The sequence below is a fragment of the Lepisma saccharinum genome, chromosome 16, assembly GCF_977018435.1.
Source record: "Lepisma saccharinum chromosome 16, izLepSacc3.1, whole genome shotgun sequence".
In the NCBI taxonomy this organism is placed as follows: Eukaryota; Metazoa; Arthropoda; class Insecta; order Zygentoma; family Lepismatidae; genus Lepisma; species Lepisma saccharinum.
In genome coordinates this window covers 10,751,576-10,895,754 of record NC_139244.1, presented here as the reverse complement: position 1 = coordinate 10,895,754, position 144,179 = coordinate 10,751,576, and the positions used below count along the sequence as shown (strand labels likewise).

Sequence of the window (144,179 nt, the reverse complement as noted above, 5' to 3'; positions counted from 1 at the left end):
TTCTTTTTCCTTTTTCCTTTGTGTTTTTAATTTTATTTTTTCTTCTTTTATTATTTTTTTACTTACTTATTTTTAATTATCCTCCTCCGTACCCTGCTGTCTAAGGCGCTGTGCTTTGGGCTCCGACTGCGAGACGGCATGGGTTCGAGTCCGCCAGGGTTCAGTCTCTGAGTTCTCGGCCTGTGTATAGGACCGGTGGCAACCCACCATCGTGAGGAGATTGGGGAGCTACGAGTGAGTAGCGTAACCCGGTCACGGATATCTCCTGTAACGGTTGGGGTTCGACGTGCTGGCCACACGTCACCCCCATTACTGGTTGAAGAACTCCACACCTCTAGATAGTATTGTTGAAGGGAGACTGGCAGTCGGGAGATAGGCCAAGGCCCTTCGAGGGCTGTCGCTAAGGTTTTACTTATTATTTTATTTTATTTTTAATTTATTTTCCTTTATTATTATTATTATTATTATTATTATTTAATCAACTGAGCTACAGATCCAGTCCTGCTTTTACCTGATTCTTCACTTCCACTGTTTCGCCTCTGTGGAAAAACAATTATGGCATACAAAACAGATATCTAGCTAATTATTTATAGATAATTGTAAAGATAATTAACTAGTGAAAATTATGAACCCGTGTTGCGAGGTTGCACATAATTTAGGATAAAATCCTTTTCATTTGGGCTCGTAGCATTGAAACGAGGCGTCAAAAGAATAAAGATTATTGAGTAAAGTTGTTTGTCTCGCCTATATATTTCGAGACTCGAGACAGAAACGAGAACGAGATGGATGTTTATAAATCGAGACGAGATTTGAACAGTTCTAAGTCCTCTCCAGACACCATACCTAATGTAATATCATCAAAGAAATTCCTAATATATTGTAAAAATATTTTATTTCATTATGCTAGGATACAATATTATTTTTTTATATCCTAGAAAAAGTAGGAAATACAATGCAATACACGTGAAGAAACTGGGGGTGGGAATGGAAATTATGGTGCATATTATAGAAAAATAGGGTTGTTTATCTGGTGTAAAGACTGACATACGAGTATTTATGTGAATTACATAGGCACTGCTTGTTGTTTGCTTTTGAAAAGAGAAGATTTCCATAAGTGCAAATGTCTTATTGTACAAGAAAACATACTTGAGTAGATGCCACTCAGTCCTGAAATTTTAAAATGATTGTCTGTTTATCATTTCAAGTTAAATTATATGAGTTCAATCTTTAATTCTCTGGAAACACTATTAATACTGTAAAATATATCACTTGTATTATTTAATCTTATTTCCCGTCACTTTGACTGTCTCAATTAGGCTATGTAGACACTGTTGTTGGATATTTTGGTGCTAAACTCGTCCCTGAAACTACAGATGACTTCAGTTTTTCGATATTTTCACAGGTACTTTCATGCAAACAATGGTATCGTTGGAATCGTCGAACAATTCCCATTCTACTTTTAGAGACATCTGAAAGAAATATGAAAATTACTTCAATTGATAATAAAATGTAATAAATTTATGTAAAAAAGATATAATCTACGTAATATATCGACCAATCGATTATTAATATTCACCTGTATAGTGGGATTCATAAGTACTACAAAGCAAATTGTCAATCACCATGTTTGTTCTCTTCGTTTTATGCAATGGGAGCTTCAAGAATTAAAACAACTTCTAAACAATTCCTTCATAGCTTCTGCACCGGCATACGTAAAAATTCATTCCTTAAAAACATGTAGATTGAAGAGAAAATTGTTGAAAAAATTTGCCGAGAAATGCTTGTGCATCGCATTGTATACAACGACATATCGATAATTATATTGAATTCAATTGAAATGCATTTACTTAAGTGTTCTTAACAGATTTATACCTGTATACAACACCGTGTGTTTAACATATATGCATAAAACTATTTTACAGAGTAAGGTTAGAATACATAAAAGATGGTTGTAATAATATACATTAAATATATAAATCAGAAATTAGAAATAAAGAAGATATATTAAAGTTAAAACACAATTGTTCTTAAAATAGCCTACATTATTGTCGAATGTTGTTTCCATAGATTGGGACATTTACCTGTACTAACGATACTAATTTGTCCATCCAAGCGTTGGATTTCAAGACTATAGCTGCAATTACATTATGATGTCTTCTGGTGGTCTCTTTTTTCAGATTTGTTTTACTATCTATTACACCTGCTGAGATATTTTCTATAAACTGATGACAGAATATATATATACGAGGGATGATCGGAAAAGAGGTTACAAAGCATATAACTTTTGTTTTATTCACTGTAACTTAACGAAAATTTATGTGTAAATTAATAACATGTTTGTCTTGTTGCGAGTTTGAGGACTTCGGATTCTGACCATGTATACCCGAGAAGCGGACATTTAAAATGGTGACTCGTCTAGAAAATTTGTCAAGAGTACAAGTGAGGGCAGTGGTGCGGTTCCTATGGGCCAAAAACACTACACCTGCTGACATTCATAGGCAGATTGTGGAGGTGTATGGGGAGGGGACAATTTCAAGGCAACATGTAGCGAAGTGGTGTCGTGACTTCAAAGAAGGACGGACCAGTATTGTTAATGACAACCCTGGACACAGCGGTAGGCCCAGTACCTCAACCACTGACGTGAACTGTGCTCTTGTGGATGAGTGTATTCGTGAGGACAAAAGAAGAACATTACGCTCAATATCAGCTGAGCTGGGACTACCATTTGGTTGGCTGGCCACCATTATCTGACATGTGATGATGTCAAAAGAGCTGCCTCACGGTGGCTACGAGAACTTGACGCGGATTTCTGTGCAACCGGTATGGAAAACCTCATCTACCGTTGTGACAAGTGCTTGAACAAAAAAGGTGATTACATCGAGGACTAGTGTTGAGTGCCCTCCATCATCAGGTGTGTTGATCTTCCAGCTATGTCTAACACATACGCCATAATAGGCTTTGTAACCTTTTTTTCCGATCATCCCTCGTATATATATGATAGGATTAAATTAATTTTAGTGAAGTATACATTGTCTATGTGCAGCATACTATAAGCCAATATGTAGGTGTAGACATAGTCTAAAGCACATCACTGTCTACAGTTAAGAAAATGTTGTCTCGTACCTTACATTGACTGTATGAAGGCCTTAACATACCATAAGCGTAAGAGTGTTTATTTTATTGTTACGTCCGTTATGCTGCAATCTACAGTCACCAGCAAAAAAAAAAATGGGACACCTACATTCTGAAATACTCACTTCCTTGCAAGGCGTTATGTGTGTTGCCTAACCCTACGGCGATGGTAGAAGTTGCCATTGAAAATTTGCTATTAGAATATCATGGCTTGATATTGTTAACCGATCTGGTACTAATGGATAGCCGACCTCCGTGGTATAGTGATTAATACAGTACGCTACCACGTCTCATGTTCGAATCCTGGCATGAGTGATCTTTGTCAGTGTCGTTTCATCAATTTTATCATATCATCACTCATCCTCACCGTCACAACTAGTCAAAAGTGACAGAAAAGCGACGAGAAATGACCTTAAATCTATCAATCGATCTGGTACAGTGGGATGCACAAGTAGAGGAAGTGTACCAAATGTTGGCCCTCATTTTGTTCTTGGCGCATATCAAGGAAACCTTGAAGCCAAAAAATCGTTCCTATGGTGGGCCTCCTTATATTTAGTACAATTAAAAGCAGTAAAAGCTTAAATTATAGTGATATGAGCTTAAATACGATACATGATAGGCTGTTGATTGATTGAGTTGGTGTTTTAAGTCCACTTTATGCACAGTAAGGCTAATTGGGACTGGACTTACAGTTTAATGTGGTATCCGAACCACAATGTGCCTCCACCGGGTATCGAACCCGGGACCCCTTTATTACAAGGCGGAGACGCCACCACTGCGCCATCGGGAGGCCACGTGAATCTATATGGCCATATTATCTTGATTCTTGGTTTCTCCCCTGTTCTCGTCATATCTATTCTCTTGGAACCTGTACCAGAATTCCATGATTAGAATGTAGACGAAAGCGCATTCTGTTCTTCTTGCACAACAACACAAGAGGCCCACTTTAGAACCACTAGAGGTTATTTTTCATGATAAATATTTCTCAAGTATTCACATCCAGTACTTACCAATAGCATACAAGTGATAGCTTCTATACTCCGATTAAGTATATAGAAGAGTTGACGCATTTGCCTCTCAAATGACCAAAGTAGCTACAGCAATTGAAAGTGAGAGTAATAAAACTTTGTACTTGGCCAAAATCACTCACGAGCTGATTGGAGAACAACACACGCAGTAATCAACATGGGCGCAAGCACTGCATGCCACAATAACGTAAGTTACCAGCTTCATGTACTTCTGCCAGGCTACAGCGCCATCCAGAACAGAAATGCAGGGAAGGGGGTCCGCTTCAAGGACGGGGCCCGCATTTTGTACACTTCCTCTAATACCAAAGCCATCACCATGTTTATTCCCTTTGTTTTGGCCAATGAGATCTTCAGGAATTGAAACAAAATACCAAAAAAGATGCTGACAACTTCTGGACTAGCATGCGTAAAAATACAATCATTGAAACCCCCAAGGATGTAAGAGAAAATTAATGAAAAATAGTCATGGACAATCTGCTGAGTAATACTTGTGCATCCCACTGTACTAGATGCACTTGTGTGACATGTATGCCAGATACAGAGTATCCAAAAATAGTGTTTACACTCTTTGAGCATTAATAATGGAAGCACTAAAACAGTAAATGTGAACTATTTTGCGTGTCACATACCTTAAAGTTACAGATGTCCATTGGCAGCAATACTTTGTCTGCAATGCTATAGAACAGATCGACAAATCAACAAACAGCAGATATGGTTTCCACAGGAAGGGAAGCACAGGTAGTGCCAATCGCATGTTTCATGTCATCCAGTGACCATGACTTTGTGGGGTACACATAGTTCTTCAGTTTCCCAGAGGTAGAAATGTAACGGTGTTAAACTGTGGTTATTTGACACTTCTTACATTGCTCAAAGGAAAACTTGCTCACCTCTGCCACTATTGGTACACTAATACCTACCGCCTGGTGGGCTGTGATGGAACTAAAAACAACACAATACCTACACACGCTCACATACACACTCAATGTAGATATTGCAGCTTCAAATACAAAAGGTCCAGTCAAGTTATCTTTAATAGTTTCTCTGTTATTAACATTCAAATAGTGTAAACACTACTTTGGGACACCCTGTGTGAAGTTAAATTTTCTAATCACGACAATACGAATTACATTACCTGTGGATATTTCTTGTCAACCGGAAGATTAGTGCCGTACGTATATTCCACACCAGCCTTGAGCGGACATTCACCATTAATAAGATTCTTGCATCCATCCTTGTCTTGTCCTGGGAACGGAATCGGTATGCTTCCTATAAGTCCTCGCACATCTGCCACTAGCTGATCCACATCGGTTTCTGAAGATATATTCCGAAGTTGCAGATAAGTACTATTCAAAAGGTATTTAGCTGAATTATGTATACAGGATGCGGCAGAAATATTGAGTAGATTTAAATTTACAAGATCTATATTACACTTGAGAATAGCAATGAAAACACTTACATGACTGGAAAGTACATACAACAGCATTTGATGTGATGCCTATGTCTTGAAACTAATGTCAGTCAGGTGGGCGCTATTCTCCCTGAAACAAAATTCTGCATGTCGACCTACAGCAGCCATAGCCTTGTGCAGCATCTCCAGAGAAATTTGCTGTATTGCAGCGCGAATAGTCTCTTTCAAGTCATTCAACGTGCCAGGTTGGGTCATGTAGACATTTCGCTTCAACAACCCGCACAAAAATAAATCACAGACAGTTAAGTCCCGCGAACGTGAATCGTTATTCTTAAAGTAACATTCCACTGCGAATGCACGATGCTCACTCGACCAACGCCTCTTGGCTACTGAAGGCTTATGCACTGCTGCACACAACGACACATGAACTTGCGCGCCATCTGTCGGGAGATTCTGATGGCGCGATTTGTAAAACGTCTCCATATTTCTGCCGCACTCTGTATATACAGGCGTTGACAAAACTAATATATTTTTTTTCAAATACGCGCTAAGGTAGCAAAGCTACACATTTTAAAATGCGACCTTAAAACTTTAATTTATTAATTGGATTGGATTAAAAGTAATTAGTTCTTGCGCTGGTGTGGCCTTCCGAAAGAAGGCTCATCCCGTAACAGCAAGAATAACTACGCAATACATTCTAATAATATGGCCGATTCAACCCATATCATTATAGATTTTAAAATTAGCTAGTAACAGTGCAAAAATTTATAATCGTATATTTGTTATTCTGATTCAACATCGTATTTTTTTCTAAAAAAAAAAGGTAATGGGAATTGCCATAAGCGAACTTGAAATATTTTTAAAAAAATAGTTTTTTGAGAACTAATTTTGAAAATTCAGGCTCCATTTGACACGTCACTGGCCTTAGTGGGAATGGGCACCCGTGACTCTAATCCCAAATGTATTTATTAAATAAATAATAGAAATACATACCTGGTGTGAACTTGAATTGCATGGATACATCTGTCCCTAGCACAAGTTTGCATGGATGTTTTTCGCAATTTGAAATGTGGATATCCCTGGGCAAAGTTTTGTTTTCAGCTGAAATAGAATGTAATGAATAAATTAATAACATTTACACCAATGGTGATTTTATCTTTATAGTTCACGTATTTCTTGAGGTCTTGAAAACGAGGAAGTCTGTGGTTCTCATTCTTGTGTTAATTAAGAAATTATACCCAAGCTTGCTGTGCGTTTACGAACAAGATGTAAAAGCGTGCGCATGCGCAAACGTGCAACATGGTGTGTTGGAAAATCAACGTGTCCACAGCTCACGAGCACAATCTTAAAGAAGCATAAATATGGTTCGTCAAAAATCATGTTCAAATCTATTATATGAGATTGTAATAGTGTGAAAACCAAAATTTACAATAAAATTTGTGCATTTCGCATGCACGTAGCTTAACATTGCAATAAATCAATAAAATATTTTTGTATTTTTACTTTTATTAGCCATTTAGTGATTTAGTATTTGGTGATACTTAAAATTGTGAAATTTGGTTTTCTAAGCAGAGTTGTTAAAGTTCCAGGACTTATAAATAAATTCAATTCCGGTCCACGGGAGAAAATCAGCAAGCGTAAATTGGTTCTGAACCCTAAAGAACGTTTTTATCTGAAAAGTATTTCAATTCGGTCCAGGAACCTTTTCTTTCCGGATCAATTTAAATTCGGTCCAGGAACCTTTTCTCAATGAAACAATAAAAAAGGACCGGAAAAAGGTTCCGGTCCTACGACGGAACCCAATAGAATTTATGGGTTTCTGAACCTTTAACAACCCTGTTTTTAAGATGAAATTCTCTGGCCTAACACAAGTTCTTGATATTAGAGTGCCATTATAACGAACACTAATGGTTTGGCGTCTTCCACAAGCTTGCTAAGCTGCCCAGTAGCTTTTTAATTAAGTTAAATTTGCAAGGGGGCAGTATGATTATACTTAAATTACAAAAAGGGATAAAAATATGAAAGAAACTTACCACATTTCATCACTGGAGTGGACAGAGCACCAGTAATGACACCAAATAATATAATAAATATCATCTTGAATTTCCTTGAAAATAGCATCTTCATGGAAAAATACAAATTAGAAATTAATATGATTTCCCACCAAGTTTCCAAGAATAACAGCTTTCACATGCAATACGTAAATTAATTATTGTAATTAAATTACTGTAGATCAAGTGGCCGATTACAGTATGAGCACTGTGACAACATTACCACGACGCCATCGGGAAGGCAGTCCTGGTGGGTTTCATACCCCTCCGCTTGGCCTAGTATTCCTGATAAATAGAACGTCAAAGGCAGAAAAGATGGCCAATGAGGGCTGACTACTAAAAAATAGTATTCGTCACCCCCTCCGCCCCCCCTTTCGAAAATCCTGGGCACGCCACTGCGGAGAGGCCTCAATTTAATTTGAATCTGTAGTGGAATCTTCATGTAAATTTGATGGGAGGAGGTGCAAGATTGATATAAACCATCATGTGTGTGTGTAGGCCTATATAATTCTCTATGAGGGACCTCACCGATGGCACGTTGTCGCCTTGTAATCAAGGGGTCCCGGGTTCGATACCCGGTGGAGGCACATAGTGGTTCGGATCCCACTTGTAGGTCTAGTTTCAATTAACCTTACTGTACATAAAGTGGACTTAAAACACCAAATCAGTCAATCAATCAATCAATTCTCTATGTAGGGGAACAAAATGCCCTTGACTTCCCTCGTTCCTAAAGTCAGTCTCTATGATTTGAATATTAGTCATTTTAAGTTGTTTTACAAGACGAAGGAAAAAACATAATACCTTGCAACCATGATATGTAGAAACGTGTTCGAACAACTTCAAGTCCTCACATAGAAAGTTACAATAATAGGTACAATGTTATTTTTTACCATTCCTTGAATCTGAAATTACCTTCTTGCTTCTACCTTATTCCTTCTTACAGTAACGTTTGGAATTTGTTTCGTGCACTTCTGAAACTCTTACAATCAGCAGTTTATGTCCAGAGCTTCACTTACGCTCTGGCCTGCATTGTTCGAGAAACTTACATCATCAACAAATTTCACCCATTCTTAAGTTTCACATGCGTCGGCCAATTCTTGTTGGTGGAAAATGATACCAAAATAACAATTAGCTGAAGTTAAACTTGAATATACGGTGTGAGCCTGCAACTTTGTACAAGAGTAATAGTTTAGAAATGAATACTAAATTGCACATAGGTCTGAAAGGTACCGCACAAAACGTAAAGGGTGAGTCGAGAGGTGGTATTTTGAATATCTTGGTGCACCTATAAGGCGATGCCCGAGCGAAATGGTGGGGGAGGAGTATACCTGGAAAGTTCAAAATTGGATTGGTTAACCGTTTTCGAATGAGCCCCCCCAAAAACGGTTGAACTTCATAACAGCCTATTACTGTATTTTCAAAATTATAACAATAAAAGTCTGTCATAAACATTACGAGTCGAGTGGAAGTATTTTGAAAATTCGTGGCGCCGCCGTAGGAGAGCGGTCCTCCAGAATTTTAAGAAAGGGGGGGGGGGAGGGGTTGAGTGAGAACTTCTTGAACAGTACTGTTAAATTCAACCAGATTTAGGAGAAAACGTGCTTTTCAATGGATACCATATTTGAATGAACCCTCCAAAACTAATTTTCAGCTTTCTTTCCATTCCGAAATTCGTGACGCACTATTATTCTAGATCCTAAAAAAAAGATATTGCACAAAATGTAAGATATTATCTATTTTCTAGTCCTAGTACTTTTCAGTATATGTTTTCACAATAGTGTAAAAAGTGTCGAAACTTCCTTCTGCTTCAAAATTACAATAGACTGTGAAGAATGAAAAATTGTTCTATTGGTGCTGCAAGGGTGTCTATTGAGACACCAAAATGTCAGCTTCTCTTCTACGTAGTGCAGCCTGTACCGCATTTCACAGACAAGCGAGGCTCTGGCGTCTAGGCCCACAACCAGTATAAACCTCTGTGTGCAAGGGCGCATTCAGGATTTTTTCTCAGGGGGCAGGATCACTTTTAATCTATTATTATTATTGTTATTAATATTATTATTATTGATATTACTATTGCTATTATTGTTCCTATTATTTTTGTTATTATTATTATTACTACTACTACTACTAATGTTTTTTTTTAAAGATATTACATACATTTCTAATTTCCATATACAATTTGCATAACTGTATACTGACAAAAGGCTGTTTTTTATAGTTAGATAATCATTGTAAAATAGCCTTTACGCTTAAATGTAACCCTATTTCAAATAATAATAATAATAATAATAATAATAATTGCTATAATATTTTTTGTTATAAAATATCGCCACAATTTCACAATTCGAATTACATTAACTCTTTCTAGACATTTCAGGGGGGCAAGTGTGCCCCTGGCCCTTCCCTGCGGGCGGCCTTGTCTGTGAGACTTGTCTTGTGTCTTGTCCATGCGTGTGTTTGTGATTGTTCCTTCACGTCACTATTCATCACGATTAGCCAAAAGTGGCAGAAAAGTGAAGTAAAATATATCAAATCAATCATTCTATTACATGTACAGTGGGATCAACGAGAATTACCGTTCAAATTGTCCATGACTATTTTCATGATTTTTTTTTCTCTTACATCCTATGTGCTTTAAAGCGATGGATCTTTATGTATGCTGGTGCAGAAGTTGTCAACAGCTTGTTTTGAGTTTCCTTTTAATTCTTGGAGCTCTTATTGGGTCGAATAAAGTGCACGAACATGGTGATGGACAATTTGCACGGTAATATTCATGGATCCCACTGTACGGATAGGCCAATCGGATCTGAGAGAACAGTGTGTAAGATATTGGAGTAGTTAACTCTATCGCATTGTTAGTAAGAGGTCCAGGGGCCGATTTCCGGTAAAGTTCAGTGTTTCACACCCCATTATAAAATATTTTCAAGTTTCCATTAATCTGTGTGTGCAAGCAGAACACTTAAAATAATATTTCCCAAACTTTTGTAAGGTATTTGTAATACATTAACAAATATTCTTTCACATCTTAAGGCTGGTTTACATTGGTCGAGTGAGCGGGAGAGTTACTGGGACGAGTTACTGGTCTGTCTGCTAGACTCGACCCTTCTATGGCGAGTAAGCCGTGCGACAGGTTAGGTTTGCAGCAACTTTTCGCACATACAAACGTACGCGCAGAATATAGTTCCGCTGCAATACTGCTGATTTTCTCACTGTCTGTGATATGAACAGCTCGGCGGTTGAGGCAAGACTGGCACTGAAGATTATGAGCACCGTTCTCGCGCGGATTAATACATACAACCTGCTGCAAACGTAACCTGTCGCGGGGCTTAGCTGTTTACACACTTTCTACTCGATTCCAGCAAAGTGGGATAGTAGCTGTAGCTGGTGCTCTTTTGACAGAATGAACCCATGGATGTCGTTGGGGATTTTAAAAAGACGTTCTGAAACTGTTTACACACTTTTTTCACGAGAAATTAATAAAATAATACACGAGGAGATGTCGGGAAAGAAAACTTTTTTCTTGATTTGTTTTACTTTCAATTGTTCTTGGTTGTACGTAGAACGTAAATTCTTTATTTTTAATTTTACTTCAAATAAATCAAGTTCATCCACACACTTATTGCCTCATACGCAGTGATGTGCCGTAGACTATAAGTTTACGTCTACATGCGTTGTCTACACGTAATCTACGGGGTAGATTACATTGGGTTGTAGTTTACATAAACTACGTAGACAATCTAAAGTGCATTTTCAAGGGTTTCATGAAAGGAAAGTGACATTTTCAACTATATTGGTTTCTAACGAAATGAAAAGAATCCTATTTACAACAAAATTTCTCTTCTCTTCAATCATCAACTATGAAAGAAGATAATTAGTATGCAAAACAGACAACAGATGGCAGTCGTAAGTCAAGAGTGGTCTTTTTCCCATAAAACACTAGAATATTTCATATATTAGGTTTGTCCTAGGTGAGAAATTGTTCGAATTTGGAAGAAAGAGTATGAAAAGTTCTCCTCACACATCAGCAACTGATACGCAGTATAATTTTCTTTTAATTCCACGGCACCCTTTGCTAAGTTATCACCTTTCGTCATGTTGTTTACATAGATTACGTAATCTACGTGTATAAAATAGTCTACGTGTAGAATGTAGACTATGGTTGTTTACGCGTAGACGCACATCACTGTTCATACGCCCGTAGTTTGTTCCTATAAACGACACAAATTCCATTGACACTCCACTCGCACACAACACAGACACTGCCGTCAGAAAGCGTTTACATTGATCGAGTGGTCTGTTTAGTTTACGCGCGAGTGAAAAAATCGATGTGAGAGGAAGCAACTCGGTCTATTCGCTGTCCTCCGTGGACAGCCACTCGACTGTCCTGACTACTGGAGCGAGTACTGGCTCCAGTGCTCTCCGCAGTTGTTTACACGAGGAGAGTAGCTCGCTTGACCATACTCGCTCCAGCTACTCTCCCGTCTACTCGACCAATGTAAACCAGGCTTTAGAATCAGTGGCGCAATTGGGTTCCAAAACTGGAGGGGGGGCAAGGTGCCGATGGGGGGCAAGAACAGTTTACTTACCCTTGGTAGATAAGGTTTAGCATAGTGCGGGGGTAAAAGTGGGAGAAGGTGCGAGGGCAACTACACCCCACGCCCCCCTTAATCGTCGCCATTCCTTAAAATATACGTATTGATGTGTATGTTATACGAGGGTTGCTGGAAAAGTTTCTGCAAACTACCACCAACAGTGGGGCTAGTGTTCCGCTATTATAAAAATTGGAAGAATAAATTATCTTTGATTGTTTGTTTAAGCCTATTCGTTGTTTTTTCACAGCAGTTTGAAGAAGTAGTTTCGTGTGGGAAATGGAAATTTCTCATTAACACTTTCGGACAATGATTTTTTTATGATTTCAAATGTAGTTTAACACCGAAACAATGCATCAAGCGACTTCATTTGACTTTTGGGGATGAAGCACCATCCAATAGGACTGTGTACAATTGGTTTTCCAAATTCCAGCGTGGTCGCACATTTCTCAGTGATGAATTTCGTGAAGGTCGTCCATCCACGTCTGTTGTTGCCAGTAATGTTGATGCTGTGCGTGAAATGATTGAGAGAGATCGGCATGTGACATACAGTGAGATTCGGGCATCCTTGAACATTGACATGAAAGCAAGACATACGATTTTGCATGGTCATCTAAACGTACGGAAACTTTCACGCCATTCGATCCCACACAACTTGACCGAAGCTCAAAAATAGGCTCGTAAAAATTGGTGTAAGAAAATGCTAAAAAAATTCAACCGAGGCAAGTCAAATTTAGTGTACTACATTGTTACAGGGGACAAAACTTGGATCTATTCATATGAACCCGAAACTAAACAGTAGTCCACTTTTTGGGTGTTTCAAACTGAGCCGAAACCAACAAAAGTTGTTCGTTCGAGGAGTGCTGCCAAGCAAATGATTGCTTGTTTCTTCGGTTATACCGGACATGTGGCAATAATACCTTTAGAAGATCGAAGGACTGTAAATGCTGAGTAGTATACAACAATTTGTTTGCCAGAGGTCATCAATGAATTGCGTAAAACAAACCCAAATCGTCGCATTATTCTTCACCACGACAACGTCAGTTCCCACTCAGCACACCAGACTGTTGATTTTTTGTCCAGTAAAAATGTCGAATTAATGACTCATTGTCCGTACTCACCAGGTTTATCACCTAACGACTTCTTTTTGTTCCCACACATGAAAAACAAGATGCGTGGTTTGTGTCGCCTGAAGCAGCTGTTGACGCATTCCGAATAGCGGTTTCTGAGGCATCAGCTTCAGAATGGAAAAAAATCTTTCAAAATTGATTTGAGCGTATGCAAAAGTGTATCGATCTTAAGGGTGAATACTTTGAAAAACAATAAAGTCATTCCCAGAATTTCACATGTCTTTTTTCATATTGATTGCAGAAACTTTTCCAGCAGCCCTCGTATTTCAGGATTATAAGTGAGTGTCACAGCATTGAAACAACGTCTGTGCTTGGAAAATTACTTGTAACAAAAAAATGCGAGACAACTTGATGGATACAGAATCAAAAAGTTATTTGCTTTAACAACGTTTCTATCAACTACGTATATCCCACTTACCTGCAACTTTGCCTTCAATCACATAACTACAAAGTTTCCTGTAAGTACCACATAATAGCCTTTTCCTAGATATAAGATATTTTACGTAACCACTTGCGAATAGTAATTACCCATTAGGATTTTGGACGAAAATGAAACTCACCTGGCTACACTGGCCTTCACAACGATACAGAATAGTAGTTATCAGAACGTTGTGTGAACTGAATGTCACATAACCGGAAGCATAAAATTGATGCTCTTTTTATGATGTGTCACGCAATATTTTTTTTTGTCTGACAAACTGAAATGCGAGGATTGAGTTATGAAGATGAGGCAACCCTTGGTTTGACACGTTGTTCATGTGTGACGTAAACCTTTTGCATTAGTATGGGAGGAACTCGTAGGAAGTAATATAACAGTTGGGCTGAAAAGTTCGTAGGCTGACTCATAGATGGCGTTACTAAAATTAAATCCATGTGATTTTTACTTAGTACTAACCTTCAAAAGATACGTGTATAAATTTCACAGCTGCCGGATAATTAGCTCGTGAGATATAGCATTGTGAGTGAAGCAGCTTTTGTTATTGTGAAAAAATGGATAAAAAAGAATTTTGTGTGTTAATAAAGCATTGCTTTTTGGCGAACAAAAATACTGTTGAAGCCAAGGCTTGGCTTGATAAACATTATTCGGACTCTGCACCAGGAAAATCAACCGTTGAGAAGTGGTTTGCTAAATTTAAACGAGGCGAAATGAGCATCGAAGACGATGCACGCAGTGAACGCCCCAAAGAGGCTGTTACCGACGAAAACATCAAAAAAGTCCACAAAATAATTTTAAATGATCGTAAAGTGAAGTTGATCGAGATAGCTGAGATTATTACATAGCGTTGTTGGAGCGTTTAAAGAATGAAATCACGAAAAAACGGCCCCATTTGAAGAAGAAAAAAGTGCTGTTTCATCAAGACAATGCACCGTGTCACAAATCAATGAAAACGATGGCAAAATTATATGAATTAGACTACGAATTGCTTCCCCATCCACCATATTCTCCAGATCTGGCCCCCAGTGACTTTTTCCTGTTTGCAGACCTTAAAAGAATGCTCGCTGGAAAGAAATTTAGCACTGATGAAGAGGTAATCGCCGAAACTGAGGCCTATTTTGAGGCTAAAGAGAAATCGTACTATAAAAATGGCATCGAAAAATTGTATGACCGCTATAATCGTTGTATCGCCCTCAAAGGCAACTATATTGAATAATAAAATCGAATTTTGTCAAAAAAATATTTTTTACTATGTTAGCCTACGAACTTTTCAGCCCAACTGTTACGTATTTTTTAAGTAGAGTTGGTTATGCTACCTATCTCATTTTCTGTCTTTGTAGCTATGAACGAATCTCCACGAACAAAGTACACACAGAGAACAACATGCATCATATTGATTGATGTAACACAGGGCCGGATTAACCTACGGGCAACTGGGGCAATTGCCCCGGGGCCCCCACCAAAAGGAAGCTATGAAGGGCCTGCACCAAAAAATATTTTAGCCAGCTGGCTATGCTTGTGAAAAATTACATAAGAAATTGTATTTGAAAAATAAAAAAAAACTTCAATATTGTCGTATGTCTACGCTCTTCTGGATCCAATTGTAGCACAGCTCTCAGTCGATCTGTTTGTAGATATCTGAAGCTCAATATACTTTATACCATTGGCTGTGGTGTGGAAATAAGGCACACTTATTCAAACAAACAATTCTCAGATACGATTAAGATAATAAATAATCCTACGAAGTACATAACTTTCTTTCGTTAATAACATCGTATTAGAACTGCGAGTTTTTCTAGGGGAAAAATTGTGGAGATACTAATAGCGCTCTCTCTCGGTGCATCAGTGAACTGCGGGACACCTAACTTCAAGCAGCACTTTTGTGAACCGCACTAACATAAGCTAACGGACGGCGAAATGAGTTGATTGTTTCCTTTCGGTTTTCGGCCATTGAGTACTTTTCTCAACAGTGTGCCACTTACGTGTTATTGTTGAGTACTGACGTGTTCGTAAATCAGGTCTACCATTTCAACTGCTGATTGATTGATTTGGTGTTTTAAGTCCACTTTATGCACAGTAAGGCTAATCGGGACTGGACAGTTTAAAGTGGGATCCGAACCAATATGTGCCTCCACCGGGTATCGAACCATTCCAACTGCTGAAAATTGGTGGTTAACATATTTATCTAATAAAGCTCCTAGTAAGAAATAATAAGAAAATGGGGGGCCCCACAAAACATTTTGCCCAGGGGCCTCCACAAACCTTGATACGGCCCTGATGCACCATAATGTATCGATTGATGCACTAAAGTGTGTTTTGTAGCTTCTTCAAGTAATCAGATTCACATTTAATGCATTTTGGTGCATTTTTGTATGTCGTGAAAGAAACACCAAAGTGCATCATTTGATTCAAGTGAGGATTTATTTCAGTCGAGATGCACTTCAATGCATCAGCTGATGCCTTTTGATGCTCCTTAATGCGTTTTGATTCACCAGAATGCATCTTTTTGGATGATGCACTTATACGTTTTGTCTGAGTTACATAAACTCTGTAGCTCAGACCAAACGTTTAAGTGCATCATCCAAAAAGATCCAGGAAGATGCATCAACTGATGCATTAAAGTGCATCTCGACTGAAAGGAATCCTCACTTGAAACAAATGATGCACTGTGGTGTTTCTTTCACGACATACAAAAATGCATTAAATGTGAATTTGATTCCTTGAAGAAGCTACAAAACGCACTTTAGTGCATCAATCGATGCATTATGGTGCATCAATCGATATGATGCATTTAGTTCTCTGTGTGTACGTATATGTGCCGGCTGGAGTTGTCAGCGATCCTATGTTCGAATCCTTGCTAAGGCATGGCAAACATGCTTTTCTGTCCTGATGAAAATTTCTTTTAAAAAAAAGTAAAAATTGATAATTGAAATAACGAAAAGAAAGGTTGGCGTTAAGTGGTCGAATTTCGATGTCGCCATCGAAGATCCTGGTTCAAATCCCGGCCCAAGCATGTGAGCAACCCTTCACCAGTTACATCTAATCATCACCCGCTTTCATCGTTGCGATTAGTCAAAAGTGGAGAAGCAACGGCAAATCAGAAAAATACCAAAACAGTACGGAAGATTTAGCAAAATTGTTCATTTCCTTTTTTGCGAATATGTTTTTGCATACGTTCAGAACAAGGCCGTATTTACAAGGAGGCCCAAGGGATCGGGACACACCCCGAAAGACTAACCAATTTCGAAATACTTGTTTAATGTTGTATAATATGAAATCGATTCATTTTCGGGGGAACTTACATAATGGTAAGGGATACATTGCGATTATGCAGTTTTGCATGGATGCCTGCGAATTCATGCGTAACGCTCACTATTAGTCATTGGCCTATCTTCCAGGCTAGCTAGGCTAAGTGACTGAAGCCTAAAAAGTAAAATACTGAAGAAAATTCGATTAGGTACTGTGAATTAACCTGATTTCATAAAGAAGATAATGACGATCCTGAAGTTGGCAACCTGAATTCTTAGGAGTTGGCAACCTGAATTTTTATAAGTTGGCAACCTAAATGTTTATAAGTTGGCAACTTGGATTATTATAATTCGGCAACCTGAATTTTTATAAGTTGGCAACCTGAATTCTTAGGAGTTGGCAACCTGAATTTTTATAAGTTGGCAACCTAAATGTTTATAAGTTGGCAACTTGGATTATTATAATTCGGCAACCTGTATTTTCATAAGTTGGCAGCCTGAATTCTTAGGAGTTGGCAACCTGCATTTTTATAAGTTGGCAACCTGAATTTTTATAAGTTTGCAACTTCACTACCGTTGGGATGGCAACGTGGCTTCCTTGAAGACGTCAAGAATAAGCCTAGTCTTCTGCCCTCGGACCAGGTGTCATAGTGAGCTAGTCGAGGTTATAGACTCAGCATAGGCCACTGCTATTAGTAATTATTAGATTGATTGAATTGCTTTGTTTTACTTCGCTTTTTGTGCCACTTTTGACTAATTTGATGAAGATGGGGATGAAATTGATGAATAGACACTCACAAACATCCATGCCCAGGCCAGGATTCGAACCCGGGACCCCTGGCAACGTAGCGCGATGTGCTAACCACTCCGCCACGGGGACCGGCAGTAATTATTAGACCCCGGATTTCTATGTAATATCAAAGTACAAAATATGGACATACATATGTAACAATAAGTGATAAAATATGTACCTAAATATGTATTACCAAAAGGATATGTAGCTAAATATGTAGTATGAAAGGATGTGTAGAACGTGTAAATGAAGGAGTTATGTTTTCTTACAGAGCGAACCACTACACTCCGGCATCTTTCGATAAATAACAGTTCCCATATTATTTTTTCTTCAGCCTGTCTTTTGGCTTGGCAGTCAATATTTTACGTGACCGTAAGCATTATGCATCTCCTTGATTAGAAAATATGACATCACATGAGATACAAACAGTAGCGTCAATTAGGGGTACAGTTGCCCCACCCCCACCCACTTTTCGCCATTTTTGCCCCCGCACTAACGGAAATATACGGTCTTTGCCCCCCCCCCAGTTTTGGTAGCTTCCCCCCGAATTTGGAACCCAACCGCCTCCTCTGGATACAAATTTTCTTCATCATGTTTCAGATATCGAAAGATAGGAAAAAGGATCAAGATAGGGAAAAAATACCGAAATATGTTGTTTTATGTAAAGTAAATAAGCAAATATGTAATATCCTGGCAAATATGTAAAAATATGTAGCATGAAACTTATGCAAAATCATGTCAGCTATATAATTCGTTGACATTTTCCTGTTCAAGGTATGCATCTAGAAAGGTATAGAATGTGTAATTACATACAAATCCGGACTCTAGTAATTATTAACATCAGGAACTTTTCTTGTCATCACCTGGACACGAGAGCCTTTCTTGGTATTCACCAAATAATTATTTGTTGTTATTTAATTTCTTTGGTAAGATACAAGCCGTTTCTTTTACAAATGTAAGTGATCTTATATAGACATAAGCTATCATAGATGATGTATACTTCCCGTTATACCTCTATATTTTCATTTTGAGCCTCCCTATAGTAGTCCAAGGTCACATTAAGTTCTACACATTCATTTTCCTGAGGTTGAACTAAACATGCCAGGAATTGAGCAACACGAACCAAAATATTGATTGATTTGTTATTTTAAGTCCACTTTTTGCATAGTAAGGCTAATTGGGACTGGACCTACAGTTTAAAGTGGAATCCTAACAACTATGTGCCTACACCGGGTATCGAACCCGGGATCCCTTGATTACAAGGCGACGACGCTACTACTGCGCCATCGGGGAGGCCTCACGAACCAAAATAAAAAGTCCCAACGATCTCATGGGGATTTCTCCTCATTCTGGAAGGTAGCTTTGGGGAGTATCCAAAACTTATTGCTTGGGGAAGGGTATGAAGCTATTTCAGAATAGAAGAGAATAACAGCGCGCCCTTGGGCCTATACAATTGGCATGCCACATCGCATTATTATCTATACGTACTGAATTCACCCAAAAGAATGACTGTTTCTCACAATACATATTTGAGATCACGAACATGCATGAAGCTTGCCGCGTTTGATGACGTATGCTATACCTACGTGAATCAGATTGTATTTATCCACAGGAAGTACACATCAAAGCTTTCAGGTGATTCTGTAGTTATGTAATTTCTACTGGCATCTATCATAGTACATGTGACGTCTATGGGTGGTTGACGGTGGGCTCTTGCCCAACTAAATACTATACATGAGAAATTTTCAGAACCATTCATAGTAGAAGAGAAAATCACACAGAGTGATAAAGAGATAAGAAAGAGTCGGAATGAGTAATTGAAAATGATAGAAAGGGATAGAGAAGTAGAGGAAGGAAGAAAGAAACAATACATAAGAGGAAGAGAGAGAGGTAGAAAGAAAACGGGAAATGGACAGGTCGAAAGGAAGATGTGGAAAAACAGAAGAGAAAGGAGAGAGGAAGATACGAGCAAAGGAAGGCATACACAGAGAGAGGAAAGAATGTAGAAGAAAAAGATAAAATAGGGTTACCGAGAAATAGGAAGAAAGAGATAAAGAAACAGAAAATGAAGATAGAGATAAGGAGATAGAAGCAAGAAAGAAAGAGAAGTCAAATATAGGTAGTAAACATGACTAGCTTTACGAAATTGAGTTATGTCCCTTGTAGAAATCTTAACACGCTACTAAAAGCTTAGACATCCAAACTTTATAAGGTGCTCACCAAACATATTGACGTGTGCTACGTGAAAGGAAAAGAACTTTTGAAGTACAGGCATCTTCTTTCATAAGAAAAAAGCAAAGTTGAGTAAATAACCCACAATACCTGCTTTCCTAAAGAATTTATTACACAAATACAAGCGACTTTTGATGCTAACTTCGTTAAGAATAAAATTGATCCAGGTTCAAAAACAAACAATTCTCTGGTTTCTATTCATTCATGCGTCAATTCTTTGTTATTTGAATTGGTACGGTGAGGCAAACAATTCGTTTACGGTTGTCATCCAACAATTCCCACTGAACTTTGAACAATGCCTGGAACATAACAATAGAGAGATATTATAAATAGAACTTACGTCAGCCAGGGGTGTCCAAACTTAAAGGCCGCACATGTCGACCGATTTGAATCTGGCCGTATGAATAAAATTGTTTGGATTATGGAAGTTAACCCTAGCTTACTCGTGCCGTATGAGAACGTACTTACCTGAAAGGGGTGGGGGGGCACAGGCCCACACCTTTTTTAATCATTAGAATTGAAGAAACAATTTTGTTGTTGAATCACTGCTTCTTTGATTATACGTGCAGTTATTTAAATAATTATAAAAATTATCAACATTAATGAGAAATAATAACCATTGCATGAGTGTGACACATATTTTATCATTCACTAAAACTTACAAAAAATAATAAGTTTTCATTAATGCTTTTTTGATTTTAAAGGTGCAGTTGCTAATTGATAACAACAATTACAAAAATGACTATCATTACGAACCAATTGTGTACTGTTACTGTCTCTCGAATAACAGTAACACGCATTCATAGATGGCGCCTGATAGGCGCAGCTAGTGCATTTTGCTTCCTATTTACATTAAATGTATGTCTTTTATGAACAAAAGTAGTACAGAAATATTAGGAACACCCTAGGGAACAATGTAATTTATTTTCAATTTTCCTTATAAAAATTTCCAGTTAAAAAATTGAAAAAATAGAGATGGCGGGGATGACAGTTCCCTCTCGGGTAAGCTAGGGTCAACTTTCAACGCGCCGACCTCCGGGGTGTAGTGGTTAGCACAGCACGCTCGAATTCCGGCCTGGACATGGGTATTCTTATGAGTATCCCTTTATCAATTTCACCCATCATATCATTACTCATCCCCATGGTGACGGTTAGCCAAAAGTGGCAGAAAAGCAACGATGAATAATAATAATGAAATCATCAACTTTAAGTGTATTACTGTTGCTAAGTTTTGAAATGTGTGTAATCATTATTTGATAATTCTCTGAATGTTAGTGTCAGTGGTTCAACATTAGCATGCAATGTTAATTGGACATTATCCATTGTCAAGTGCATTAATTATAGTTTAGAGCACTAGACAAAGGATAATGTCAAATTAACATTGCATGCTAATCATTATTTAATGTTTTCAGTGACGTCAAATAGACTTTAATTGAATTAAAATTGCGAATGTAGCGAACTTATAATATTCCTCTATTGTACAGATATTTGACAAGATAAGGGCTGATTAATTGCCTGATTTGGGTCATTTTACGTCGTTCTTTGTTGCTTTTGGCTAATCGAGGCGATGAGAATGAGTAATGAAATTGATGAAGGAACATTCACAACGGTCACCCATGTCCAGGCCGGGATTCGAACAGGGATATCTGGTGTCGTAGCGCGATGTGCTAACAGCCACGGCACGGAGGTCGGCAATAATAAAAATTATCTACCAGGTTTTGATTACTTTATCCAATTCCAACACTAGGCAAGACTTTTATCCTGGCGAAAAACTGAAAGTGTCAACAGTACCTCCTCTATTTCTCCCAACAGATGGATAGGAAATATAGCTCGGGACTAGGTTTACGGCATTGCCACATTTCTGTCTTTCGTACAAAATTGGCAATAGAGTCATTCCATGCGAAATCAACACAGATATGTGCAATTTCCAACCTGACCATCTCCGATTTTCATGAAATTTGGGGAGTTGAAACTATGCATGGAACTTAGCAACTATGAATATTTTGAGTCTCGAGCTATATAAAATGTGCTGTAACTCCGTCCCTATTTCGCCTAGAGGCCTCCCGATAGCGCAGTGGTAGCGTCGTCGCCTTGTAATCAAGGGGTCCCGGGTTCGATACCCGGTGGAGGCACAAGTGGTTCGGATCCCACTTTAAACTGTAGGTCCAGTCCCGATTAGCCTTACTGTGCATAAAGTGGACTTAAAACACCAAATCAATCCAATCCAATCCTATTTCGCCTAGGAAGCTCAAATAAAGCTTATTGTACAGGGAATTGAACAAGCTTTCCAGTGATATATAACAAGCACACCTTTAGATAAAAATATAAATCTGTCAAGTGACCTTGACCTTTGACCTTGAATATCTCAAAACATGTCATCACCAAAAATCGTGAAAAAATATATTTGGTCCCTCATGCCATACTATAAAACATATCAATCATTCTGGGACTGCAAGGGGATCAGAAGATACAAAATAATATGTGTAACTATGTGACTGATAAAAGCCTCATTACATGAACCATGACGAGTCAAAAGTCCTTTAACACTCCTTACAAAATGTAAAGGAGTTATCCTGATCATGAAAGAAATAGGTTAGGCACAGGCAGATCCCTAGCTGTGTGTGTCAAGCGCCAAGTCCGGCACATTGTTGACGGCCATATTGAATTCAACGCAAAAATTTCAAAGGTTCATGTAATGAGGCTTTTATCAGTCACATAGTTACATATATTATTTTGGGTAACACTTTACTATACCGGAGACGGATTTCTTCAAATTTACAGGAGAAAGTACTTACGCAAATCATTTTCTGTAGCATTGTTGATGTTCGGGAATGTAGTTTTGATCCATTTTAATGCGAATGCATGTGGTTTTGTATGAAAATCTATTTCCGACGCGCTATTGCTGCTGCCGCCATTTGCTTTCTGCACGAGAGCACAATACGCGCTATTGCTGCTGCTACAAGATGACGTGTCGAGCATGCGTCGTGAAATTGTTGCCGGGTGTGAAGATGCCATGGAATTTGTAATTCCGATGTTGTCCGTCTATGCTAAACTGAACGAAAGGAGTGCTAATGGAACCTAACCTAACAGGCCTAACCTAACCTAGTAGGCATACCTCGTCCCCGTGATGGTTCTTGGGGCTATCGTATGTAAGAAATAGACATTATTTTCGTTAGAAATCCATTATTTCACCTAAAGAAATGTTCTGCAACGCAGAATAGTACGTTATCAATGTAAAAAATTGCGAAATAAATCATTGATAGGTGTCTCCGGTATAGTAAAGTAGTACCTTTATTTTGTATCTTCTGATCCCATTGCAGTCCCAGAATGATTTTTTTATATGTTTTATAGTATGGCATGAGGGACCAAATATATTTTTTTCACGATTTTTGGTGATGACATGTTTTGAGATATTCAAGGTCAAAGGTCAAGGTCACTTGACAAAATAATATTTTTATCCAAAGGTAGGCTTGTTATATATCACTGGAAAGTTTGTTCAATTCCCTGTACAATAAGCTTTATTTGAGCTTTCTAGACGAAATAGTGGCGGAGTTACAGCACATTTAGTATAGCTAAGCGGGCTCAAAAATGGTAATTTCTGCTAACTTTGACCTTGAATAATTTAACAATTACAAGACGCACGAGACTAAAAATTTTCATAGTTACTAAGTTCCATGCATAGTTTCAACTCCCTAAATTTCATGAAAATCGGAGATGGTCAGGTTGGGGGCTGTGTTGATTTCGCATGGAATGACTCAATATCGAATGGACATGTTGTGACCACACACTCCCTTCACGCCTTGTCAAGACTGGGTTTCTTTAAGTTTGGCCGAATATATATATATATGTCAGAGGCGTCTCGTGAACACATGCGGTGCATCCTGCGCATGCATCAATTGTGGGAGAAAGGACAGCTTGCTCTGCGACAACATTCATGAGCATTTCTACATTCTAATTTCTTCATATAGGAGAAGTATTTATTTTACACAAGAGCTCTGAACCGGATCAAGAAAGTGTGGGGCGTTACCCCCATACCCCCTATACGCCTTCATGGCGTGGTGCTAAGCACAGGGGATCTCTGAACTAAGCTTTACATTTCTTGGATCTGAAGTGACGCATGCGTCAATTGTGGGAAAATAATTATTACTTTCTTTCATTTCAGATCCAAAAAATGTAATGTAAGCTTAGTTAAGCGCTCTCGTGTAAAATAAATACTTCTCCTATATGAAGAAATTAGAATGTAGAAATGCTCATGAATGTCGTCTCAGAGAAAGCTGTCCTTTTTCCCACAATTGACGCATGCACCGCATGCGTTCACGAGACGCCTCTGATGTATGTATGTATGTATGTATGTGTTTGTATCATATATACCGGGTGGAGCACCTAAAAGTACCATCGGAAATATTTCGTAAACAACACTAATATTGAAAAACTGCTTTCGCAGATATATAGGTATGAGAGGTGACACGTTCTTTAGTCAAAAGAACATGATTTAATTAAAAGAACAAATAATAAGTTCACATGAAAGAGTCGAAAGCATACACGTGATGCCTCTCAGGGTATGGGGTAATATCTCTCTTCGTTCGTTGGTCAAAACAAATCAAAGTCAAGTTTTCGGTAAGAGAAAAGAATTATATTTTACGTCTTAGCAAAATAAATACTTATGTGCATAAAATCCACTTCAGTCAAAGAAATAACAGCTTCTTACAATTCAACTTCACCACTCTTTAAAACTCGAAGCCCGAACTCCTAAGTCAAGACAAAAGACACTCGTAATTGCCATGGCAACAGCTCTTAACAAGATAATTATATACAGGTTAGTCACTATCCTGACATTATCAGTGATAGGTAAATTACAGAAATTAATATTAAAGAACAATAAACATTTGCACAAGAAAAGATAATTAATAACAATAAATATTAACAATAAATATTTGTGCAATGGGAAAGGACGTGTCAATTGCCCCCTCCGAAGAAAAATCAAAATCGACGACGAACTGGAAAACTTTCAACAGTCTAGGAGATTTTGGTTTCAATCTCTGGAAAACAGTTTACAATTCTTCATGTATTTAGTTCACAAGTTCTGACATAAAACTGCACGTTTGAAGAAAGATTCATTTTTTTTTTTTTTTTAGTACAGCATGGGACTTCTGATACATCATAAATAAACTATGACACTTCATACAACTAAGAAGACCAGATCAAATAAACATTCAGCAGCCTATTCAAATATCCTCTCGAAGAAAAATCAAACTCGACGACGAACTACCAGTTTAGGAGATTTTGGATTCAGTCACCAACGATTTTCCTCTTCATCTCAGGAGAACAGTTGAATTTCTTGAGGTTGTCAAAATTAACCCTCTTCACTTCTTTCCTTGTTCTAGGGTCCAACAGAAAAGCAGTGTTATATTTTAATTGACTAGCTACGAAAGGGCCGGTCCATAAATAGAACAACTTGGAAATAGTTTTGTTGACTGCAGAACTGAGCCGATGACATCTTAGTAACACAAGATCGCCTTCCTCTAAGTTCAGAGCATGAAACTTCTGTTTTAATTTCCTCCTTAGAAGAGCGTATCGCTCCCTTAACTGAGCCTGTATAATTTTATCCTCCCATTCTTCATCCGTCTCCTTCACCTCAGGCCATGGAAAATTTCTCAGTACGTGAGATAAAACTGGATGTCTGAAGAATAACTCAGTTGGACAGCAGCCCGTCATATCTGACACAGAATTATTTAGCAACCAAGCTACATCATATAGATGCTTGGACCATGTCTGATGGTCATGTTGGCAGTACACACGAAGTATACGTACTATTTCCTGGTTAGTTCTCTCAACTGGATTTCCTTGCGGATGATAAGGCGTTGTACATACATGTCGTATTCCTAAGGATTCATTAAAATCTTTCCAAGATTTTGAAGTGAACTGGGATCCCTGATCGGACAATATAACTCTCACAATTGGATAATGAACAAAATACCTCTCCTTCATTATCCGGATGATCTCAGAAGTACTGGCTCTTCGCAGAGGGTAAATCGTAACAAACTTGGAGAAAGCATCAATTAGGCTAAGTATATAACAGTAACCAGAAGAAAGCGGTAACTTTCCAATAATATCAACCGAAAGCATTTCATGAGGTCTCTTGCCACTGATATGAAGCTTCTCTTTCAATATCCCTAATTTGTCAGGCTTGCTCTTAGCACATATGAGGCAATCCCGTATGTAATTTGAAATATCAGCTTTCATTTTTTTCCAATAGTATCTCGACTGCAACTGTCTGTAACACTTTCCCATGCCAAAATGACCAGAATCATCATGAACAGATTTTAACAATGGCTGTCGTTTCGAACTAGGAACACACAACTTGTATTGTGGTGACAAACCACCGTAACATCTAAATAGTAATTCATGATGAATTTTAAATGATTTTCGTAATCTAGTAAGAGACAAATCATCGTCTTCGCTGGGTTGTTTCAATCGGAACATGGTTTCAGAGCAGAAATCATCATTGGCTTGAGCGATCTTCCATTCACTCACTTCCATATCTTCATCTTCCTCCCAGAGCTGATTAATGTGATAATGTAGCACCTCTGCCTCCAAATTTCTTTCATTGTCCAATCTTACAGGGTAGCGTGATAATGTATCAGGAACGAAATTATCTTTTCCCTTTATATATACTATTTCGAATTGGTAAGATTGTATTTTAAGCGACCAGCGGGTCAAGCGACTGTTCCAATTCTTACTGTTCTGCAGCCACTGCAGACCTTTGTGATCGGTATAAATTTTGAACTTTCGTCCTTTAAGATAAACTGCAAAACGTTCGATTCCAAACAAAATCGCAAGACACTCTAATTCATGGGTAGAGAAATGAAGTTCGTTGTTTCGTAACTTCCGGCTGGCGTACTGGATAACATGAACATCTGGTCCAAAAATTTGGAAAAGTACACAGCCAAATCCTTTTGCACAAGCATCCGATTGTAAACAAAATTCCTTTGAAAAATCAGGCTGCGACAGGGCAGGTGCACTAATCAGTTCCTGTTTCATCAACTCAAAAGCCTCATCTTCTAAATGGGTCCACTGAAATTTCTTATCTTTCGACAGAAGCTGACAGAGGGGCTCGACCTTCACAGCGAAATTGTTAATATATTTCCTTCTCCAACCAGCAAATCCTAAAAATTTTCGAACATCCTTTCGACATCTAGGTCTAGGAAACTTTAAAATAGCATCATTCTTTTTCGGATCTACTCGGATAGAATCCCCTGAGATAATGTGACCTAAATATAAAATCTCGGATTTGACCAGATCACATTTTTTTAGTTTTACAGTCATTCCGACTTCCTTCAATCTAGACAAAACATAATTAACATGCTGAAAATGCATCTGCAGATTACTGTCGTAAACTAACAAATCATCTATGTACTGAGTTAAGAAAGAATCAGTTTCAGGTCCAAATATGGAGTGCATCGCTGACACAAACACTGAAACTGCATTTGCAAGACCAAACGGCATCTTCGCAAACATCCATTGACGCCCTTTGTAGGAAAACGCCGTGTACCGCTGACACTCAGGCTTAACTGGGATCTGAAGATACCCGGATACTAAATCAAAAGAGGTAAAGTACTTTGCACCTTTGAACTTCTGGAGAGCTTCATCTATTGGTTCAACTGAACTCCTTGGAACAATAATCAGCTTGTTGAGCGATCTAAAATCGACACACGGTCTTACTGTACCGTCCGGCTTATCTACCACAATAAGAGGATTTAAATAGGGCGAGTTACATGGCACAATGACACCCCAATCTATCCATTTTTGCAGTTCAATTTCCAATTTTTCTCTTTTTGCTACAGGTATTGGATATGGTCTCTGGCTCACTGGAACATTACTCATTAATTCGATTACACATTCTAAGTCTTTGGCTGTGCCAGGCCTTTCCGAAAACACCTTCTTATGACCCATGAAAATTTCATACAGTTTGGCTTTTTGATCCATGCTCAGCAACAGACTAGAGTCAATCTTCTTTTTTATATCTTCGGGAGAAGTGGTCCACTTGTCATAGCTAGCTTCAAATTTCCGGATGCTCATATGCTTATCTAAGGAATTATCCTCTTCTAGCTCCTTTTCAATCGACTCTCCATCCACCTTTAAATATAATTTTCTATGTTTAAGATTGATCTCTGCTTCATACTTTTGCAGGAATGAGTAACCCAAAAGCAAATCGGAAGGCAAACCCTTAACAATGAAGATTTCCATTGGAATGGCGCTCTCAGCAATTTCCAGCACAATACTACGTTTACCAACAACTCTAGTGCGACTTTTTCCAGCAAAGTCAACAAGTCTAACTTCAGGTACAGATTGCAACGTAGCCCCGGGAAAATTTTGCTTTATTTTTGCCCAAACATTTAAACTCATCACTGAGACCTCCGCTGCAGTGTCGACTACACAGGTTATGTCTACATTTGCCACACGTGCCTTAATTTCTGGGGCTCTTACTGAATTTTTACACTGAACGGCTTGCCGTAATTTACATCTAAATTCCTTTTCCTCGTGATTTATTACAAGTATTAGTTTCTTATCTTCATCTCCAGAATGGGAAAAGTCTTTTGCTGCCCCCAGTTTCACCCGAGACTGCCTAACATAAGGGGACGTTTCTATGCTAGGCGAGGGGTAAAATCCCGCACCTGGTCAAGATTAGATCCGGTATCCCAACAGAAGTTCCTCGTTACTGCCACACTACGCTGTTGCTCAACGCTGGGATATGGTTCAACAATGTCTGTCTGCACGCCACTGCTCGTCATTTGAGTCCCGGGAGCATTATTGCTATCTCTCGGTGGAGATAAACGTTGTTGACTTGGCGAAGAAAACCCGCTGTTAGGATACGGTCTATCGTAAGGATTACCTCTGGAAGCTGGATATTCTCGTCGTGATCTAAACTGACGCTGTTGACGGTAATTATTTCCATTTCTAGGGTATGGACTCTCAGCTGGGTTACTCCTATTTTGTTGCTGAACTAAGCGAATTCTAGACGTTCTTTGAACATCTCTGCTGTTTTGTTGAGAGCCAGTTTCTCGTCTCCATGTAGACCGCCAAGCATCTTGTTCCTCTGCTTGCTCATATCTCTTAACAAAATCCGCTAAGAGATCCACGGTGTTAGGAGCATGAGCCAAGCACAATTGCTTTACTCTAAAAGGTAGCTGTCCGATGATTAGGTTAACTACTTCCTGCTCGGTGTAATGATTACTCAGATTCCTATAGGCAGAGTACACAGACCAAACGTATTCCTCCACATTGTTATCATTCTGCTTATTGTACCGCCTAGTCCTCACAGACGCCAGTTCTCTCTCTTTCGCTTCTGTTGAAGCAAACCGCTTCTTGAATTCTCTGCAAAAATCAGAGTAAGTGCGGAAATCATTCTTATGCGAATAAAACCAGTGATAGGCCTTTCCAGTTAACAAACGTGGAATGATTTCAAGCCTATAATGTTGAGGAATCTGTAGAATTTCAAGGTTTGTATTTAATTCCTTTAAATATATTTCAGCTGAAGTAGCGATAATATTGCCGTCGAACTTTCTCATAGAATTGATGTCTGCCATTCTAGGAGTTACCCCAGTGTGTACCATGCGTGAAGCAGGCTCTCTTCTGTTTCTTCTGCTGCGAGCAGTTGATTCACTGTCTGAGGAGCTGGATTCGTTCATCTTCTTGTACCTCTTTTTCCGTGACGTTTTTCCTTGTAGGTTTGAAGCTTCATCTGAACAGATGGGATAAAATGTCGATCTTCCAGAACCTTCATCAACACGGTGGATTTTTGGATGATCAGAGTTCGTCTGGATCTGTAACCTATTCAGCTGATCAGAAATATGAACAATTTCACTACAGATATGACCAACATCTGAGGAAAATTTGTCTTGTTTAGTTTCAACTGTTTTCCTCCATTCTTCGTCAGCTTTTCGGTATCCCTCGGTTTCATTTATATTCTCAGCAAGTTTCTCTGCCACTTTGTGATTAATGGTATCTTCTAACTTGTCTGTGATAACAGTTACCTGGTGATTCACATTTTCAAACACTTCCTTTCTGAAACTGCTCTGTTCTTCAGCGATTTCCTTACGAAAGTTACCCTGAGATTGTTCAACCTCTTCTCTCAACAGGGCAATTTCTTTTTGAACATTTGATTCCACTTGTAGAGAGTTTGCTTCACATGTCTGACGTAAGTTAACAATCTCTATTTGAATGCTTTCTTTTATCTTCTGTTGATTTTCTTCCATTTTTACAGTCAAATTGTCCAGTCTCTGTCCCATATCCAAAGCTGATTCTGTGAGTTTTGAATAACCCTGTGAAAACTTCTCTTCTAAGCGCCTTTCTGATTCCACCAGATTTCTACCACTTTCCTCTAACTTTAAGTTCAAACTGCATTCCAACATGGCTACATTCTCCTGAAACTTAGCTTCCAGATTGCTGGAACTTTCTCTAATGTTTTCCTTAATTTTGGATTCCAGAGAATCCAAAGCAATGGCGTTTTCTTGGATCTTTGCTTCCAGAGAATCCAAAGCAATGGCGTTTTCTTGGATCTTTGCTTCCAGATTGCTGGCACTTTCTGTAATGTTTCCCTGAATTTTAGTTTCCATAGCCCTTGTACTCTCCTCTAACATAATCCGTATTGAAGAAAGCAGGTCTGCTGTAACTGGAACTGACTGCACTGGAGATTCATTTTCCTCAGCCGACGATTTACTTGCACTTCTCAACATCTTCTTATCCATATTCTTCTAGCACAGAATTTCCATCACAATCACAAATCAATTACTCTTCACGAACACACAAAAATGAACACCACTAACGAAACAACAGATTTCGGGCCCCGCGTTGTTGCGCCAAAATATTGACACGTTCTTTAGTCAAAAGAACATGATTTAATTAAAAGAACAAATAATAAGTTCACATGAAAGAGTCGAAAGCATACACGTGATGCCTCTCAGGGTATGGGGTAATATCTCTCTTCGTTCGTTGGTCAAAACAAATCAAAGTCAAGTTTTCGGTAAGAGAAAAGAATTATATTTTACGTCTTAGCAAAATAAATACTTATGTGCATAAAATCCACTTCAGTCAAAGAAATAACAGCTTCTTACAATTCAACTTCACCACTCTTTAAAACTCGAAGCCCGAACTCCTAAGTCAAGACAAAAGACACTCGTAATTGCCATGGCAACAGCTCTTAACAAGATAATTATATACAGGTTAGTCACTATCCTGACATTATCAGTGATAGGTAAATTACAGAAATTAATATTAAAGAACAATAAACATTTGCACAAGAAAAGATAATTAATAACAATAAATATTAACAATAAATATTTGTGCAATGGGAAAGGACGTGTCAGAGGGGCTCTTGAAATTAGTGGACACAATACGTTCAACTACGTAAGGAAATATGGTTTTCAACACAAACTTAGATTTTTTTTAATGGAAACCCCATTTAATTTTCAGCACATATGAAAGTACGGGAAATATTTGTTATATTGTAATACGTCAAGTAGTTCTCAAGTAATTGTATCCTGAAGTTGAGCGTGAAGGCGTATCCTCCACTATGCCTGTCGGCAGAGCTGAGCGCAACTACAGCCTGCACGCATATGCAGCATTTTTCCTACACTCGCCACGGATATGTATCATCCCGGCCTTTTCAGTCTGAAAATACTATTTTCTCAGCAACAGTTCTGACGTACGTACACTATCACAAACATCTTGTTAATTAGTGCTCTTTGTTACGCCCTTGCTTTATTTGATAATTCAATTTGAAAAGCTGCAAAGTTTAAAAGTTGAAAACTTAAAGATTTATCATGACCAAACGAGAAGAGTTGATTGTTCCAATATACCAAACATTATGACGTAAATAAATGAACGCCAATTAAAAATTAGAAAGATGTTAATGTACTAACATTTATGTATGTAACTGATGGCGGAATGTTTAAAATTTATACTTTTTAATTAACAGTTATTTCTTAACTCCGAGAGATGTATCAGAACCTTTTAGATTCATTTGTCAGAGCTTGATTATGTACAAACTACGCTAGGGGTCCCGGGTTCGAATCCCGGCCTGGGCGTAGATGTTTGTGAGTGTCCATTCATCAATTTCATGATGTCATCACTCATCTTCATCTTCGCAAATAGGCCAAAAGTGGCACAAAGAGCGAAGTAAAATCAAAATAAACAAAATTATGTACAAACTACACATTTTATTGTAACCCGCAGTTGTTGGAACGTAACAACTTTCCTAAGCACAACGCATAGCATGCAGAAGAGTAACGTAACATGTTTGTTACGATACACGAATGGCGTGAAAACGTAGTGTGGAAAAAGGCACGGTTCTGTGCTCTCTGGCTGGTTCCACTCGAATATGATACCGCTAGAGGCGCTGGTGTTGGTCTCTGTGCATGGTATTCGTCTGCTTATAATGGAAGTAAATGGAGTTTTCGCTGCAACGTCTGATTCTTTTACATTACGCATTTCTACGAATGTGATAATTGATATGATATTTCCTACAGTGGTCGCGAAGATATTAACGAACATTCTATACAGTCGACCACGTCCTGTTATCGTTATACTTTCATTAATAATACAGGAGAAAAAATACGCGTGGAATGCTCTTGGTAACTAAATTTTTGTGTATGAATTCTTTTAAAGATATACACACTGAAGCATTTATATTTTTTATATTTACTGTCTCTTTTCTTCCGCTAATCGCGGCAATGATGATAATGATGATTGCATGAAACGACATGGGGAAACCCACAAAACGTCCTTAATGCCATCGACATGAGTGTAAGGAAACTTTCAGACTAATGGGACAAGCGACACGGGATGTTTACACTGATGTGACTAGTGACAGACATTTCCAGACTGTACAATAGCATTCATTGCGCATGAGGATCGAAACAGCAAACGACACTTTCATATGCTCCTTAAAGGAAGTGTGCTCAAACCGAAGCGACGCGCTACAGGGGGAGTTACCAACTAAGTGACAAGCGACAGCGTTCAAGCGGCACTTCAGTGTATTAGCAAGCGTTTGCTGCTAATTGTGCGAACAACAGATCTAGGCGACACGATAAGCCACACGTGTCGCTTTGTCGCTTGTGTGTCGCTCAAACTGGGCAATTTCCTCAATAGCTTGCAACGTGTTGCCGTGGTTTGTTGTTCGCGCATGCGCGATGCAATGAGTGTCTTGCTTTAGGGATATTGCGCACCAAAGCGGCACGCGACACTTATCGCTTGAGGATTTCACCAACCGAACGCTGGCCTGTGCTGCTAATTAGAATATTAGCTCTGGGAGCTTTTGGTGATGTATTTACATCCTCCTTGATGTTTTTAGAATTATAAATTCATTGATTTTGTTATTATTATTCCATTTAATTTGAAGGATCATGCCTTTTCAATGTGAAATGTTGCTCTTCATTGGCTCGTTTCCAAGCGACATGTGCCGCGTCTCGCTTCGGTATGAAAGTTGCTTTAGACCGAAGGAACCGCGTCGCTTTGGTGTGAAATCCTCGTATCGTTTGTCGCGTGTCGCTTTGGTCTAAAATCTCCTTGAGGAAACGGTGCAGTCAGAGCTTGTGTCCCTACGGTTCGAAAGGCTGCGTTGATTACCGACTGATTGCTTTCAAGCGACACTTGTGGTTTGTCGCCTCGGTATGAAATATCTCTCAGGATACTATTTATATTCTAATAACATAGAAAAATAAACTCTAATACACAGTTCAAGACCTGACGTCCGGAATCACATGTTTCTTCTTGTGTTACGCACGCATGCTATTTATTTATTCATTTTATTTTACTTTTCTTTCCAAATTAATGCCATTTCGTGACTGCAAATCACTCCACAAATATAACTGTTTCCATCAATTCACGTACCGCTTTTCAAGACAAACAAATCTACATAATATATTCCAAAAACTAACAAAGCCGCATTACTTTCATAAGAAAATTAGCACCGATACTGATCGCACTGCCATCTAGGTTCTCATCCGTCTCGGGAACCAGTTTCTTGGGTCGTTTTCCACACTACGTTATTCAAGGCGCTGTAGTTACGACAGACGAATCAACTTGTGAGAAGGTTTGTTTCAAGCGTCAACTTCAGGTTATAATTACTTGAGAACTACTTGACGTATTACAATGTAACAAACGCCATTTTTAATGATGTTTTCCGTACTTTCAAATGAGCTGAAAATAAAATGGGGTTTCCATTTTAAAAAATTAAGTTTGTGTTGAAAATCGTAGTTCCTTACGTAGTTGATCGTATTGCGTCCACTAATTTCATGAGCCCCTCTCATAACTATATATCTGCGAAAGCAGTTTTTCAATGTTTATTGTTGTTTACGAAATATTTCCGGTGGTACTTTTAGGTACCCCACCCAATATATATGTATGTATATGTGAAAATTTGGAAATTTTTACCGTTGGGTATCGTTTTTCAACTACCAGGTGTGTGACGTAGGTGTACTCGACGTTTGCAGACAGAGGGCATTTTGCACCAACAATGTTTTTACATCCGTCTGGATCTTGGTCTCTGAATCGTATCCTCGCTCTTCTTCCGAAAAGGGCATACACGTTGGCGGTCAGCTTTTCCACTGGGAACTCTGCGGGAAGAATACAAAAGTTATTTTTTCAAATTGTTGACCAGTAGCAGAAGTTTATTAAAATACATTATACAGGGTTGTTCAAAATAAAGTCAACAACTTATAGCCGTTCCCTTCTTATTTCTGCTTGGGTGATTCACAGGGCTGAGTTTCCTTTCCATGACCTAGATATTGTCTACCGTAAAGTAGATAAAAGCTAGTGTGCATATCTTCCCAGAGGCAACTTTTAACTAGTAAATTCCACTAAGAGAGTCAGCAACAATAATTAATCCAATATGGGCATGGGGCTATAGCCACCTTACCCCCACTCTGGGTACGAGCCTTCTAAAAGGATCTGATTTGGAGCTAAATTTATCCTGGTAGAGCTAAGGAGATCCTTGGAGCATTTCGAAATTTGAGGAGCCAAACGAGTGTGCAAAAGAACCAGATCTGGCTCCAAAAGAGCTAAGTTGGCAACAGTGCTACTGAGCAACACTTACCTGGGGTAAATTTGAATTCTAGAGTTGAATTCCGTCCTCTGACCAGTGTACATGGATCTGCGTTGCAGTGTGGGATGTTGGCTTCCTTAGGCAAAGTTCCGCCGCCAACTACATACAGGATAAGAAAAAAATAGTTTTACTTTATAGATATTTACATGCAAAACCCTTAATTTTAGCTTCGTTCCCTTTGAAATTTTACATGGACGAAGCCTGTGTATGAACTGAAACTGTGACCTTGAGAAGTGACGGGCAAGCAGGCGTTTGACTCAGTGTAGAGTGATTGCGTGTGCCACAAACATGCCATATATACATATATATCGTAAGGAACCTCAGTGTTTAAGGTTTGATATTTTTAAAATGTTAAGACTTTTATGTTTCTTATTTCTTATAATGTTCAGGATATCACAGATAACTATAATTAGACTGGTAAAACCGTTAATTGAACTTGAACATATATTCTGAAATGCATCATAATCTGGCAATGTTGACGTCATATTTCCAACTCGCCAGAGGAAGTGAATGAACTCACCTAAATATTTTCAACTCATGACGGGCTCAGTTGGGAAACAAGATAAGGTGGAGAATCAAGAGGAATATGGTAACGGTAGGAATCCAAGAATAGTTTTTAGTTCTTGCGTTTTCCTTCTTGCCGATACGTGAAAGTACAGAACAAATTAGGTAATTAAACTTTCGTGATATGGGTGTGAATTGCAAAACGTTAATTTAGAATATTCTTGTGCTTTAATGGTTAGTGTTCTGAAATGTTATATGAATTGATATTTATCATCTTTTCTAGCTTAAAAAGTTGAGCCTAAAGCAACGAATTATCTATTTGTAGGTGGTTTATAAACTTATAAATACAGGGTGTGTCAAAAAGAATCACCCGATTTCAAAAGGCTATATATATTTTTATATTTATCACACCAGGAACTTGGAATTGCTTTTAAAATACACGGCTATATATAAATTCACAAGAAAAAATCGCCGAAATTCACGCTGCACGGTTGTAACAGATTCACACACTTCAAAGCGCAGTACACAGAAAGCTTTTTGTTGCGACGTAGCCATCTTGTTTGAATCTGATGCGAGCGCCGAGGGGAGCTTCTGCCACCTGCCGGCAATCATGTGAAACTCACGAATATCCTCTTCCTAGCAGTACGTTGCTCGATGTGTCTTAGCGAGAGGTTACTGAGTTAAATGACTTCGAAATCGGATGATTCTTGTTAAAACACGGTGTATATAAAATGGATATGCATTTGTGTTTTAAACCTAGCAAGCCCTAGAGTGTAACTTTGTGATAACTGGTGTCCAAGAGGAGGATTTGCAATATATATATATATATGGAGATATATATCCTAAGGAGAGAAATATACATATTAATTTGTAAGAAAGTTAACAACAAAAAAAAATAACGATGTATTTCACTCATCACCCTTCAGTCATTCCCAGCAAACAAACAAAGAAACAAAAAGAAATGCGAGAGAATGCCACAGGGGGTTGTGGAAACTGTGGTGGAATACCGTAGTATGCGTCTCTTTTGTGCATGTAAAGCTTGTATGCTTTATGACTTGTAAACATATGTGGCACGATGCTATCCCTAAGGACGTTTTGTCGCTTGTCTATCCTGTACCTGCACACATGTTGTTCATACATTCCACAGTACCATACACGGCACCCTTCCATTTGAATATTTCTGATTTTCGTTCCGGTCCCTCATCATCGCCAAAAAGAAAAAGAAAAGTTGCCATGACTTATGCTCCAACCCTCGTATATCCAACAGATTATTAGCACTGAGCTTCCACAAATATATACCCAGACCCGCAAGGCAGTGTGTGTGATGTGATTGATTACTTACCACATGATCCTATTGGTGTATTAGCTGCTACGTAACCAAGAACAGAAATAATTATAAGGATCTTCATGACAGCAGATATTTTCTCAGAACCTGATGTTGATGAACTCCTGAGGAAAAAAAATGGGAAGTTAAATTTTTCACTAACATACATTTAAGGCAGTTGTCACAGTGATAACCAGGACCCTTATTTTTAAGTAGCGAAAATATACGAAGTATGTATGCAAATATGTAGAAAAAATCCTGGTAAAAACTATACTGAAAAAAAAATATCTAAGTATAATAAAATTGATTGATTGATTGATTCAGTTTTATTTTACTTCGCGTTTTGTGCCTTTTGGCTAATTTGCGAAGATGGGGATGAGTGATGAAATGATGAAATTGATGAATGGACATTCACAAACAACCAAGCCCGACCGAGCGGGATTCGAACCCAGGACCCTTGCTAAGTATAATAAGAAATCTAATGTACGTATAATATCTTTCTGTATTATTAATGTTACCATACACCAATGTAATTATACTATATTATTTTCCTAAATATTATTATACTTTAAGAAGTTATCTTGAAATAATGAAATTTTAATGTGTTAAATAGCATTGCAAAATTTATAATCTTATAAATTGATAACGTTAATGACAACAATTTAGAGTAGCGTTTAATAGTCAGTTTTGTCAGATATTTTTCACAGCGAGAAAGGCATTTTTTTAACACACTCATTCTTTAATACTAAACCCATTCCCATAACCATAATTTTATTTCGGGAGGGGCTCATCTCTTGTCAGCAGCCGGCATCTAAAGGTGACAAGAGAGGGGTCTAGAAGCCCTGAAGATGAATTTCTTAGTATATTACAAATTATTATGCAAGATGTTTAATCCTGATATGAAAGTACAATTAATTACCACTATACACTATTCAAAATATATATTGGAGGGATTTCGGGGGAGCTTCAGCCCCCTTAGCCCTCTCCCTGGCTACGAGCCTGATACATCAGCGCCACAATGCAAATGTTTACAAAAGTTTGCGCATGAAAACAAAACTTGAAGATTATCTCTTTATTTTTCACAACTAACCTTGTTGTGTTTCAGTTACGTTTCTAACAATAAACCTGATAAGTTGTTTACTGTATTACAGATGGATAAAAAAAAACATGATTTTTATTTAAAAAATAATTTTTGATGATTATTTTATTTAAATGGATTTTCTTTAAAAAAAAACACGTATAAAATTGCTGCTATGGTTTTTGGCACCATACATAGAAATACGTTCTTTTTGTATAGAGGCTTCTTGTAACGAACGGTTTTGTAAAATATATGAACAGTTTGATTATAGAAAATAAACAATGTCATGCAAATATACATTTTCCTGTTTCTGATATATATATATATGAAGCTACTATGGAAATGTTTTGTTGAGTGTGTTAATGAAATTATAAAATATAATTTCAGTGGAAGTAAAACATTCTGGATGTACTCTATAATGGTAACTTAATTTTTTTAAAAGTCTTAGTAGCTGTATTTTGGCAATTTTTTAATAATAGTTTGTAAAATATCAGTTGCCATGCTTATTTACAGATTAATGATAATAATACTATTTACGGTTTAATATGATTAGTATTTTGTTATTTTTATACACAAAATGTTTACTATTTTTGCCTATAAAAATTATTGAAATTTAAATCAAGAGATTTAAGTGTTTAAAGTTTGCATATTACACTTCCTTTTGTATGAGCTTCACCACATCAGTACATATATATTATTTTTGTTTCATTTATTTTCCTTTCTTAGAGCCTAACAAAACACTATTAATGATTAGAAGATTAATGTAATTTCACCAAAAGTGATTCTGATATCTACAAAATCCTTATGTACATAAGAGTAATTCCATGCCAAATAAACACAGATATGTGCAATTTCCAACCTGACCATCTCCGATTTTCATGAAATTTGGGGCGTTGAAACTATGCATGAAACTTAGTAACTATGAAAATTTTTAGTTTCGTGCGTCTTGTGATTGTTAAATTATTCAAAGTCAAAGTTCGCATAAATTGCTCTTCTTGAACCCGCTTTGCTGTACTAAATGTGCTGTAACTCCGCCCCTATTTCGCTTAGGAAGCTCAAATAAAGCTTATTGTACAGGGAATTGAACAAGCTTTCCAGTGATATATAACAAGCCTAGCTTTGGATAAACATATCATTTTGTCACTTGACCTTGACCTTTGACCTTGAATATATCAAAACATGTCATCACCAAAAATCGTTAAAAAATATATTTGGTCCCTCATTCCATACTCTTAAAAAATATCAAAAAATCATTCTGGGACTGCAATACAGGGTTGGCAAAATTTGTTTTTTTTTAAAAAGAACAAAACAAACTTTTTTTTGTTTAAAACATGTTTTTTTTGTTTTAAACATAGTTTTAAACATGAGTTAAAAAAACATGTTTTAAACATGTTTTAAACAAAACAAATTTAACCTTTTCCCAGTAAATTATAGTTAAAGTCGTTAAAGAGAAAAAATACTCATTTTTATGAGTACAATGGCGACAAGGACAGTTTATTTACCTTTGGAGATAAGGTTTACCATACTGCAGGGTAGGGGTGTGCGGGACAGAATTTTTTGGGTCGGGACGGGAAATTCTTTAAATCCCGACATTCGGGACGGGAAATTCTTTAAATCCCGACATTCGGGACGGGGAAAATTCTCAATTTCCCGAAAAAGTCGGAAAATTTTCGGGACGGGATGTGTTCGAAATTTCCCAAAGCTCTTGAAATCTCGAATTCTACCCGTAATTTCCATCTTAAGTGCTTGCTTTTGTACTTCTGGTACAAAACCTAACAATTTCCGATAAGTTCCAGACATTTACAATGCAGAGAACGTCTAGAATTGACGACGTTTTAAAATTACCATTCGGAATTTCCAGACTGCTTGGGATCCCAAAAAGTCGGGAAGTCATTTCCGGAAGTCGGGATCGGGACGGAAATTTTCTTTCCCGATCCCGGTTACGACTTTTCGGGATCCCGCACACCTCTACTGCAGGCATAGGCGCCGACTCAATGGGGCTTGGGGGGCTCGAGCCCCCCCAATATTAACAATGTGGGGGCAGAGCCCACCAAATAATTTTGCTTAAGAGGATCTAATGCATTATTTTGCTTCTCTTGTAAAGTTTACTCTGAATTGTGCCACATGAACTTTACTTTAAATACACATTTATAATTTTCTAGACCATCAACTTTGGGGGACTCAAACCGCTAAACCATCAACTTTGGGGAGGCTATGACCACAGACAGCAAAACACATGATTTATTACTATATACTAAGTATGTGATTATGAGTATTGTTAAAATTTTTACTAAAAAAGAGTTTCAAAAGACGATGTGCATGAACTAGGGTAGTGGATGGGACGTTCGGGCTACAAATGGCTCTCGCATGACATTCAGAACGATATCATTGATATATTAGGGAGATCTGTTTTGCGCTCCGTGGTAGCAGATAATAAAAGTCGGGAATATTTTGCTATTATGGTTGACGAAACTTGTGACATATCCATCCGTGGACAATTAATATTCTGCATTCGAACTGTGAATAAAAAAATTATATTTTTGAGGAATTCATGGGCTTTTATTAGGGGTGTGCGGGACGGGAAAAATTTTCAATTTCCCTACTGAGTCGGGAAATGTTCAAAATTTCCCGAAGCTCTGAAAATCTCGAATTATACACGTCATTTTCACTTCAAGTGATTTCTGGATTCAAAACCAACAATTTAAGGTAAGTTCTAGAAATTGACAATGCAGAAAACGTCGAGAAATAACGACATATTCAAATGAGCATTCGGTATTTCCCGATTGCACGGGATCCCGAAAATTCGGGAAATCATTTCCCGAAGTCCGAATCGGAACGGGAAATTTTTTTCCCGATCCCATTCCTGACTTTTCGGGATCCCGCACACCCCTAGCTTTTATGAGATTCCGAACACTGAGGACAAAACTTAAAAAAGGGAGAGAGTGAGTCATTCATTAATTTATTTCAGTGATCAGACCCCCCCCCCCCCAATAATTTTGACAAGTTGGCGCCCGTGACTGCAGGGACAAAAGTTGTGGGTAATAGCCCCCCTTTTTCCGCCACTGCTGAAGTAGGTTAGGATTTATATTCATCTAAATTTCAAGAAACTAAATATTATAGAATTACTATCCTCGTCCTGAAAAAATCACGGTGAAATATTTCCTTCTGCCTGAACAGTTTATATAGCAGAAAACAACCTGCAGTGTCATAATAGATTCTCCAGATGAATTTATCTTTCAAAGTACAAAATTATGTTACCAAAAGTAAGCATCTGCGCTTCATTCAGTTATACAGAACAATGAATTGTATCGCAAAAGAAAAAAAAAATCACGTCATGATCAAAATCACGCATTGTGTATGTAGATAATTAGTTTCCATTTCAAGCTTCCACCAGTCTCAAACTTACAGGACGATACGAAATAAGGAACTGAGAGGTTTCGATTTCTACAGCAAAGCACGGGTCTTTCTTGTCGCACAACAATTTTGCTACAGCTAGCCTGCCTAACCTAACAACATAGGCATTTAGCCTAAAATTAAAAAGCTTTCTCCCGTGACGTCAGAACATAAGGTTGCTCAAGTGTTGTGTGATAAATGAGACCTGTAAAGCACGGATTAATTGACACAGATTCAATGAAAAACAGGGTTGCCTAACAAAAAAAATTATCACAGACTATAAAATATCTACCACCAAAATGTGTTTTAAACACTTGTAAAATAAACATGTTTAAAACACATTGTTTTAAACGTTTAAAACATTTGTAAAAAAAACAAAGCCGTGTGTTTTAAACGTTTTAAACACTTTTGTTTTAAACATGCCAACCCTGCTGCAATAGGATCAGAAGGTACAAAATAATATGTGTAACTATGTGACTGATAAAAGCCTCATTACATGAACTATGACGAGTCAAATGTTCCTCAACACCAGGGACGTCCTTGGGGAGGGGGGGCACGCGGGGGCACTGGCCCCGGCAAACGTCCACGTGGCCCTGGGAAACCGTTCTGTATTTGCTGGAAATTTTACTTTGATGACAAATATTGCAAAATAATTCTTCAGTAAATTTTGCTTGCAGTTTGAAACACTTCTTCAATTTTCAGAAGCACGAGCCCAAGCAAGGCATTTCTTTCTTATTTCCCTGTTTCTTGCTTGTTGAACACTTGCTGGATATTAGGTAGCTGGACTTTTGTTCACATAAACAAAAGTTGTATAAGTGTATATAGAACACCAAAATACGCTTATCCATTGGTAGAAGGGTATAATCGAAGAAGAGAAGTCATAAGTTAGGCTGTTTTCCATCACAGACAGATCCTCCCGTTCGCTTTCGAAATCAGGCGTACCAACTCAACATGCCACGCGCCACCGGAAAGGACCAGGGACTCAGCGATCGCCTCAGCAATTTTGAAAAGGAAGTGCGGGACGAGTTAGCCTCCTTCAAGGTAGCAATGGAGAGTGAATTGCGAGTAAATACCACCGATACTCCACAGAACTCGGAAGCCATAAGCAAACTGCAGGCAGCCCTTGCCAAGATGGAGGCCAGAATCGAGGAGAAGTTTAGGCTACAAAGAGAAGATCTGGCCTCGTTGCGGGATAGCATTGCACAAAATGAAGGCAAGATCGACGCCATGGAACAATATTCACGAAGAGAATGACTGCTGATCCATGGAATTCAAGAGAAAATAAAGGAGAACGTAGAAGAAAAGGTGCTTGACGTTCTGCAGAAGACCCTACAGCTGGACGTGAAAAAGCGAGGACATTGCCCGATGCCATCGTTTGGGGAAGCCGAATCGCTCTGTGGCCGACGCTCTGCAGGAAGGAAGGCGATGCATCATCGTCAAGTTTGCGTCATATAGGACCCGCCACCTGGTATGGTCCTCCAAGAGGAAACTGAAAGAAGCAGGGAGTTCCATATTCATCACGGAGTCCCTCACAGCCGTACGCCAAGAGATCTTGCGTGCGGCCAAAGACAAGTTCGGCCGACGAAACTGCTACACCGAGGACGGAAGGATCGTCGTCCGTACGGAGAACGGCCGAAAGAACACCATCACGTGCATGAGAGAACTGGATCAACTGTGATCGTACCCCCCCCCCCCCTTTCATGAACAGTTTGTGTTGGTGCTTAAGTGTAAATGTGTATTAAATATAGTGCATCTTCATCTTTATCTACCGACCTGAAATCGTATCAATCCGTAGCCGCTAAAGAATGAAAATACTTTAAAAACATTATTTAACAACCATCTGTGTGTGTATATATATCTTTTTTTCTTACATTTTTACTCTTTTTTTTCTTTATTATTATTTTTTATTATTTTAATTTCATTTTTTTCATTTTTATTCCCCCCCCCACCCTTTCCAATAGCAAAAGTGTGTAACCAAAGTTTAAATCGGTGATCATAGTGTTAAGTGTTATGTGTCAGTGATGCTAGAAATTCGTAAAACTACGTTTGGTATAGTGCTGTATGCTCTTGGCAGAGGTAAGTCTTTGCTAACTTGGCAATCTTTTTTTGCACTCAATAGTTGGTAGCACTGAATAGCATGAAGACAACCTGCATTCCTTGCCATTCCAAAACTGTAAACAAGGCACCCCTCTTGTCGCTCAACCCTCCAGGTAACACTGACTCATCGCCAGCGCAGACGTTGCCAAATGTCTCCTTCTTCTGCGCGGGAGTCGCTAAAGTGAGGTCATTGCTTCCGAAATTGGACGAATTAAATTATGTAATACGTAAGTTGGATTTAGACGTATGTGTAATCACGGAAGGTTGGATAAACGATTCCACACCACCGTCTGCATTTAGCTTGCCGGGCTACGAAGTAATCACACAAAGCAGAAGTAGCAAGAGGGGAGGTGGGATCCTTGTGTATTACAAATATGGGTTAATGATACAGAAAATAGAGATCGGAGTGAACACCGATGATGTCGAAACGCTAAGTTTCATATTATATTACAAAAATGTGCGACTTGGCATGTGCGCTGTTTATCGGCCACCCAATGTAGCGTACTCTAAACTGTCGGTACTCGAGGAGGTGATATCTGAAATATACCCATCCGTCGATAGATTCTTGTTGCTCGGTGATTTAAATTGCGATTTTTTACAACCAAATAAATCATAAACGCGGTTTCTAAAATCGATAATATCTTCCTTCGGGCTAACACAAGTTGTAACAAAACCAACGCGCATAACTGAAACTAGCGAAACGCTGCTAGATATTATAGTAATAGATGACGTTACCAGAATGCATGCAACCGACGTCACAGTGCCTATCGGTAAATCGGATCATTGTGCCACGTACATCGACTTAGTTTATGAGAAACCCGCTAATGAGAGAAAATATCTGAATTACAGAAGCTTCTCCTCTTTCGATATAGACAATTTTGCCGAAGACATAACAAACGTTCAGTGGGAAACACTGCAATCACTTGATACCGTTGATGAAAAAGTAGACTTTTTTAGCTCCAATATCGTACGTTTATTTGATTGCCATGCACCTGTAAAAACCGCCCGAGTTAAGAGGAAGCGCGTTCCGTGGATAACTCCTAATGTCAAGTTATTAATGCGTATTCGAGACAACGCTCTGAGGAAATTCAAACGGACGAACAACGTTGCCGATTGGAACCACTACAAAGAACTCCGAAATTTTACGACTAGCGTTATCCGACAGGAAAAGAAGTCATACTTCTCTTTTAAATTTGGAGCTATTCAATTAAATAAGAAGGAAACGTGGCGTGAACTAAAACAGTGGGGCGTGCTGGATAATAAAAATGTCAATGCGAACTTATCCTCACTTGTGAACACAGCACACGAGCTCGATGCTCTCAATAATCATTTTGGGCAAATTAGCAATCTATCTAGTGTACCCATTCAACTAAAAACCCAACAAATTGAGTACTTTGAAAGCCATAGCTTTACCGATGAAAATAAATTATTTGGTTTTAACACAGTAACCGAAATTGATGTGCACAAAGCAGTGCATAAAATTAAATCAAACAGTGTTGGAGCAGACGGCATAAACACTAAGATGTTAAAGATTGCACTACCATATGTACTGACTCCATTAACTCATATAATCAATTATTCTTTGTCTAAAGGCGTGTTTCCAGAAACATGGAAAGAAGCGCGAATCTTGCCTCTTCAAAAGAAAAAAGAGATCAGTTCTTTCGATGACTTAAGGCCCATAAGCCTATTGCCAGTACTCTCTAAAGTACTAGAAAAAATTGTATTTTCGCAACTAATATGTTATGTTGACGCGAACAACTTGTTACCTACAGTTCAGTCTGGGTTCCGTGCACGGCATAGCACAGCAACAGCTTTAACAAAAGTTACAGACGATATTCTTTGCGAAATTGACAACCGTTGCTCTACACTTCTCGTATTACTGGATTTTAGTAAAGCTTTCAACACAGTCCAGCACGATTTGTTAATATCTAAACTCAAATACTATAAATTTGACTCTGTAGCCGCAAGGTGGTTTGAATCCTATTTACTTAATAGAAAACAGAAAACATTACTTCAAAATTCACCCTCGCAGGTCTCCGAAGCTGTAGTTTTAAAAGCAGGGGTTCCACAGGGATCAATTTTAGGGCCTCTCCTTTTCACCCTCTACACCGCAGACTTAAATAAAGTTATAAAATTTTTCACACCACATTTCTATGCAGATGATGCACAACTGTATTTTTCGACTAGACGTACAGCGCTAGAAAGTAGTATTTCCTCACTCAACACCGATTTAAATAATATTTACACATGGTGTACATCAAACGAACTTAAGATAAACCCTGAAAAATCACTTTATATGCTAATTGGAACAAAACAATCTATTGTTTCTAAAAAAAATCTATTGTTGAGCCAATTGAACTTAAAATTAATAATGAAACCATTCCATGCAAAAATTCAGCAAAAAATCTTGGCTTCATTGTTAACGCTACGTTGGACTGGACGGACCACATCAATGCACAATGTAAAAAAGCGTATTTTATTCTGAGAAACCTCTACCGTTTCCAAGATCAACTACCTGCAGAATGTAAACTTAGACTAGTTCAATCTTTAATTTTTCCACTATTTGATTATTGTGACACTGTGTATGGGTCCAAACTTGTGAAAAAACTCACCAGAAAAATTCAAATTGCACAAAATGCATGCATCAGATATACTTTTGGCCTGGATAAACGCGATCACATCCTTCCCATCTTAAACAGATATAATATTTTAACAATGGCCAACGGGAGGCTACTACACTATCTATCTTTCATTCATTATCTGCAAACTGAACGTAAACCCGCGTACTTACTTGAAAAATTATGTAATCGCAACACAATTCACAGACACGGGACACGTCGTCACAACGAACTTGACATTCCTCACCATTCGACTACGCTATATACCTCATCCTTTTCTATATCTGCCCCGAAAGCATGGAATGCACTACCAACAAATGTTAAATCCATAAAACTCAATAAGAGTTTCAAAATTAAATTGAAAGAAATGCTTCTACAGGAACAGCAGCAGAACAGTAGCACATACTAGAAATGAACTGGCACTCAACAAACGACAAAACACTCATATTCTATAACTGTAACTATTGGAATTTTATTAATATCTTCAAATTATTATTATTATTATTATTATAATTTACTTAAATGCAACCTTTGTAACCAAGGGGTCCCGGGTTCGATACCCGGTGGAGGCACAAGTGGTTCGGATTCCACTTTAAACTGTAGGTCCAGTCCCGATTAGCCTTACTGTGCATAAAGTGGACTTAAAACACCAACTCAAACCAAGTTAAATGCAACCTTATGTTAACATTTACATTTGTATTTTTTTCTTTTCACATTTGTATTTTTTTTCTTTTTTAATATTTTCTTGTTCTTTCACATTTATATAATCCTATGACTAATATTACTGAAATGAGAATATTCGTAATTGTAGGTAATGTGAATTTTTTATTTCTCTTTAGTGTAATCAAGCTTTCCATCTGTACTCATATATTATCATATTATATTATATATACTTATATTTTCTTATGTAGCTCATGACAAGGGTTAGGTGGTAGAGCAGCCTACGGCTAAATAAAGGAATTATTATTATCATTATTATTATTAAACAGATGTATTGGGAGGGGATGCAGTTAATGGTTTTGTGGTCCGCCCCGGTCAGGGAAATCTGAGACCTATTGAAAATGCACTTTTCCTCCCTGCTGCACAACAGATCCAGGATCCCCCCAAAACCCTCACTTTCTCTTCATCTGGCCCTGCACTGGCTCCATGGGCGCCAAAAGGACGACACAAACAGGAAGTTTTAGCTACGGGTGGCTAGAACTTTCTGTGTTAATTATTTTATAGTTCAGAAAAGATATCCCATGCGTTTCAAATTCCAAGAACAGAATTCCATTGCTTGTCCCTTTTTCGGCGCGGGAATGGATGACATAGCGGTTCTTCTCACATGCACTCAACCCTCCTGCTAATGACCTGCCCTGCAAGGAGGGAAAGGCCACTTTCTGAAAATTCGGAGAAACATCGAAGCGGTCAGTTCATATGTTGATTTGGTGGACAGTTTATATCTGTCAGTTTGAAGTAGGATTTGTTGTCCGAGCGGTGGTAAACTTTTGTAAACGCGAGAAGATAGCATCACGAAGTGTTTGTGATCTCGTTTTCCTACATCGGGAGTAAAATGTCGAATGACAAGCTGCCAGATTGTCTTCCTCTGGAAACAATGAATCAGGATCGACTGATTGACCAAATATCCAACATAGTGGCATTCTAAAAGAGAGTCTGACTACCACACAAGATCCTGGGTTCGCCTCCCAGGGTGGTTGATCTCATGTATAATGAAGAATAAACCACGTTTCAATTAAGGAAGGAAACTAGGTATGTAGCAATTGTTTTTACAGCCGTCTACATGCTCTATAAGTATTATGTTACAAAATCTGTATATATTTCTGACTTTCTGTGATTTTTCTTCATTTAGCCTCCACCTGCAAATGCGGAAGCTGCTGCTGCTTAGGTGGCTAGGTTCGCTAGACATACAAATATAATTAATCCCTAGTCATACAGCGAATAATACTTATAATATAATCTTGAGTTATGGAGAAGCAAATAACTTATCAAGCATTTTCTGTTTCTATTTGTTGTGCAGTGGTTAACAATGTGCATTACGATGCCACGGGTCCTGGGTTCGAATCCCGGACTGGGCATGTGTGTTCTTTATGATGGTCCTCTCATCAATTTCACATCACTCATTGTCATCTTCATCTTCACGATTAGCCAAAAAGTGTCAGAAAAGCGAAGTAAAATAAACCAAATCAATCATTTATATATTTCTATATTGCGCTGCTTTTCTACCTCTTGGGTTAAATGCGACGATGAGGATGAATGATGAGCCGAAGGAATGGCGATGGGTTAGACATGATACAACCATACCTGTCCAATGTCCGAACCTTGGACCTCTGGTTTCGTAGCGTGTTATACTCAGTGGAATTCTTAGGAAGAAAAACTGTAAAAGTAGGGTGAAAAGAAGCAAAGTTGTACGATGTATAAAAAGCTATGTTTAGTTATTCTAAAACCTTCCAATTATCGAGTTCGTGTTCTAAGTCCACTGTATGCACAGTAAGGCTAATCGGGGATCCGAACCACTATGTGCGTCCACCGGGTATCGAACCCGGAATCCCTTGATTGCAAGGCGGCGACGCTACGACTGCGGCATCGAGGAGGCCGAGAAAAACTTACAATTAGTCAGTAAAATTAATATTGAGGGACAAGGCCTGCGAAGAGTTCTTTCATTCGGTTGCGCGTGGTCATCACATCGAGTCCCATAGTTTCGAGAGCAGAATTTGCTTCCATATCGCTTTCAAGTACTTCCCAAATAGTCCTCACGATGTTGGAACAACACAGAAATTTTTAAACTAATACAAGCAGGCACATACCCAGGGGGCTGCAGTCCTATCCCGAAATCCTACAAATATCTGATTTTAATAATGTGTAGTAGTAATTAAATTTACTTCATTAACAGGATTAAACATCTTGTATATGGTAAGTTGCAATATACCAAGAAATTCATCTTCAGCACATTTACTCCTCCCCCAACCTTTTCGTCTCTAGATGGCGGCTGCCGATAAGGGATAAGCCCCTTCCGAAATCAAATGCTGGCTACCGGCCTGACCACCAGCGATCGAACCTTGAACCTTTCGATTGATTGATTAATTGAACTGGTGTTTTAAGTCCACTTTATGCACGGTAAGGCTAATCGGGACTGGACATACAGTTTAAAGTGAGATCCGAACAACTATGTATCTCCATCGGGAATCGAACCCGGGCAGCCTGTTGAACCTGCCGAACCAAAGACGAGACCGTAATCATTTGAGCGTGTGGGATAAAACTTTGTTTTATCAAGTACCATCATATATTCTGTTTTCCACACACAAATAAGATTAATTTTAAGAAATTAGACGTGTGCATATAATTTATTATCGTCATCATTTCCCAAGTGAAGAATCAGATGCCATAGAAGACTCGGGCCCGCCCTTTAGAATAGTGCTTAACGCGGTCGCCTTGAACTAAGAGATACCGGATTCGATTCCGGTATGAACTGTATACATGAGATGCCTAGCTTGAACTCATTACGCACACATTTCATATTTGCACTGTTGCCAATACTTGTAAACCTGGTTCCAGCACTTTATATCTAAAACCACGGAAAAGGGTTTTATCTACTTCTCATTTTTTTTCCAGCAAATTTACAAATCTAAAGACTAATAACATTGTTCTTGGTGTATCAGCCATTAAGCTAATGAGTTCATTCTGCATTTAGTTTCCCGAATAATGGCTATGTATTTCGCGAGAGTATATCCGTAGACTGTTGGGGGCTACAGAAGAAAATGATGTTCCTTTCCAATTTATTGATTGATTGAGTTGGTGCTTTAAGTCCACTTTATACACAGTAAGGCTAATCGGGACTGGTTCTACAGTGTAAAGTGGGATCCGAACCACTATGAGCATCCACCGGGTATCGAACGCGGAACCCCTTGATTACAAGGCGACGATGCTCCCATGCGCCATCGAGGAGGCCCTTGATCCTTTTCTTTCCAAGACTATATATACACATACATATATAATGTATGTATACAGCATAGGCCAATATAGTGAATAAATAGTTTGTTAATTTATAATAGTTTGATAGAAAAAATCTTACGTTTGGGCCCCTCCAAACTGATCAACCTAGCTACGTCCCTGCTTAACACCCCCTATAAAATGGAAAGGAGTTATCCTGGGTATAATTGATAATGAAAGAAATAGGTTAGCTGAGTGTGTCAAGCGCAGGTCCGGCAAATTGTTTGCCCGTCATATTGAATTCAACGCAAAAATTTCAAAGGAAAGGGGGTGATGTGATATATCAAATCGATCAGGCTAGAATTTCACGAGAAATGAAGTGACGAAGGTTTTTCCAACGTTATCTTTAACCAGCAAAAAGTTATTACTGCATGCTTGTAACCATTTTCTCCTTTTTGAGGTGTTAAAAACAAAGCATTAGAATGCTCCTAACGTGTTAGGAACTCGTCGAGATCACGCTGACATGTCGGGAGAGAAAGAAGTATACGCACCATTGCATATGATTTTAATCAGCGACATTCACCAAATAGTTGAATACTGAAGAATATTGGGAAAAGTATCTCAAACAATTAAGTGACATTTCCTTTGAAATGAAAAATTCTTCAGTGACGAGGCTAATTTTTAAGTTCGCGGTGACGTTAATAAAAAGAATATGCAATATCTGTGATTTGATAATCTACAGCAGACAGATCCCAGCCGAATGGTTGTTGCTAGTAAGCTAATGATGTGGTATAGTGTATGGAGAACGGGAATGGTTGGTTCATATTCAACAACGAAACCTTAAATGGTGAGGGCTTCTTGGATTTGTTAAGTGAACAGATTTTTCATCCATGCTTACGGGATATGGCACATTTCCAGACTTTTGAAACAGCACAGGGTCTGACCATACTATGTGGACATTGTGGCAATTTCTTCATAGTAAATTTCTAGGTAGATTGATGGGCAGACAGGGATCTATTAAAAGGCCTGCACATTCCCCAGATCTAACATCTTAGGAGGACCTTTACCTTCAGAAACATTTGAAGAGAATGGTACATGCACTAAAAGTCCGTGACATTGACCATCTGAGAGAAGGCATAGTTGCTGCTTGCGATGATGTTGCACCTACTACATTGCCAAATGTTCTATGTGAGTGTGAGAGCCTTCAACGAGTGTGCTCACAGGAACATTGACAACATTATAATGTGCATATATCGTAAGTGAAAGATATGCGTATAACTTTTTGCTGGCTAAAGATACGTTGGAAAAACCTTCGCCGCTTCAATTCTCGTGAAATTCTAGCCTGATTTGATATATCACGCATCACCCCCTCTTCTTTGAAATTTTTGCGTTGAATTCAATATGAAGGGCAAACAATATGCCGGACCTGCGCTTGACACGCACAGCTAGGGATCTCCCTGTGCCTAACCTATTTCTTTCATTATCAATTATACCCAGGATAACTCCTTTACATTTTGTAGGGGGTGTTAAGGAACCTTTGACTCGTCATAGTTCATAGAATGAGGCTTTTATCAGTCATATAGTTACACATATTATTTTGTACCTTCTGATCCCATTGCAGTCCCAGAATGACTTTTTTATATGTTTTAAGAGTATGGCATGAGGGACCAAATATATTTTTCACGATTTTTGTTGATAATATGTTTTGAGATATACAAGGTCAAAGGTCAAGGTCACGTGACAAAATTATATGTTTATCCAAAGGTAGGCTTGTTATATATCACTGGAAAGCTTGTTCAATTCCCAGTACAATAAACTCTATTTGAGCTTCCAAAGCGAAATAGCGGCGGAGTTACAGCACATTTAGTATAGCTACGCGGGCTCAAAAAGGCCAATTTATGCGAACTTTGACCTTGAATAATTTAACAATTACAAGATGCACGAGACTCAAAATTTTCATAGTTACTAAGTTGCTTGCATAGTTTCAAATTCGCAAATTTCATGAAAATCGGAGTTGGTCAGGTTGTGGGCTGTGTTGATTTCATATGGAATGACTCGTGGATTATTTAAATCGCGATTAAAATTAACCTGGTTTAAATCAATCCACCTTTCTCTATTATGATACACGCGGTGTAGAAGAAATGTTAACTTTTGAGTCTCTTCTTACAGGAGAGAAAGAGAGAGGTTGAACTAACTACTTACGTCTGCCTCCGACGAAGAAGGAGAGTGGTATGCCTGAAGATTGAATTCTGAAGATTCCACCAAGAAAGATAGGGAACGGAATTGGCTTCTTTGCATTGTTATGCTGGAAGAAGGCTACCAATGAAATGGGAAGTTCAAGGACACGCGTCATGAAACTTCCCAGAGGCCTTTTCTTGCAATCCAGATACGTAATTCTACCACTATGTGAATTAAACTTTTTGCTTTGGGCGAAGTGTGTTTTCCAGTTGAAGGTGAACAGGAAATTTCCATTATGCAATTTCTTTCCCAACATCTGCATCTTAAATATAGTTCCCAACCAAGGCAAAAATTACCTCCCTGTGTATAATTTATATATCCTTTGTAATTATCTATGAAGGATCCCACCGAAGTTATAAAGCCTACTTTCTTATATAAGGTAGGTGAACCAAAGGTGATCCTAGTTAAGTTTCTAGAGCAATTTACAAATCTCAAATGAGAATTAAATTTCTGAAATTAAAATAAATAAGTCCTGTAACTCATTAATAAGGTTCACCAAATTAATATTTTGTAACATTGCTTGTAACTTTTGTAAAAAAAAAATTATAATTACAAAACCGTTACTCTCTTTCCAAGGTGGCATTGCTTGTAACTTTTGTAAAAAAAATAATTATAATTACAAAACCGTTACATCTCTTTCCAAGGTGGCATTGCTTGTAATTTTTGTAAAACAAATAATTATAATTACAAAACCGTTACATCTCTTTCCAAGGTGGCCCACGGCTTATAGTTGGCTTAGAAAATGATGCTTGTGCTCTAGTAGTCCATAGATGTGCTCAAGAAAACATATTCATTGATGTATATCCACGTTTCTACATCTGTTACTGTGATAATGCGTGTAATGCCATGCATTATCACAGTAACTACGAATAGCTGACCTCCGTGGACGACTGATCTGCACTGTTCCAGGGGTTCCACAAATAACTTTAAAAAAATGGCTGCTGGCTTGGACGTCCGGAAGGGGGGCAAGGGGAGGGGGGAATTAAAGTCAACCAAAAATTATGTATTTCACACATATAATTTAATTTTAGCCACAATAATATGTGCTAATTTTTGCATGAACACCATAAATTATACAATGTTTTTTTTAGGGAACAACACTATTTTGGGGGGAAAATGTGCCTTGTTTGCCCCCCTTGAAAAAAATATCTTCCTTGCCCTCCCTGGAAACAATCCTGTCGACGTCCATGGCTGCTGGCCGTATTGCTACATTGGTTTAATTGAGTGATTTAGTTTATTTTACTTCGCTTTTCTGCTAACTTGCTACATGATTTTGCAATATACTTAGCCTATTATGTTACGCACCAGTAACTTCAATTATTTTTTGTCTACAAAAATCCAACTCTTTAAAACAAATAGTCACGCTTATGTAATCAGAAATTAGGTTTTGGCGCTACTTAAGGGGGCGTTCGGTTTACCGCTCCCAAAGATGGCGCCTCGGGCAGATGACTTTACTGCCGTGGCTACAGGAAGAAATAATAATAAAAAAGAAACTATTCTCTCAAGGGGTCTCGGGTTAGATCCCTTATTGAGTCACATTGCATAGTGGTTCTGATCAAAATTTAAACTGTAGGCCCACTTCCAATTAGCCCACATGAGCATAAAATTGACTTAAATCAAACATTAAAATTAATCTCGAGCCTGTTTAACTTTGTGATAAAAGACAGACTACATGAATCATATTAGGTACTATAATATATTTGAAAATATGGCACTTTGGAGGCGTGATGGCCCCTATCGCCCTCCCCGTATATCGGTGCCTGTATTAAAGTGACCTCCTCATGTATTTTGGGCCTCCCCGATGGCATTGTGGTAACGTCGTCGCCTTGTAATGAATGGGTCCCTGGTTCGATACCCGGTGGAGGCACATAGTGGTTCGGATCCCACTTTAAACGGTATGTCCAGTCCCAATTAGCCTTACTGTGCATAAAGTGAACTTAAAACACCAACCCAACCAATCATGTATTTGGAACATGCCTCGCCATATTTCTCTCTGTTTTGAAGCATTTCTTCAGGGCAGTTCTGTTAAATAATTGTGAAATTGTCAGCATGCGATAAGTCAATGGTTCGTTACGATAGAGAAATGTTCATTTTTCACAATATATCGTCCAGAAATAATATATTTTTTATAAAATACCTCCTGAGTACGTACACGCGGGACTCGAAATGTACCGGAGCGGACCGGAACGGCGTTCTGGATCGTGAATATCTGGAACCTTCCCGTTCCGTTCAGGTTCGTTTATTTTTTATATCATTCACTACATTTTTGCTTTTGAGTGTGAACTAAATTGTTTACACTTTTCAATAGTATATATATTATATAATTCCTTGTGGTCTCTTTTTACCTTTTATTTGTCGTGTCTTTTGGATTTGATTGTTCTGACAAAGATATCCCCTTACACAAGATCTTTACACAAATTCGGCTTCTCTTGTTATGGTCAGTAATTTCTCTTTGTTGTTCGTTTAGATTGACGTTTTGAAGAATAAATTTTACCCCCACACCCTCTATACGCCTTCATGGCGTGGTGCTATGCACAGGGGAACACTTTACCTTTTACCTTAATCACACGCAAATTAGTAAGAATATGCAAATATCTTTCACTTGGACAAGTTGATTCTGTTATATGTTAATAAGCATGGGCTAGTCTCCATACATTGAATTTTTAAAAATTGCCGGTTGAGTGAGCTGACCATTCACGTTTTCCGTGTGTTTATATTTTAAAGAGGGAAAAAATTCCAGAAGACTCGTGTCGAATGTATTTTATATTATTTGATGTTTATGTATAACTGTAATAAAACGGGTCATTTCACTAGTCGTTAATTTCGTTGCTGTAGTAGTCTGAATTCAACTCTTGATTCAATTAGGATTTCTATATTTCATAAGTGAAAATCCGGGACACTACTGAGCGGTAGCTTGTTAGGGAGCGTGGAGGGGACTGAACCGGATAAAGTTGTATGTATGTGCAACATAATTGTCATTTACATCCCACATCGTGTGGGAACTTTATTTGAAAACTGCGCACTGAACAGATAGGCACCCAAACACTCTTTATAGTAAGCAGGTTACTGTACAATGGAAGAGAATCGTAACTGAAATTCAGCACTGCTAGCAGACGGCAGCGCCATCGTGAAGTCAAAGATGTTTGCAGTACCGTCTGTATCTTGTTAACTCTTGTATTATGGAGAGGGAGTGGTTCAATGTAGAGATAGATTGTTTTGTGAAATGAACATCTTAAAATTACGTCCACGCATTTAAATATTAAAAAAAGTTCAGGATAGTACAGTCTTACTCATTTCTTCTTTCCCACCCAATTCCAGGACATTTGTGCATCCCGAAGAAACTTTTCGGAACACCGGGACAAATTATACCATTCCGAGATTGTCCCTGAAAATTCGGGACGTGTAGTGTCCCTAGGTATAATCTGGATATCAAAATCCACCTTGTCACCACATGAAAGTTCACACATTTATTAAATTAAGTCTATCTACGAACTTCTAACTTCTCTACATAAAATGAGCAGAAAATGCTTTTGAAAAGCTAATCCCAGCTTCTCGTTAAAAAAGAATTACAATGTTAGAATTAGTATTTTCCTCCTTGCAACAAAATTGAAAATAACATCATCGCTGTTATTTTAATATTCGTATGTACACTTAACAGTGCAGGGTCCATTAGTCGAGGATCTCCCGTTGAATTGCGAGGACATTATTTCAACCTCCTTAATGCTGAACACATCCTGTCGGGTGTTGAAGATGAAACTGGCAGTGTAGCCAAGATCACCAATAATTTGTTCATATTTGAGTACAAGAGCTTGTCACAATCTTCTACTGCCTACAATGCAGACCCTGGTCATGTCTTTTCAATTACTGTTTGCCACATTTTTCATTCAGATTTGAAAATGTAAAAAATGTCAACCAGGCCATCCAACATTTTGACACACTGTTCAAAAGGAATGAGGAATAGGCATTTCATATTGAAAAAGTTGTTGTAATTTTTCAATGTGTTGACTGTGTTCACAGAAACTTGGGTTCATTTCTACTACAAAATGGTCCAAGAATGGACAACAGTAAAGTTTCTACTATTAGTGTTTACGATTTCACAAGTCACCCTACTGAGCATTGATACTTTTTCTGCCCATCTTGTTTCAAACAACTTGAGAACGTTACAGTACTTCCCTAGCCATCTTGCACTGCATTTTTTACAACCAAATTACTTTGAGAAGATTGACTGATTTATTTGCATTATTTTACTTCGCCTTTTGTGCCACTTTTGGCTAATTTCCGAAGATCGGGATGAATGATGACATGATGAAATTGATGAATGGACACCCACAAACGCCCATGCCCATGCCGAGTTTCGAACCCGGGACCCACGATGTGCTAACCACGGGGGGCTGCTCCTTTGAGAAGACTCGAGGGGAAAAAATATAACTAATTTGACAGTCTCAATATCGCAGAAATTCCACAGAAATAGCCAGGGTTAAAATATGTGCTAACAGTGTACAAAAAATGCTTTTGGACACTTCTCTGAAATTATCTATTTATCTCACACCCATAATTCTATCACCCATTACATAAGCACCATCATATTCTTCACCAACTATATTTATTTTCTAAATCCACACCCACTTAATCCAGAGAGAGTAGAAGTACTAATAGCTGAAGCTAACCCAGATGCAATCACAATCTCCAATAGGGACAAGTTTCCCATTCTGATCTAGAGTTTTGAAAATGGTTTATCGACTTTCGGGATTATCAAACAGTTGGGAAATTTCAAATTATCAAAACATTAGAACCTGAGGAATACTTAAATCTTGAATGGTAACAACCCTTATCGGGAACTTTTAATGAAATTATAATATTCGCGCTATAAGATCACAAGCAGCTGCTTCGGGCAGAAATTACATGTGGCATTATAGAATTTGTGAAATGTCAGGAGTTTCCTGAATATTTTCCAGAGAAATTCAAAATCTATCATGAAATTACAGACATTTGCTTTGCAGTCCCATCTGGTGTGTGGAATGAACTTTTTCCCATCTGTATCCCGTTCTATATGCTTGTAATTAATGAGAACAAAATAAGTGTGAATAAATTTTTACGAACAAGTCTCTGCGCATAGCGGATAGAACAGGTAATCTGGTAATTTTACAGAACCTAAGGGAGGGGGGGCTTTGGACCCGTTGAACCCCTCCCCCCTTAAATACGCCCATGGCAGGTGCCAAATATTGATGAATTAGGGTCGGCCGGTAAAATGTTTGAGTTTCACTAACGTGTATTCTCTCTCTCCCTCCCCTCCTCATTCTCGAGAATTACTTTGATATTATTATTATTATTATTATTTGAAGTAGGGTTACACTTAAGCTTACAGTATTTTTACACGGATTATCTTACTATAGAAACAGTTTTTTGCCCTTTTTTTCTTTCTAACCTAACCTAACCTAACCTTTTCTCTCTGCTGTTGTACGTCTTATTTATCCTTTTCCAACCCGTTTTCATAATTTGCCTCCGCTTGTATAACACCCCCCCCCCTTTCACACACACATGCGCGGTTGTGGTATAGTTCGTTAGTGTTGTCACTTGTTGTGAAGCCGCTTGGTTATGTTTCCCTTATTTCCCGTAGGTTCCGGGTTCGGATTCCACTTTAAACTGTACGTCCAGTACCGATTAGCCCATCTGTGCATAAGGTGGACTTAAAACACCAAATCAACTCAACTTCGTTTCCTGTGTCAATCGTGATGTAATTCCTTCACTGCGCACTGCGTACTTCGCTTTGAACAGTGGATACATTGTCCTATCCCTTTAAAACACTTTATTATTAGTTGAACGAAGCAGATTACCATAATTATTTTATTTATTTATTTTATTTAACCACGTTTTTCTTCCAGTTTTTGCTAATTGCGAAGATGAGGATGAATTGAGATAGGATGAAATGGATGAAGGGATAATCACGAACGCAAGCTACACTGGCTGAGAGTCCAGACGCCAGAGCCTCGTTAGTCTGCAAAATGCAGTGAAGGGTGTACTACGTGGAAGAGAGGTTGATATTTGGGTGCAAGATTAGATTATATTGTTTAATTCATGCGACAATTATGATGAAACATGGAACAAATCCTTTAAAAATACAAGAGAGACCGAAGGCTACAATAAGTATTCATATGTGTGAGACTATGCCGTCGGGAAGCAACCTAGCAGTAACACTATTTGAAATGTAATTTTGGCGTTTTTTAGATTCGGAAAGCATATTATATCAAAATTATACATTTACAGTTGCGCAAGATTCAATTGTCAGCCTACATTTGCTACTGTCCGTACATCGTATCAATGATGATGACAGAATGTATGGTAAACACCGACAATACCAAAGAAATACTTTTTTTTTTGTTTTCCCCTTAATTAAAATGCATGGTCTTGAATAGCTATACACTTTTAATAATCATATGAGTTTTTAACTGAAAAGAGCACTGCTTCTTCGTTAATGATTAATGAATGATCCTTTTACTTGGCTCACGGGGGTGTTCCAAATTGATACGTGCATATTGACGTATGAGAACCAGAGGAATGTTGACTCCAATTTTTGAAATTTACAGGAGAGAGGAAATGGTTGCGTCCTAATTGCGAACACCGCCTGAATCGTCCTAATTGCGAACACATGAAACTGAGAAATATTTCCACGTCCCAATTGCGAACACATAGAACTGAAAACCTGTTTTTAAAAGCAGGTAAGGGTAAGACACGAGAATTCTGGTCTTTGCCAGCACAAAAGGAAGAGAGACTTTGAATACCAAAACACATTTCTTCTTCTTTTTTATGGATGGAACGTTCAAAAGCTGTGTTACCCAGTTTTCTGATATAATACCATACATGCAGACTTGGGATTTAGAAGCAAATGTTGTACCTCTAGTCTTTGCGTTTCCACCAGACAAGCAAAAAGGCACTTATTTACCATTGTTTCGATTAATCTTGCAGGAAAAACCAGAGTGGAACCCTGAAACGGCAATATTCACTTCGCGGCAGCTGCTATTTCTGCTATAAAAGAGGTTTCGAGCAAGATTAACAATTCACGGTTGTTTTTTCCACATTACACAAAGTCTTCGGAGGAAAGTTCAAGAAATTGACATGACAACATCTTGCAAACAAGATGAAGAAATAAGGAGGAGCATCTGTATGTGTGCGTCTTTATCTTTTCTAAAACTAGTAGATCATGAAGAAAGATGGCTTCATATTTACGAGCAAGCTCCTCGTAATGAAAACCTCGTGAAGTTCTTCGATTATTTTGTGGACCGGTGGCTCAAATACCCCTTACTGCCAAACGATATGTGGAACTGTTTCAACAGGACCCACAGGTCACTGAGTCTCTTTTAAAAAGAGTTAAAATGTCTCAGGAAGTGTGAGAGAAAGTTGTAGGTCACAAGGCAGAAAAATGTGTTCGCAATTAGGACGCGCCCCTTCCAGTATATTCATGTTCAGGCAGGAAGTGTTCGCAATTAGGACTGTTCGCAATTAGGACGACACCGAGGAGGTTATCTATTATCAGGAATATGTCTGACTCTTTAAAGAGAGCCAGTAAATTGAAGATACACGACTCCAATTTATTACTAAGGATTATGTAAATGGAGATACCTCGACCTGACTTCCAATAGAGCTCTGCAGAGGAGATATACAGGGTGTCCCACGAACGGCGCAACTGGGAATCAAGAGTGGCGTTACTTTGTAACCGAAACCTGTACATACATAAGTCATACACCAAATGTTAGCCCTGTCCAAGTAGATATTTTTAAACATAGAAACAACAAACGGGGTGCAGTGTTGTTCATGCAGTGTTGCCAAATGTAAGTGAAAGTGTAAATTTATTTTTCCACAAAGCATGGAAAATTGCATGTCAAACATTCGTACGGAAATTTGGACGTCAATTTCCACCTTGGGTAGGTGGACTATTTCGCCATCTATAGTTCAGAGAAGAGAACCGATCATTTTCGCGTATAGCCAATCCTGAAATGCCTCGTAAAGGCGTACCGGTCCAAATGGGTGTTTTAAAAAAAAATATGAGGTACAGTGGCAACACTGTTGATGTTTGAAGGCAACAAAAGGTGTGTTTAGTGATGGTCTATGACATGGAAATACTGGAAACAGGAAAAAAAGAAAATGAAAATTATGGTGAAAAAAGTGTTACTTACCTACTCCTGGCAACCATGCAATGCGATAAGAGCTCCCACCGAACGAGAACAAAAGAATCAGTTAGTTGTGTACTCAGAACTGTTTGAGCCGTGCATTTCACATTGTTCGTAGGGGAAGATTAGAATTGTTCTGTGAAATAAAGTACTCTTTGGAAGAGAGGGTGTTCATTGTGGAACATTATTTTTGTTCAAAATCGTACGCTAGTGTAAAAACTGTGTTTCGCGAGAAATATCCGAATAACAGTGTTCCAGAAAATTCGACGATATATCGACTTGTTTCCAGATTTCGTGAAACAGTCAGTTAATGACAAACCCTACCACAGACAACCACCAGTTTTGACACAAGGTGTGCTGCAGGATGTGGAGCAGAGAATATCACAATCTCCCAGGAAATCTGTTCGTAAACTTGCTGCACAGTCAGGTGTATCAAAAACAACAACTCACCGAGCGTTAAAACAATTGCACCTACGTGCATATAAGGTACAGGCTGTGCAAGAACTGAAGGAAGCAGACAAAGGTGCACGGGTAAGATACTGCCAGTGGTTTAAAAATTTTATTAGAGACAATGGTGTGAATATTTTGGATAAGGTTTTTTTTCGCGGATGAAGCATGGTTTCACTTAAATGGATATGTCAACAGTCAAAATTCTCGACACTGGTCAAGTAACAATCCCCATTTGTTACATGAACAATCACTTCATCCACGAAAGATCGGTGTGTGTGGTGCGCGATTTCGCGGAGAAAAATAATTCTTTTTCAACACAACAGTTGACGGAATAGTTTATCGTGACCTTATCACACAGTTTATTTCTCTGTTGGAACGTGATGAACGTGATTGTTGGTTTCAACAAGACTCCGCAACATGTCACACGTCTAATGAAACTTTAGACATGTTGGCAGAGTTTTTTGGCGATCACATTATAAGCAAAAACTTATGGCCCAGTCGCTCCCCGGATCTGACGTCTCCAGATTTTTTTTCTGTGGGGTTATTTACAGGTCGATAATGTTAATAGACGATTAATATGTACCAACAGCTTTGGGCCTCTCTGCAGAGCTGATTAAGGGAGCCCTTTATAAACCACGCTTGATATAATGATTCCCTCTAGTTTACAGTGTGCAAGATTCTTACGCACATTATCCAAAATTATAAATGTGAAACACTATCACATTTTCATCATGTTTGATAATAATTTGACCCACTAAGCTGTCCTACATCTTTCACCAGCCGACCTCTATGGTGGGATGGTTACACAACACACTACGAAGCCAAGGGTCCCAGTTTCGAGCCAGGGCATGAGTGTTCTTTGTGAGCAGAGGCGCAACCACTGGCGTACGCTACAGTCCCCTCCGAAATTTTGAAAAATCGACATTTTCAAATAAAAGCACCATAAAACTCTGGAAAAACCAGAGTGGTAAATTCAAGCCCTATAAAATTATCCCCAGTTGACATTTTTGAGAGTGGAAAGTTGTAAATATACGATATATCTTATTGTGTATGCCGCCCACTAGAAAGCAGTCAGGGATGCCAAATTTTGAAAAACATTGGGTTCTTATAAGTTTAAAAAATTTCAAATTCTCACTTCCATGTATTATGACATTAATATGCAACATACTCTCTATTTTAAAAATAATATTTATTGATTTTAATACGAAAATATATAACAATAACAAATATAATAATAATAACACGACAAATTATTAGGTGCGCTATGTTCCCACGGATCCCTATAAGTTTGCGCCACTGAAAGCATCCACCTATACAATTCCAGCACCTCCAGAAAAAAATCCTGCGTACGCCAGTGGGCGCAACAACGAATTTTTGTCTGGAGGGGGCCAGTACCAGGACAAACGTGCAAATAATAATAATTGCAATATAGTGGTGGTAGTGGTAGTAATAATAGTAGCATCAAAGACGTTATTAAAAATCACGCAAGAAGGGGTTAGAAGTCTGTGCTAAAGCATTTGTCATGGAACAAATGAATTGAAAATATTTTTCCAACACGTTCAATTTCACATTAGCTAATACTGGAAAACAACCACACAACTGTATTTTTGAAAGACGCAAAATGCATGATGAACATAATTATATTTGTACATATATTTGTTTACTTTCATGTACAACATATATTTTATTTATGCAACAGGGAACGACGTTAAATAAGAAAATACATAAGTATGCAACATGTTAACGCTAAATTGTGTATGCATTCAAAGTTTCTTTAATATATACATTAATGAGAATACATTAAATACATTACATAATAAAACAAATCATAACAAATCAACATTAAATTAATACAAATTTTGTCTCCTCTTCCTCAAATGAATTATTCGTGCACTTGAGACAAAACTTTTTAGCAGCAACAGTCTGAAGTAGCTACATATTTGATCTTACTTCTCTCTCGGGTAATTTAGAATGCATTACAGAAAACAATCATATTGGGATAGATGCGAGCAAGAAACTTTTTAGATCCAAATTTTTCAAACTGAAAACTTAATAGGGTGCAAAAAATTTCACATTGGCATTTTCTTTAACACATTTTTTATTTCATTTATACCTCCTTGCCCCATAGCTATGGCTCTGTACTTGGACTATAATAATAGCAGAAGTTGCGAGCGAAGCGAGCAAGAAGATTTTACGAAAATTTGAAATCAATGGGGGCAATTTACCCTCGGTGTCCCCTCCTGCAAGTTCCCTTGGCCGTCTGGAAGAAAAAACTAATTCCATCTTGAGTATCCATTTTTACTACTATTCTTAGATTCTGCTAGTCTTGTTTTTTACTTAAATGTTTGGCCCCCCCCCCTAGAATGGACTTCCGTTCAAGGCAAGGGCGCCGACTTTCCAAAATTTCTGCGGGTGCATATCAATGGCGGATAGATCTGTAATTATCAAGTATTGTATACTTTAAACTTACATGCACAATGATTGCAAGAGGCAATGATATTATCAACACGTTACTAAAAGAAAATACCACATTCATACAAATTAAAATGAAAAAATCTTTATAAATGCAAATAATTTTAATTGTATTGCAGAATGAACTATGCAAGGATTTTGTTGTGAACAGAAACTACAAAATGACTAACTTTATGTACCAAATAATAATAATAATAATAATAATAATAATCATGACATGTTAACTTTCAATATAAAACACATTACTTCTTACGTCATTTGCACTTATGAATTTGTTTGCAATTTGGAAATGTCAATATTTTTAGTCATTTCTTTATGAACATGCAAAATTGCCAAATCATTCAATATTATTTGGGTCATTGTTGACCGCAAAATCGTTTTCAATCGTCTAAGTGCTGAAAATGACCGCTCAGAGGTATAAGAAGTAACAGGTATAGTTAAAATCACCCGTACAAACTTCACAAATTCTGTGATCATTTCACGCATGGGTACTGTTTTCTCTACTTGAAATATTTGTAATGTCTGACAAGTTGGCCACTTTTTCTTTGTTCGTTCTGCACACATCTAGAAACATTCCCCTGTCCAATGTTAGCTTGTCTTTATCAAAGTCTGTCCCATCTCAATGTTTTAATTGCTTATTATTTTTTGATAATGGCAAGTGAGAAATATTTATTTTATTTTGTTTTTATCAAACTAAAAATCTTGTGGGTGCGGTGCACCCACAAGATTATTTATGTGGGTGCTCGAGCCCCGGAGCACCCACGTAGTCGGCGCGCATGGTTCAAGGTTGGGGGGACAATGCCCCCTGTGGTTGCGGCACTGTTTGCGAGTTCCTCTTCATCAATTTCACGTCATCACTCATTGTCGCGATTAGCTAGAAGTGGCAGAAAAGCAAAGCTAAGTAACAAAAATTAAATATCCATTCCCCCTCTCTACTGCATGAATCACTATTACCAAATGGTAAGCTTGGGAAACAAAAATATAAGTAGTTCAAACTGCATAGCAACACATCCAAACACATTAGGCACCTTTAATATGAAACTTCTCTCTAGCTACGGGCCTGCGTGGCTTCTCCAAATGCTAAACATGTAACGTATTCAGTATTACTTTTATTGCCGGGAAAGCAATTTAACTTGCAAATTAATAACTTTTTCGCATATTTCTCTTACTTCTAATTATTCGTATAAACCTGGGAGCGCGAGGCCCTTTCAGGTGCGAGGTCCCGGGCTGTCGCACACTTCGACCGCCCTTTGTTCATACAAATGAGGTTTCTCTTGTTCATGGTGCTTTGAAACTCTTGGAAACATTTTCCCACACGAGCAAAATAAGTCATCCATTACCCAAAACGCTAGGTTATAGAAGTTGAAGTTCTTTTGCATACTACATGAAGTAGTGCGAATATGTTATTATTTATTTATTTGTTCTTTAGATATTTTTACATCATGTATAATTTTGTACTACATCGGAATAAGTGCTCTTTGACTAGATAGATATTGAAATACTTGTAGCCGTAGAAGTGTTAAGACTTGATCATAAATCTTATGTTTCAAGTTTTGAATAAGGAATAAAATTAATTATAAATAATAGGTATTATCCGTAACCATATTTTCATACGATTTTCGCTATCTTACTCGGTAAACTAATGTAAATGCAAACAGATAGAAACTTCTTATGGGATGATAATTGTGAGCCATTCTATATAGTATCGACAATAGAGGCAATACAAGGATATATTTTTATTGAAGCATGCGTATTTTTCTAAATACTTATTAAGGACCCACCCAAAAATTCCTCTGCCCAGCCTTCTCGCCGTCCCATAGTGGGTGGTAATTTTCCCCTACCTCTGCATAAAGTGGGTCTGGGAATCACCTAGCTTCTAAATATTCCTGGGGAAAACCTTGGGGGAGAAAGGGTTTTGATTGATTTATTTGGTGTTTTAAGTCCATTTTATGCACTGTAAGGCTAATCGGGACTGAGCCTACAGTTTAAAGTGGGATCCGAACCACTATGTGCCTCCACCGGGTATCGAACCCGGCAACCCTTGATTACAAGGTGACGACGCTAGAACTGCGCCATCGGGAAGGCCCGGGAGGGAAAGGGGGCGTGGTGCGTAGTGCTGATCATATCACTAATCACACACAGTATGGCCAATCTGTGGTATGGCCATGATCGAGAATGTGTGGTGCCCTTCCAAGTTTCTCCACAACCCCCTTTGTGTTTTCATTGCATAGAAGATAATTTACTGTTGTTGTTGGTGGCGGTGTTTTTTTGTTGTTGGTTTATATTTGTTTTAATCTCTACAATTCGGTATCGTAACCTGTTTAACTCAAAACGTTCAAGGTTATGTCGGCGTCAAGGTAATAGGCGTGCGTCATTCTTGTTACATTGCATAACCATGAAAATCTCGACTAGCAGAAGAAAATTGCAGAAAACAAAACACTAACGTGAAATAAATGCGAATCAGTATGACTAGCAAATTCACCTTATCGCTTTTAGTTGTTGAAGCTTCCGACAAATTTTACTACACTTTTATGTTCGCCTTTTATGATGGGTGAACATCCTGTCGTTTTGTTAAGACAAGGCAAATTGAAAGGTAAAATATGTGAGGCAACAAAAGGACGTTTTTATGCCTATCAGGGAATCCCTTACGCGAAACCACCTGTTGGAGAGCTCAGGTTCCGGGTAAGTAACCTGCACCGAAATACGCAGTACTTTTAACTGAACAACATATAAACAATGTATATTACAGGGAAAGTACTGACCAAGTTTAAATCACATGTTCTTTTTTTTTTTGTAACGGGAATGTTAATGGATCATTACATACAATGGTAACAGTTTCATAGATCGGAGACACATTAAAATCGGATATTTTGTGTTTCGCATGATTCGAACTTACCACTTGTGTATTGCGGAACATAGTTCAAGGTGACATTATGCTTTTTACACGAAAAAAACAACGATTTTTTACATAGAGTAATTTCTTTGACTCCTTTTTTCGCTTCCATGACACAGAATATGGCGGGCAAATCTTGACTACCGTAGTGGGCATGCAGTGTAGTAGCCCCACGAACCATTTCCGATAAGGTTAGGTTACGTTAGGCAATCATAGTAAAAAAAAAAAGGGGGTGGGTTGACAGGGGCTTACGTCATCAAACGTACCCAGCATCCGGTTGTCGAAGGGCAAGCAAATGAAAGCAATGGCAATTGTGCAGCGGTAAGATATTTCTCTTGAAAAATACATGATTTCCCGATTAAATATATTGAAAATACCTCGACGAACGTTGTAAACCTTGGAGAAACTCATTTCCATAATAGTTTTTCTTGTATGTACGCATTGCTTGCATTGTAGAAATAAATGTCTGATGAAAGGAGCGTGTGTTCTCCTGAAACGTCACAAAGAAAAACTGTTATCTTATGCTTGTAATAACCATAAAATACAGGAAAATAATTTGTTTCCATAAGTAGTTTCTTGTGTAAAATTGAACAAATGTGTCTCCGATGTATGAAACTGTTGCCCAAACTAGCAGCCTGTAATCAGTGATTGAAAGTTACAAGTAACGTTACTTTTTTCGAGAAACTACAACTAACCCCTTTTTTTGTATGTAACAAAAGTAAATTTGGTACTAGTTTACTATCCTTCGGACACATTTATTTATTTTTACAGAAGAAACTACTTACCGTAATAAGTTCCTGTAGCATTGTCGAACATCGGGAAAGTGTTTTGTGTGATGTGGGAATGTTTCATAGCTGAAATTCATGTTGTTCGTTGAAAATTAATTCTCCGACGGAGAATAGCTAGCCCCACGAACCATTGGCGCGTGGATAGGTTAGTTCTGTTAGGTTAGGAAACATAGTTAAAATTTGGTGTCGTGTTAGTATCAGGATCTAGAAATTGCAGAAGAAACTACTTACCGTAATAAGTTCCTGTAGCATTGTCGAACATCGGGAAAGTGTTTTGTGTGATGTGGGAATGTTTCATAGCTGAAATTCATGTTGTTCGTTGAAAATTAATTCTCCGACGGAGAATAGCTAGCCCCACGAACCATTGGCGCGTGGATAGGTTAGTTCTGTTAGGTTAGGAAACATAGTTAAAATTTGGTGTCGTGTTAGTATCAGGATCTAGAAATTGGAAATAATTGCGAACCATTGGCGCTAGCCCCACGAACCATTGGCACGTGGTTAGGTTAGTTCTGTTAGGTTAGGAAACATAGTTCAAATTTCATCAAAACAACGTTGATACACCTTCAGGAATGTTCCGCGAAGCAGATACGTGAGTACGAATGTCAAAAGTTGACGAAACGAAAAAATTAGAGGTGTCCGAAGGATAGTAAATTTTTACCGTAAATTTACGTTTACAGTTAGTTTTCTGCATATTCAACAATAATAAACATAATGATGATTTGCTAAGAACATTGAAAGAGAACGTTAATCTTTCTCTGTAGGGTCTACTTTGAATGTTCTACCTGTCTACTTTCTTTTTAACAGTATGTAACAATTATTTTATTGTTAGTCTATTGCTACATAATATGTTGTTATTACAGCCACCGCAACCACCTGATCCTTGGGAAGGAGTGAGAGATGCGCAGACTGACGGGTCATCTTGCTCACAGATAAATTTCATTACGAGGCAGTATGAAGGAGACGAAGATTGTTTATTTCTCAATGTGTATACTACCCAGGTATGTTGTTGTTACTTTATGTAACTGTTGGTATGTTGATGCACATAAAAGGTATAATATTTGTTTTCTGGGTTGCTGGGCAAGTCTCTCATGAACTGTTATCCTTTGTATGTACAAAATATCTTGTTTTTATAACATATTATTTGATGTTGTATCATAAAAGGACAAGAATAGTGGAAAAGAGGATGTTGCACAATAATCTATATTACTGAGCACTGGCTGTCCAAAGATGATATTACTTACCTTCAAATTCCAAATTTCCACCTAGCTAGTTTCTCATCAAGGTCTCTAATAAAACGAGGGGGAACAGGCATATTTACAAAAAGTGATATAATTGCCAAACAAATTGTCCCCAAAACTCTGAGACCTATAGAAAAACATTTTGAAGTTAGTGTTGTACGTCTTGCACAATATAATTTAATAGTAGTATGTTGCTACAGAACACCTGATGCAGACTATACAATATTCATAAAAAATCTGTCAGTATTGTTAGATGAATTAAAAAGTTATACATGTGAAATTGTGGTATGTGGGGACCTAAACATTGATTTTCTAAAAAATACAGGACGAAAACTGCACTTTGAAGCCACAATAAACACTTTTGGCCTAAAGCAAATTGTAACTACACCCACGTGCATAACGAAAGAGACACGCTCTCTCATAGACCACATGTTAATAAGTGTACACTCAAAAAGAGTTTCAATGTGAAAACATATCAGTCCACTTCTCCGACCATGAAGCACAATTTTTATGTCTCACATGTAAAAGAGAAGCTACTGAATATCATAGAAAGCCACTAAAAATGCAGAAATGTAAATATGATGAAGTTTCTATACTCATGTTTATTGGAAAACTAAACAGCGAAAATTGGGAAGAAATTTATAACTTACCTTCCACAAACGAAAAATTTAATCTCTTTCTGAACAAAATTATCTTGTTACACAATGAATGTTTTCCACCTAAACAAGTAAACATATCCACCGAGTGTAAACCATGGGTCACAAACGGAATCAGAATCTCAAGTAGAAAACTAAAAATGCTCCATTCTGAAAGTAAGGTGAATCCCAATCCATCTTTTCTGAAATATTACAAGAGGTATAAGCAAATATATAAAAATGTACTCCACCTATCAAAAATTAATCATAATGACCATAAAATCAATAATTCAAACAATGAATGTAAAACAATGTGGGAAATTATAAGAAATGCATCAACAAAACACCAATCTTTACGTAATAATATGGTGATATGCATTAATGGAAAAGAAGTCCAACATCCCCCTAATGTTGCGAATGCTTTCAATGAGTATTTTGTAAATGCAGTTCCAAATAGAAGGAATGGGTTTATGGCTGCTCCAGAATAATGTTCTACACACATAACAGTGAATGACAAATCCCTGTTCATTTCCCCCATTACTGAACAGGAATTAAAGATAATCTTCAGGCGTATAAAAAACAAACGATCTTCCGGCATTGATGAAATACCAGACTTCCTAATTAAGAAATGTTATAGTTATATGTCAACCATTACTACATATAATAAACAATTCCATTGAACAGGGTATTTTCCCAGACAGGCTAAAGATAGCTGTTGTTAAACTATTACTGAAGAAAAATGACCCAAAGGATTTATCAAATTACACGCCCATTTCGCAACTCGCAGTCTTCTCAAAAATTATTGAACATGCAATAATGATGAGAGTAGAAAATTTCTGTAGTAAACACTCAATCTTAAGTTTGTCGCAGCATGGTTTTAGGTCCGAACGAAGCACGAAAACAGCATTAGCAGACTTAGTAGAATGTGTCACACAATCGCTGAATAATTGTAATCACATGGTATGAGTCTTTTGTGACCTATCAAAAGCTTTCGATTCTGTAAATCACGGGATATTGCTGTGGAAACTTCAAAAACTTGGTATTCGTGGACTACCACAAAAGTGGTTTCAATCTTACCTTACCAATAGAAAGCAAATTGTAGAAATCGCTCACACCACAGCAAAAGGATACGTAACACATCAACACTCCACCATGAAAAGTGTAACATGTGGGGTGCCTCAGGGAAGTATTCTTGGCCCTCTTTTGTTTCTTATGTACATAAATGATTTACCAAATGTTATACCTGAGGCAAATGCAATATTATATGCTGATGATACAATTAGTATAGTAACAGACACTTCCAAAGATGCTCTACAATCTAAGGCTAATAACGTATTAAACAAATTAGATGACTGGTTTTTAAATAATAATCTACTCCTCAACAGCAAAAAAACAAATTACATTACATTTTCTACAATCCAAACAAGAAAGCAAATAAGCCTCAATCTAATATCTGGGAATACACAACTAGAGCCTAAAAAAAATTCAAAATTTCTGGGTATCATTCTGGATGAACACCTTAGCTATACAGAACACATAAACACGCTACAATCAAAATTAAGTAGTGTGTGCTATGCCCTTCGAGAAATGGTAGACATCTCAAGCACCCAAACTGTAAAGTGCCTTTATATGGCAAACTTTGATGCTTTACTAAGATACGGTATTATGGTTTGGGGTAACAAGGGCCACTCCAATGTCCTTTTTATGCTTCAAAAAAGAGCTATAAGAATCATAGCTGGAGTAAAGAAAACTTATTCATGTAGAACTCTTTTCCGTAAACTTAATGTGTTACCTCTCCCCTGCATATACATTTATGAATGCTTAATTCATGTTAAGCAAAATATTTCCAACTTTGCCACAAATGAGGAAATACATGGCCTAAACACAAGAAATAAAGACAAACTTCACATAAAACACTGCCGCCTTAACTTATGTAAGAAAGGTCCCTTAAATTCTTCCATAGATCTCTACAATAAACTACCACAAGATGTGAGGAAAGAACCAAAATTGATGATATTCAAGCACAAGATAAAATCAATGCTTCTGAAGCATGTTTTTTATTCTATAGCTGAATACATGGAAGCGACTTTTACATAAGACAAATGTACATAATGCAGTATAATCACATATTATTCTTGTAAAATTAAATGTCAAATGAAAGTGGATAATTAGTATCACCTAGAAGTAGGCTGTAATGTTCTATATCTTCTCATGTTATATTTTTTTGTGATTTTGATATAATACCAGAGTAAGACCCAATTTTTTGCAATTTTTGGCTATATATTTTGTATTTGTAAAATCTATTAATTTTGTATTGTAATGTAAGTATTGACATGTCCTATATTACCATGTACTGTAATTTGTACACACCGGTAGTCCTTGGACGCAAATAAACTAAACTAAACTATGAAAGTTGAATTTAGTTTAAATATATCTTTTGAAGCATAATTAAGGATGCCGGTAATTTTTCTTTCATTACATTGATTACACTCTTTACATGTAATGTTTTAAAAGTAAAGAATGGATGTATTTTACCTATCAAAATGTAGAGTTAATTTAAATTAAAATTGGGAGTTCACAGTAGAACTATTTATCAAAAGATAAAATTTTACATGATATTTAAAATTAAATTTTATAACTTTAGTATGTTGAAAGTTAAATTTTAATTTCCGTTATAACTTCTGTTTGAGCCGCGTTAGCTCAGTCGTTAGTGCATCTGACTGCCATGCACAAATTGATTTAAGGGCCTTGATTGATCAAGAGAGTGCAGGGCCCTTTCTCCACACCCCCTATATGCCTTCATGGCATGGTGCAAAGCACAGGGGAACGCTTTACTTTTTTTTGTATAAACATGTTCTTTTTGTGTCTGGATTTTTATGTAATTGCATTTTTTTGGTATGTGGCCAAGCAAAACTGACAAACGTCAGCAATATACAACATTAAGTTACAACAACAGTATACATGAATTTCATACTACATATTTTGAGATATGTTATGTTGTTTCTGTTTAGATTACATAAATTGACATAAAATGCAGTATTTGTTGAATATCTCTAGTTTTCATTGAGTAGTACATACTGCTGACTTTTATTTTATGAGAGACGTCATAAAATAAAAAAAAAGCATCATAATAGGCAGCAAACATTAACTTATTTAAATTTTCTTTCATCACTCTCATGGTTATTGATTTGCAGTACGATTGATGACCAAGTATTTTTGCAAGTTTTCACAGTATATGATGTTCTTGTATTGTGCAAAAATAAATACAAGAAAATAATCCAATCTGCACTTAGAGAAAGTCTTTCTTGGTAATGCATTTACACTTTGAATGTCAGTGTGATGCGATTGTGAAACGCATGAACTGAACAGCAAAGACATGCTCGTAGTGGAAACATCGTTGTAGTGGTTTGGATTCCTGTTGAAACTGTACGTTCAGTCCTGATTAGCCTTACTGTGATAAAGTGGAACTGAAACTCAATCACAGTCAAAAGCAAAAACATTCTAATATTCATTAGCCAAATAATAGGTCCCCAAATATTATACAAAATATGCACTAACCTATTAGCAGCATAGGCGTAGCTACGGTGCGTGCCGGGCGTGCCTGGGCTGCTTTATCAAAGAGAATTAAGGACAGATATTTCAATAAGAGAGAAAATAAGCGGCAGTTTGTAAGAAGTTGAAAATTTCATTACTTGGTACAAACGTGTGCATTATCGCTGATGAAAAGAGTGTCTATAGATTTTCGATTTTTTGATGTCATTGGAGAAAGAAGATATTTACTGCATTCTACTCTGTACTGCAACGCTTTTCTTCTATACCTGTCACAAGCTGCACATGTGAGAGAGAGCTTTCCCCAAGCTTCCCCAAGTTAAAACTAAATTAAGAGCAACTCGGAAGCAGGATAGATTGGAAGCCCTGCTCTTGCTATTTGTGGAACAGGAAAAAGCTTAGTCTATTGATGTAAATGAAGTTATTGATGAGTTTAAGAACATTTTACCTTTTGACAGACGTCTCTTGTTATAGATGACGTGTATTTTGATGTATTTGTTTGTAACATTTATGAACATTTTGTGTGTGTGTAATTTCTATGTAATTTTGATTTTTTTCTAGTACTTATATTCAGAAATTTTCAACACTGTCATTTAGTGAATTTATATTCCTTTACAAACATCAGTGTAGTTAAAGAGCCAAGTGATTGTGTTGCAAAATATGCTATTAAAAAGGTACATGACCTCATTTTTTTCTTTGTGCACACCCAAATATAAAGTTCTAGCTACGCCTATGATTAGCAGAGCAGAGATTGTGTCCAAACACTATGACATAACTTATACATTTAAGTTGTGTTTTTGTTTATACAGCAGAACCCTGATTAAAGTTTCCAGGGTTCTACATTTTTCCGCATTACACATTCAATCTTGATGGTTCCAAAATACAAAAACGTTATTAAATTTTCCTCGATTTTACTTTTTCCCACATTTTAAGTTTTATCAGCATGGTCGCATGAAAAACGTAAAATCAATGTTCCACTGTATCTTCTTTTTTTATTTTGTTTTTGTTTTTATTTAGTTGTATTTTCACCATTTTTGTTTATATGGTTTTATCCATGTAATATTTATGGTATTACAATAATTTGATCAATATCACACATTTTATTGTATACTGTATCAATACTGTAATCGCATATCAGAAATGTAAATTTAAATGTACTCTACAACATGGGTTAGGTGGTAGAACAGCATCAGGCAGAAGCTCACACACCAAATCAAGAATTTGAATTTGAACCCTCATAATAGGCATTTTTTTAGGCACTATAAAAATCTTTCATTAGGCTCCGAACAACATGAAATGAATTTAAAACATTGTAGCCTATGCTTTACTGCATGGGGATAAAATAGGCAAAAAATCACTCACTAAATATGATACACAAGTGTTTACTCAGAAGAAAGTTAAATATGAGACTTTTTCTTGCAGGAACCACTGGCAAGGCAGGCTGGGAAAACTGCAGTCATGGTGTGGTTCCATGGAGGAGGGTTCATGAGTGGTTCTGCCAGTTCACAGGTGTATGGTCCTGAATTTCTAATCGAATATGGCATTGTTCTCGTCACAGTCAATTACAGGGTTGGAATTTTAGGTAAGGCATTACCGTTGTTTGCAATGCTGAATGTATGTGGTGAAGTGTTTTGATACAGGGAATAAATTCAGTTGTAAAGAATGCAAAATAACTACAGGATGGCGCATATTGTATCTACAAATATAAGTTGGCAACCCTGTCGTAACTCAGGTGCGCATGTGCAGAAGTTTCCCATGCTTAGGCAGCTGCAAGTCTCGCAATTAGTCTGCCATGGTTGGCCGGTTCGGATGACCCGTTCGGATGAATGCTTTTACTGCCACAATTCGTGTCTGAAGCAGCCAACGTTCCATGGCAGACTAATTGTGATGAACCAGCCAACGTTCCATGGCAGACTAATTGCGAGACTTGCAGCTGCCTAAGCATGGAAAATTTTTGCACATGCGCACCTGCATTCCGACAGGGTTGCCAACTTATATTGGTAGATACAATATGCACCACCCTATATAATTAAAAAAAGTCACAGGGAATATAAAATACTGAAATTCAGTCTATGAATTCTTTAGTGATAATTGGCAGAAAAAGAGTTTTATTTTAGAAGAGGCCACCTTAAAACTTGTCTGTAGCTTTCGCTATGACTGCTGTTGAAGTTTTCTCTCCTTTTGAAAAAAAACACTATGATATTCCAAAATCTGAAAGAATCACATCTGCTTAGAATTCCTTCTAGAGAATTCATGTGAATCTTCACGTGGTTTGCTTTTGCTGGTGTCTAGATATTCGCAATAGTTTTGTGGCTACGCAAGTCTATTAAAGTATTGATAATACCTAGACAACATGGAAAGCAAAACACACAAAGATTCACGTAAATACTCTAGGATTAATTTTAAGCAGATGTGATTTTTCATATTTTGGAATATCATAGCGGTTTTTCAAAAGGAGAGAAAGATTTTAAAAATTGCTGTTTGGCATCGGCCGAAGGTTCAGCTGAGCCTTAATAAAATTACTTTTGCTTGAACATTGAACCATTTATTATGCATTGGAATTCTTATTATTTTATTCAAAAATGGTACAATGAACACTATTAACAAAGGGACATTTATTTCATACATTTTGTTTCTTGCATTTGTGCGTTTCTGATGTGCAGTTTTTATGAAATAAAATTTGCAAGAGGGTTGGGCGATTAAGGACTTACTCTCCTCATACTGGTAGATGTATGGGGGTTTCAGAACACTTTCCATGGAAATGGAGTTACATGTGTAACTTCGAGCTGTGAAGTGTCAACATTCTAGTTCTGTAAGTAAGTATCTCCTAAGTTTCAAATTTTTGCTCATGGAGGCACCACTATGTTTGTGCTCCAATAGCTAAGCACATAAGTTATCTAAATGTGACTTTTTCTCAAAATTGTCTTGAATACAGTTATACCACTTGTGCACTGAACCCCTCATATCTTAGAAGAAGTGTAACTTGTAAATTGGTACAATGTGAAAATTCTCAATGCAAGCATATTGTATCCATGTTAATTATTTTTAAAAAGCACATACATTTGTTCCAGGATTTTTGACCACAGAGGATGATGTGTGTTCTGGCAACTATGGCTTGAAAGACCAAGTGCAAGCTCTGAAATGGGTGCAGGAGAATATCAGAGCCTTCGGAGGAGATCCGAGCAATGTTACCATCTTCGGAGAGAGCGCAGGGGGAGCTAGTGTGCACTATCACATTTTGTCTCCAATGTCCAGAGGTATTCGTGGTTTCATTAGCAAGTAGACATGTTTGTTGTGTAGAAAATGCAGAAACAGCTATGAACATACATTTCCAGACAGCTCTTATGTGTAATTAGTAGAGCCACATGTTTATGGTTAGTGAAATATCAAGATTTCGCTAGAAATACTGGACACATTTTGGAAGTACATAAAATGGAATTTTGATATTAAAATGGTGAATATAATGCCAAATTTCATTTAATAACCACACTCATTACACAAAATAAACTTTTTCCTTCTAATAGCACATTTATGAAGTTGTCAGAGTATTAAATTTATTATTTTATATGCTTTTGGGGTTGGTTTCAAAAACAAATTTTGTATTTAGACATTTGTTTTACAAATCTAGGATGTATATGTTAATGTTAAGGCCAAGAGTGATAGTTCCGCATCTGGTGTGCACTTATTTCAATATCGTCAGAATGCTACTAAAAAGAATCCAAACAGTATGAGAGAGTATGAATTTTTCCCCCTGTTGCAAGTGGAAACAGTTTTTGAAGTTTATTATTAAGGTAGATACTATCTACTACTACTATAAGATATGATGAATAATTATTTATAGACTCCCATGAATTCCTTATGGACAAACAACTTCAAGTTACGGCTAATCAAATGGAAGTTTTGACTTGACATTTCGTAACACACAAACAAAATCTTCAACCTGTTCTGTTCTCACTGATGTGTTTTTCTACACCATTGAAAGTTTGGTATTCCCAAGAGAATAAGTAAAATAATACCCCCATGAGTGTAATGCTAAGTTTTCTCCTCCTACAACCATCCAGCACACTGACCTCTTTCTCCCGTTCGGCAGAGAGGAGCAGTTTCGGCTCCTCACATCTGGCTGGACTTGGAGACTGTTCCTCATACCCTAAAGGCTGAGTATCAGTATCGGACGAGATCTGTTGGAATATATTTACCAACACTGACATATCTCCAGCATTTTGGTCTTTCATGGTTTCTGCAAGAATATCATGTGGTACTCCATGTGGAGTTTAATTATCTTGGGAATTAGGCAAAATTTGAAGTTTCCATTTATTTTGCACCAATATTGTGTGAAAATCTAAACTTTGTGATTACGTAACAGGTATTTTAATATTCTGATGTAATTCCTGAATATTTTAAATCAAAAATCTTGATAAATTGTTGCATATAATTGGAGTGGAATGCTTAATCAATATTTTGAATACATTTTAATTGCTACAATATTCAAGCAGCAGTATCAGTATTGGTGGTAGTCAGTAACTCACTAGGTTTTGCACTAAATTACAGGCTATTTATAGATGTACATTGGATTGGTAACATTATATACTTACTGATATACTTAAATGTCTGTATCAGCTGATAGTAGGGATGGGCCGATATGAAATTTTAGCCGATACCGATAACCGATATTCTACTGATCCGATATAAAATTAGAAATGGTCCTTCAAGAACCTGAAATGTGGAGATTATCCATAAAAATTACAACAAAATGGCAGAATTTTGCACTAAATTATCAGATATTTATCGATATATATCGGATCGGTAAAATAATCTGTAATTTTACCGATAAACTGATACATCGATATGCCTATATCGGCTGATACCAATAGAGTACCGATTAATCGGTCTCATCCCTAGCTGATAGCCATAGAGTATTTATTAGTCTACCCCATTACATTTTTACACACTTTGAATATTGTAAACAGGAAGTTGCAATACATGAAGTGTTTAAAAAATGCATAATTAAAACTAACAAACTATTTCAGTAGCTAATTTACACTGCCCTTATTGTTTTCTTTAAGGCATGGCCAAATTGACATCATGGAAGCACTTAACCCTTTGTTGCTGGTTTAAAATTTGAAATTATTAAAATTCAGGAGCTTCCCCCACCTCCCATTTAGGCAGGGAAGCAATCAAATTAATCATGTCACACGGTAGCTAAGTCGTTAGGGCATCTAACTACCATGTGAGAGACTTGGGTTCGATCCCAGCAGGGAAGACGAGGATTTTTTTCCCACCCGTTCAAGGGGCTGTGTCATATAAAGTGGGTACCTGGAGGAAAACCTTCAGCCGCAATCGAGAAAATGTTGGGCCCTAACTCCACACCCCTTATATGCCTTCATGGCATGCTGCAAAGCACAGGGGAGCACTTTACTTTGTATGTACATCAGTACAAACTTAAATCTTTATATCTTTATATGCGAGACATTATGTTCCGAAAGTCCTGTAGTCAATTTCGTCACATTCTGGAGCAACCACTTTCCTGGCTTGGCATTAATACAAACACCTGATTGAGACTGATGCTGCCTCTGGTTAACTTGTAATGGTTAAAATTAATCTTGCAAAGATTCCATGTTTTCTTGTAATTCTTTCAGGTCTCTTTCACCATGCCATATCTCAGAGTGGAACCGCTTTGTGTCCATGGGCTCGTACGGAGAAAGGAAGGCAGAGGGCATTTCAGATGGGCGAGTTTCTCGGCTTCAAGGCTAAAACTTCGGAAGAACTTATCAAATTCTTGAGGACAGTTGATCCTGCTAAATTCTATGAAGTTTTGCCGAAGTACAGGGTTAGTGTGGACTGCTCCCTTTTTATATTATTAATATTTTTGAAATTTTTTTGTCATGATATATACTAGGGATGTGACGAAGCTGAAATTTACCGATGCCGATGTACTCACCGATGGAACCGATACCGATGCTGATATTTAACCGATTCCGATACACAAGATTATTAAACAGAGATGGGATGTTATTTTCAGCATGACAAAAATAAATTTGCTATGTACATTTGCATCTACAAAAAGTGGTTATGTGAACTTTAAAGGAGAACATAGATTCTCAAGAGATTTAACATTAGTACACAAGCAGTTCTTTGAAATGCAAAATGAATTACTGTTCTTAATGTTGGAAATTTACTGCTGCCAGATTCAACTTCAGACGCACAGGTTTTGGAAGCACTTCTGGAAGTAACCTACTTCTTCTCTTACCGCAAATCTGTTCAGCAACACTGAACACTCGTTCATTGAATACTGATGCAGCAGGTATGCCCAAGTATTTTCTCAGCACTTGCTTCAGGTTTGAATAATCATTTTTGAATTTCCAATACAACAGCAGATCCTGTTCACGTGGACTAGTTGGTTCAGCAATGTACTGTTTAATTTCTGATTTTCAGTTAGGTTGATCCTCTGAATGAGAGTTTGCAATAATTTTATTACAAAAACTCTACAATGACGAAGAATCAGAACCTAATTTTCAATAAATCTTACAAAACTAAAATATGACACTTATTAGAAGGTGAAACTCTAGGATAATCTGTACTGGTTTAAATATTGCATTTTTGCCGATGCCGATACCGATGCCGATTTGTCGATTTCTGCCGATTTTCATACATCTGTAATCGGCTTCAGCACATCCCTAATATATACACAATGAAGAAGTATTGAATGAATAATCGATAATTTATGACTAAGGACATGAAGTTTTTGTTTTATTATTTATTTATGTGTTATTTTTTTACTTCAATTCTGTGTTATTTTTCATGGTTTGGACAAAATTCAGTGTTATTAATTTAAAATCTGTGTTATTTTTACTGTTCCTTCTATGATCAAGGTTTTCACATTGCTTTAGTTCTGGAAAAGTGAGACAAATGTAGTTTTAATGACAAAACAATAAATTTTAGGCTTACGTCTGTGAGAAATGACCAAATATCTTCCTCGAAATACTGTTTTGTATACACACACACCTAACCCCTCTCCTGCAACACAACAGATGTTTCTTCCTGAAAATTTTCCCGTTTCTACGAAACTTAAGATTCCCCAGCGAATTTCTTTTTGTGACGAGGTTAAACACTGCCAATCATGTCTACGACCAACTACAATAAATGAAGCGTTACAATCTGTTTTGAATCGAACTATCACCAACTAGTCTAGAAATGACAGATCTAATACCACTTTAGGTAGTTCTTTTTGAACAGAAGAAATGTTATCGCCACTTTATATTGCATATTTCGCGATGTTTTCCACGTTAAAGTGCAAAATTCGGCATTATTCTGAAAAATTGTATAATTCGCATTGTATTGCGATTACGAAACACCGAAAAGTTACCTCCTTAACCTATGGAAATACATTTTAGACACTTTATTTTGCTTTCCTCCACTTTTCGGTGTCATTGTTAAAACAAAAACTTCACGTCTCTATTTATGACCTGTATGTGTGATTATGATAGCAACATGAAAAGCAAGGATTGCAGATTGTACATCTGACATGCAACAAAAAGTAATCAGAGAATATTTACGTTTTTCTGTTTTAAATTTACTGATATTTGCACTGTTACTGGTCGTGTACCATATTTCAGCATGTATAATGCACACCCTGGTTTTTGATGGGAAATGCAACAAACAATTATATCTCCTATGTAATGCACAGTACAATTCAGGTTCAAGAAAGGGCTTTCTTAGTTGAAGATTGTAAACCTGTCAAGATCGAATGACATTATACCTATTGAATGAGTCACCTGTTGATGTGTCGGTCATAGGCGTAGCTAGAACTTTATATTTGGCTGTGCACAAAGAAAAAAAACGAGGTCTTGTACCTTCTTAATAGCATATTTTGCAACACAATCACTTGGCTCTTTAACTGCACTGATGTTTGTAAAGGAATATAAATTCACTAAATGACAGTGTTGAAAATTTCTGAATATATGTAGTAGAAAAAAATCAAATTGCATAGAAATTACACACACACAAAATGTTCATAAATGTTACAAACAAATACATCAAAATACACGTCATCTATAACAAGAGACATCTGTCAAACGGTACAATGTTCTTAAACTCATCAATGACTTCATTTACATCAATAGACTAAGCTTTTTCCTGTTCCACAAATAGCAAGAGCTGGGCTTCCAATCTATCCTGCTTCTGAGTTGCTCTTAATTTAGTTTTAACTTGTGTAAGCTTGGAGAAAGCTCTCTCTCACACGTGCAGCTTGTGACAGGTATAGAAGAAAGTTGCTGCAGTACAGAGTAGAATGCAGTAAATATCTTCTTTCTCCAATGACATCAAAAAATCGAAAATCTATAGACACCCGTTTCATCAGTGACAATGCACACGTTTGTGCCAAGTAATGACATTTTCAACATCTTCCAAACTGCTGCTTATTTTCTCTCTTATTGAAATATCTGTCTTTAATTCTCTTTGATAAAGCAGCTCATTAGGGTGTGCCTAGGCACACCCGGCACACCCCGTAGCTACGCCTATGGTGTAGGTGAAGGCAAACAGCGCAGAGGTTCGGATCCCACTTTAAACTGCATGTCCAGTCCCGATTAGCCTAACTATGCATTAAGTGGACTTATTGTGTATACCCACACCACCTCCCCCCCTCTCCCTCCACTGTGTTTAGCATCCCAAAGCTTACACTTCTGTAATCATCTTTATTCTGTAGTAGAAGAAAGCCAGATCAAAATTACATTATGGATTTGCAGTGCTCAGGAAGTTATTTTCTGTTATTTCTCGTTGACAAATACTGCTGATACACATCCCATGTGATGGGAGATGCATGCTCGAATTCTGCCAGAATGGCACCACTTTTCTCGGTGTCACAAGATGTTCCATTACAAAGTGAAAAATCGTGGAAAATGGCCATTTCACTTTTATATATATATATTTTTTTTTTAAATTATTATTATTAAAGAAATCCAACATGGTAATTTTTATTTGCACCTGTTTATATATATGAATGGCTTATTGCAGAAAGGGACCTGAGTCACTTTTGCACAATTCTGAGAAAAACAAGAAAAATTGTATAATATTGATAGTGTAAGAAAGAAATGTGCCGTTGTTGGCTCAAATATTCAGCATAAAGAAAAGTTAATTTTGCAACCCTCAATGCGCCCCCCTGCAGTATGCTGCTAGAGACAATGGAGATGAAAAGGTTGTGACTCCGTGAGAAATAAGACGAGAAATATCCTACAAACGCCCGTTTATCGTTGCCACATAAGCTAGGTTAGGTTAGGTTATGTTATATATGCCACAGAAAATTATAGATTCATCAATGAATGACAGTGTACTGCACTTTCTCGACTTTATTGTCGGTGTTTGAAGTACAATAATGTACGAGCTCGTACAATCATGTGTTACTCTACATCCGAGTCTGTTTCATTGGCGAGTGTAGCGGGCCACTGATGAATATCTTTATAAAATCCTTTGACGTCGTCTGGTACATACGACAAGGCAGTTCGTATGTCCTTCAATTTAGTAAGCTTGATCGGCATACGTGAAAGTGGGAACGTACGTGGCGTAGGAATGACAATTCTTGCACCTTTGGACAGATAGAAGGTGTGAGACGTCAAACGTTTGATGACTTCGGAAACTTTGACAGTACCCTTATGTTCAACACAATATTCAAAGTAATGATACTTGGAAATCTGAAAATACTGCCTATTCGTGTAGGAACACATGGTAGTTTTCACAGATGCCACATTTTTTTTGTAGACATGAGGCCACCACGTTGCGAAACCAATAATGTTACTGGTGTCAATAAGTTTGACAGCATTTTTACCGCCCGAGCTGTATTACAGATTAGCGTACACAGTTCGTACAACGTATAAATACGGCTTAGTTTATTGCAGAAAAGGACCCGAGTCAGTGACTCGGGTACCTTTCTGCATTAAAGTACACTTTTCACTGTGCATTTTCTTGGCTATAGCCTCGTGTGACTGACGTCCTTTCTGCACTAAAAGATATGTCTGTAACTAGGAAAATCAAAAATACCATTAACTCCGATAACTCAAAAATTTGACTCAGGTCGTTTTCTGCAATAAGCCATTCATGTGTGTTATAAGGAGTCGCATAGTGAAAACTTACACCGTTTTGTGTTAGCTGTCCAAATTATTCTGTGCATAGTATGCATCACAGGTTTGGGGGCAAACATTTTGGAAAGAAGTGTGCATTATACATGAGTAAATACTGTACTTAAACAAGTTTTCCATTTACTTGTAGCTTAGTTATTACTATTGTGAGAGGAATTGTTTTTTGCTTGCACTACAGGACCTGCACAAAATGTGGACATTTTTACAGTAAGGTCCAGTGCATGCTCATTATTTTTGTTTATACTGTACAGTAGTTTCGTTCTATTGATTTTCTTTAATAATGCATGCTTTTGATAATTCAATTTTTTTCCGTGTCCCCTTGGAGTTTGAATTTTAAAATGTCCACTATATATCTATTTTGTATGCCGTATCTGACGTAATATTGCCAAGATATATCCATCATGCTGCCCCTTTCCTGTAAAATTTATAATTTTTTTCACTATTTCATTACAGGATACACCTTTTGTGTTTGATTTACTTTTTGTTCCTGTAGTGGAGAGTAAAGTAAGGAAAGGGGACGAAGCCTTTTTACCTCATCATCCAGTTACAATTATTCAACAGAAACTATTTAACCATGTTCCATGGATTGTTGGGGTAAATTCCCACGAAGGGCTTTTCACATCTATAGGTCAGTAACATGCTGTGACTCAAACAGTTCAACTTACACTGTTAATGTTAACATTCTTCTATAAATGTGCTGCGATATCTGAAACTTGTGAGGGGTTGAAGATAAAATTTGTAACATTAGAATGGTGTGAGGGGTCAAAATGACCCCTACCTTCACAGTTTCTTTAATAACTATACCTTTTGTCTTAATTTTTTTCTGGAAATATTGTGACTTTTCATAATTCTTTCTCCTTTTTAAGGTGGTATATTGAAATCTACAAAATATAATTTATTTCTGTGAAATTTCCTGTTATACCCCTAGAACAGCCGGAGCAGTCAATTTGACCCCTGTAAAGTTTCATTTATTGGTGCTGCAATATCAGCGTTAGGTTGCGATTCCTGTGTCACCCTGTCTTTAGCATGTTTCCACTTGCACAGTTTACATGTCGTCATGTAGGTAGTGTTCTTGGACAGAGAAGGATGTCTCCGAACATGTCGCGTCAAATAGCAGTTTCTCGTGGTGAATTGCGTATTCGGGATAGTTCAGTTGTTGATTATTATAATTTTTATTTGTAATCAAAACGTATCACAAACCACCTAAACACTTTGATTATAATAGAGCACAGAAAATAATATAAATTAAAAATATGTTCCCATTCTAAAATAATTAGAATTTTTAAAAACTAGGGTAAGATAAGATAGAAAATGTTGATCCCCCCTTCCCCCCAAAGAGACGGAGAAAATAGTTATTAATAACCATGAGCATAACTTCATCTTCAGATACTGAGATAAAAGATGATTTATACATTCAAAATGAAATTATTACTACCTGAGTTGTTATACATGATCACTACCGATTGTTTGAGATATGTATTTTACGACATGAAATCAAGTAAAATGAACACACTTTGTTGCACATTTTCGTGAGATTTCCACATTTAACCCCTTTTTTTTTACCCCCTCTCAGATGCTTCAGCATCTTTTTCCTTCCTTTTCTTTCATGTTATGCTATAAAATTGGACGGAAAAATAAATGATTTTCACTCTTCTTGAACAGCTGCATAAAATCCTATAGTCTCATTTTGTAGAGCAGAACGAGATCTATGAACTAGTATAATATCTTAAATCGCGTAGCTTACATCGTCGATAGAGTACCTACTTCGGGAGAAATGAGAATAAGTCGGATGGTGTTTACTGGGCAAACAAATAAGAGTAGGAGGCTGAGGCTTACCTCTGCTTCCTGGCGACGGTACTGGCTGCTATACTTGATGATGCACAGTGATATTTCTTACTCAAAAAAAGGCCAGTTCTTTGTAACCTCGTTTCTTGTGGAATTCTCTTTATGCAAATCTGAGCATTCCAGGAGACTGAGAAAACCGGATGTAAAGTATGCCAGGAATCAAACAATCTGCATGCACATCCCTAGCCATGTACAATATAATAATTGCAGCCCCAATATGTAGTTCCCAAGATAATGTAGCAAAATAATGTAAGTCGCTGAGCTCAAAGCATCATAATATAATTAAGCCTTGTTTCCATATTTAAAAACACTAAGTTGCTGACCAAGGCAATTTATTATTAAGATAAAAACACTTAACAGGTAACGTTTCGACCCCACGAACTAAACTAGTTCTTCGTCTGAGGAAGACCCTGATACAGGGTCGAAACGTTACCTGTTAAGTGTTTTTATCTTAATAATAAATTGCCTTGGGCAGCAACTTAGTGTTTTCAAAGCATCAGCGAATTACATTTGAAAACATAGAAATGTTGAGCTTAATCCAGTTGATTGAAACCCAGTAAATGTCACGTTTACTTTCTAAATACAGGTTACTTTATGTAAATAATTATATTATTTCCTACAGTCTTTATTAAAGACTGTTAATTAACTGGTTTAGACCTGCATAAAGGGATTTATCAGCACCTTTTTTGGCACATTTTTGAAACATTTGCAGAACCTTCTTTCCCCTTTCCCGACCATAGTGATAACATAATGGGTAAATATATTAGCGATGATGAGTGTACGTGCATTTTTTAACACATTTTTGAACTTAAAATTAGTTTCAAGGAAAGTAAATTTGTTATCACTATTTATATTGTACTTTTTTTCATATCTGTGCTTTAACAGCTATAATTTTACTAATTGTGGTTGTTTTGTGCAATTTATTTTGGGTGAACATTGGGCAACTTCCTAGCACGGTTCACCAGACACACCTCCTATATACCAATCTGGAAAACGTGGAAAACTCAGGGAATTTACTTTTTCTGAAAATGTCAGGGAAATTTACTGGGTTTCTGGAAAATCAACATTTTTGTAGTATTGCACTAAAAGTAGGTTTACAAACAAAGAAAAACTGATAAGCAAGACATTTTAAATTTCACTATAATTATGCATTATTTATGCTACACTTGTTAGGATTTTTTATAGAAAATATTTTTTGTTTACTAGTAGTCAAAACATGGCAAGTAATATGTAAGAGCTCACCTCTGATGTCCCTATCCAACAATAAATTTCTATTCAGTTTCCTTTCATTACTTGTAACATGTGAAGTGAATATTCTAAAAACTTGGTTAAGTGGGATCTAAGTCATGTTTAAGTTCATGAATTGCCCTAACGACTTGGGCAATTGGTCTGGAAAAGTCAGGGGATTTTATCGACACCTTGTATACACAATTCTTAATTCAGTAATTCTTTTTTCTTTCAGAATTTGTAAGGAAACGAGAACATTTGAGCCGAATGGGTAAAGAGTTTGAGACTATTGCCCCAAAATACTTCCTGTATGAAAACACAAACTCCAAAGAGATAACAAAGAAAATAAAGAAGTTTTACTTCGGTACCAGAGAGCTTGGCCCTGAACTATTTGATGACTTCATTGATGTAGGTCAATTTTTAAGTAGTGTTTTGAATCTTTAAAAATATCCCTCTTGACATTTCTTTAGATGTACCCAATGACCTTGAACCAGGCCGCTAGCCAGAATTGATCTCCAGGTGGGTGCATGGCTTATCAGGGGGGGCTTTGTAAATCAAGTCCATTTTTCAAAAGTTTAACGATGTTAAATGAAGGTAAAGTAGGTGTGTATGTGGGAAGAAGGGGGTCATTAAGTTACATAAAGTTTAGAAATATCACACAAATACTACATCTTTCTTGGAAGTGTTAATTGGCTGCTACTGAAATCATCCCTTACAACGCATTCCATACGTTTGATGATACAGATATTTATATTACACAGAAAAAGATGGACAATATTCAATCATAGTGCCTATCGTACATTCCACTCCCCGGCCGAAACAATAAAACTCCCCTTCGTTCCCAAAACTTGGGACCTGTTAACCTTTGACGCAGATGCGGAGGGAATTTGCATAATGACATCAAAGTCACAGATTTCTGTATAAATGGGAGGTTGCAACAGGGGCAACAAAGGTACAGATAAAGAAGCTCCCCTGTGAAGAAACTTTCTGAAGTCTAGAGAAGAGAAATCTCCTAAATACTTGCCGCTACTTAAGACTTCTTCTTATAAATAAGATGAACGAATGTAATAGCTGCTGTTCATGCTCCCTGAATTTATCCTTCATCAAAGTTGTGGGAAATAATATCTGCTGTCTACATTTTCACTGCAAACAAATTACACAAAATAGCTTTACCTAATGTCAAGGGAGCTGATGTTAGTTCCAGGGGGGCCAAGACCTCCCCCTGGCCCCTGCCTGGCTACGGTCCTGCCTTGAACCAGTGTTTGGAAGAAACAAGTTAGCTCTAGCACCGTTAAATTTAAAAAATTTCCCACCAATATCTTGGAAACTAGTTAAACAGCAAGATGTAAAACTTTGTGAGGTTGTTATGATTCGTCCACCTGTCGATGGCAGTAAAATAATAATAAAGAAATCAACAATATATAATTATTAATATTGCTTATCTCTGAAGCTGTTCAAGCTACAAATATTATATTTGGTGAACAGAAAGACCTACAACTTGACAGTTTGATGATGTGATATACATATTTCTAATCAATTATATTGCTTATTCCAGTTGGACACTGACAACAAGTTCATGCATGGAGCTCTAAGGGCAGCGAAGCTCCATCTAGAGGCTGGTTCTCCACCCATTTACTTCTACCATTTGTCGTATGAGGGAAAGAACAGTTTGTTAAAGTTGATGGGGGCAAGCGCCAAAGGTAATCATTAGTTACTAATTTGACTGACACAGTGGAACCTCGATTTTACATTTTTTAGGGGACCAGACCATAAAAACTTTTTTTTTCAGGAAAATTTTATAACATTTTGTCCGATTGGGACCATGAAGAATATGGGAAAATGTAGAATTGAGGGTTCCGCTGTATTATTAAATTATCCTTGTTATCAGGATAAATATTTTACTGAGGTGAGCGTTTTCATCCAGATGAACTTCTGATACATCATTTTTGTATATGTATGTTTTAGGGCTGAACCAATACCACTATTTCAACTGATGTCGATAGTTTTACCGATTCTCGCCAATATCGATACTTGAAAATTGAAACAATTAGAAGTTGTTGAGAATACTGATTAATATTAGTATGTAATTATTGTGTTCCAATAATAAGCATCAATTTATCAATTTTGCTTCAAAATATTCAGGAATTACATCACAATATCAAATACATCTTGGGTAGTCATAAAATACAGTTTTTTCTATGCAATATTTGTGCAAAATAAATGGAATTTTGAATTTTGCATACTTTCCATGATAATTAGACTCTGCGTAGTGGCTGTATGTGTGTGTACAGAGTGATCATGACATGGTTAAATGCTTGATATGGACACGTACCTGATGGTTTCGACACATACCTGACACATCGGTATGGAGACAGTTATTTTAGTAGCACAGTTGATAAATAAGACCTTTCCTCGGCAGCTCTCTTAACGTAACTTCCAAGAAGTTCCAACCTAATCTCTGGTATCACACAATGCAAGAATTACGAGCAGCTGTGAAATATGCCTTCATGTACGTTAGCTCACATTAATCTCTGCAAAACATCTGCTAGAACATGGTGCAGAATTCGGCTGTACTATGAAAATGATGGTTTCTATACCGATGTTCCGAACTTTTAATATTAATATTAATAATTATTTTGTTATGCACGCATGCACACACTCACTCACCCACGCATGCACTCACACACTCACTCACTCTCACACTCACTCTCTCTCACACTCACTGTCACTCACTCACTCTCACAGTCACTAATACACACTCACTCACTCACTCTCTCTCACACTCACTCTTACAGTCACTCACTCACTCTCACAGCCACTCACTCTCTCACAGTCGCTCACTCTCTCACTCACAGTCACTCACTCACTCTCACAGTCACTCACTCACTCACTCACTCCCCTTCCCTCCTTGAAGGACCAAAACACCGGAAAAGCATTGGCTGGTATCAGTAAAACAATCTAACCGATACTTTCTGATACATTGGTATCTTCTTGGCCCTTTTACTTTTCTTATTCAACGTCGTTTGTCTGCCATTTTTGGCTAAGTGTGATGATAGACACCCATAAATAACACACATGCCCAGATTGGGAACCGTCTGGCAAGATCGAAAGTCGACCACTTAACGTTCTTAACAGCCAGTACAGGCCGGCTACTGATACATGGAAAATTATCAGTACTGTAAATAGGGCTGAACCAATACTCTGCAGATTTCCATCGATACTTGAAAATTGTAACAATTCAAAGCAGTTCAGTGGTGCAAGTCAACCTCATTTCCACATAGTACATCTCTGCATTGCAGGTTAAGGAGGCCTGGCACCTGGACTCATTTACCATGAATTCCCACTTAGCTCAATTTTCTTCTTAAAGGTTTGCATAACCACTTTTTGTAGATGCAAAGTAATCTAATAAGAATAGGAATGCAGAGTCCAAACTCCGCCACATCATAGTCATACATATAAACCCACACTGGTCTCCAATTTTACATTCCCTGAAGATAAGAGCAATGTATGCCCACAAATCATTGAAAGCCAACTCCAATTTTACCTGACTGGTAACCCGAGAACACCTGTTCGAATCATGTCACCAGGAAAGCTACAATTCCTACAATCTAACACGGTTATTTTTAGTGGTTTTAATTTTATTTTATCTTCAATGTTTCGTTCTGGTTTCCCAGAACTTTTTCAAGCTACACCAAGATATACATACAATAACACAACCTTACTCTACACTTCTAAGGTATGAATAACTTGTGTCCTTATTTCCTCCTAGGTAAACTGGTTTTCCACCTTGCCGTGTCATTGCTGGTTGTTTCTTCCCCTCCCCTCGATCCTGTAACCTACTCTTCTTGTCTTCCCTCCCCTCCTCCTTCTGGTTGCACTGACCTTCCTTTTCTCCTTTAACTCATCTGGCTAGTAGAAATCTTACATTTTTGTGCTGAAGGCAGCTGTGGAAACTTAACCAACTGCTTTCCACATGTTTGTTCCACCCATTTCATTCCAATTTCCCCTTCGTTTTTGTTCATTTTTCTCTTCCCTGTTTATGCATATATGCTTCGTCTCTGCCACTTCTCTCTCCATTTCATTTTCCCTCTTCTCCTTCATTTGTACTTTCTTAATCCTGTGCCTAAATGTCAACATATGCTCACTCAATGCTGTTCTTGGATCTTCCTCTTTAATGTCTCTCCTATGTCCCTTAATTCTCTCATTGATGCTTCACCCTGTCTCTCCTATGTATTTCCTTGTACATCCACCACATTCTACTTCATATACCCCTGCCATTGCCAATTCATCACTCTCCTTCTCTCCTTTGTACTCATTAAACCATCTCAATGCTCTTTGGTGGCTTGAAGGCTGCACTTAGTCCATACTTTGCATAGATGTTTCTTATCTTTTTCTTCATCTTTCTTTTGAATGTCACACTCACATACTTCGTCTCTGTCTGTGCATCCTTATTTTCTTCTTCTGTTTTCCTTATTGTTTCTCTCTTTTTTCATTTTCTTCTCTGTTCTTCTTATGATGTGAATTATATCCCCTGCTTCGTATCAATTTTCCTGCTGCCTCCATTATCCACTTCATTTCTCTGTCATAGCTTGCTTTTTGTTGCATAATCTCGTTGCTCTCCGTACAGAATTCTCCTAAATGTTTTCTTTGGCTCTCTTTTCATGAGCAGATTCCTTGTGGATATACTTTCTTCCAGCTAACTTAGCTCAATGGTTAGTGTTCTTCTTACCTTTGATGCATGTAGTCCTAGGTTTGATTCCAAGTGAGTATCAGTGAGGATAATGAAGGAGCTTCTTTTGGAAGCAATTGTAGCAGACGTCAGTCTCAAAAGCCAGAAAGTAGCCGTGGGACTTTGTGAGCTGACCACACGTCAGCCAATGGAAAGCCACTTTACAGACCTTGTCCTCGGCAGGTTTCACTACAGGGTTTGTCTACATTTCCAACTACATTTGTTTACAATCGATCGGAATTAAGCCAGTTTAGTATGAAAGAACTACAAACTGATTTTCCCCCTTTGTCTCATAATCTGCAAACATCGAACAATCCACACTAATAATTAAAAAAAAATCAGTTAACATGCTAAATTTCCACAATATTCATAAGGATGAAAAGCACATAGTTACTAAAAAAAATGGTGACAATATTACACTAAGTTAGGCACCAAACTATAAATTTCAGTGTGTATTGAAAATCTACCATAATTCTGTTAATAATTTGGAGTTGAAATTAATGTATTGTTATAGCTTAAGTTTAGTACATTATTTTGTCCATAATATATGTTTTTTTTTATCTCTTTGATATTATTTGCAGGCGTTCCGCACGCTGATGATCTCTTTTATATGTTCCATAATGACTTCATGGGGGAATTTGAAGAAGGGGAAGTGGACAGTAAAGTCTCAAAGTGGTTTCTCAACTTGTGGACAACGTTCGCTAAGGCAGGGTATGTAGAAATTGTCATACAGTGGAGCCCTGTCTTTATGTTCCCCAGTTTCATGTTTTCTTTCATTATACATCCTTTCTGAACCCATGATGATGATAAATACATGATGATTAAAAAAAATAGTTTATTGTTATCTTTAAAAAAAATACTTTTTTTGTGAAGTCCTAAGACAGTGAATGTGAGTTCTAAATGTTCATAATTTTTGCCTCCTAGACTTGTTTCATATTTATATTTTGGAAGTTCTTAAAAGTCCACACTCTGTCCTGAGAATCGCTGGATCGAGCGAACAAAAAGAAGTCTCTCTGTGCAAGTAGTGACTTGAGATGACTTGATCAATGAACTCTGCTGCAGCATACACTGCTTTGCTCTGCCAACTCGTTTTCTCCCCTTCTCTTCCATTATGTGTGTCCTTGCTTCACAGATACCAGAGACAGAATAGTTATCAAGTTTGTGACAGTTCGATTCATTCCACAGATTGGTCTTAACTCAATGTAAGAGTTAGGCATTTTGAATTGAAAGTCCAAACCTTTTTAGTGATAATTTCTTTTACACTATTCTTTCAAGTAAATACTTGCTCCATTGTACCCTAGTGGCACTTAGCTAACACCCAAATTACTTGGACACTTACATCATTGTGCTTTTGTGTTAGTGAATGCAGTAACAGAAGAAATCAATGACTTATTTTTTGAGCATTATAAAAACCTTTGGCATTGTTTTTGTTTGTGAGTTATTTCACATTGTAGTTGTATTTCTTTTATTAATGTAGCTGATAAGGTTAAACGCTGACTTTGTGCATAATTTATTGATTTGATAGTGATGTAATTTGAAATGTACATAAATTTTAGTTATTCCAAGGTGACTGTGGAAAAAGAATAGAGGGAGAGGATGGCTAGGTGATGAGTCTACGCCAATGCAGGTCATTTGCCTGATTTTTTTTTTTTTTTAAAGTTTATGTATGGTGTTTATGCTGATGTATAGACATTATGTTGGGTGTATCCATAATGGCAATGAGTCTGTATTGCACAGCTATCAATATATTTTGTGTACCTACCCTATGTTTTCTTTTGTACTATTTCCCCTGGTCCACCCTGTATGCAGATGAACCATTACATTATGACCACCCCGACCCGGGAACATTTAGCGTGCCTGGAGCACGGAGAGTAACACGTGACACGATGGCAGCATGGTATATATTGGCAGGTCTACAGCCTCGCTATTAGTTGTGACTCCGGCGTCAGAATGGGAAAAGTGGCTGATCTCTTTGATAGAGGTCAAATTGTGATGGCACGGCACCTTGCTACCAGCATCTCACGGCTTGTTGGCTGCTCTCATGCCGCTGTTGTGAACATGTATCGAAAGTGGTGCAACAATGGGCAAACAACAACACGTCGTCCAACCGCATGTGGACAGCGGCTCATTGATGCCAGAGGGCAGCAGAGGCTGTCGCACTTTGTTCGGATCGACCGCAGGGCCACACTGCCAGATATGGTGACCAGAACACATCAAACACTGCTTGCTGTGCATGGGACTGCGGACATAATGTGATAGCTCATTAGGTAGGTGGTCGTAGTGTGTTGGCTCATCGGTGTGTATATGTATTAGGGATGGGCCGAGATGAAATTTTGGCCGATACCGATAAAGTACTGATGTAAAATTTACCAATACCGATAACCAATATTCTACCGATCCGATATAAAATTAGAAATGGTCTTTGAAGAACCTGAAATGTTAATTGATCTCCTTAATAAATGTGTGTTTCGAGGTGACCACAGTGCAAAAGAAGTTTAATATTTAGACATTTACTTTTTTAGAAAGAAGGGCATGGAGATTATCCATAAAAATTACAACAAAATGGCAGAATTTTGCACTAAATTATAAGATATTTATTGATATATCGGATCGGTAAAATAATCGGCAATATATATATATATATATATATATATATACATACATATAAAAGAAGCAGAATAGAGAAAAATTCACAAGTTGTAAGACGTAACGGATGAAAATCTGAAGGTACAAGAAAGCAAGCACACAAAAGAATAAAAGGGAAGAATAAGTAAGTAATTTTTTTAACACCCCACTGTTCCACCATCCAGGCACCTATGAGTCTATCATATGTTTTACAAAGGACGACAAATATTACCAGATAAGAACCGAAAGGTCTTGAGGTATAGTCATGTGTCATCTTCTGGAGAAAGAATTCAAACATGATGGCATTTATTTAATTTCCAGAAACCCAACTCCAAAGAAAGCTGGGGACATAGGAACCCTTTGGACCCCTATGACCTTGGCAGACCAGTGCTATCTGGACATAGGCACCCAACTGACAATGAAGAGAAATCTGTGCAAAGAGAGAATGGAATTCTGGGATTCCATTGTGGATTTAGTGGAAGAAAACATCAAATCCAAGTTGTGATGAGGTTAAATTTAAGTCATTCAAAGACCAGTTGTTTTTTTTTAAATGTAAAACACAAACATTGATGTTTTATGAACGTCTTGTTTCTACCAGGTGGTTATAATTAAAGTGACGGGGTTCAGAGTGGTACAGCACGGGCTGTAATGAGAGTAGCAGTCTGAAACTTCGTAGATATGCTAATGAAGCAATGCGCTCGCGAATTATGAAAAAAAGTTCCAATTCTCGCCACCAGGGTAAAAAATGGCGCTGTAAGCAGTCAAAACGTGGAATTTTCCGTAACTCTGACGTCAAAGTCGGTGACATTGCCTAACAATTGTGTGAGATCCCTGGTTGTTGTTGGTGACGCTTGTTGCTTTTTCCTTTAGTAATGTTCATGCAATTCGAATAGTGAAATTATAGCGATATTGTATTACAATGAGTATTGTTTTCTGCGATTTATAGTGTTTTTCCTGTAACTGTACCAAGTTTTGACTGCTTACAGCACTATTTTTTACCCTGGTGGCGAGAATTGGAACTTTTTTTGCATAATTCGTGAGCGCATTGCTTCATTAGCATATCTACGAAGTTTCAGACTGCTACTCTCATTACAGCCCGTGCTGTACCACTCTGAACACCGTCACTTTAATTATAACCACCTGCTATCTTTAGACCTAATTGACGGGTAGCAGTTTTGTGTAGTCGTTGTGCTTTTTCAAGAAGGGTGCACAAGACTGCGTCTCATTTTGAATTAATAACAATTTTTTTGTACTTAATTACAGGTGTTCATATATTATGAATTTTTTAGAGAGGGGACAGGGAAAAGAGTTATAATAGATGATGTAGAAATACCTAGGACTCTGATTGACATGGTTGAAATTTGGGCAGGGTAAGTGAGGATACAAACATTCCATGTACATTCTGATTATTTGGTAATGTATTGTTTCAGAGAATCATAAAATATGTAAAGTAACTCTTCAAGCTTTCCTGGTCACGAATGATGAAAACATTCTCTCGGGCTATCGACCAGGCGAGTTGTGGAATCATTTCCACAACACACATGGTTAATTGCCTGAGATAATCTTTTCATAAAATATCTGTATATCGGGCTAATAAGAAAGGAAGTTCTGGTTGTCTTTATAGAAATAAAAAAGCACACATATTTGTCATAAATTTGATGTTCAGAATTGATGTACACCTCTCTGTGTAGGCAACACCATTGTTAAGGCTCGGCTGAACCTTTGACCAACGCCAGGACATCTATTCTCAAATTGTCCTCTTCTTTCTATGATTACTTCTGAGTATTCACATGAATCTTCGTGTAGTTTGTTTTTGCTGTTGTCTAAATATTCACAATAGTTTCATGGCCAGCAAGCTTGTTAAAGATCAAATGCTCAGTGTATTTCTAAGAAAATATGATCAAGTTATTTGTTTACTGTTATGTAGGAAAGTACTCAGGTATTTAAGTTGTGCACTAAATATTTGTAACATTTCCTTACATTGAACCATTCTCCTTTTCATACCTCTTGTGATAAAACTACGATCTCAGGTAGAAATGGTGCTTGATACAAACACTGCCAGGTTTTATCTGTATATGTTTTTTTCAATATTGTTGTCACTGCCTGTTGTGATTTTGTAGGTGCCATAGTGTATATCAGGGCAGTCCACAGGTCAAATCCAACCTGCAATGGAATTACATGTGGCCTGCCTTAATACAAGGTTCATTCAATAAATAACCAGAAATATTTTTTTGTACAGAATCTTTTATTAGAATGGAATATAACATATGATTATTATTCAACGTAGTCCCCCTCAAGTTCAATGCACCTGCACCAGTGCTCGACAAGCCTCCAAATTCCACGTGAAAAGAATTATTTTGGGCGTGTGCGTAACCAGTCATGCACTGTTGCCTGGACATCTTCATAATCCTCGAACCTTGAGCCACTAAGAGCATCTTTAAGTGGGCCAGAAATGTGATAATCTGAAGGTGCCAGATCCGGGGAATACGTGGGGTGGGGTAAGCAGACAAGCTTTAGGTCATTGATGGTAGCTAATGTGACTCTAGCAGTGTGTGGTCTCGCATTGTCATGCAGTAACGGGATGCCACTGGACACCAGATCATGTCGCTTCTTCAAAATTGCTGGTTTTAAATTTTCACACATAAGGTTTGTGTATGTCACACTGTTTACATTTTGACCTCTCGGCATATAATGTTCAAGAATTGTTCCCTTATGATCCCAAAACAAAGTCAACATGACCTTACCAGCACTTCTTTCAGCTCGCACCTTCTTGGGTCTTTGAGATGAAGAATGTCGCCACTCCATTGTAGCCCACTTTCGTTCAGGTTCTTAAAAATGTACCCAACTTTCATATCCCCGTGACAATACGGTGAAGAAATACCTCCCCTTCAGCCTCGTACTGTCGCAAAAGCTCCCAGCACACATCCATGTGCCTGTCTTTCATTTCTGCTGGTGTCAAATGTTTTTGAACCCACCTCGCACACACTTTCTTGAACATCAGTACGTCATCAGTACGTTCATCTCTGCTGCAATCTCACTCACCGTAATACGCCTGTTTTCCCATATCAACTCGTCAACTCTCGCAATGTTGTTCTCCGTGACTGCATGGACAGAGCGTCCTGGACATGGCGAATCTTGAACACTTGTTACATCCTGTTTGAACTTCTCTGCCCACTCGTACACTTGTGTTCGACTCAAACAGCTTTCACCATATTGCATGGCCATCCGACGGTGAATTTCGATTGGTTTCAACCCTTCAGCTAACAGAAATCGAATGACACTTCGCTGCTTCAAGTTGGTGCAAACCTGGAAGGGTGCCGCCATCTTGTTTAACTGATTCCCAGCAGCCCGTTTGCGAGACAGGTGTGCCAGACCCATCTGTTAATAGTTCTAGGATGCCACCACAAAATAACAAAGAAACACCAAACATTGTCGTATTTTCGATTTTTTATACAACTTTTCGGGTTATTTATTGATTGCACCTTGTACTTTCAAAACAGAATTCAAAATGTCATTAGTTTATTTTCAGTGTTAGTACATAGTGTTATATGACTTATTTGCCTTGCATTAAAAAGTTTAAATGCCCCTGGTGTATATTCTCAAAACATGACAGAATTTAGTGGGTTTAGGGAATAAATTACCATCAGAAAGCTTTTATGAACACTACTTTTTTTTTATTAGGGATGTAGTCCTTGAAATGGAAGGTGTTAGGTGGGGGAATGTTTGCTTAAGCTGTGGGGACGTCTGGGAGAGAGCTAATTTTTTTCCACTTTGAGCACTGTCCTTGGAATATATGTTCAAGAACACCTACTATTTTCTTTCAATATGACCAAATGATTCATTCAATTTATAATCTAGGAATGTTTCTTTTTAATACTGAGTCGGTTTTGTGAAATTCTCATACCTGCTCTGTACATGCATCTTTAAGTGGGCCAGAAATGTGATAATCTGAAGGTGCCAGATCCAGGGAAAATGGGGGGTGGGATAAGCAGACAAACTTTAGGTCATTGATGGTAGCTAATGTTCTTATGCATGTCTGCATACCAACAGTGTCAACAAAGATGAAAAATATGTGCTCAATTTTATTAATTTAAAGTCTAGCACAATTGATAAGGGATGAGATTTAGGGGAAGCTTTTATCATATTTGAGGCTTATTCCATTCCATGCAATTATAAATGTTTTTGTACATGACCAATGTTTATTTTTTATGTTGCTATGTTATGAAATCAATAAACACTATTTTTCCAAAAAAAATAAGTTTTTTATTTATTTATGTGGTTAAAATCCAAAGCTGTTTTGAATGTGTACCATCTGATTAGATGTTGGACAATTTGTAACTGATTTCCTAATTCATTGGAATGTTATTTCGATGCACAGATTTAGTAATGCACATTTTGTAATCAAAGTACAATATCTTAAACAAATTTACTTACACTGAAAGCCTTTTTAAGTATTTTCAGTGCTGTTCATTCATTGGCAGAATAACAGTAAAGTTAATTCTATATTGTGTGAAATGAAATATCCTTTCATTCATGTAATATTGCAACAGTTGAGAGATGATTAAAGATGATTAATTTTAATAATATAAGTGCCTACTTCTGTGGCATAGTAGTTAATATAACAGGCTATGAAGCCAAAAGTCCGACGTTCGAATTCCGGGTTAAGATGACGATGGTTTATTGTGTTTGTTCCTTCATCTATTTCACCAATTCTTCATTCATCCTCATTGCCAGAATTATCGTAGAAAGGTATAATACGAGGAAAAGTCCGAAAATAATTCCCCCCCGCCCCAGTTTTGCCAGGGAAATCATACAGCAAGGGGGGAAACCAGGCCGTGGTGGAACACAACAGACACCCATACACCAGTGGGTGAAGTACGACCGCGATCCAACAGATGGCGTGAGCGTAGTGCATGCAAACGAGGGGAGGTGCCTCTCAGTCGTGGCCTGGCAGATATGGGGAGAAGGTGCGTGTTGAATTCGTTTTCAAAGAAGGAAGTGAGAGCGGTTGTCCAGTATGAATGCGCACGTGGAGTATCGGGAGCAGAAATTCATAACTGCCTAGTGGAAGTGAGGTCATAACAAACGAAGGCTGCATCAATGGAGTGGAAACATCCGTCATCTCCTGCCCGGAAGAAGTTCAAGACAACTCCCTCGGCAGGTAAGGTGCTTCTCACACCTTTTTGGGATGCCCATGGTGTTTTGTTGCTGGACTTTTCGGAACAACGAACCATCAACGCTGCACGCTACTGTCGCACCCTATCCAAATTGAAGCAGGCTATTAGCGTAGGCGGCCTGGCCTTCTCACATCTGGCGTGCTGTTGTTGGATGACATAGAGCCTTACCTATAGATCCTCTATGTACTACTTTGGTACTGCATCACCTTTTTAAGACATGATATTATGAAAGAGATAACACAAAAATGCTCATATGTAATTTATTCTGCATTTAACATGATCTGCATATTGTGCTTGTAAATATATGTATTATACAAAACAATGGTTTTGTGAGCATAGTCCTGTCCCAATCCTCCTGCAATTCATCCCACGACTTGTATGTCAACTTGGAAGCATACTATTGCAGCTTCATCTTGATCAAGTAAGCTCCATTCAACAGTTAGGTTAATCTGAAATATTGGTAAGAAATTAATACAACAGGTTGGAATAAAATGATAAGGTCATTGTTTTCATATCTAAACAAACCTCTGATGTTGTGGAGAATTGATAACTGCTATATTAATATCTGCCCGCCACAGCTTCTCTCTCCCTTTTTGTAGTACGAGTGAAGTATTTAAGTCACCGTAAAAAATCAGTTATTTCCTTTACGTAATAGTTACTTTCCGCATGCGCATAACAAACTCGGTAGATGTCTCCATATCTGCCGATATTCTTGACTGCACATGCATGATTTCACTTCTGCCGATCGAGCTGTGCTTGTAACGGCACAAGCGAGACAGTACAAGTTCTTCTACGAAGCTTCGCAGAGTGGCAGCCCAACTCTTTCCCTCCCCTCTTTGTTGCGTAATTGGCAAGGCATCGAAGTGGCTGGCAAAAACGTGATCGTTTTTCCTTGAACAGCCTTTATTCCAACTGCAAGTGGAATCTGCTGATGTTACGCAATGGGGACGGAAACAGTTAGCTGGGATCTAATCTTGTTTCTTGAGCTACGTGATAATTTGAATAAGTAAGATTTTGATTGGATTTGTATTGCAGTATCGGGAACTTGATTCATGTTTTAACAGCTCAATTAGGTATTGCGGGTCAATGTTTTTATACTCCGAGGCAGTCTGGAACAGTTAAGGATTGATTCAAGTTGTGATATTTGGTGACTTATTTACAAGATTTGTGTGCTGAGTGTCAGTATGATTGAATGTTTTCTCTGCATAATATGTATTACGTAGATCTCTTCTATTAATTTGTGCTAATTGCGAGAAAAGCTGTGTGAATGAATGAGTGAGTGACTGTTAGTGTTTGATTATTAAGAATAGGATTACAAATATCAACAGGCAGCATAAAAATAAAATATGCAAGAGAGAAGGGATCTCCTTTTGATATTGTGATATGGGATTAATTGTTTCGTAGAGGTATTGTTATTTCTGAGGAATTTTGGTCCTGAATTAATGTCGTGAAATTTTGGTGCTGAATTAACATAACTGTGGTTATAGTATAATTATGATAAGTTACTGTTGTTGGAAAAAGGCTGTAAAAATGTGTCGCGATTAATGTAAAGACAAGAAACAAAAAAAGGACAGAGAGCCTTCACATAAATTTCTGTTAAATTATTAACTTGTTATCTATTTCTGTTATCCAGACTTCATAGTTTATAATAAAAGCCTGTTAAGAAAGAATCCTTTTTTGAATCAGTTATGAAGTCCTTCCTGGTAGGAAATAGAGATAAAATTATTAAGCAAGTCAGTTAGCGGTGTGAATGTGAATATCTGTGGTTACTGTGGGGATACGCAAGTTGTTGGAAAGGGGAACTAGACGATTCCCCAATTTTCCGACAAGTTTGTGTTAACCCAGATTCAAGCATTCATGCAATAGGGTTCTTTTTCCTCCTCCGAGAGAATATTATTTTCCTTGGGACCTCAATAAGGGTAAACATGGGAATATAGCATTATTAGTGTAGTAGTACTTTGACAGTTCACTTCCGCTACATAAGATAGTGACGTTATAAAAATCAGGGTTTGCTTTGTCCACTTTATGCACAGGTATGCTAATCGGGACTGGCCCTACAGTTTAAAGTGGGATCTGAAACATCCTGAGCCTCCACCAAGTATCAAACCCGGGACCCCTTGATTACAAGGCAAGGGCATTACCACTATGCTATCTGGGAGGCATTTTCCTAATAATTTGACCACAGATAGTGTAAATAATATAGGACACTAAAAAGTATAATATTGGAGATGTAAAATTTATTATGAAATACAGGGTTTTCCAATAAGAACGATATGATTTTACAATGAAATAAAATAAAAACTATTTCAGATACAACCAAACTTTTTATATTATTTTGAAACATAGTTTATTACATTATGTTTTGAATAACACATCATTTAAGTGTCCACCTCAACTTCGTGTACACTAGTGAATTCGATGAACCCAATTTTTGATGACTTTGTGCAATAACTCGGGCCTAATGTCACAAATGCAGCATTCGATGTTCAATCTTAATGCATTAAGGGTTCGTGGTCTGTTTGCATAGACTGTAGATTTCAAATAACCCCACAAAAAGCAATGTAAAGAAGTTAAATCACAACTTCTTTGAGGCCAACTAACAGTTGCATTTCTTGAAATTATCCTTTCACCAAACTGTTCTTGCAATACGTCGATAGTGGCATTAGCAGTGTGACATGTGGCACCGTCTTGTTGGAACCACATGTCCTCCAAATCAATTTCATCTAAATTTGGCCACAAAAAAATCTGTTAACCTCAATTGGTACCGCTCACCACTTACTGTAACTGCATCTCCTACCTCATTTTGGAAAAATATTGTCCGATGCCATAAACCACACCATACAGTGACCTTTTGCAGATGCAAGGGCTTCTCGTGAATATCTTGTGGATTGTGTTTACACAAAAAGCGACAATTTTGTTTGTTAACATATCCACTTAACCAGAAATGAGCTTCATCTGAGAAGATAATATTTTTGCCCAAATTATGATCCGTTTCAAGTTCAATAGAATATCTATTTTCATAAAATTTTGGATAATAACCAAACGTTCTTCAAGCGTTTATTTAGCCATGATGAATTGTCACAGTATACTAAACACAAATGACAACTAGTGACAGTTATAACATTTGATACATAGTTGCCAGTTCATTTGAAAATCATATCATTCTTCTTGGAAAACCCTTAATTTTGTAACACTCAATCAGAATACATTGTGAAAATTCTTTGTTTTCTTATGCCCAAGGACTTTACTTCTAAAATAAAATATAAAAGTAAAAGGCCCTGTGCTTTGCACCATGGGGTGTATGGGGTGTGGAGTTAGGGTGCCGCACTTTCTTAATCACTGCCAAAGGTGGGGGTGATGTGAACAGCACCATGCCCCTGGTCACCTTTACCCCCCAGAGTTTTCTCCACATACCCACTTTATTCAATGCTGGATGGGTGCCAGATCTGCTTGAACAGGTGGAAATAAATCCCGGTTCTCCCCTGCCGGGGATCGAACCTGGGTCTCTCGCATGGAAGTCAGATGCCCTAATGACTTTTTTTTTCTTTTTTTATGTGAGTCACTTTATGGATATGATTTATATAATCGAATTTCTTCTACTTCTTATAAATAACACATTCCCCTCCCAGAAAAAAAATCTTATAGTACACAATTGTTTCTTGCGAGAGAACCGGTCAGCCAAACATTCTTTGCCACCTCAGCATTTACAAAGATGCAAAGCACATATATTTTGTCGCTCCTCAGTTCAAGCAATAATAATAGCATGCTTTGACATGTGCAAGAGGACATCGTTAACAGTTTTGGTGAAGATATGTCTCCCACAAGCATACGCATGATTACAAGCTCAAATTCTGACAAGGAATCAACGTTGTCAGCATTAAGAAAGAAAAAAATAGAGCATATCAGAAGTTGAGCCTGTATTCTTCTCAAATAAAAAGAACTGATTACCAAGAACTGGCAAATTTTATAACACTAGATTTAATAACAGGATGCCTTTTTTATATCACTTGTCTGTCTTCGGCATCCTAATGGGAGCACAGTAATATAAACTCTCCTCACTGGTGAATAATTTCTCGCTGTTGTAGCACAGCATATAACAACACTGTGTATAATGTATAATACAGTAGTTCATATTAGGTTCACTAAGCCTTCGCATCCCCACATTGCTTCCTGGGTCCTGCAGGTCCCACACAGCCCCTTGTCACCAGTAAATGACTGAGCTACTGCAGCTGTTAAAATAAAATATAAATCAGGCTAATTATTGGGTTGGCACAAACCCCACAGGTCCATGTAAGTTGGCACCACTGCATGGAAATGTAATAATGAAGCAACTACCAGCTTCCAAGATCATGAAAAATTAATTTTACATAATCATTATGATTTGACTATGTAATATGATTGTATGTATATTACTGACTTACCGTTGGATAGAATGGCCTTACAAGCAGGGAAGCTTTATAGGTAACCTCTTCACCAGACTCCAGTGGGCATTCGCCTGAAATCAGACTCTTGCAGCCATCTGGTTCAACTCCTATGAATGGAATTTGAGTTCCTCCATACAGGGCGTACACTTGAGGGGAGAAGGATGTCACGCTGGAAGCTATTCAAGAAATGTGACGAGCTTTTAGAGTCACAACAGTTCAAAGAAAATAGACTACCAGTTATTACAAAAACTCATTTAAAAATATATATATAAAGTAATAGCTCCTGCTAAAACTGGAAGCGATTATAGTAATACAGCTATAATAATAACCAATTTTAAGCAATTAATAATATTTACCAATTTAATCATTATATCATTTGTTGAGAACCAATTTTTCTGTATCTGTATGTACGTATCACATGTAATAGTTAACAGGGGCAGCTCAAGATAAAATTTTCACCCAGGCGAGTAGCATTTTTTGCACTCCCATACTTTCCACCTCCCTCCAATAAAAAACATGGCTTTAATGATGAAAAATAATATCCTTATTTTAAAAATACGTATATTAAATAACGTGTTTGTTGTAGGTATGTGGTTATATAATGAAATGACATCAACTTCAATTAAGTCTTGTCAACAATAAGTCCAACTCTTTTTAAAGCAAATAGCCACATGCACCCAGTGGAGAGACATAGTGGTTCAGATCCCTCATTAAACCTTATGTCCAGTCCCGATTAGCCTTTCTGTGCATAAAGTGGACTTGAAAAACTCAATATGCTGACCAAGGCAGAAATTTATTTTATTATAAAACATAAACTAAACATTTAAATTTATTATATTATAAAACATAAACTAAACATTTAAATTTATTTATTATAAAACATAAACTAAACATTTATGTTTATGTTTTATAATAAAATAAATTTCTGCCTTGGTCAGCATATTGAGTTTTTCATATCATGAAAACAAGGCTTAATGGTGTTAAAAGTAGACTTAAAAATGAACCCAAACAAGTAAATTATTACAATTATGTAATCAGAAATAAGGTTTGAATGCTAATCAAGGGGTGACCCTTGAGAGATAGTTTATACTTCTTCTATATTTTATTTTAAATTATTGTTACCTTACTGTTCATCTTTTGATGCTTACTTGCTGCAAAATCGAATTCTACAGATGCATTCTTTCCTTTTTGCAGTTGACATGGTGGAATATCACATGCTTCTATTCTAACTTCTTGAGGTACTGCAGTATCACCTGTAAAGGTAACTTTCATAAAATATAACTGTAATATAGAAAATTCGATGCTCATGTGATGCAAGTCATGGACAAATGGATGGTGGACTATTAAATCAAAGTGTTCGAAGATTGATATGGAACAGGGATGTACCTATGAAATGCAAGAAGGTAATATATAACACATACTATGTGCCAATAATTACGTATGGAGCAGAGACTTGGACAATGAGAGAGAGAGACAAAAGAAAGATGCAGGCAGTGGAGATGAAATTTTTAGGAGTATATTAGGGAAGACTAGAAGGGATAAGGAATGAGAAGATCCGACAGACAGTGGGTGTGGTGAAGCTTCAGGACAGGATAGATCAGGTACAGATGAAGTGGTATATACACATTATGAGGATGGATGCAGAAAAAACTACCAGTAAGAGCTTACCATGCACATGGAGTGGGAATAAGGCCAAGGGGAGAGACCAAGATGTCGGTGGAAAGAGCAGACAGCGGAGAGTGTTAGGAGAAGAGGACAAGATTAGAACACCGTGGAAAGAGAGGAGTGGTGGAAGACCAGGAAAAAATGGAGAGGCTTGACTTCGATGTCGACCCAGCCAGAGGCAGGAAACGGCAATATAGATGATGATTCTTGTTTTAGAGATGTGAAAAGCAATCCTTTCATTTGACAGGAAAAAATGTAATAGAGATGGTATCGAGATAAGATCAGATGAGAATTGGGTAGTGCCACTGACTCGTTTGTGGTTGTACAAACCTGTCTCATCTCCAGTTGTAAATGACTGCCTCGTTTCGAATTGTAAATACCTGTATCGTTCACGTCACATCTCAGGTTGTGAATACTTTTCTCATTGTTGTTTCGTCTCGAGTTGTAAATGCTTTGCACCCCCACGCACGTATATAAATTATATACATATTTGTAATGTTACTTAACAAAAAGTAAATTATTAAATATTTAAAAATATATTATTATTATATATATATAAAGGAATTAATTTGTTACTTTCTAATTTATTAAATATTTATAAGGTAGGAAAATAATTCCTTTACTACATTGTTAAAGATGTCAATAAATTACAAAGATAGTTGAAATAGTTTCATTAAGTATAAGTTTTTGCTTTCTATTAATATAAATTAATTAGATATATTAGTTATATTTGTTTTTCCTTGTTTTATTTTTACTGTGCATATAATTGTGTTGGTGTGTACATGTGTTCTGTTTGTCTTGAGAGAGAGAGAGAGAGAGAGAGAGAGAGAGAGAGAGAGAGCATTCAACTTTCATAACCACACTACTTTGTCTGTGTTTTCGATATTATCCTTACTAAAGTATATTTGAAGTCAAAACTAATTTCGTATCTTTTGTTTCTTTTGTTGTTAAAACAAAAACTCTTCCCCCCGGAAATTTTTGGTGTGGGGGATTTTTTAGTCCAAAATTGTTGGTGGGGGGAAATCCCCCTATTCCCCCAGGATTTCGAACTCTGCTGCCTGTTTTGTTCTTGTCTCATCTCGGGTTGTAAATTTCAGCCTCGTTCTCGTCTTTTTTCAAGTTGCAAATGCCTGTCTATTTTCGAGTTGTAAATGTATGTTCATCAAACTAACTTATACAACGTTATTCAAAATAAACTTCCGGTTTATTTTCTATGAACCTGTTTATATTTTATATAATTTCGCCAAAACACATTAAGAAGAATTGCAATAGTTAAAACCAGTGGCGGCGATTAGGGGGGAGCCTTTCCCTCCAACCCCCCCTTTTTGCGACTTTTGCCCCGCACTGTGCCAAACCTTATCTACTAAGGAGAAGTCATACTGTCCTTGCCCCCCTCTCCAGTTTTGGAACCCAATCGCCGCCACTGGTTAAAAATGGTACTAGGACAGACTTACCACAGTTTTGGATTTCAGTTGCTAGTGCAGTGGTTAAAATTGCTACCAACAATGATAAGTTCCCCAGCATTTCGAATGAACAATTGTGCTACTTCAGGCAGATGGTTTGAAACCGAACTGATCCACAAACACAGTGACAAGTGTATAAAATCTGTACGCGTAATCTTTTGCGATGAACAGATAAAAGTATGAAAAACAATTGTTGCAGGTGTTGAGCAGGTATTTTGTCGCCTATCTTGTGACACGTGTGGTTTTACAGTTTTGAGTCATTGCTTGAAGCTTCCAAAGCAGCTTATCAATCTCAATTGGATATTCATTTAATAAGACAGTTTCACTGACTCAGACATGGGACGTCCACAGTTTTTTTTTTTCAGGTAGGGGCATGCAATCACACTTTTACCATGGCGGATACGCACATTTTCCCCATAATAGTGTTGAACCCTCAAAAAATATTTTCAGTTTGAATATGCCATTCCTGTTACGTCCCTATAAATTACTGTGACTGAAACGAAATTATACGAAATCAGTGTGATTAAAATGAGAGAAAAACCATTGCAGAAAGGGTGAGATTTTTAATGAAAATTAAATTTTAAAAAGGCTCTAAATTATAATGAAAGCGAGTTCAACAATGTTGATCAAAAGTGAAAGGTAAAGACACATAGTGTGATCAAAATGAGAGAGAAACATTGCAAGAGAGCTCAGATTTTTATGGAAAAACGAACGAAAAAGGCTCGAGAACGCTCAGCCCCCGAGTCCACCGTCGGCCGTTGGGCATGCGGTAAAAATTTCTAATAACTCGCTCGAAAATGAACGTAGAAAGGGTGTAAGCTGGTCACCAGCTATCTGGATATTGAGGCACTGACACGTCGTGCCAAAGTCATAGCGTAAAGCTGCGGGTCTAAATGCCGTTAAACGCGCTCCTACCGCCCGGCAAGCTGGCCACCGCTCTGCAACCAAGTTGACCGTGAGACGCACTGTGAAATATACATTTATTAATTTTGAGTTAGGTTTGCATTCATCTTCCGTTAATAATACTTAAAATCAGAAATATCATTACAACACGTCCAAATAGGCCTACCGACGGCACCAGTGGGGTGCAAAGGGGGTTGATGACCCCAGCAATCAATCAATCAATAAATATATATATAAATCAGTAGCGTATACTGAGTCCAAGATCTGGGCTATCTCACTATGTCACATGGTGCGAGGCTATAAATAGAAATGAATTTACCAACTCCTAAGAAATCAGGTTGCCAACTCCTAAGATATTAGGTTGCCAACTCCTAAGATATCAGGTTGGAAACTCATAGGAAATCAGGTTGCCAACTCCAGATCGATTTTCTCCTGAATTTTATTTTCTAGACTTCAGCCTTCGCAGATAGCCTATCTAGCCTAGAATATACGCTCCTGGTATATATACAGGGTGTCGCAAAACTCTTTCAACAACGCTTGGGTGCTGGTAGATATCATAAAAACAAGTAACTTTTCCCTATAAAGTTTACCTCGGAAGCGCTTAGTTTCTGCGCTATAAGCGCTTAAAATCTATCCTGTACGTATGCAACCCAACACAGCAAACGCTTGCTCTGACATAACTACCAGGGGCGCGAGGCAGGGTTGCCACTAGCGTTCCTCGATAAGAGAGACGACTTGAAAACAACAACCTGGGAGTCTTGCCTGAGCAAAATCCAAAACATTAATGATACTTGCGATGTTGTAAGAAGCATTGACAGTATTTATAAACTGACCAAGACAAATAATAAGCAGACTGAAATTCAAGATTACGTACTCATTCTAAAATATCTCCATAATTGATCGATTCATTTGGTTTATTTTAATTTGCTTTTATGCCACCTTTGGCTAATCGCGAAGATGAGGATGATAGCTATGATGAAATAACAAATGACACCATTGTCTAGGCCAGGATTTAAACCGGAGACACCTGGCGCCTTAGCGATCTTTGCTAACAACATCACCACGGAGTGTTTCGTGTATCATGCAATATCAACAATTGCAAGGGACACGTAAGATAGGGGAAATCCACGAACGAACAAATGTAAACATGATGTGTTTGCTGCCTCGTTTCGAACACGCAAACTGTAATGTTATTACAATTTATTTTAAAATTTTTCCTATCTGTGCTATCGTTATTGCTAATCGTGTTCGTCTCATTAGGCATCCCCGATGGCGCAGTGGTAGCGTCGTCGACTTGTAATCAAGGAGTCCAGGGTTCGATACCCTGTGGAGGCACAAAGTGGTTCGGATTCCACTTTAAACTGTAGCTCCAGTCCCAATTAGCCTTACTGTGCATAAAATGGACTTAAAACACCCAATCAATCAATCATAAGGAAATAATTGCAAGGCTCTTTTAATTTAATGATTCATTGATTGATTGATTTGCTTTATTTTACTTCACTTTTTGTGCCACTTTTGGCTAATTTGCGAAGATGGGGATGAGTGATGATATGATGAAATTGATGAATGGACACTCACAAACATTCATACCCAAGCCGGGATTCGAATCCAAGACTCCTGGCATCGTAGCGCGATGTTCTAACCACTACACCACAGACGCCGACTTTCAATTTAATGAAAAACGTCGTTTAGACATGAACAAAATTCACACATTAAAACTAGTGCTTATTAAGAACCAAAGCCAAGAAATGCATACTTATGTCAAGCGCTGAACTGTAAAGGGCACTCGTATTGCACATTTGCGCATTATTTACATTTGTTCGTTCGTGGATTTCCCGTATCTTACGTGTCCCTTGCAATTGTTGATATTGCATGATACACGAAACACTCCGTGGTGATGTTGTTAGCAAAGATCGCTAAGGCGCCAGGTGTCTCCGGTTTAAATCCTGGCCTAGACAATGGTGTCATTTGTTATTTCATCATAGCTATCATCCTCATCTTCGCGATTAGCAAAGGTGGCATAAAAGCAAATTAAAATAAACCAAATGAATCGATCAATTATGGAGATATTTTAGAATGAGTACGTAATCTTGAATTTCAGTTGTCTTGGTCAGTTTATAAATACTGTCAATGCTTCTTACAACATCGCAAGTATCATTAATGTTTTGGATTTTGCTCAGGCAAGACTCCCAGGTAGTTGTTTTCAAGTCGTCTCTCTTAACGAGGAACGCTAGTGGCAACCCTGCCTCGCGCCCCTGGTAGTTATGTCAGAGCAAGCGTTTGCTGTGTTGGGTTGCATACGTACAGGATAGATTTTAAGCGCTTATAGCGCAGAAACTAAGCGCTTCCGAGGTAAACTTTATAGGGAAAAGTTACTTGTTTTTATGATATCTACCAGCACCCAAGCGTTGTTGAAAGAGTTTTGCGACACCCTGTATATATGGAGAGAGAGAGGGGGGGGGGGTACTGCAGATAGAGTCGGTAGGGTGTCTGACTGTCGAAAATTTCCCTGCCTTGTCCTCGCATAAAGCGGCCCTGGGGCTCAACCAACCTCAAATCATTGGGTACCTTGGGGCAACACTGGGGCGTAAAGGCTGGAGAGAGATTCGAAAGGGGCTAAAATTGTAAAGGTTGCATAGCTGCTTTCTAGGGGTGGGGGCGACATACACAATAAGATATTTTGCATATTTAGAACTTTCCATTCTAAAAAATGATAATCGGGGGCCATTTTAAGCTGGTTTTTCCCTAGTTCTTCACTGCTTTTTTTGTTGAAAATCTTGTTTTTTCTGGAAATTTCCGAGGGATATAGCTCCATCAGTTCCTTGTGCGTGGCTTACAGCAAGTGTGAACCAACACCTGTGTGTTGAGACTGCAGCCTAAACCTTCTTTAGTAGATTTAGTAATAAGTTGAATCGAAGCTGAAATAGAGCCAAAACCAGAAGCTTGTTTTTTTTTTTTCAGATCCTCGGCAATTTGTCTCCTCTTTCTAGTTCCGAGTGTGGGTGAAAGTTTCTGAAGACACCCGATTGTCAACCTCTTTTGAGTCCCGGATTCGATATCCGGTATAGGAACACAGTGGTTCGTTCGGAACCCACTTTAAACTGTAGGTCCAGCAGTGGCGTAGCAACATAGGCGCGAGGCCCCCATCAATTCTATAAATTTGAAATCTCAATGTGAATCGATATAAAATCTTCATGGATACGTCAGCAATTTATCATATTTAAATAATAATAATAATAAATTACTGACGAAAATTATATTTCTTAATTTCATTCGCCCTAAAAATGTCTTCCGCTATTTCCCGCGAGCTGAAATCTAAGCTGTAAGACAGGCCCGTACCCAGCGGAGGGGCCATGGGGGCCATACTCTTTCGAACTATGAAATATTATAATGTGAAGATTTAAAAACCTACGAAAATGATATTGACGATTTTTCAGATTGTGTAAGAATTTTGATTTCGTCTTTTCATGGATTGTTTGTGGAGAGAGGCAGGCTTCAGAATTCTGCAGTTTGCAACATTGAGTATTTTTTTGTTGTAAAACCATTGACGCAAGTCTACAAGACATCCCGATTTAGTCGCGACAGTCCATTATTTTTAATATTTTTTCATTCTGCAGTCGTGTTGCGAGAATATTTCGTTTTTCTTTTCGTTAACTCACATTTGGACATGTTCTTCACTTTAATAATCATTGCTAATACGCAGTGGCGGCGATTGGGTTCCAAAACTAGGGGGGCAAGTTGCCAAAACTGGGTGGGGAGGGGGCAAAGACAGTTTTCTTTCCCTCGTATATAGGGTTTAGCATAATGCAGGGGCAAAAGTGGGGGCTAGTGCCCCCCTAATCGCCGCCACTGCTAATGCGTATCATTAATTTATAAATATATTATTTTCTATTCATAGATTTATCATGGCTGTTCAAATGTTGCTGGTATCAGAAAATTTAAAAATATTAAAACAATGTTAATTTGCAAGACACAGTACAATACTTGTGAAAATTGAAAGTAAACAATAAGCACCAAACTGTACGCCCTGTGACAACCTTTGTCTGTAAGTGACTGTGTTGCTGATTGTTGAATCGGGGGGGGGGGGGGGGGGGAAGGAATGGAGTTGATTTTTTCCCCGTAACTTTGGACCATAACATTGCAACTCTACAACCGTATAGACACTAGCAAAGATAATACGTAGTAGGCAAATTGTTCATCACAATTTTCATTCTGTTTTTACTCTGCATCCTGTATTGTTCTAAGGGTTGGAATTCTCTTTATGCGAAGCTGATGTTGACGTCTGCTAAGCGGTGTTTTGTTTAATCCAGTATCATCACACTGTGGAAAACAGACTGAATGAAAATTGACGTAAAACTACCTAGCTCTATCAACCCAACATCATTTCAAATCTTCCCTTCGTTCCACATTTACGTATCTACCTACCCTTTATTATTATTATCCGGGAATCCTTTATTGTCGATTTCATTAGAACATCATTGGATTATTGAGATGGGTGATGCCGCCTAAGCCTAATCTATGCGGTGAAAACTAAGAATAAATTGCCATCACTTTAAAGCTAATGGTAATAGCAACGCCCCCACCCCTCCAACACCTAAAATTACTCTAGGAGGCACTTTATGCAGCCTTCGTTAATCTAGCTCCTTGAAAGTCATCTTTAACTGTGTTAATGGTGAAATGTAGCTCTTTTATGCACATCAGATTTGGCAACACTGCCAGAATAGCCGTATGAGGCGAGGAGAAATGCATTAGGTTTGTGGGACCATTATTTTATTCGTTCTCTCGGGAATATCAAACATCCAATGACGTAGAAAAGTACATGAACGGAAAAAGGACACGTTGAACTATGTCATAGTAGTAGGAATAGTCGAGACTCACATTTGATTAAGCCGTAACTTGAAGTTGAAGTCGATTTCCCATAAGGAATACATGGGATTCTGTAAATACTTATTAATCATATTTTTCAAACATCGTTCTAGCTTACTAATCAACTTGGAAAACAGTTCCCGCTTGCAACATCTTGCATACTAAACCCTTTTTTAAATAGCAGTGTCCAATCCGACGATATTGAATTGTCCCTCCTCGCCTTAAAGTGGACTCAAACAAACGTACGGCAATACAGAGTTCAATAAATTACAACGAAACGCTTGGCAATTGCTCGATTTTCGAAACATTAACTAATGATACATTTGGTACATGTGTTATTAATGCTTCGAGCTAACTGTATGTAAAATCATAAAAAATGAAAAAGAACAGAAGTATAGTTAACGTTGTTCCTTCAAATATGAACAGAGTCGGAATGAGAATAATGGAAGGATCCCGTTGTTGACTGTTTTACCAGATGTTTAATCCTACACCTGTTTCTGTGGGCTCCCGAAAATCCTGAAGTAGGTCAATCCGGCAACGGCGCGTCACTACCAGAGCGGGTGGTTCCACGCCGGTTGCTAGCGCGTCCCGACTGTAAAACACGTATTTCGCAGATTAACGGGGCACAGGCGTCTAGACAGCCAGTACAATCCTGTGTCGGACTTGTGTCCTGTCCATGTGTGTTTGTGATTATCCTTGCATCAACTTTCATCGTATCACCATTATCATCTTCATCTCCGCGATTAGTCAAAAGTGGCAGAAAAGCGATGTAAAGTCAAGAAAATCAATCAATGAAACCTTTTGAGTTAAAAGAAAGTTTTCAGTGTGCGTCATCATAAATGCTAGTTTTCCACCAGTTTTAAGTAACAGCTCGTCGTCGCCTTGTAATCAAGGGGTCCCGGGTTCGATACGCGGTGGAGGTACATAGTGGATCCACTTTAAACTGTAGGTCCAGTCCCGATTAGCCTTACTGTGCATAAAGTGAACTTAGAACACCAATTCAAATAATTAATTCAAGTTAGTAAAAGCTATGTAATCTACGGAAACGACTTCAAAACAAGTGCAAAAAAGAGCCAGATCTGGACCCAAAAGAACAGAGTTGGCAACAGTACCTTTGATTTCTTCATCCTCTCCCCTCCTGCCGAACGCCAGCAAGTGTCGTCTGCATTCGAGTGTTGCCATACGAGAGAACATTATTAATTTCCTTTCATCACAATAACAAGCTCGTAAATTCAAGATTGCGAACCAGATATAAAATGAAAATCGTTGCAATTTATAAATAATATTCTCTCTACTCCGTTACATACTCCCCTTCACCCGCTAGCAGGATCAAATCTTCAGATAGAAGGTGAAAAGAAAAAAAATGTTCGATTTGGCAACACTGTATGAAACTGGCATACGCGACCAGAAAAACAAATACATGTTGGGCCTGGGGTGTTATACAAGAGTGCAAGATATATTTAATCCGTGTCTGTTTACTTGGTCTTGTTACCATGTTTTCAGCAACAGACCTTCCGGTCGGATGAAACTCTGTGATAACGGAATCTAAAATGACACAGCATTTTAAGCCAAGCTGTTCCGGTGTGGTGGCTGCGGGAACAATAACACTGCATAATTTGTGAACCTGCCGTGAACACTGTGATGCTCTTCAAAACTATTTACTCCGGTTACCGTGTAGTGTGGCGCCGGTGCCTGTCTAACATGGAAAACAACCACCCAGTGGTAACTGTGAGTGAAGGCAGCCTACGAGGAAAAGTTCGTCGTACTGCCAAAGGAACCACTTTCTACTCATACCAAGGAATACCTTATGCCAAACCGCCGGTAGGCGCTCTTCGTTTTCAGGTAACAGCACTTCAGCATTTGTTTGCAATTTTTTAGCTGTCATTGTAAGTGGCGGGTTAACCTAATTTCTTTGGACAGGTGACAATTTATAGGTGCTGGCCATGGGCGTCCGAAAGGGGGGGCAAGGGGGAGGGCGTGACCCCCCTGGAAATTAAAGTGAACCAGAAATTATGTATTTCACTTATAATTTCTTTTTAGCCACAATAATATGTGTTAATTATTGCATGAACACCATAAATTCAAATGTAAGCAATGTTTTTTTAGGGAACCATACTATTTTGGGGGAAAATGTGCCTTGTTTGCCGCCCCTGGAAAAAAAATACCTTCCTTGCCCCTCCTTGGAAAAAATCCTGCGGACGTTCATGGCACTGGCGTAGCCGGGGAAGCTGATGGGACTATACCCCAAGTCGAAATTGTTAAAAAGTTAAAATTTCAAATAAATGCAGTAAAGAACTCGAGAAAAACCAAAGTGGTAAATGCAAACGTCTTAAATGACACCCAATTTCCATTTTTGGTCTTGCACAACTTTTGAAAATTATAAAAATGTAATTACGAACAGTGGCGTTCCAAAGGGGTTTGGGGGCAAAACACTACTTTTGGTTCGGTATTTCTAAGAAAAAGAACATCAAAGGCAGGAAAAGATGGTAAAATGAGGGCTGACTACTAAAGAAAAAAAAGTGAAAATCCAGGCATGCCACTTATTGCAAAGTAGCTATTTGTTTCCCCTTACCCTTACCCTAGAACACAGTTGGGCCTCCCAGATGGCGCAGTGGTAGTGTCTTTTGCCTTGTAATAATTAATCTGTAGGTCCAGTTCCGATTAGCCTTACTGTGCATAAAGTGGACTTAAAAAATGCCAACTCACCCTAGAACGCAACTATAATATCCACATTTATAATTCCAGCACCCCCTTTCCCCCTAAAAAAATTTCGTAGAGTGTAGTGGGCACATTCATCTGGAAGGATGGAGAACCTATATTGTGGAAGGGGATGGCCTTCCTAGAAATGAAAGTCAATCTGAGTTATACATTTCACACACATAATGTCATTTGTCACAGCTTTTGCATTAAGGGACTGACGATTACAAGATACAGTCACAGGTCCCCCCTGGAAAATGAAAGACAACCAAAAATTATATATTTCACACCCATAATTTTATTTCATCCACAATAATATGTGTTAATTATTGCACGAACATGAAAAAATCATATTGAAGCAATGTTTTTGAAGGGTTTAAATATATTCCTTGTTTGCCCCTCCCTGGAAAAAATCCTGCAGACACCTATGGTCACAGGTGACAGTCAGTGACATGCCCAGGATTTTGAAAAAGAAAGGGGGGAGGGGAGATATGTATACTATTTTTAGTAGCCATCGTTTCCTGACTTTGAAATTCTCACAGGAACATGATAACTTCAAAGTGAAACAGTGTTTGGAAAGAGAGGGGGCAACACTATTTGGATGAGAACATGCTTTGCTTGCTCACCCCTGGATAGAATCCTACGGATACCAATCGTTGTAATTTTAGAGATATCACATCATCGGGGTTGGATGGCAGAGGTGCGTTAATTTTACTGTCAGAAGAGGTGAGCACAGTCAACTTTGTTTTAGACCAATGGGCAGCAACTGAAGTGGAAAATGCTAGCTGGGTGGTGTTTGGTCCAGCCTTGGGGTTAGCTGAGGTCATGGGCATCCCCAGAAATTTTTGTAGGGGGGAATCCAAGCTATGTATAAAATTTGAATAGTAGAAATAATAATGATAAAAACAAATATTAGCATGTTTATGGTTATTATTATATAATAATAACAATTATAAAGTAATAACATTAAAAAATATTATTCCAATATTATTGTTATTTTTATTAGGACTTTTCTACTCTACGGACCTTCCCTCTTCCCCTCTGGATGCCCATGGCTGGGGGATGCTCCTATGGTTAAAAATAGTGACAATGCTCTCTTCGAGCACTGCCAATGTGAGGAATCCCATCATTGGCGTACTCAGAAATTTCATAAAGTGGAGGAGAGGGAGATTAATGCTTTATTACCATTTTTTTTTTTTTTTTTTTTGAAAATCTGGTTCAAAGGGAAGTTCATCCAGAATTTTCCATCTGGGGATGTGAGAGTAAATTTAGAAATTTAAAAATAAAAGAAAGAGCCTTTGTGAAAAATTCTAGGGGGATTTCAATTAGAGATCAGTGCCTTCCTCCACCATAATGAGCACCACTGATCCCCATTTACTTGTGTGCTAATTGGTAATTTATCCTTCATTTTAGATGTCTAGGATGGTCAATCATCCCCCCCTTCTCACCCAATATGCCTGTGGTTGCCTATCCAGGTTGTTAGGAAATATTTCATCCAACCTACCCTAATGTGTATGCATCAGGTTGTTTTAAGCAGTACTAACCTGAACAAATTGTTGTTTTTTTTTGCATGAAATTTAAAATTATTTATTATTCTAAATATTTTTTTTATATTTGTAACTAATGACAGTCAAGTTTGCTGAAGTTTGATTTTTTTTTTATTTATTTATTTTTATTTTTTTATAAAGCCTCCAGTGCCTTATGGACCATGGGAGGGTGTACGAGATGCCCTAAAGGAAGGCCCATCTTGTCCTCAGATAAACATGTTAAAAAATAAGTATGAAGGAAATGAAGACTGTTTGTACCTGAATGTCTACACAACTCAGGTAAGCATCATTTATTTTTTTATTTATTGTATTGCATTTTTATATCAGTGTACTTTTCATGCTCTAGAACTTCCTGCACATACTTACAATGCAAAATAAATACACAATTTAGGACAAAATACATATATTATCCATGAAAAGTCTGGAATGTGTGTGAAAATAACTGGAAGAAAATTATGTATTTACATCTCAATTATGTGTATTTCAAGTAATTGAAACAAAAATTCTCAAATATGATTAGTATTAAATCTTTGCAAATGGTTTGTAAGAACTTTCGTTTCTTCAATGCCTGAAATTCTCAAAATTTTGCCTCCCCAATGGTGCAGTGGTAACACCATTGCCTTGTACTCAAGAGGTCCCATGTTTGATACCCATCGGAGGGACATGGTGGTTCGGATCCCACTTTAAACTGTAGGTCCAGTTCTGATTAGCCTTTCTGTGTATAAAGTGCACATAAAGCAAATATTCTTCCACCCATCTCGGTATTTTGAGGTACTAAATATGTCTTTTCCAGCATATTTAAGAATTTCAGCCATTCTAGAAATATTTAAAATTAATTAGTAACAAAATTTACAAAATTTTCAATAATAAATTTCTATAATTTTTTTCATATCTTTGTAGAATGATGCTGGAAATTTTTGGTTTCATCAATGTTTATTATAAATATTTTGAATGAAAAGTATAGCTGGTCTGCTTTTGAGCCACGAATCATGCACTTCTTCTCCCACATGGCAGTCAGTGAAGATGATGATAAATAAGTGTTTAAAATGTACAACCTTTGTCAGAAAAGTTCCAGGACTGAGCTCGTAAAAAATAATTTATTCAACTTAGGAAGTAATGGTCATAGGTCTTGTCAAAATAATTCCCTCGGCTATCTATGCACTGCTGCCACCGTTTTTGGAGGTCATGGAAGCAAGCAGAGAAAGCTTCTGGGATGCTTCTCAGCACATCTGTCACAGCTGTTCGGATTGCTGCAATATCTTCATGACACCTCCCTTTCAGCTGCATTTTCACACGGGCAAACAAAAATAAAAATCACACTGCGACAGGTCAGGTGAATATGGGGAATGTGGTACAGCAGGAATACGATGCTTAGCCTGATGTTCCTGTACTGATAAAGCAGTATGGGGCCTTGCATTGTCGTGCAATAAGAACCACTGCCCAGATGCCCACAAATCAGGACGGCGTCGCCGAATTGCTTGACGCAAATGTTTCAGGACGTCAGTATAAAAGTTTTGGTTTATCGTTTGTCCTTCAGGCAGGTATTCATGGTGCACCAAACCTTTAGCATCAAGAAATGCAATCAACATTGTCTTTGTCACTCTGGAATCGTCTTCCACTGAATCTCTGCCCTCCCGAAACCTTTTGTGCCATTCAAAGACACGGCTTCTCGATAATGCCTCATCACCATATGCTTGCTGTATCATATTCCATGTTTCACTAGGGGTCTTCCCTAGCTTAACGCAGAACTTAATGTTAACTCTCTGGTCTGAATCCACGTCCATCACGTCACCCGTGTAACTTCCAACTAAATGCGCCAACAAGCCGAACAGTGTGTTGTTAAGCACAACCCTGCCACCTAGTGAGATTACATGGACACACTTCCAATGCCATGTCTGTTCAGAACACATTTCAGGTAAATGAATAACACCCATTACTTGTGTTTCAAGATCACAGGTAAAGAATAAAAAATCAGTCCTGGAAGTTTTCTGACAAAGGTTGTATATGTTGAGGTACATTATATATATTCTTTGAATTGAAGGCCCCTGGAGAAAGGCAAACAAAAGATGCTGTCCTGTTGCTCATTCCTGGGGGAGCTTTTATGCACGGGTCCAGCTCCTCGGATCAGTTTGGTCCCGACTACTTCATGGATGAGAAAACTGTATTCGTCTCCTTCAATTACAGAGTTGGAGTTCTTGGTAATTGTGAACTAAATTATACGCAATATTAAGTTAATGAAATTATTTTGCATAATTATTATGCTACTTTTGGCTAATTGCAACAATACGCACGAGTAATGATTGGATGATATTGGTGACAAGATCAAAAGTTGATCACTTGGCATCCTCGGCCAACAAGGTGATGGTTAGTGAACTTTAATTTTTTTCATAAGATAATCAGTGGCGTAGCATGGACATTTCGGGTGAAAACGCCAAGTCCGAAAGAAGGGTCGGCCCTTTCTTGCTTAATAATTTACTTGTGGTATTAGTCGCCACAGGTATTGTTTATTTGCCTGAAGTCAGCTGGGTTTTCAATAAAACATCATCCATGCATGTTTTAGCTAGAAAATCAGATGCCTCACTATGCCACAAATGTTTTGAACTCTGGTGTTTTAAACCATTTATTTATATGTTTCTGCATGACGCAAGTCATTAAAAACCTACCTGAATCACAAGCGCCTCTGAATAACAGTAGACGTCATTGTTGTGGATGATCCAACTACTGATTGATTTGGTTTATTTTATTTCGCTTTTCTACCACTTTTGGGTAATTGGGAATATGAATATGAGTGATGATATTGATGAAGGGACACTGACAAAGAACACCCGTGCTCACGCCAGGATCCAAACCAGGGACCTCTGTCGTCTTGGTGCACTGTGCAAAGCAGAGTGGATGATCCAAATATCGTACATTCTACTGACGTAACAGTGCCGATTAGTAATTCAGACCACTGTTTATTACATCTTGAGAATGCTGATAAACATTTTAAAATAATTCTGTCCAGAGACCATTCGATGTTAAGAGTTTTCAAATGAATGCTAAACATTTCCATTGACACAATATTAAGTAGTTAGATAATAACGAAAAAATACAATAAAAACAATTAATAGTTTTGCGGGTTAAGTGGTAGAGCAGCCACAAGCTGAATTTCTACCTCGAGGACTTCACCAACTTATTTGACAAAAACTGTGTTGATCTTTTAGTTTCTAACGCACATCGCTGTTTGTGCGATAAATTATAAAGTTACGTCAGTGGAATATTGTGTATTGTAGCATCACATAGCACGAGTTGCACGAGCATGAAGAGCTCGCGCTGTCGTCTGCTTCAGAAGGCAGGAAGGGTCACATGAACCAATCACGGTAGACCTCTCTGCTCCGTACGCTGGCGTATGAGAGCACATTTACGTGCGCGCTGTAGAAATCGAAGCTTTCCGTCCAGAAAGGCAGCAAGGAATATAGAGTCCTGTACGCCGAACCTGCTCGGCGTCCGGCCAGGAAAGGCATTGAAAAGATATGCTAGAACGAGTGTTGAGAGTGGAGCGTTGCAAGCGGATCGCAAAAAATAGCCATTATAATGCCATGAAGGTCAAACATATATGAAATTAGTCACGTTTTACTTTATAATCACAGCATTTAAGCATTTTTGAAATTTTAAATCTGGGAACGCCGGGCGTAAGGGCATACTATAACGCTACACCACTGAAGATAATTGTGAAAAGCAGATGCAATAAAGATGCATTGCTTGTACTTTTTTTTCTTCCTTGTTTTGTTTAACTTGATTTGATTTTTGTTATGTAGTCACTTTTCTTCCACTTTGGCTAATCGTGACTATGAGGATGAACACCCATGCCCAGACGGGGAATCTAACCTGGGACCCGTGGCATTATAGCACACTGTGCATTGTGGCTATTATTAAGCATATTAAGCTACTTGGAACTGGACCTATGCTTTAAAGTGAGCTCAGAAGCACTGTGCATTCGAATGTGGATCCTGTTGCATACAAGGCTGATCCCCGTGGAAGAGTGGTGAGCACAGTATGCAAGGGTCCAGGTTCGAATTCCAGCCCAGACATGGGTGTTCTTTGTGAGTGTTCCTTCATCAATTTCATCATGTCGTCACTCATTCTCATCTTCTCGATTGGCCCCCCGTGTCAGAGTGGTTAGCACATCGTGCTACGACGCCAGGGATCCCGGGTTCAAATCCTGGCCTGGGCATGGATCTTTGTGAGTGTCCCTTCATCAATTTCATCATATAATTACTCATCCTCATCTTCGCAAATTAGCCAAAAGTGGCACAAGAAGCGAAGTAAAATAAAGCAATTCAATCAATCAATCATCTTCTCGATTAGCCAGAAGTGGCTGAAAAGTGAAGTAAATTAAACCAACTCAATCTTGATTACAGTGTTACACCATTACCACAGTTTTGCTGTATGAAGTGGTTACATACCTTGTAAAAAACTATTCAGATTTGTGGATTCAGTAATACTACTTTGGGCATCTTTTTAGAAGACATCTGAAACAGTTCAACTCACGAATTCCACCTTGGCACAATAATGATAAAGCATATACCTTCAACAGTTGAGCTGTAATGTGGTCAGGAAATTGTGTAAAGGGGTTGACATTATTTTGTATTAACTCATCTGATGTTTAATTTTTTTTTTTTATTTGATTTAGTTTATTTTACTTCGCGTTTTGTGCCTCTTGGCTAATTTGCGAAGATGGGGATGAGTGATGAAATGATGAAATTGATGAATGGACATTCACAAACAACCAAACCCGACCGGGATTCGAACCCGGGACCCTTGGCGTCGCAGCGCGATGTGCTAACCACTCGGCCACAGGGTCGGGCCATCTGATGTTTAACAGCTGTTCATGAATCCAATGTATGATTATAACCACCACTGTATGTGAGCCATAATTAAAATTCTGCATTTTTAGCAGCTTTTGAATTTATTGAAATTAATGTTTGTATTTAATGCCCATGTAGTTCTCATAGAAATACACATGCTAACCATTTTACACAATTAGCTAATCACAGAACGTACTGTGTTCTTCAGGATTCCTGAGCACAGAAGATGAGGTGTGCCCTGGCAACAATGGAATGAGGGACCAGTTGATGGTTATGAAGTGGGTGAAGAAGAATATTGAAGCCTTCGGAGGAGATCCAGACAATATTACCCTCTTCGGAGTAAGTGCTGGTGGATCCAGCGTACATCTACACATGTTGTCACCAATGTCTAAAGGTATGATAGTTTGATTCAGTTGTGTCACTAAGGGAGATTTCACACTGAAGCGATAAGTGACAGGCTTTAGAATTTCACCAATCGAACGCAGGCTTGTGCAGCCTATCATGCTGCTACGGTGTGAAACATTGCAGCTGATTGGCTCATTCCCAAACATGTGTCGCTTGTTACTTCAGTGTGAAATCTCTTCAAATGAAAATCTACTTGATGTGCTTTTCATCTACGAGTACTACTAATCTAGTGTAGAAATTATAAACGTTATTGTAGTTTCTTTTCATGATATTTTGAGAAGAAATACTTGATTTGTGATATGTCTGTACTTGTTAGGATTTATTTTTTATTCTTTTTTTGTGTAATGGTTTTTATTTCACTATTTTTATAGCCTTTTTGTGAATACTCTTTTATGTTGTTGAGGTAACTGTATGCTTTTTTTATTAGTCATTTACACTAACTATGCAGACCAAAAGTTTTCATTATAGTTAAGTTATTTAATATTTATTTATTTCAACAAGGGAAATTTAGTTCTGTACATATTTAAGCATGTTTTATTTTTTCATTCACATTCTGTTTTAGTGGCATGAGTCCAGGAATGTCATAAAGAGGAGGGGTTATCTTTCTGTTCCTTATTGTATGCCACTTTTCTACCTCATTCATTAATCTCAATTGTGAAGATGAATAAGGAACTGATGGAAAGGATGATTGGACAGACACAATGATACAATGGATGTCCACAGAATTTCTTCCAGGGAGGCACAAACACAGTATTTTACTTTTGCAGGGAGGGTGAGTCAAACGAGGCACATTTTCCCCCATAATATTTTTGTCCCTCAAAAAACAATGTTTGAGTTTGAAGTTATAATTTTAATTAATGCAATTGAAATTAAATTTTATGGTAAAGTATATAATTGTTGGTAAACTTTTATTGTCCTGGGGGGGGGGGGTGGCATCCCCTTGCCCCTCATCCCCTTCTAGAAGTTCATGACATCCATGCCAGTGAGATTGAGACGAAGACCAGGGCTACCTCACCGTACAGCAAGCAGTGTCTAAATTTAAAGAAAGGAAATCTTGTAACTTTTTTATAGTAATTTTTGAAGTAATTATATCAAAGTCACATCATTAAAACAACAATAGTAAGCAATGGACATAAACTATTTCAGACCTATTTGTAAAAAGTAGCAGCCTATAATATGCAATATTTGGTAAGCACAGCATGCTATGATGCCAGGGATCTTGGCATGGACATGGGTGTTCTTTGCGATTTCCCCTTAATCAATTTAATCATATCATCACTCGTCCTCATCTTCATGATTAGCCAAAAGTGGCAGAAAAGGAAAGTATAATAAACAAATTAATCAATCAATATGCAATATTTACGTAGACTTACATGCAAGTATAAAATGAAAAATCCATAATTAATTCTTACCTTAAATCATTTACTTGAGCATAAACTTCATTCTTCTTTCATTGAACAGGGGATGGACAAAAATATGGAAACACCTGCGAAGAAAAGTCTGAATGCTGTAGCTAATAAGGTGTAGGACCACTTTTAGCTTCCAAAACAGCCTGCAGTCTCCAAGGAATGAACAAATACAAGTCCTGAATGGTGGATAATGGGATCTTGCACCATTCTTCATACAAAATGTGGTCAGAATCCTTCTCAGTGTCCATCTGTCTCTGTCATACAGTGTACATTTTCATCCACGCAGGTGTTTATCTCATGTCTTTCCGGACACACTATTATGTCATCATGATCTTCGATAGTCCCCCTCTCGATACGCCAAATAACATGGCTACTTTGGGCACCGACAATTTGCCCTCTTTGAAACACTGTCAGCTCGGACATGATTCAGTATCAACTGCACTGCACGCTATCTACAGTACAACTGTCGACTCCTACCAGTCCAACAGGGTCCTATCTCACGGTGCAAAACAAAAGAATGCCGCACCGCGTCAGATTTTAAGTGGAAAAATTGTGTCTATATCACCTGTTCCGATGTCGTGGTGTTTCCATATTTTTGTCCATCCCCTGTATGTTCATACATGAATCTTTCATGGTAATAAATGTGAGCACCATCCACAACATTATGGTGCTGAAACAAGGGATATGTTGCAATGCGTGACCATTTGTATGTGACTCCACCTGAAAACATTGACTGCATTTCCGTCTTGTTGACTTGTGACCTAGGGATGAGTGGATCCCAATCTTTGAAGATATCAGATCCTAAAGAATTCGGATGATGAAGATTGAAATTTCAGTCCCTGCATTCAAGATTCTATCATATCCTAGATCTGACATTTGGTTACAAATTCTGGATCCAATGTTCAGATAACGAATCCAGAATTCAAGCTTTGAATAATTTTGGATTCAAATGGCCACACCTGTCTGGTCACATCATTGGTGATATAAGTTAAGGTTCTTCGTAAACTTTGCACCATGCCATGAAGTCACATATAGGGGAGATGTGGGCCCATCAGCACCATGCTCCAGTTGCCCTTACTCCCCAGGGTTGTCCTCAGGTATTCATTTATTTGAGGCCAGGTGAACCCCAGAGCTGCTTTATGCAAGGATAACCTCAGAAAAATTCCAATTTTAGATCACAAACACTGGGAATCGAACCTGGGTCCTCCACGTGGCAATCAACTAGACTCCTGCAGCTACATTGGCATTATATTAAAGAAAGAGAGACTTGTGGAAAATACGAAGTGGTTCATTATATCTACGAACTTTAAATGACAATGGAAAGACATTCAATGCTTCCAGTAACTATATATGGTTATGAAATAAAAATATACACATAGGCATTTAATACAGTGTATAATATGGGCAATGCAGACATATGTGCACCTTGAAAATAGCGTCATATAAGTGTCCTCCTCCTGCTTGGATGCACTGTTTGAGGCAATGTGGGAAGGCTTTCATGACGCATGTCTCAACATATCCTGTGGAATGGCGCATGAACGACTGATGGTTCACAACATTACCCATGGATCTCCACTATGTAACCCACCTCAGAATACTGTGTGTCTCTGGATCTTCATTGTTCCGCCGAAGTTGCTGGTGTCAGTTTGGACGAAGGCTTCCACCGCCGCAACCTGTGTCTGCACCGGCCAACACTCCATCGTATACTAATTGCCTGACTCCCAACTCTCCACGGATGTAGGTTTGCCACACATGCGCAAGTGCATTCCGGCAGGGTTGCCAACTCAAATTGGTAGATACAATATGTGCCGACCTGTACTTGAAATAAAGTTACAAGGGCTTGCATCTCTTTCAGGTTTGTTCAATAAAGCCATTTCTCAGAGTGGGGTGGCTTTGTCTGACTGGGTTGTTACGCAGCAAGCAAGACGAAAGGCTTTTCAGCTGGGAGAGTTTCTGGGATTCAAGGCCAAGGATTCTGTGGAACTTGTCAACTCCTTGAGAACAGTGGATGTAACACAAATTTATGAAGCAGTGCCAAAATTTAGGGTTGGTGTTTAAAATTATGTGCAGAATGATAAGTTTAAACAAGATAGTTAGATATCATTACTTAGTTATCCACAAAAAAGCAAAATCTTACAAATATCTCCCACAGACAATCTAGACAGGCGTAGAAAAATGCAGGGTGCCCGGTCGCTGTGGTGCCTGAAATTGTTCATGTGGCAACTGAATTTTCAAATTCAGTTATAATAAAAATAGTTGTTTTAGTATTTCGAGTTAACTTGTGGATTTTTCAATTCCCTTTTTTATGCGTGACAAGTACAGTGTGTTTATTATTTTTTTTTAAAAAATGTGTATTTCCTACATAACGTGTATCATTAAATCAGAATAATTAACATGCCATTATAAATATTTGTACCATTGTTAGTTGGATTTTAAAATTAGCAGTGTCATGGTAGACTTCCATATATTAGAATATATTACATAGTTATTCGTGCTGTTAATGGTTGAGCTTCCTTACGAACTTGTAATCCAATAATAATCAAATAAATTAATATATGAATGGATTAATAAATATATAAAGCTGTCTCCTGAGAAAAAGGGCCTAGCACCTGCATTATTTTTAGTTTTTTTTCTAATCCCCTGAATCTAGGTATAGAAACGAGGGTAATAAGTAGTGTGCCAAACTATATACATGAATAGTTGAATTTTTAAATGGACATTCACTATTATTTCACGTGACTTCAATATCAAGATTAACAAAGACATTGCTAAATGAAATACTCTGAAACTGTGGGGAGAATTAAAATATTGGTTACAAATAAATGCAATGCTGAAGGTTTTAGAGAAGTGTAGACACTTTTGATTTTTCATAGGAAAAATAACTAACTCTCTAGCCTTCTTAAACCTGAAGGTTCGTGGCTACAGCAACACAGGCCTTCCATCTGTTCCTATCCTGAGCAAGATCTATATACTGTCTGGCTACCTTAGCCGAGACCATGGACGGAAGTGCGCATGCGTCAACCGGACGTGTTCAGTGGCTAAATAGGGGTGACATCACGTTGGGCAGGAAGCGGGTTCCTTGAAAATTGTCTGCTGTGGAAACAATGAAGTTTCAACGTAGTAATATCGCCGCCAAAATGTAAGGGTTCAGATCGAAATGAAAGCCATCCATATATCTACTATATCAGCAAACAGAACATATGAGTATTCAACACGTCACATTAGTATATGAACTTGTTTGTAAACCAGTAGCTTTATTTTAGATCATTCAATTAAATTGATTTCCTTAGTAAATATTATAATTAGCATAAATGTGCACAGCATTAATCAGGATAGTGTTCACTAATAATAATAATAATATTGTATATACGAGTAGTATTATAAATATACTTGTAGTGACGGAATGGTTTGTGACATTTTCTAGCATAACGAGGGTGTTTTGTAGGATATGCAACAAGGGCCAAAACGTCTCAATTTTCTTTATCCCACTTCGAAACGGGTTCTTGCCAATTGTAAGAGCCATCACAGACACAACACAGCAAGCGGTAATAAACACAAGAAGCGAAATAGTACAGGGTAGTTTGGCGAGGGCTTCTCCCTGCTTCTCCTCTCGCGTTTGGAATCATCCTCTCCAGGTAGTTTTGTCTTCCTTGGCCGGACTGTACTCTTTTCCATACCTAACAATTTCCTTTAGGGCCATCTCAACATATAACTTCTGTCCATATTGTTTCTTGGTACAAATATATCTGTTCTTAATTATGCATGTGCATTTTTTATTTCAAAATAACAACATATGAATTACATTACAGCACTTCGAATGATGTCAATGTGAACTTCACTAAATTTGATTTTTTATTATTTAGTGTCGCTTTTCTGCCACTTTTGTCTAATCACAAAGATGAGGATGGAGATGAGGATATGAATTTGATACACTTTTGCTATTTGCATATCTTATAAAATTACAAGAGGTGAGGAGGAAAATCTCTGCCAATTGTCCATATTGCCATGGCAAATACTTTAATCATTGTTACACTGCACTAACTATGCTCTTTTCAAGTGTTATTAAACCCAGTTTTTGTTGGTTCTTGCAGTCAGCCGGAAGTGGCACAAATACAATGTTAAATAAACTCAATCAATCAGTCAAATAGGGAAATATAAAATTCTTAGCCACCAGAAAAAATAGTTTGTACATATAAATAATTATACCAATTGCAGATGTATAACGAACACAAAAATGTATTTATACTTCAACAACTAATGTACTTTCCTATAATTTATCTTCTTTTGAACAGAAATATCTACATATTTTCGTGATACCATTTTGTCCTGTGGTGGAGCGAAAGAGAGAGACCAACGAAGATGTATTTTTACCTGAACACCCCATTGAGCTGATAAGATTGAATCAAGTTAATCATGTGCCATGGCTCCTTGGAATCACCTCTCATGAAGGCATTTTTACTGCAGCCCGTAAGTGCACTCTGTCAGGATTCTTTGATTCTATTTTAGATTACAAATTAATTACGTTTAAATGCTTTATGATAGTAGAGGGGTACCATGATGGTATAAGTGCCACGTGTCAACATGTTTATGTAAGCAAAAGCAAAAGGTATTACTTTATATATATGTTGTTCTATCACAGTCTCAATATATTGGGACTGTAACTTCAGGAAATATATTTTTTTAAAGGCAGAAGCTGTCTGTAGGTTAGATGTTTACAGAACAATAATTCATTATTCATATGAAAATTTTTTCTTGTATGTATGCATTGCTTACGTTGTAGAATTATTGTCTTGTAGTCTACGGTTATTACAAGCATAAATATCAGATAAATGTCATTGAAATGAAATTTATCAGAATAAATGTCTGATGAAGGGAGTGTGTGTTCTCCTGAAACGTCACAACGAAAAACTGTGTTTTTATACTTGTAATAACCGTAGACTACAAGAGAAATAATTCATAGGAGAAACTGAACTTAAAGATGTTTTGAAGTAATATATGATGTGTGTGTGTCATGCCTCTCTTATGACTCGCCACAGCATTTTTGTGCATCTTATTTGAATTAGGTATCTTAGCAATACACTGTGTGTTACTCACATTAAATATGACAATTATTAGACTATATACGTAATATTAACATTAAGCATGATCTGGTTCAGTGGCATGTAGGAAGGGTTTCTAAAGCAAATAAAAAAAAATTATGTAAATATACATCTTTCTGTTTCTGATACCGTATATATGAACCTACTGTGGAAATGTTTGTTGAGTGTGTTAATGAAACTATAATGATTTCAATAACTTTTCTTCCAGTGTAAAATAAAACATTCTGGATGTACCCAGCGTTGTATAAAGTGGGTACCTAGAGGAAATTCTGGGGGGTAAAGGTGGCCAGGGGCATGGTGCTGATCACATCACATCATGGCATGGCATGGCATGGTACAAAGCTAAGGGGAACACTTTGCTTTTACTATATAATTGTAACTTAAACTTTTTTTAATAGTGTTTGTAGCTGAATTTTGCCAATTTTTTTCATGGTAGTTTACGATTATTAGTATTTTGTATATTATTCTACACAAGGTGTTTGCTATTTTTCCCTGTAAAAATCATTAAATTTTAAATCAAGGGAAATTTAAGTGTTTTCGCAGTGTACATGTTACATTTCCGTTCGTATGAGCTTCACCCCATTAGTACATACATTTTCTTTCCTTTCTTAGAGCCTAATAAACACAATTAAATGATTACGAGATTAATGTACTTTCACCAATAGTGATTCTGATATCTACACAATCCTTTGGTACATTATTCTATAAATTATTTCTGTAAAGTTAAATCCATGATTTCTTTTTTTTAAAAAAATACCTGATTTAAATCGCAATTTAAATGAATGCACAATGAAGAATGTACATATTTACACATTTTTGTTCTTTCAGAATTTGTTATGGATCCTGACTTTGTGAAGCAATTGGGTGAAAATTTTGAGCAAATGGCCCCAAATCATTTCTGGTATGATGAGTCGAAGCACTGTAAGGAAATCAACAGGAGGATAAAAGAGTTTTATTTTGGAAACAAGCCTGTTGGGCCTGAGCAAATGGACAAATTTATTGAGGTAAGTTGAAAGATGATGATGCATGATAGTTATATGAAATAGTTGAGAGGAAAAAGCACAGAGGAACAACTCTGATCCAGACAGTCAAGATTGTTGTTTCTCAGGCATTTAATTTGGTTAAAATGGGCAGGCAAAAATACATTCATAATGTGGAAAATAGGCAACAAAAGCAAATAATTGGCATAATGTAATGAAGAGAGTGGCAAATACCAAGTCTGTTATATCTACAATTTCATTCAAAAAGTTAAAATCTACATGGAAATAACATTTTTACTTTCTTGTGTTGCCTTCATTTTTTCTTTCTGTCAGAAAGAATGCTTTTTCATAACAAAAAATGATCTCTCTACTTCGACAGAAGTAATTGGACCATACATGAAACACCAATAAAGAATTTCGACCTTTAAGAATAACAGATTATCACAAATTGTTTTCAATTTCTCTAAGTCCACGCTTGCACATCTCTTCAACAGCTAACTCCTTTTCTCCATCAGCTGCTGCACAGATTCCTTGAAGACATTCATGGATCCTATAAGAGTTTCACCCCTTTTTCCAGCTTTGTAATTGTCTCTGACAACACCATAATATATGTATTAAGAAATGACGTTTTTGAAACAAAAATAAGTTATATACAATTTTTTTTTAAAAAAAAATGTAATTCAAAATGGCAAAGAAGGCATTACAATTTTAAGAAATAGGCATTAGGGTACAAAATAGGCAATATGAAAAAGCTGCTAAAACATTAGCAACCATAAAAAATGTATATCTAGAAAAATGTTACCAATAAATGCAGTAGGGGAAACATTTTGCTAAACTTAACAGGCTCTACTGATAACCAACACTTTAGAATTCATAACAGAATGGTCCAAGAAATGGGTGCAGTGGAACTCCTTTTTTCAAGTCACCAGATTTTACCTTTCCCCACACAATACACTGTATCTTCCCAGTCCAAATACATTAAAATCGTGGAATTAAATTATTCATTTTTTACATTTTCCCATTTTTTTCAACCACACACCCTGGAAATGTGTATCAATGTTCCATTGTACCCTAAATTTTGAAGGTTTGGTAATACATATGAAAAAAAGGACAGAAGAGGTAGTTAATCTCGAAGACTCTCTCTCTCTCTCCCCTATTCTTTCTCCTTCTCTACATCCTGTTTCGTCTATCTAATTAGTTAAAAATGTTACATTACTTACAGTTTGAGACGAGCTCAATTCTTTCAAAAAATATGCTAATAATGGATGATATTCAACTTGACGTCTTCATGCAGTGCACTTTGGGATGAAACAGCGTGAAGCTGGGGAAACATGTGTTAAGGAAAGCATATGGGAAGCCTTCTTACAGCGAGAAAATTTGTGATATTTTATATGTACGCATTTCTCATATTATCACAATAATCACAATCATATGCACAATGCTTACCTGGCATGTTTTCAATGCAGAATCTGAACTGTTTGCCCAAAAAATGGTGGCAGAGCATGAACTCATGCAATGAATTGTGGGGAAGTTGTTTGCTGAATATCATACATTGAGTTTATGTCTGTGCTGTTTATCAATTGAAAAAAAAAAAATATTGGAATACTAATCCAAATGAGATACATTTTTGGGTTTATTCTGCCAAGTGAATCTTATGTATATTTTCTTCATCCTTTTTTTTTTTAGTTGTATATGTATTTATTTATTGCACAAACCTTATCTTATTGAATAAACAAATGAAGTTTTGAAATAAAATGTAGTATACTAGTGAATCCCTTGTATTAATGAGTTCTTAAAAGTATTTTTCAACCTTCAAAAGTGATTTTTATTTAATTACTAGAATACTGCTGTGATGAGAAGAGATCTTTGAGTTGAATCTTCTGTTCAGTTGGACAGTGAATATTATCTAAAATATTCTGCTTTAAGGATATGTGCTAGTGGGATGTATATTGTTGATATAAAAAATCACTGGATGACAAAGTTATGTCTCAAGTTCCACAATAATTTTTCTGATCTTTATGTAATTCCAAATTTAAGGCAAGTTTCTACAATCATCATTATCCTTCACCGTTTCCTGCCTCTGGCTGGGTCGGCATAGAAGTCAAGACTCATAATTTTACTTGGTCTTCCACCACTCCTCTCTTTCCATGGTGTTCCAATCTTGTCCTCTTCTCCTAACACTCTCTGCTATCTGCTCTTTCCACCGACATCTTGGTCTCCCCCTTGGCCTTATTCCCACTCATTGTGCATGGTAAGCTCTTACTGGTAGTCTTCCTGCATCCATCTTCATGTGTCCAAACTATCTCATCTGTGCCTGATCTATTCTGTCCTGAAGCTTCACCACACCCACTGTCTGTCAGATCTTCTCATTCCTTATCCCTTCTAGTCGTCCTCAATATACTCCTAAAAATTTCATCTCCACTGCCTGCATCTTTCTTTTGTCTCTCGCTGTCATTGTCCAAGTCTCTGCCACATATGTAATTATTGGCACATTATTGTTGTCTATTACCTTCTTGCATTTCCTGTTCCATATTAATCTTCGAATACTTTGATATAGTCCACTATCCATTTGTCCCCTTCTGTTTCCCTCCTCTTCTGTTCTTCCACTTCTTTCATTTATGCTTCCTAGATATTTGAAGCTCTCCACTACCCTCAACTCTTCCATCTTTATTCTTGGTTCATTTCTGGCTCTGTTTCTTGTTGTTCACATTCTAGAATATTGTCTATTAATTGATAATCTAATGATATCAATTGAAGGGTTCAGGTGTAATACATGGTAAGTGTCATTTTGGTAATTTTTGAGTTACAAAGTAAAATGTGCCATCTTTCAATCTTTGAGTGAAATTGCCATGTCATACAATATGCATTGGATTCAGTGAAGACTTCTGAAATTGATAAACTGAACACGAAAACATTTTATCTACAGTATAGCTTCTAATAACCATTTTTCTTAAAGAACTCAGAAATGACCAAAATGTCACTTACCATGTTTTTCACCCGACCCCTTCAATTGATACTTGCATATCACATTATCAATAATTTTACAGATACAATATGTCTGTAAATAACTTGCAATATAGTACAACATTTTGCCACTTTATTATTTTTATTATAGATAGGTATAGATCATATAATCCTGTTTTTTATAAACTAAATGTCAACACCTATTGTATAACTTGACAAGTTTAAAAACGACGCTGCAATCCATTGTTTGCGCACCTCACATCACATTTCCCCACTCCACTGTCCGCGGCAACGTTGGTTCGCAGTGTTGCAACCTGGAGGGAGCGGAATCGTCTGAGAATTTTCAATGAAATTTGAATGTGAAAGGCATGAATTAGTATCCCCTCACCTACGCTACCTATTGATTACGCTAAATTCTAAATACATTTTGATATTTTCCCTTTAAACCTTAAATGAATGAAGTTATATTAGGGATATTTCTTACCAGCATAAGAAATGTATGAAATAAAACTATAGAAAAATTAAAAATATATAAACGATAGAACTGAGCTCACCTTCTAAACGTTTTCCAGTTCTCCTTCTTCAGTTTCACTCTCCCACTCATCCGAGTCTGTGTCTACCGATGAATCTGTGTCCGTGTCTGAATCGGCTTCATCAAGTCTAATATCAGTTCATCTACATGCTCGTCCATAAGTCCATCTCTTTCAAAGTAAGAATCTTGCAGCCAAGAGTAAAGAGCGTGAACATTTCAAGGCTTTAGAAAAGAACACAGGCAAGCGTTTTATCAGATTGCCTTCTCGTAGTGATTGTTGTACGATAAACAAACGAACCACCACCAAACTAGTTTCTTTTTTTAAAAACAAAAACAAGAAACAGGCGACTGATCGATGTCGCATTCAGAAAATGAAGTCATTCGCCCTGTAGTTTCTCTTCGTTATAAACCTTAACGCACGTTAATACTACAGTTTACGATCGGCGCACCGCATGCATTTTCAAAGGCCGGATTAAATAAAATGAACCACTGATATAATAGGAGCCTGCATGCACTGTCACGCTAAACAGTGAAAATCGTTTGTCATATTTGTTTTAGCTTAATTTTGCTGAGTTGACACCACTGGTACTCTCAATGCCAGACCAGTGAGTAGAAGAGTGGTGGAGAGGATGACGTAATAGGAAGTGCTCCGCAGCGATCTGCGCATATCGGGACTTAACTTGTCAGGCTATAGTTGCCTGGTTACACACATTGAATAAATAGGTTAATGAACCGTCTATGCTCATCATATAACATATTTGCAATTGTATACTAGATTGGTAGAATATCAATTATTTGTATCAGTAAATTTTATATCTGTACTTTATCATCATCAACAAAATGTTCATATCGATTCATCTGTACTGTGTACAGTTGTAGGTAAGCTTTATAAGATTATTATTATGAAATGTTGAATAGAAGTGCAGTATTTATGTAATCAGTGTAATGTAATATCAATTGCAGGTGGACTCGGATATGAAATTTACGGCTGGAACAGCAATGGCGGCTAAGATACATGCAAAAGAGAATCCATTTCCCATTTATCTTTATCACGTGTCATATCAAGGAGAACACAGCTTACTTAAATTTGTGGGTGTGCGAAATGTCAAAGGTAATGTAATTTTTAAATAAAATTGATTTTGGTTGTTACTATGCGATTATTTTAATGTTTGATGTTTATCTGTACACTTTCTCAAGGAATGAAGAATTAGAGAAGTAGTTATGGTACCCACCATACCAAACCAAGCCATATTTTTTCTTTTTTTGAGGGGGTTGGGGGGGAGAGATGGATAAATTAGTTTCGTAATGAGTATGGAGCGGAAGTTGATGAAATGTCATCTTTTTTCTGACATGTCGGACACGATGCCCATTACAATATTACACTTCATCTAGAACCATTTTTTTTGCATTTTTTGCCAATTTTCAGGTTTTAGGTCATTTTCCCCAATTTTCGGCATTTTTCGCAATATTCTGTGTATTGTTTCATCATATTTTGTCACTTGTTTCATTTTGGTAATATTCTTGAGTCCTTTCACCAAGGTGATCATAGGCCTATATATATATCTCGCAGGATTGCAATTCACGAGCAAAAGAAATGCTGAACTGGTGACAGTCTTTGTTGTCTCGGGGGAAACAACTTTTTCATTAAATTGTTTTAAAATTATTCGGTTGTTTCCATTGGAAATCCTCATTGCATATTTTAATTGAATGTTTATGTGGTAGTATCATTTGGTACCTTTTTTTTTAAAGCAAGGTTGCATTTTGTTTAATTATTTTTACGTAATTTTTTCCCATTTTTTTAGGACATTCTATAGGTCATATACCTATATTTTTTAGGTCATCAACTTCCGCTCCCTAGTAATGAGTGTGGCTTCGCAGACAAATATTTTAAAACAAAATTATAGTAGATTAACATGGTACAGTTGCAATGGTATACATCCATTGCAACTTAGAGCAGGTACATTTCGTTACTATTTTATTGAAGTCAGTGCAGTAATATGGGCAATTTCCAAGAATTCTAAAATAGAATTTTACTTTACATACTTACACTCTGTTTTGGGAATCTGTGGAGCAAGGCCATGCATAACGGCAGAGCACCACTTACCTTGTCACATGTTCATTGGTCGAGCCTTCCGAGCCACTACCTGCATAGAGGACTATTTTGTGTTAGTTCCTACAGAGATTCTTGGGACAGAGTGTACTTGGTCCACTTCTAATATGTGAGGTATAGGTTTTCCTGGAGGCTCACCAACTATCTTTGTTCTATACTAGATCTTTGACTTCTTTCCAGTATTCTATTATTTCCACATCTTCTCATGTTCTCTAGACTTTCCTCATTGTCTGGTTCCATAGATTTTTTTAAAATCAAATGCCACTTCTGTTGCCCGTGTTCTGCTGTTAGTTGACATTTTTTTTTACCATACTATCTCTTATAATGAATATACGCTCAAAATTGTTCTTGTTCTGAGAACATTTTCATTTCAAGTACAATTCTACATAATTCTGTTACAATTATATGAATCCAATTGATTCAGTTTTTAATATTATACAACCAATTATAGATTGAACATATTAATCAGTATTCAATCAATAATGATCAATATATTCATGTTATATGTGCATGTTCATTTATCAGTAAAAGTGCTGATCATTGCACTGATCTGTTATTTTTATATGTAGCTTATAATTTAGTACAAAGTTGTCGTTTTCTTATTTTTCAAATCAATATAAGTGTAATAATTATTGTACCTAAGCTGCGTAAATCTAAGTATGCAGGGTCTTGCAATTGCAATATCCATCAATGTGTAATAGCAGTATCAGTTACAAGATTGCAACACTGAAACATGTCAAATCAACATTCTGGTGAGCAGGTGGGGTAGATATAGATAGGAAAAGAAAGCAGATTGTAATACGAATGTAAGATAAAAAGCAGTGTTGCAAACAGCTAAAGTTATAATGACTACTTTGTTTTTACATAGAAGTTATATTTCTTATTGTGTTTTAGGTGTTGCTCATACTGACGACATGACATATGTTTTCAAATCCAAAATGTTTGGTGACAAATTGAATGCTTCAGACCGAAAAATTTCAGATCGTTTTGTTACCATGTGGGTCAACTTTGCTAAGTATGGGTAAGCATTTACATACTAGAAGTTTCTGTCTTGTATTTCCTGTAATTATATTAGAGAAATGAGTTAGGTTTGTCATGATCACCCTTCACTCTTTCCGATCTCTGATTGGTCAGAATAGCAGTCAAGTGTCTCCATCTCTTGATCTTCCACCAATCTCCCATTTTCAATGCATGGATTTTCATGTAAGATTGCATTGTTAGAATTGTCAGCCATGTTCTTGCCTTTCACAAAACGACACCTATATTTTTCATTAGTAGTAGTGTGTGAAAGCATTGGAATGTGTTGTGAGTTATGTGCTATCATTATGTTAATAACAAATATTTAAATTTACTAGTTTCTTGTTTCGGGGAATTACCGTATTTGCCAACATATAAGACCCCCTTTTTTGTACACATTTTTGAGGAAAAAAGCTTCATCCCTGAATTTATAATTAATTTACAGTTTTTCAAACATAAAGTAAAATGTAGGGTAACTTTCAACAAATAACTTATCTAATCAAAGTAGGAAAAAATGAATAAATTTTAATCTTTGTCACACACCGCAAGGAAGCAAGAAAGAAATAGTCTAACTCTGAACAGAGACAATTTAAAAAAATAAAGGTAATCCAAGACTGAGTATCGACACATAAGATACACCCTATTTTTCAGATCTATTTTTAAAAGAAAGGAAGTGTGTCTTATACGCCTGCAAATGTGGTAAATATGTGGTAACAAATTAAATAGCAGTGGCTACCGAAATTAATACAGAAAAAAGAACAGTTTTGTGGATAACGGAGTACTTCATTTCAGTATGTAAGTAAAGGGTGTCCCAATAAAAGCGGCAGATTTAATATGCTTAAGAAAATACTGTATTTTTACAAAATGTCAAATATTTTTACATCATTACAACGCGTAAATGTTCCAATTTAAGAATGAAATATTTTTTTGGACTCGCAATAACACTGTCACACACAATAACGATGTTCTCAACAGACCGGCTAGATTGAGAGCGTGGTGTTTTAATGTCTGCTGTCGAACCTGTTTCCTCAAATTTCTTGATCAACTTGCGAACTTACTCCCACTAGGTGCACATTCACTTCCAAGGATTGCACAAAGCTTCCTTACAGTCTCTGCATAACACTCGCCATTCTTGTAATGAGTTTTCACTCCTTTGTGTAACCTTCCATGTCAACTATGCTGCAACAATCACTGATAAAGGTATTGTTAGAACATGTTCCGTAAATCAAACTTGGCATGCTTAAATCGGAACATTTACCCGTTGTAATGATGTAAAATTATTTGTCATTCTTCTTTAAAAAGGTGTTCTATTCAGCATATTAAATCTGTCGCTTTTATTGCAACACCCTTTAGTATTGTTTGTTATTATTATTAAATCATGAAGTCTGAAAGTTTTTGAAGGGGGCTGTCATTGTAGTATTTACATATAAGTAGTGAATGATGCTGCATAAAACTTGCAATATGAAAGTGAACAAAATTTAAGCTGGGCTAGTGGCCACTTGTGTTAAGTAGTTGGCTTTCAATCTTGCCACAGAGTTCCAGGTTGGAGTCCTGGCCTGGGCATAAGTGTTTTTTGTGAGTATATCTTCATAAGTTTCATCTACATTGTCACGATTAGCAGTGCTGTAGGGATGTTTGCTTGAGCATTGGGGTTACTGTGGTTTAACATGGAAAGAGTGGGACAACTCAGGGGATGCTTTGCATAAATTTCCCTAGCAGGGGTGATACCATCCCACGGCATCTCCCTCCACTTTTAGCACCGATGATTAGTCAAAAGTGGCCAAAAGAGCAACTGAAAACAACAAAATACATATACAAATAAGATTATGCAAATCCAAAACACATATTTTATTTTGATATCATTTAGTAGTTGTAGCACTGGCCAGTGTTACTGTGGATCTGGTGTGGGGAAGATCCACTTGCTAACAATCACTAAAACTATTTGCTAAGAGCTCTAACCCTAGCACTCCTAAACTACAATTCCACTTAGTTCTAATATTGCATATGTGGTTCGGTTAGGAGGGCCAGGTTTAGAGATCATAGCAATTAGTTTTAGTGAATATCACTAAATCAGTCACTCATCGTTCCAATGTTTTTGGGCGAAATTCCACAATCTGTTGAGTGCTATGGCGGTACGTCATAATTCCTGATAATATTTCCGCAATATCCGCATCAATGTTGCGACATCGCAATCTTCCACAATCATATATTTTTTATGGCATCCTACCCTGTAAAAGCGTGGAATTTCCTCATCCAGCAATTGATCTAAATTTTCGTACCGAGTCAATTCGACACCAGTACGATCAGTGTTTATTTAGCCGACAAATTTCATCAGCCAGGACACAATACCCATTTTCTACTCACCTTCGAATACTGCAAATACTGGAAGCGGGAAGTTTGGGTTTCCGGAAGTTTTTGGCTGGTAGGGCTTTAGTTGTTGATGTATTATTGAACATATTTGTTACTCTATTTTTTTTTTCCTGTATGTAGTTTAAGACCAATATAACATGTATTTTCGAGTGCATCTAGCCTTATTATTTGTAATGTTACTTACAGAAACCCAACACCAGAGACATCTGAACTACTACCGGTTATTTGGGAGCCCACACAAGCACAGAGCATGGCATATCTTGATATTGGTGTAGAACTGAGAATGAAGAACAATTTCTTCGGCCACAAAATGAAATTTTGGGAATCATTGACACAGCTGATTGAAGATAGAGTGAAAACAATTCATGTTCACCAATCTAAAATGTAATTCATAATTGAGAATTATAAATACAGATAAACTAGTACTTGCTTTATCCACGAAACTGTTTTTTCTTCTTTGTTCTATTAATTTCAGTGGCCACTGCCACCATCCTCGTTGGAACTTGCTGTGCTGTTGCTTGGTGTGCGTCTTTTGTTTGTAGTTCGTCCATGTCGTCTGTGCAGACGCAGACGTACAGTTAACAACAGCGCACCTAGCGGCAGCAGGAGAACTACAAACAAAAGTCGCACACCAAGCAACAGCACAGCAAGTTCCAATGACGATGGTGGCAGTGGCCACTGAAATTAATAGAACAAAGAAGAAAAAAGAAGTTTCGCGGATAAAGTGAGTACTAGTTTCTCCGTATTTAAAATGTAATGTTTTGAAGTTGTATAAAATTATATTTTTGTAACCTTTTACTTTTTTTTTTACTGTATGTAAGAGAAATAAAAAGATCTGATTTCTAAAATATTTAATTTTATCTTAAATTTTAACCTTGCAGTTTATTGATAGTGTGCATTACCTGATTACCAATTTATATTAATAAAATATGTTCAGTGTCAAGGTATAACATTGAACAGATTTTTGAAGTGTGTAGTGGACTTCAACACAAACAACTTTTATTCATAGTATTTATCTCACCGAGGCCTCATTTTTTTGGTGCTTTGTTATATGTGGTAAAGATCAATAGATGGAGCCATGGGCTGAATCATCTATAATTTCTAATGAGATTTGATTTGATTGATTTTGTTTATTTTACTTCACTTTTCTGCCACTTTTGGTTCATCGCTTGTGTGCTTCAAAGAGCAACAAAGAAGATATATCGAATTAGATTGTTGTTATGCACGGAAATTGTGTGATCAAAGTTCAAGAAATATTATTTTCAGAACTATGATAGACGTTTCGTTTTTCTTTTGACCATTCACCTTTATGCACTAAAATAAAAACATATATATATTTAACGTCTAACAAGTATTTTTAATGTGCTATTCACCCATGAAAATATATAAATATGTTATCTATTTTTATTCTGTATGTGAATGGTCTGGCGTGAGGCAAGTGCCAATCCCTAAAGCCTGCTCTGGTTATGGTCCCATGCATACGTGCATGATTGTATTTTTTTGCTTTTTTCATTAAATAATACTTCTAATCTATTTCTAATCTGTGCTTCTAATGTTATGTCCGGAGTGCAGCACTTGCTTTGATTTGTTACACATGCCTTTTGTAGTGCACACTGAAGATTTTTTTGTTTTCCTAAAATAAAATGCAAGTGACAACTGTGAATCTAGGCTATGTGGAATTTACTAGCTCAGTTGGTAGAGAAATAGCATAGTATGACAAGAGACCTGGGGTTGAGTCCTGCTTGAGCCTACATTTTCCCCTGACATTGAATGAGGAATGGCTTTGAAAATAGCCACCCAGTGAATGTGATCAATAATGATAACACTCTGATATAAACTGTCCTAACAGTTTCAGAATGCTTAATTTATTTTCTTTTGATGGTCCACTGAACATTTTTTTTTCACAATGCATGGTATAATTTGAACGTATCCCCTTTCATGAGAACAGTACTGCCCTCCATAAACAGCTTTATTTTCAATTATGACATTCGTGTAACAAGCCTTTACTTAATTTATCAATCCCATAATCAATGAACTGCATTGTGTCATTGACATGACATTACTTCACTAAAATATGGAATTTCCACCTGACTTCCACAGATGGCATGGTTGTAATACTGTTGCCTCGTAATCAAGGGGGCTTCTGGGTTCAATCCCTGATGGATGCAGCTTGCAGTGGTTGAAATCCCAGCTTAAACTGTAGGCCCATTCCAGATTAGCCTATGTGAGCATACATTGAACTTAAAACAAACCTTTGACATTCACCTTCGAGAGGAAAGTTTTGAAGGAAGAGTGGGGAGAGAGGTGGTAAAGAAGCTCAAAAAAATTAATACAGAATATTGTGTATGGTCATGTATACAGGTGGTGGACAAATTAGTCACATGAAAACTGGTCGTAATTCATCCTTACAGTACAACTATGCCACCCGCTACACAAGTCTGCCACCTAGTGGCTGTGAAGGTAGAGGTATCAGTTTATTAGCAGCAGTTGTATAGGTTGTATGTGAACACTACCAGTCAAATGCAATTATGCCCAACCTATCAGACTTCCAAAACTGCATGATCATTGGAATGTGCCTAGCTAGAGCTTTAGTGATGAGAACAGCCAACCTTGTTGGGGTTGCAAGAAGCACGGTGTCAACTGGGATAACTGCCTACAGTAAAGAAGGTAAGACGTCATCTTCGAAGTCAAAACTCACCAACATTGTGAGTAGGGTGTTGAAGTGGATAGAGGGCCGAAAGCACAAGACTACAGTGTCCCATATAACCTCCAAGATGAACTTTCTCCAGGACCCTGTATCTAGCAAAACTGCTGACGATGCTGACGATGAATAATCATTAGATGAGGTACATGGATGATGGGATCGGGGGGGGGGGGGGGAGGCTTATCCATTATAAGCACAGAGGTCGCCAGAAATATTTGTAGAAGGGGGAAGGCCACTGGTAAAACTCTATTACTAGAAATAATAATGACAATAATTATTATTACCACGGTTATAATTTTACAATAATAACAATTATAAGTTATTAAAAAAAATATTTAAATCCAAATTTATTATTATTTTTATATAAATGGAGAGACTGCTACTCGATCCATGGTATGAGTGTATATTCAACACAAGTGTTGTCTATTATTTTTCTTACATTTTGTACAGTTAGTGTACACTGAAATTCATAGTTATTGTATTTCGTTATCAACTTTTAAACATTTCGTTAAAAATAAAGCTTTAAAAGTTTGGGTCAAATTTTAGTCATCAAGTTTATATTGTGTGACCTCTCACAAAGAAAATTACACATTTTGAGAGCTGTGGATCCATTTATTCTTTGGATTAAATGATACAATATGAAAATATAACCTGTTTCCTCTATTATACACTATAAACTTTTTTCGATCTAATATTTGATCCTGCTAAGGAAGTAAAATTAAATACCATTATTCACTACCTAAATTAGATATGTGTAGGATTTCGGGGGGGGAGGGCTTCAATCCCCTTAGCCCTCCCCCTGGCTACGTGTGCCCAGGTGGGAACTCCATCCCAGAAAAATCCGTGTCAAGATCTGGAGTTGACTGTTCCTACAGTTTTATATTCAATTTATGCAGTTTCTGCCCTGCAAAATTCTCCAGAGGTTAAGAGGCATATATTATGTGTAAATTATCATTTATATCAATGTTGAGGGCCTCCCGGTTGCTGTAATAGAGAAATAAATGGCGCGCAGTATAATACTTCGTAGCGTCAATCTTTTCATGTCTCTATAATGAACCAGTAACAATCAATCAAATTAAAAATCCACTTTGCATAATAACGTCTCAGGCTCATCGTCCGATACAGAGAAAATGAAACGAAAGCGAAGGGACTATTTTATCAAATTTTTCCAGCATACTCCATAGATTTGGAGTAGCTACTTTGGTAAAAATTTACTATCCTTCGGACACCTCTAATTTTTTCGTTTCGACAAGTCTTGGATGATCTAGTCTCGTCTTATCGCTATTATTAAAAGGTCGTCTCGCATTCATCTCGAATTTCTTCCACCTTGAATTTTTAACTTAAAAGGTTCAAGCTCCATCCTGCCTCCCTTGTTTGCAGCCCTTTCCTTGTAGTTGTAGATGGAAGAGAAGAGATTAAAATTAAGCTTCCTCTGCTCCCCTCCCCCACTCCTTTCCCACCGGGGTACACTGGGTTTATTGTTTCACAGCGACCTCGCCTGTACGTACAGTCACGGACATTGCTGGATTGTAACGATTCCATTGAAAGTCAATGCATTCATTACAACCCAGAACTGTCCGTGACTGTACAAAACCTGGTAGATTCAATGGAAACTTGGAAACGGAAGTAGCGAATTCCTAAGGCGATAATTCCAGGGAGGGGCAAGCAAGGACATTTTTTCCAGGGGGGGGGGGAAAGGACACATATTTCCCTCCAAAATAGTGATGCCCCCTCAAAAAACACTGTTTCAGTCTGAAATTATCATGTTTCTTCAACGAATTTATAATAATTAACATAAATTACTGTGATTGAAATGAAATTATGTGTGAATTATATAATTTTTAGGTACACATTCATTTTCCAGGGGGGGGGGGGGCGTGGCCCCCCTTGCCCCCTTCTGGACGCCCATGGCTGCAATTCAAATCTGCATGTTAATCTTTGTGTCACGTACTTCTTGCTGGTAGCGAAAACTTGAGGCTACGTTCATCCAACTAGCGCAAAAATAATTTTCCATTTCTTTCAAACCTGAGATAAGTTGGGGGAAAAAGTCTCATTTTTAGCATGCGATCGGGGGGGCCAAAATACTATATATACCCTCCTCGATGATGAGTGGGGGGGCAAGCTGCGCCCTCCGGTTCCGACGTCCCTGATCCAGTAATGCTAGAAAAAAATATTAGCATACATTGGAGAAGTTAATTTGTATACTTTTGAGCCTTGACACACTGTAACCCCGCTAGAAATTTCAAATCTTTGCATGATTTGTGAAGATTATGTCGTTTATGAACGTATTCTGTTGGGTTTAGTTCGCGGAGATCTGTTAACAGTGAAGTAATGCTTGGTTTTATGTGATACTATTGGTATCAAATCAAATATATCTGTTATTTGTAGTTTCTGCATCTTGAAACAAATTTTATGTGAAGTGAACCATTAAAATCTATTGCAAATCAATTTTAAAAGTCTGCACGTGGTTTTTCGCCTTTTGAGTGTACACAACCGGTTTCCACGAATAAAAAACTGATTATAGTACGAATAGTAATTTGTGTGCTACTTGACATATTTCAGCCTGCAACAACAACAAGATATGTAATGTCTGTGTGTATTTCTTGACCGTAGTTTTCTGTCATATGATTGATTTTATTTCTTTAGGAGTGTTGGATTTAATGGTGTTAATAATTTTACCTTGTTAGGTTGGGTTTAATTCTAATAAGTTTATTTTTTGTTAGGTTCGATTTTTGACGTTTTTGTGATTTTAGGAGTGGCGTTCTCGTGTTCAGGTGCTTTTTCGCCTTTTGAGTGTGCTGTGCAGACAACCGGTTTGTACAGTCAACGGCAAATATAATAGTAGGCAAATTGTCCATTATTTTCATTATATTTTATTCCACACCCTGTGTTGTTTTAAGCAATGGAAATCATGTGATGCAAATCAGGTGTAGCCATCTGCCGATTGACATTTTTACTTTAATTTATGATCATCACATTGTGGAAGACAGAATGAAAACTGTGGTGGACAATTCGCCTACAATTTCTTTAGCCTTTGAGTGTACGAATAAAAAACTGACAGTAGTCCCATAGGTTCACTTCGCAGCTATACTTTGGAATTTCTCAACTCTGTTATTTCTGGTTTCTGCTAACTGAAACAAATTTCATGTTACATGGATCATCGAAATCTATCGATTAATCTTTACAATGTGGGGCAAAGGAACCTTAATGACGAACTAGAGATGGCCAAACATATCCGGAATATTTCGGCAAATGTATTATCCGGATTCGGAAATTTTACTATTCGAATTTCGGAGGGAATAGGCTAATAACAATTTTCCCCACATTTATTCATGAAGAAATTAAACAAAGCTCTTAATGTGCTTTATCTTAACTCATTTCACGACGAGGCATGTTCAGCATGCTAAGTTTTAGTTGCACCGCAGTATATATACATTCAAATTGAAACTCGGAAAACAATCCAGACATTTCTATTTACCATTGCATGCGATGCTTTAGGCCTACTTGCAATTTCAATAAATCATTGATGTCAGCATAACCACTAACCACATTCACTGCAAGGTGTCACTGTGTTACGAGCAGGGTTGTGCAATTACGCATAATAAAAGTTTTTATGTGACACGTAAATTACGTAAAAAAAAACTTTTCGTCCGAATTTGTATGTTCTCTTATATTGGAATTTTACAAACTGCCATATTCACATTATAATCAGCCTATGCAAGTGTACATTACGTATGAAAAAGGACTTTGAAGTTGTTACTAAAACTTTGAAATCCAATTCAAATAAATTGTCGTTAATCGTTATGTTATGTTGTAACTCAACTCAACTAAGATTTATTGGACTTACAGCTTACATGTGGCTGTTTATGCCCAGCATACATGTTATGTTGTAACTACATGTTACTAGTGCAAGACTAATATATCAACA

The 144,179-nt window shown here is 37.5% G+C and overlaps 4 protein-coding genes across 4 annotated transcripts; 1 reads left to right on the top strand and 3 right to left on the bottom strand.

The window, feature by feature from the left end:
• Positions 1 to 911: 911 nt before the first annotated feature.
• On the bottom strand, positions 912 to 13,946 carry LOC145999893 (NPC intracellular cholesterol transporter 2-like). Its single transcript, XM_083137166.1, has 5 exons — positions 13,899 to 13,946; positions 7,602 to 7,689; positions 6,562 to 6,669; positions 5,293 to 5,471; positions 912 to 1,469 (listed from the first exon to the last, which is right to left on the bottom strand). Exons 2-5 carry the CDS (start codon positions 7,687 to 7,689, stop codon positions 1,380 to 1,382), a joined length of 465 nt encoding a protein of 154 aa, XP_082993292.1. The 5' UTR covers positions 13,899 to 13,946; the 3' UTR covers positions 912 to 1,379.
• Positions 13,947 to 20,138: 6,192 nt separating this feature from the next.
• On the bottom strand, positions 20,139 to 52,426 carry LOC145999892 (NPC intracellular cholesterol transporter 2-like). Its single transcript, XM_083137165.1, has 5 exons — positions 52,294 to 52,426; positions 36,997 to 37,103; positions 35,142 to 35,249; positions 34,481 to 34,662; positions 20,139 to 20,346 (listed from the first exon to the last, which is right to left on the bottom strand). Exons 2-5 carry the CDS (start codon positions 37,061 to 37,063, stop codon positions 20,257 to 20,259), a joined length of 447 nt encoding a protein of 148 aa, XP_082993291.1. The 5' UTR covers positions 37,064 to 37,103; positions 52,294 to 52,426; the 3' UTR covers positions 20,139 to 20,256.
• Positions 52,427 to 65,867: 13,441 nt separating this feature from the next.
• LOC146000153 (uncharacterized) lies at positions 65,868 to 138,185 on the top strand. Its single transcript, XM_083137494.1, has 20 exons — positions 65,868 to 66,098; positions 67,958 to 68,095; positions 73,942 to 74,101; positions 75,591 to 75,776; positions 78,156 to 78,346; positions 83,100 to 83,274; positions 85,954 to 86,126; positions 87,274 to 87,418; positions 91,029 to 91,158; positions 93,394 to 93,570; positions 113,178 to 113,412; positions 115,956 to 116,093; positions 117,856 to 118,012; positions 120,870 to 121,055; positions 124,331 to 124,521; positions 126,768 to 126,942; positions 128,403 to 128,578; positions 133,014 to 133,161; positions 135,055 to 135,181; positions 137,734 to 138,185. The coding sequence occupies exons 1-20, from the start codon at positions 65,961 to 65,963 to the stop codon at positions 137,933 to 137,935; spliced, it is 3,348 nt and encodes a 1,115-aa protein (XP_082993620.1). The 5' UTR covers positions 65,868 to 65,960; the 3' UTR covers positions 137,936 to 138,185.
• On the bottom strand, positions 98,583 to 105,910 carry LOC146000249 (NPC intracellular cholesterol transporter 2-like). The gene is made up of 4 exons (XM_083137674.1): positions 105,793 to 105,910; positions 103,822 to 103,926; positions 102,671 to 102,849; positions 98,583 to 98,698 (listed from the first exon to the last, which is right to left on the bottom strand). Exons 1-4 carry the CDS (start codon positions 105,860 to 105,862, stop codon positions 98,612 to 98,614), a joined length of 441 nt encoding a protein of 146 aa, XP_082993800.1. The 5' UTR covers positions 105,863 to 105,910; the 3' UTR covers positions 98,583 to 98,611.
• Positions 138,186 to 144,179: the final 5,994 nt, after the last annotated feature.

What these genes read in the sequence shown, in the direction of transcription:
- LOC145999893 (XM_083137166.1), bottom strand. Translation starts at nt 7,689, where the DNA reads ATGCTATTTTCAAGGAAATTCAAGATGATATTTATTATATTATTTGGT. An exon ending in GCAATTCAAGTTCACACCAG is followed by an intron (nt 5,472 to 6,561) that starts GTATGTATTTCT and finishes ATATATCTTCAG; the next exon opens with AAACCGATGTGGATCAGCTA. An exon ending in TTGACAAGAAATATCCACAG is followed by an intron (nt 1,470 to 5,292) that starts GTAATGTAATTC and finishes TATTTCTTTCAG; the next exon opens with ATGTCTCTAAAAGTAGAATG.
- LOC145999892 (XM_083137165.1), bottom strand. Translation starts at nt 37,063, where the DNA reads ATGAAGATCCTTATAATTATTTCTGTTCTTGGTTACGTAGCAGCTAAT. An exon ending in AGAATTCAAATTTACCCCAG is followed by an intron (nt 34,663 to 35,141) that starts GTAAGTGTTGCT and finishes TTCTTCCCGCAG; the next exon opens with AGTTCCCAGTGGAAAAGCTG. An exon ending in TTGAAAAACGATACCCAACG is followed by an intron (nt 20,347 to 34,480) that starts GTAAAAATTTCC and finishes GTTATGTTCCAG; the next exon opens with GCATTGTTCAAAGTTCAGTG.
- LOC146000153 (XM_083137494.1), top strand. Translation starts at nt 65,961, where the DNA reads ATGATGGGTGAACATCCTGTCGTTTTGTTAAGACAAGGCAAATTGAAA. An exon ending in AAGTTTTGCCGAAGTACAGG is followed by an intron (nt 78,347 to 83,099) that starts GTTAGTGTGGAC and finishes ATTTCATTACAG; the next exon opens with GATACACCTTTTGTGTTTGA. An exon ending in TTACAGAGTTGGAGTTCTTG is followed by an intron (nt 118,013 to 120,869) that starts GTAATTGTGAAC and finishes TGTGTTCTTCAG; the next exon opens with GATTCCTGAGCACAGAAGAT.
- LOC146000249 (XM_083137674.1), bottom strand. Translation starts at nt 105,862, where the DNA reads ATGCTGGGGAACTTATCATTGTTGGTAGCAATTTTAACCACTGCACTA. An exon ending in AGAATTCGATTTTGCAGCAA is followed by an intron (nt 102,850 to 103,821) that starts GTAAGCATCAAA and finishes TTTCTTGAATAG; the next exon opens with CTTCCAGCGTGACATCCTTC. An exon ending in TAAGGCCATTCTATCCAACG is followed by an intron (nt 98,699 to 102,670) that starts GTAAGTCAGTAA and finishes CCAATATTTCAG; the next exon opens with ATTAACCTAACTGTTGAATG.